The 127,358-nt window shown below is 41.6% G+C and overlaps 1 protein-coding gene across 1 annotated transcript; it reads right to left on the bottom strand.

Annotated features, from left to right (window-relative positions):
* Nucleotides 1-27,571: 27,571 nt before the first annotated feature.
* enpep (glutamyl aminopeptidase) lies at nucleotides 27,572-115,781 on the bottom strand (the record flags this gene model as incomplete). Its single annotated transcript, XM_083907790.1, has 20 exons — nucleotides 27,572-27,742; nucleotides 31,375-31,456; nucleotides 35,308-35,448; nucleotides 35,707-35,880; nucleotides 39,463-39,567; nucleotides 39,643-39,716; nucleotides 41,285-41,435; nucleotides 41,568-41,623; nucleotides 42,571-42,707; nucleotides 42,795-42,877; nucleotides 43,272-43,432; nucleotides 48,274-48,339; nucleotides 48,476-48,541; nucleotides 48,625-48,759; nucleotides 48,844-48,957; nucleotides 52,203-52,357; nucleotides 109,522-109,642; nucleotides 109,758-109,892; nucleotides 111,035-111,176; nucleotides 115,141-115,781. The coding sequence occupies 20 exons, from the start codon at nucleotides 115,779-115,781 to the stop codon at nucleotides 27,572-27,574; spliced, it is 2,910 nt and encodes a 969-aa protein (XP_083763916.1).
* Nucleotides 115,782-127,358: the final 11,577 nt, after the last annotated feature.

Genomic DNA, 127,358 nt, shown 5'->3' with positions numbered 1-127,358 from the left:
TGAGAGGGGTAATGCTGTAGTGTCGCGAGATTCCGTGACATCTGTGCGAAAATCCAACATGGCGGCGTGCATCTAGAGCAGGGATCTCAAACTCAATTTGAGTTAAAATGGGACAGTCACAGTCTTATCTTATTGACTCTGTTGAACACCGCGGTTTTATCCTGGTTGCAGCGAGTGTTGACTGATATCTTCTCCCTGGCACCTGCGGCGCAGCCGCTGAGGATGCGTGGACGCACGTTGAAGTGAAAACAGAATCACATATAGGCTGCTATAGTAACTTGACAACAGCTGAGACTTTGTGATGTGTGTGTGTGTGTGTGTGTGTGTGTGCATGTGTGTGTGTTGGTACATGTGTATTAGCAGGACAATTTGTCCGAATACACACCACACTAGAAGGACATTTTGTATTAACAGGACAGGAGCAATGTCCTGCTAATTTTGAAAAAATTCTAATGATGTAGAAGTGTTTCTATTGGTCCACTGACCCTAAAAATGCAAAAAAAAAAAAAAGATGACAGTTTAATACACATAAACCTGATTTTGTGTATAATCTGTGTATCACCACAGCGCCCCCTATGGCCAGTTGTGTATTAGCAGAACCTCATGAATATTCACACAGTGTGTATTATTCTGAGCCTCTGATTGGTTGTCTGCTGGAAGGTCCTGATAATTCTTACACTGTCCTTCTAATTCACATGTGGCTATTTACGGCAATGTGATTACTCTCAATGCTAAAAAACTTGAGATTTTATAAAAGTTAGTTGGTGCCTAAACACAATCTTTTGTCTAACATTATCCAAGATGTTATATGTGTAAATCTATCATTTTTAAACTCTCTCAAGGGGATTTTACAGCAAAAGCTAAAGGCTAAAGCTCAAGTTACAGGTTAATGTCTGGTTTATACTTCTGCATCAAATCGGCGCCGTACTCCACACCGTTGGCGTCAGTCTTCCCCTACGCTGTTGTAACTGCACGTTTGAGGCGAATCGCTGGGATTGGTTTCCCTGACAGGATCATATTTCCGCTGTTTTGCACGGCGAGCCCTGCCATTTGTAAATGCAGGGGACTGTCACTGTGGTTGACAGTCCTCTGATGCTGTGGGGGTGAAACGAACCGCGACCAAACATGAGACGGATAGACACAGAAGTCCAAACGGTTCATAACAGCGTTGAAGCTATGGCGTAACCTACGCAGAAGTTTAAACCAGGCTTTAAGCTGGTAAGCTCATCATGAGCATTGAAATACGAAGCCTCTGTTTGGACCTGGTGTTAACAGAATTTTTTTGTGACTGGATCACAAGTGGATAGCTTTAAATACAGGTGTGGGCACATGTAATGCGTCTTGAATGCACATAGTGATTCGATCACTCAAACCACATTTGGAAGCCAGTCTGAGTCATATGTATCCACATTCTTACAGTAGAGTAAACACCCATGGGGCCTGGGCCACATTAGGTACAGCCTTCTTAGCTAAGTAGGTGACAGTCACTACCTGTTTGCGCACCACTGACTCAGGCCTCACAATTCGTCTTACTCATTTTAAAGGTGCCATATGTAAGAATGTGGCCAATAACGGTTACTACATTCAAATTAAAAAAAATGCGGTCTTTTAGGTTTCGTTTCCTGACGTAACTGGCAACCTGTAGTTGCTCTGCAGCTGAGACTCTACTGACTGCAATGATTGGTAGACGGCTGTAGGTGGCGCCACATGCCAAAACACGTTTTCAAAACATAAACATGATTTGCAGTCTGCAAAATATTTTTTTTGATGCAAATATTTTGGCTGTGCTGTTGTTAACCAAAGTGCTGTACAGGAGAATAAATAGGCCTAAGACATCGTAAATAGCAGCAATAATGGGGTAAAAGTTCAGTGAAAGCCCTGATAGTATGATCTGATTGTTCTAGAGCAGCTTAAAAACTTAAAAATACACATACAGTTAAGACAGCAGTGGAGGCTTCTACTTAAGCAGATTAGTACATGTTGATCCACTGTGGTGACCATGAGTGTAGGGCTTGTTGAGAAATGGAGGCGAACGTAGTGGGTTTCATCTAGCAGGTGAACAGTGGGGTGAAGGAGCCAGTCCACTTCATGGTAAGCCACAATGGTCTGTGCACAGCCAGTACAGTTGATCCCTGTAAGATCTGTCACTAATGAGTTAGGGGTCATTGGAACTGTGAAAGTGCCCTGTTAAGTTCAGTGGCAAAAGCGTATAGCATTTACTGCTTCTGTTAGGAGAAATAATCTTTCAAGTTCATGTGTTGTTTCACCCTGTGTTACACCCTGTGATGCATATCCTTGTGACCAGGGGTCCGTTTCACAAAGCAGGTTTAGTGAAAACTCTGAGGGCCTGATTTACTAAAGCTTTGCGCGTGCAAAAACATGTGCAAACTGGATTGCACCCGCAGATTTGCGTTGATGCTGATCCACTAACAGGGCGCAACGAGGAGTGCGTCCCTCAGACGGGCAAAATAGCACTCGCAACCCATTTAGCGTTCTTGCCTTAATGCATATGCAATGTGGGGCGTTTACACGCTATTTTGCGTGTGATGGGAGGAGAAAATGTAAATATGTTGTTTTAGCACGCGCAAAGTGATTTATCAAACCTGAAACTGATTGCAGTGTTTATTTTAGCCCACGTTTGAAAGGCAGGTCTTAACTGGCACAGCGCTGTGCGCACATGGCTGTGGTTATTTATAGTTATATTATATTTGTAAATCAGGAAATTACGCTTTTCCAGAGCATGTTCAACTACGCGTTCACAGATGACGCACATTAATTTCTTATTTGGTATATCTGAATAAATTAAATATAGATATCCATAGGAGAAGTGTGTGTTTGTACTGGTATGGCTTACCTTGGTCTGCAGTTTGTGGTTCAAGGAGGGGTCGTACCTATGTTCCCCGGTTAAGACCGGAGGAACGGGGAACCCCACTTTACCTTAACGGGTCCAGCTCTAACCTGGTCTACTCTCGGTGCACGGCGAAGCGCAGGTGGCACAATGCGTAAGTTACCAAAACTTCACAGGCAGGTTACCCTAACCCTAACCCTTCCAGTTCCAGGCACATTTAAATGCAATAAATAACCAGCACTATTTAATGTAACTATCTGAATCAGCTATAGATATGTCATCTATATCGATTGTCCCGTCGCCTCTGACGTCAGATCAAAGGCTGTTGGCACGCGTAATGGAAACTCACCCTTACTGAATTAACACAGATGAAACCAGGGACGGACTGGGACTAAAAAGCCGTTGTGATGATCCGCTTTATTTATTTATTTACTTATTGACAAAAAAGTCACTCATCCATTGAAATTAGACCTATGTGTAATCTTGAGGTTTTTTTACGGCAACATCCAAAGTCCATAGTTTTCTTTGTTTGATACGTCAGGTAAAGATGGAGCTGTCCAAAATACCGACGCAGGATTAAAATAATAATAATACAAAAAGGTTCTATGGACCCGGGGAACAAGGATGTCATATATGCCTCGATCCCAGTTATATGCTCATCGCAGAACGTCACTTTCTGTTCATTGGCTTCACATTTAATTCTGCGCTTCCGTTGAGTCTGCTCTTTCTCCATGTGGACAACTCTTGACTAGCGCAAAATCCTCATTTAAATAGGGCGGTCTTAACCACTTCTGCGACTGTAGTCAATTGCGGCCACAATCTTAGTAGTTCACCCGCAAAACGTAATCCAGTAGCAGGCGCAGTCTTTCTGCTCGCGCAAGCAATTTAGCGCTCTCTATTTGGAATCTTAGTAAATCAGGCCCTTAGTCTGTTAACCCTGAAATGAGGGAAACTCTGAGTTTTCCATTTCACAAAGGGAGGTAAGGCAAACCAGAGAAAGAGGAGTAACTCTAGCCTGTTTCACAGAGAGAGGTAACTTAAGATCTGGGTCAGTTACCATGGTAACATGCTCTATGAACCTAACCTGGTCGGGACCAGGTTTTTCTCCGCAAACCTTGAGTTTCTCTCTGTCTCCGCCCTCTTTCAGACACACACGGTATTTGATTTCCTCATTCATTCAGTCAGCAGGCGAGTTTTGAAGTCTGTTCTGCGTCTACATTAGAAGTTATATTAGGTGGAGATTATTTTCACTACCATGTCCTTTTGACAGTGATCCCGTGGATGAAGGTGCAGCATTACTGCGCAGAGAATTAAATATTCGTCAGGAGATGATTATCAGAACGCGCATAGATGTACTTGCATTTCCACACACTTCTCTTTTTAAGCGGAACCGTTTCACGTCACAGTTCATCATTTACATTCACAACCTAATCCGTCCTTACATTTCAACATTACCAACCAGAGTCACGCTCTCACATTACAGGAGATATTGTGTGTTGCGCTGCGTTTTTTAAATAATTTTTTTTATTTACAATTTTTTTATACAATGTCGGAGATGCAGAACACTTGAACGTGATACAAAGAATGAGAAGTCATTTATGTGTGCAAACAGCATTATATTGGTGATAAAAACAACTGTACAATCAAACAGCCACTTCATTTACTTACTAATTAACACAATGTAAAACATGATCAAAATGAGGTAATCCCATGAGATTATGCCGAGGTCTTACCTGTTTGAACAATGTTTTTATGTTTCATATTAAACTGATGCCAAGTGCGTTTCTCCCCCGCGGGATTACACCTAAATGAAATAAATTAATAGTCTCCCACTCAAGCAGTTTTCCCCTGTAATATTATTGTGATTGTAAAGGACGACATTTAAACTTCCGCATTGACCCGAGCAGCAGTGTTCTCCGACGCCGTCTCCCTCTCTTTAGCTGCAGTTACACTTCCTTCTAAAAACTTGCTCAAACTCACCGTATGAGCGCATTAACATTTTAAAATCCAGTGGGTGAATAACGTCACCCTCCGCTTCCTCGTTGCCATGGTGACTCTTCGAAACGGGGCTCCATTCATGCTGTCTTTTTATACTTGTGGTGCACGCGCTTAACTCGAGGTGAAACTACTCCGAGTTGAACAAACTAACTCAAATCAGCTGTACTGAAACCGAAAACTTAGAGTTTCCTATCTCAGAGTAGATCAACTCAGAGTTCAGGGTTAGACTGAGAGTTGGTTGAACCTGCTTTGTGAAACGGACCCCAGGTTGGGCCTGAGATGGGTGCAATTTGGAGGAGCCTGATTTTCTTGCTTTTGTGTCTAACAGCTATGTGTCATTGGTTGGTATGTACAGGTACCTGTAAACATCTTGCGGGATACTGTGGGCCTAATATTAATTCTTTGTGATTTCAGTGCTGCTTTTTCTCAGAATAATGATACTGGCAACTGTGTTTTGATTAGGGGAATGTGTTTAAATGTGTTACCTGTTCCAGTGCACAGGCTCCAGCTGGAATGGGGTTTGGTCTCAGGGGAGGTGGCCATGGCCGTGCCTGCTCCTGTGAGTGTACTGAGACACTGAGAATGAACCATGGGCACTAGTCATGAGCTGAGCTGCACCATATCAGCTTTGTAACGTCTAATTTCACATAAATGAGGTAATTTCTGCTTCATGCTATTAGAATATAAACTATAATAATAAAGATCACAGAAGAAAATGTGTACATTTGGTGAGTGATACATGTGTGGCTCACGTTCATGAATCCTTCCTCCTTGTATCAGTTCAAAGGTAGGGATTACGCAGTACGCAGCCAGGGCTCTGCCAAGCACTAAGTTATTAGGTGAACAAATCTTTTTTATGAACTGATTCTAGTGATTCAGTACCTTCTAAAGAACTGCTTTGCCGATCACTAGTATCTGTCCTCCTCACCAGAATAAAATAAGTGATCTTCCGTGCAGTTGGATTTGCATGTCCTTTAAACGTGTTCAGTAAAGACGCGAAATTAAAGACTGCAAACATCCAGCTTGGTCGATTACACTGTGTGTACTAAAGGAAATAATTTACATCTTCTCCTCCCAGTATTTCGCTCACAGTGGCAGAAATGCCCCAGGGCAAATGTGCCAAAAAAAAAACTGCAACCGCAGACTGAAAAAGTTGTCTGTGGTACGGTGGCCCAGAGGTGTCAGGACAAATGCAAAAGCCACAACACAAATACAAAAGCCACAACACGAATGCAAAAGCCACAACACGAATGCAAAAGCCACAACACGAATGCAAAAGCCACAACACGAATACAAAAGCCACAACACAAAAGCAAAAGCCACGACGGAAGTGACCTACAACAGAAGTGACCCACAACGGAAGTGAACGGAACCATTTTTTTTTTTTTATGGATGTTGATAATGCTGCGGTAGGGACCGTGATTATTAGTTAAATTATTAATTATAAACTAATTAAAATACTAATTGTTATTAGGAATAATATCAACGTGTTCAAGTAGTTACTCCCTATTCTTTCACTATGTTTCCTCAAGCAAAATAAGTAGTTCATCACGGTCCTACCGCCGCATTATCAACATCCATTAAAAAAAAAAAAAAAAAAGGCAAAATCCGGTACCGTTCACTTCCGTTGTGGCTTTTGCTTTTGTGTTGTGGCTTTTGTATTCGTGTTGTGGCTTTTGCATTTGTGTTGTGGCTTTTGTATTTGTGTTGTGGCCTTTGTATTTGTGTTGTGGCTTTTGCATTCGTGTTGTGGCTTTTGTATTTGTGTTGTGGCTTTTGCATTTGTGTTGTGGCTTTTGTATTTGTCCTCACACCTCTGGGCCACCGTGGGGTTCTGAAATGTTCACTCCAAATCAAAAAATGTACCCACATTTGGTACGTATTTGCGGGTGTTGTTTTCTGACCCTGCTTTCATTCTCATCTTTGTATTTTAGAAGCAATGCAAATGAACAACTTCAGCAGGGATGAATTTACATTTCTGTCTGTGGAATTTAAATATTTTTTTATCGTAACATCATTCAGCCACCACCATCACTATGTTGAAATGCATAACAAATCAAGTTAATTAAATGGATTAAAATGTTTGTTCAGTTTTAGGGCGCTTTCACACCAACAGTAGTTGGTGCGCACCAAACGATCCATTCGAACTAAAAACTCTAGTTTGTTTTGTTTTCATTGGTGTGAAAGCATCAATCGCACTCGGGTCCACACCAAATCAAGCAGACCGAGACCGTCAAAAAGAGGTGGTCTCGGTCCGCTTGACTCCGCACCAAATGTCAGACTCTGGTGCGGTCCCTCTGGTGAGAACGCGAACTCGGGTCCAAACCATATTCTGCAGTAAATGCCATGGACATAGCCTACTTTGTAGGTCTTTGGAGCAATCTTCGTCTCATAGTTAGCATGACCACATTCATGAAAATAGCGCGTCTCTTCTGCCTGAAATGACGCGCTATACGTCTTCGCCGACTCCAGTGCATCAGCAGGTTGTTTTCCAGACGCAGCCACGACTCATTCTCAAATTGGATATTTTGCCAAAAAAGGCCAATACAGAGAATATAATAAAAGAATATCAGAGCAAGTAGTAATGTGCGAACGTGTTGCTCCATAGTGAGTCAAAATTGGCGCTTTTCTACCGGAAGATATATACACATTGATGAAACGTCAATCGGGCTAATTTTGGTTCGTTTGCTGGTGTGAAAGCGGACCACACTGGAGTCATATGTTACATAATAACAATTGTATTGCCTGGTGCGGATCAAATAATTGAACTAGTGGTGTGAAAGCGCCCTTAGGCATTGTGTAAAATAGCGTAACACACAAACCAGGGTTTGTGAACGAGCTGGATCGTTCCAGTGCCTCTACTTCCTGCTGTCACTCAAGTAGCATGTATGCTAAACTGCTCTAGACTTCTACTACTGCTCTAATGACAACAGACCATTTGTTCTGTTTCACTGGGCCTCCACATCCTTTTTTCATCCTGTTTTTTCAGGGGTTTTATTTTTTTAATTTCAAATATCTTTCCCAAAAAATGTATTTGCAAATTGGATGCTTTGGTGTTGACTCTCTTTTTAAAATGTTAAAGTCATTTATATTGAGCCATGCCACAATCTTGGCAAGGTTTTAAATGATTATATTAATATATTTATTTTATACCTTTCATCATATTTTTATGATTATTTTTAAGGTGTTTAAATTCTGTCTGATTTTCTCTAATATAACTTTATTTTACTTCATATATAAGCACTCGAGTCTTCCTTTGGAGTGTGATGGTTACAGAGCAAAGATTGCTGGTGGGAGATACCATTTGACTGTTGCCTCTAATAAAAGCAAAATGTATGATAAACAATTTTTTTGAAAGGTTGAATGAAAGTATCAAAATATCACTCAGTCGCATTTTTTCTTGTTCTTGAATAAATCAATTTGCTCTTCAGATTTTGCTCAAAACGCTCAAACGGTCCTTTTATTTCTGCGCACCGCCCCCGCGCTGTTCTCTTCTCCCTCGCTCCTCTGCGTCTCCAAGCGCTCATTTCATGTCTAAAGCAGACTGGATAATTTCTCTATGTGTTTTATCCCCAGATAAAAGTAATGATCTTTATGACGAGGATAGAGTACAGTCGCGATGAAGTGCAGGTGATCTGAGTGAAACGTGGTGACAGACTCTGAACTCCGTGGTCTTAATCTTTGTGAAAGAAGACGCTTTAACGCTGCAATTAAGGGAATAACAGATGCATCAGATGAGCTGATGTCTTTAGTTAACTGTTCAAAGAGAGAGAATGTTTCTCTGGTGTGAAGTAAATGTTGCAAGGAGTTTCTAATCTGCTCTGTATGCAGCCAAGTATCGCTGTAGCGCAAAAAGACGTTCCAGAATTTAATAGGTACTGTTCCACAGTGTACTCGCTGTGTTTCGACCGCCGAATTATCAGTGCATCCCTAAATATATCTTTATTGACAAGAACAATGTAACCGTAATATTGACAAATTTAATGGTGTGACTTGAATATCAATCAGCACATGGACAAGGGAGCGCTCGCCTATTACATGGGGGCGCAGCGGCCTTGATCACTGGTTTAGAAAAATTTGTGGTGTATAAAAAAAATTGATTTAAAATAAATTAAACAACAACAACTCTTAGCCTGGTGGGGGGCAAGTAAACCCTGGTGGCCCACCAGGCTTATAATGCACTGGGGGAAACCCTGTAATAATAATAATAACTGTTGTAGAACTTTGCAGCAGGTGAAACTGTATGTGTTAGACTAAGTCCATGGAGCATGCGTAATTCGTAATCAAAGCACAGTTGTCAGCTGGATCATTGTTAATACTTGCCCTGTGTCATGCTAATTTTGATAGTGATAGTGGCATCTAAAATGTACAAATTATCATGCAAAATGATTTAAAGTGTGAAATATCTTTCCATTCAAAACTAATAAACATTCCAGAAGTGTCATGGATAACCTTAGAGCTTTGAATAGCATTATATAGTGAAATTCCTTGCAGTTGTGCCACCTGATTAACGGTTGTGCCACCTGACAATTGCAACTAAACTCAAATTAAACAGCTTCTGTTTGCATGCAAGCATTATTTTCTACCCTTGTCATGAAGTTCACACAGAACACTATTTAAAAAAACAAAGACTTTTATGATAAAATCATTTTTTTCTAGTTTTCATTGGTTTTAATTGGTTGTACCACACTGACATGGAAAGTGTACCAACCTACATTTAGTTGAAAGTAGTTTTTTTTATCAGTATTTGACAGAGATCTACAAACCTTTTAGCTTAGCAGTGTTGTTTTTGACAACCATCTTAGATTTAGTCTTAGTCTTTTGGACGAAAATGCTTATAAGTTTTAGTCACATTTTAGTCACTTGTATATGTGATAGTTTTAGTCGAGTTTTAGTCGACGAAAACTCAAAAGGGTTTTAGTCTAGTTTTAGTCGACGAAAACTCAAAAAGGATTTAGTCTAGTTTTAGTTGAAAAAAGAAGTATAGTCTTTTAACAAATGTATTAAGGTCAATAAGTATTGGAGATTGTTGTTGGGCAGTGTCACACATAAGTTGTGAAAATAGCAGCAGATCTATAAGTTCAACACACACTGAGCTTGCAGATTGGCTATTATTACACACAAAGAGATCACCACACTGTCACTGAATGTAAACATGGCTAAACATGCTGCTAAAGAAACACACACATAATGACTTGACGTTAGCGTAACAAAAGCTAACTTTAGCCACTACTACTAACAACTGTGTCCAGTTATTGTCATGTCCCTAAATAATCCATCTGTCTGTTGTTTGCTAACACGTTAGCATAAAGATCGCTAGCTTAAAATGCTAACGAGTCCACTTACATAAATGTCGGGTTAGAAGAAGTACAGCCGCAGTTCAGTCTCTCTGTGGGATTCCTTATCCATCCTCATTCAACGGTGAACACACACACACACGCGCGCACGCACACACACACTGCAGAAGCAGTAGCGGGGGACGTGCATATTAAGTAGCCATGTGCTTTCTCCGTGACCGTCAGGTGATTGGCCGAAAAAACGAAATGTCATGCGTTTTAAACGTCGCACCCACTGACATTTTCGTCCATTCTCGTCTCGTCAAAGAAAACTCACACACGTCTCGTCATGTTTTCGTCATCAAAGAGTCATGTTTATCTCGTCACCGTCATGAAAAAAAGTGGCGTCAACGAAAAGATTTTGTCATCGTCATCGTTGACGAAAACAACACTGTAGCTTAGTCCCAAGGTTCTCTGGGGTTCCTCTGGCTGATGCAACATTCAGTTTACAGCTATTGTCTCTTGACTTCCAAATAAAGTCCAATGTTTATGGTTGCACCACCCTGATATTTAGGAAATGTAAATTGCTGGACATAAGTTTTGCAGTTATTTTAGCAGCTTTAAAACTATTGATATTAGGGGGGAAAACGTTATTCAAAAGACTACAAACATAAAATAATGCCTGAATATTTTATTTTGAGTTTATCATTATTAAAATAAAATTTTTCTGCTCACTTGCTCTGACAATTAATAGGTTTTATAGAATAAAGTGATAGATGTCATGAAAAGAATAAATTATGTTTTTTTATATAATGGACTTGGACACAAAAATATGCACGTCATGTCATTGACCCATATAAATATAAATCTAAATGTTAAATCTAAATGCTAAATATAAATTTATATCTAAATTTTAAATCTAAATCTTAATCTGTTAAATGTAAATCTAAATATAAATGTTAAATCTAAATGTTTCGTTTGAAACTAAATGTTCAGCTAATATGCAAATTCACACTGCCGGTAACCGGATGTACCAAAATAAAAGCTTGAGGAGGTATACATTTAAATAACGAATTAAAACCACCCTAGCTGGGGAAATAAACTTGAACATACTATCATGATAATAACTACCTAAACTATGTAAACGTTTTTCAAACTGTCAGATCAAAACGTTTACATTAAAAACAAATTAACATTTAGATTTAGATTTTTTATTCAGATTAAACACTGAAATTATATTTTCCATCCATCCATCCATCCATCTTCTTCCGCTTATCCGGGGCCATGTCGCGGGGGCAGCAGTCTGAGAAGGGATGCCCAGACTTCCCTCTCGCAGGACACTTCCTCCAGCTCCTCCGGGGGGACCCCAAGGCGTTCCCAGGCCAGCCGAGTGACATAGTCACTCCAGCATGTCCTGGGTCTTCCTCTGGGTCTCCTCCCGGTGGGACATGCCCGGAACACCTCCCGAGGGAGGCGTCCAGGGGGCATCCGATACAGATGCCCGAGCCACCTCAGCTGGCTCCTTTCAATGTGGAGGAGCAGCGGCTCTACTCCGAGCTCCTCCCGGGTGACAGAGCGCCTCACCCTATCTCTAAGGGAGCGCTCTGCCACCCTGCGGAGAAAACTCATTTCAGGCGCTTGTATCCAGGATCTTGTTCTTTCGGTCATAACCCAAAGTTCATGACCATAGGTGAGGGTAGGAACGTAGATTGACCGGTAATCGAGAGCTTTGCCTTTCGGCTCAGCTCCTTCTTCACCACAACAGACCGATACAACAACCGCATTACTGCGGCCGCTGCCCCGATCCGCCTGTCAATCTCATGCTCATCCTTCCCTCACTCGTGAACAAGACCCCAAGATACTTAAACTCCTCTACCTGAGGCAGGATCTCTCCACTGACCCGGAGGGGACAAGCCACCTTTTTCCAGTCGAGAACCATGGCCTCGGACTTAGAGGTGCTGATTCTCATCCCAGCTGCTTCGCACTCAGCTGCAAACCGCCCCAGCGCACCCTGGAGTTCCTGGTTCGAAGGAGCCATCAAGACCACATCATCTGCAAAGAGCAGAGATGAAATCCAGTTACTCCCGAACCAGACCCCCTCCGGCCCCTGGCTGCGCCTAGAAATTTAGAAATTCTGTCCATAAATATAATAAACCCCATACTCCCGGAGCACCCCCCACAGAATACCACGAGGGACACGGTTGAAAGCCTTCTCCAGGTCCACAAAACACATGTGGACTGGTTGAACAAACTCCCATGAACCCTCGAGAACCCTGCGAAGGGTATAGAGCTGGTCCAGTGTTCCACGGCCAGGACGAAAACCGCATTGTTCCTCTTGAATCCGAGGTTCAACTATCGACCGAACTCTCCTCTCCAGTACCCTGGAATAGACTTTACCCGGGAGGCTGAGGAGTGTGATCCCCCGATAGTTGGAACACACCCTCCGGTCCCCCTTTTTAAAAAGAGGGACCACCACCCCAGTCTGCCAGTCCAGAGGCACTGTCCCCAACTGCCACGCAATGCTGCAGAGACGTGTCAACCAGGACAGCCCTACAGCATCCAGAGACTTTAGGTACTCAGGTCGGATCTCATCCACTCCCGGTGCCTTGCCACTGGGTAGCTTCCTAACTACCTCAGTGACTTCAGCTTGGGTAATGAATGAGTCGACCTCTGAGTCCCCAGCCTCTGCTTCCTCTAGAAAAGACGTGTCAGTGGGATTGAGGAGATCCTCAAATTATTCCTTCCACCGCCCGACAATGTCCCCAGTCGAGGTCAACAGCTCCCCACCTCCACTGTAAACAGTGTTGGCGGAGTGCTGCTTTCCCCTCCTGAGGTTTTGCCAGAATTTCCGGCCGACCGGTAGTCCTCCTCCATGGCCTCCCCGAACTTTTCCCAGACCCGAGTTTTTGCTTCTGCGACTGCTCGAGCTGCCGTCCGCTTGGCCTGTCGGTACCCGTCAGCTGCCTCAGGAGTCCCTCGAACCAGCCAGGCTCGATAGGTCTCCTTCTTCAGCTTGACAGCATCCCTTACTTCCGGAGTCCACCACCGGGTTCGGGGATTTCCGCCGCGACAGGCACCGGAGACTTTGCGTCCGCAACTTCGAACAGCCGCGTCCACATTGAAAGTGGAGAACATGGTCCACTCTGACTCAATATCTCCAGCTTCCCTCGGGATCTGGTCAAAGCTCTCCCGGAGGTGGGAGTTGAAGACCTCCCTGACAGGTGATTCCGCCAGGCGTTCCCAGCAGACCCTCACAATGCGCTTGGGTCTGCCAAGTCTGTCCAGTTTCCTCCCCTGCCAGCGGATCCAACTCACCACCAGGTGATGATCAGTTGACAGCTCAGCCCCTCTCGTCATCCAAGTGTCCAAGACATACGGTCGGAGGTCAGATGACACGACCACAAAGTCGATCATTGACCTCTGGCCCAGGGCGTCCTGGTGCCACGTGCACTGATGGACGCCCTTATGCTCGAAAATGGTGTTTGTTATGGACAAACTGTGACTAGCACAGAAGTCCAGTAACAAAACACCACTCGGGTTCAGATCGGGGAGGCCATTCCTCCCAATCACGCCTCTCCAGGTCACACTGTCATTGCCCACGTGGGCGTTTAAGTCTCCCAACAGAAATATGGAGTCCCCGTTTGGAGCACTTTCCAGTACTCCTTCCAGAGACTCCAAAAAGGCCGGGTACTCTGCACTGCTGTGTGGCCCGTAAGCCGAAACAACAGTGAGATACCTACCCCCCACCCGAAGGCGGAGGGACACGACCCTTTCGTTCTGCGGAGAGAACTCCAACACATGGCGGCTGAGCTGGGGAGCTATGAGCAAGCCCACACCAGCTCGCCGCCTCTCACCTTGGGCAACTCCAGAGTAATAGAGAGTCCAGCCTCTCTCAAGGAGTTGGGTTCCAGAGCCCAGACTGTGCATGGAGGTGAGCCCGACTATTTCTAGTCGGTACTGCTCCACCTCCCGCACAAGCTCAGGCTCTTTCCCCCCCAGCGAGGTGACATTCCATGTCCCCATAGCTAGAGTTGTTGTCTCGCGATTGGGCTGCCGGGGCCCCCGCTCACGACTGCCACCCAAATCACACAGCACGACCCCTTATGGCCCTCCATGCAGGTGGTGAGCCCACTTGGAGAGGCGCCCACGTCGCTTGTTCGGGCTGAGCCCGGCCGGGTCCCACGGGCAAAGACCCGGCCACCAGGCGCTCGCCTGCGAGCCCCACTCCCGGGCCTGGCTCCAGGGTGGGGCCCCGGTGACGCCAATCCGGGCGACGTAAACGTCTTCCGGTTCTTCTGCTTCATAAGGGTAAGTGAACTGCTCTTAGTTTGATCCGTCACCTAGGACCTGTTTGCCATGGGAGACCCTACCAGGGGCGTTAAGCCCCGGACAACATAGCTCCTAGGATCATACGGATACTCAAACCCCTCCACCACGATAAGGTGGCAGTTCAAGGAGGAGGATTATATTTATATAAGAGACTCACCTGCCTGAGTCAGACTGCCAGTGAACTTCACTACAATTCCCCCACATGTACCTCGCAAACTATAACTCTAGACAGAGAGGAGTAGCTATTCTGATCAATAAGAAGTTACATTTCACACATAAAAACACTATTACAGATCCAGAAGGCAGATTTATAATAATTACCCTACTAATCAATAGTACAGACTTCTGCATTGCCAACATATTATGGCCCAAATATTGATGACCCCTCCTTCTTTCACTCCTTCTTCTCCTCACTATCCACTCACTTGGACACAACAGTCACAGTGGGAGGGGACTTCAACATGACACTCAACCCAGAATTAGACAGGCTCAGTATGACAGAAACAACACGAAACTGGCAGTCGACGGGGACTGTATATATACAGTTAGGCCCATAAATATTTGGACTTCGGCACAGTTCTCTTTATTTTGGCTCTATACACCACTACAATGGATTTGAAATTAAACGAACAAGATGTGCTTCATACCCTGTAAACTCACTCCAATCTGGAATAATCCTGACATCCTGCAAAATTAAGTAATGTTAAACTTCTCTACATGGCACGAAAAAGGAATAAGGTACTTGGAACAAATAGGGGTGACAACAGTCTGTTGCACTTCCGGTTGAGCGTACGCTGGCGCGTTTTTTCCCCCTTTCCCCCCCTTTCTGATCTTAACTGTTATCTGAACTTTTTGCCATATCGGAAATACATTCACCGTGGTTCCCGACGAAGCTTCCACATTGATGACTCCACTGCCTAAACTCCATTTGGTCCACGAAACGCCGTCGACCGTGAATCTCTACCCGCAAAGTGGACCACAGTGTGTTAGCGCTCATTCCCAGAGCGGCGGCTAACGTTAGCTTATCCAACGACCGTTGCAACATCAAAGTAGGTTTAATTAATATCCGTTCTCTCACAAGCAAAGGACATCTGCTCCATGACCTGCTCCTCGACCGCAAGCATGACTTTTTATCTCTAACCGAGACGTGGCAACAACTTAATGATTTCTCTCAGCTCAATGAAGCTACACCACCTGGGTTTGTTTACTCCAGTCAGCCCCGTCTCACCGGAAGAGGAGGAGGCCTCACGATAATTTATTGCGAGACCTGGAAGATCTCGTCTGTCAAAATGATCTGGCTCATCTATCAGCCTCACTGCGACTCCTGCCCGTCTGACCACCATCAGGTCATTGAACTCCCTCCCCCCCGGCATCAGGAACATTGTCTCGTTCGCCATCTTCAAATCCCATCTGAAAACCCACATTTTTTAACAGGCCTACTCCCTCTAACTCTCCAACTCTCTACCCGTTGCTCTTACCTTTTGTTATTTTTTATTTTTTATTTTTTATTTTGTTGTTGTACAGCGACCTTGAGTGTCTTGAAGGGCGCCTTAAATATAAGGGAGACCTCTGGTTTAAAGAGGAGAACGGCGCTGCCCTGCAGCGACGAGCAGCAGTAGTTGGGTCTGTGTGTTGTTTGTCTGTATGCTCTTAACCACTGCGTGATTGATATCAATTTTTAACACTTTTTATTGCTCTTAACTACGAGGATACATCATGGATTTTTTTAGCGCTGTTTTTATGAACATTGCTGCCCTTGGAACTGTACTGAACTTCCAAACAAACATTTCACAAATCAGCGCAAGTAATCAGCACTGTAGGCTTCAGTATAGCCGTGATTTCCTTTTACAATGCGGCAAAACAGCTGGAACTTTACCGACCCCGGTCGGCATTCTGCCAGAAATCCGAGCACACGGAGCTGCTCACTGGGAAATGCTGGCGGAGGTGCGGGCGGGGAAGCGTGGCTGGGAAGGAGATGGACAAGCGTGGCCATCCAGACCCGGAGACAACCGGCAGCTGTTAGCGGGACGAGTGAGGAAACGGGGCCGGAGAGGAGGAGTGCGGCAGCGGCTACGTAGACGGGGGCTGCGTCGCTTACCACTTCCACCGATCATCCTCGGAAATGTGCAGTCACTCAGGAATAAAATCGACAAGCTGCAAGCGAATGTCGAATGCATTCGGGATTACAAAAATGCCTGTGTGATTGCCCTGACTGAAACCTGGCTGAAGGAGCAGGACATGGGTCAGGACTATGAAATCGATGGCTTTGGGCAGGCTATCCGGCTCGATCGAGACGAACAGCTGACCGGAAAATCACATGGAGGGGGCGTTGCCCTGTATGTCAATCAGCGTTGGTGTAAGACTGTGTTAGTGAGAGAATCATTATGTGCCCCTAATATTGAACTTTTATCAATCTCACTGCGTCCATTCTACTTACCACGTGAAATTCCACAGATATTTTTGACAGTAGTGTACATTCATCCTAAGGCCAATGTGGCAGAGGCTACTGCTACAATTGTCAAACTTGTGCATCGGTTGCAGACTAAGTCTCCTGATGCACCTCATTTTATACTGGGGGATTTCAATGCTTGTTGCCTTAAAAAAACCTCTTGGTCATTATTACCAGTATATAAATTGCCCAACTAGACATGGCAAAGTGCTAGACTTATGTTATGGCACAATTAAAGGGGCTTATAAATCCTATGCATTGCCTCCATTAGGCTCTTCTGATCATAATTGTGTTCTTCTTGCCCCTGTCTATCAGTCAACCCTCAAGAGAGGAAAAATTGAACACAAAGAAGTTGCTGTTTGGACAGATAGTGCCATACGTGAATTGAATGGATGCCTTTATAGCACTGACTGGGATGTTTTTATAAATGCTTGTACTGACTTGGATGAACTGACTGACACCGTGACAAGCTATATTTGTCACATGGAAGAGAGTATTATACCAAGAAAGACAATTAAATTATATCCAAATAACAAGCCCTGGGTTAATAAATCTCTTAAGAATGTCCTCAATCAGAAAAAGCTTGCTTTCCAACAGGGTGACACCCACCTGCAAAGAGAAGCACACAAACTGGTTAAGAGAGAAATAAAGCTGGCCAAAATAGCGTTTAAAAACAAAGTAGAGGGTGAACTTAAGAATAATAACTCTCGCTTTGCTTGGCAGGGAATTAAGTCTATGGTCGGTATCCAAGGAAAGAAAAAAGGAGTATTTTTCCCAAATAAGTCTGATGCTGATCTGGCGAGGGAATTAAACCAATTTTATCTGAGGTTTGATCACCAAGATTTTTCAGAAGAATTATCTGGATATTGTGGGGTCCCAGAGGGCAGTAAGATCCAGATTGATGAGATGGATGTCTGGAAAATTCTGGAAGGGACAGACCCGAGAAAAGGTCCTGGCCCTGACGGCATCTCTGGTCGTCTGCTCAGAAACTGTGGCCTGTTTCTGAGTGACATCTTCTCATACATCTTTAGGTTCTCCCTATCCCAGATGAGTGCTCCACTGGTATGGAAAGAATCTGTCATAGTCCCTGTGGCCAAAATTCCATCACCTAAGGAATTGAATGACTTTCGCCCCGTGGCGCTCACCTCATTAGTTATGAAAGGATTTGAGAAGATTGTGAAGAGGAGTTTGCTGGGGATGTCACAGAGTATTATTGACCCACTCCAATTCGCATACCAGGCGGGAAAGGGGGTGGAGGATGCGACGGCAACTCTTCTTGATTTGGTCTTAGGGCATTTGGAGGGCACTAAGACACATGTTCTGGCATCCTTCATTGACTTTTCATCAGCTTTTAATTGTATGCAGCCTCACATCCTCGCTTCCAGGCTCTCTGAAATCCCAGACATTGATGCTGGTACTATAGGATGGTTGGTGGGGTGGCTGACCAGGAGACCGCAGAGAGTTCGTGTTAATAACACCCTGTCCACAGCACTGACGTGCTCAACTGGTTCGCCTCAGGGGTGTGTCTTGTCGCCCTTATTATTCATCCTGTATACAAACTGCTGTCGCAGTACTTATGAGTCATCATTTATCATAAAATATGCTGATGATTCAGTGATCCTTAGTCTCCTGCAGGACCATGAGATGGACCATGGCCCTGTTTTGGATAAGTTTGCTGACTGGTGTGAGGAGTCATTTTTGCAACTAAATGGTAGTAAAACAAAAAATATGCGGTTTGATTTCCGTAGAAACCGTCCTACCATGCCACCATTGACTATAAAAGGGTCCCCAGTCGAGACCGTCAGCCAGTATAAGTATCTTGGGACTATTCTGGACGAAAGGCTGACATTTGAGCCCAATACGGACAGAATCTGTAAGAAGGCCAATCAAAGACTGTTTTATTTGAGAAAGTTGAGGACTTTCCAGGTAGAGAGGTCCCTCATGAGAATGTTTTATTCATCCTTTGTCAAGTCTGTATTTACTTTTTCTATGATCTGCTGGTTTGGTAACCTCAGTCTTGCTAACAAAAACAGGCTAAGCAGTATCATTAAACAATGCCGAAAGATCATTGGCACTGACCTTGATGATCTAGGTCTGATCTATCAAGTCAGGTGTGTTCAGAGGGCAAAGGTCATACTGGCAGATCCTGATCATCCTCTGAACAAGGAGTTTTGATTGTTACCCTCAGGAAGGAGGATGTCTTTTACTAGGAAGGCCAGGTCAAATAGATACTTGAGATCATTCGTCCCGCTAGCTGTTAAATATTTGAACCAGCTGTAGCTGATGATTTGATGTGACTTGCAGGTAATATTTTTATGATGTATCCTGGTATTTCTATTTCTTGTATCGTTATGTTTTAATATACGATGTATTTCTATCTATTTATTGCTACCTATGTGTTGCATCTGGTGTGTTTATTGTGCCAACTGCTGTTGTATACTAAATTGCCCCTTTGGGGATATTAAAGTAAATCAATCAATCAATATAATGCATTATTATTATTATTATTATTATTATTAATAAATACTCAAAACTTAACACATTCATCCCATTCCAGAACCTGGTGGAGCAATGTAACCTCCACAGTAGTAAGTTTCTCGAGTACCTGCAAATGGGAACTAGAACTACCTCCAGTAATAAATCAATTTCTAAACCTCACATCTCCCAGAATATTATCAAAAATGTATGCTCTACTGACAGAGAATGACACAATAATCTCCTTACCAACTAAAAAATGGGAGACAGACCTAGGCATCAGCCCAGATTGTTTCTGGAGACAAATATCAGCCAACACATTCAAAATAATTAAAGCCCCAGACTTACAACTCATACAATACAAAGTTCTACACAGAATACACTACACAGGACAAAGAATGTTCAGAATGGGGTATTTACAATCAAACACCTGCTTTAACTGTAATGAAGACAAAGCAGATAATTACATGCATGCTATATGGATGTGCACACCTGTACATACATTCTGGTATAAGATATGTGAGGACCTCGCAGCATGCCTGGGACACACTATACCACCTACTCCTGCACTGTGCATACTGGGAGATTTAAGTCAAATAAATATAGAAACAAGGGAAAAACACATGCTAATTACTAGCCTAAGCATCGCCAAGAAAACAATCCTCATAAACTAAAAAAACAAAAAAAAAACATAACTACAAGCAAATATAGAAATCTTCTACTCGACCACATCTCTAAGGAGAGAATGTCTGCCTCAATTAGAGGCAGACATTCAGTCACAAAACAGTCGGCCAACTTTGATTCTACCTGGGCACCTTTAATTAACTATTTTATTTAGGGCAGTGGGGGGCCGGCGTCTCTGCCGGCCGGCCTCCTGGACTGATGGCCGGGGGTCCTGGGTACTGGGGCTGTTCGGTGGCAAGCTGGCAACCGGCCTGGGTGGTCAACCTTGCCTGCCCTCCATGCTCCCCCACCGGATCTTGTTTATCACTCCCACACACACGACTAGGGCTCCCAGGGAGCTGAAGGGCGGCGACACGGTTTTCACCACGGATTCTCGACCACACCAAGTGACATCCTCCGCACATACATATACATGGATACACAGACATACAGATACACATTTTGGTTCATGATAGAACCAATATAAACTGCACTTATGCACTTATACAAACGCATATCAATGATGTTCATATTATAATGTTATCCTTATTGCCTTATTGTGTTATGCTACTAACTTCTATCCAGTGTCTCTCTCTCCCTCTCCCTCCCTCTCTCCCTCTCTCTCTCTCCCTAAATAATAAACATGCATAAATAGCAAGACAGTGTTAGTGATGGGATGGGCAGTTCATTTGGGTGTACTGAATCACTCGAATCAGTTCATTAAAATGATTTGTTCAAAAGATTCGTTCACCGAATCGTTCAGTGCTAAGCAGGAGCCCAGTTCCCTGCTACGTGACTCACGTCCTCCCTGAGTGCAGTACGTTCGCACCAAGGGTCATAGAGTGAGTGACAGCGGAGACGAGATTCATGTCCTCAGCGACAGTACACCAGGGGCCTCATGTACGAAGGTTGTGTACGCACAAAAACGTGGCGTCCTTTTCCACGCTCACGTTCAGATGTATGAAACTTGAAATGACCGTGGAAATGTGCGGTGCCCACGCCAACTTCATGGCTGCCGTACGCCCTTTTCTCCAGCTATTGTTCCTTTGGCGACACTTACTGGTGATGCTGGGAAACTGTTAATAATGTAAAAACCTGTAGTCATCAGAGTGATGTGCACATCAGAGACACACTTATGAACAATCTGACGTGAGCAAGTATTTAGGGAACGCGAGGATTTACTTGCAAACAATGATAATTGGCTTATAAGCCAATGCGGTCAGGAGTGTGCCAGTCAACCCTGAGCCGAGCCATGCCAGCTGTGTGGGATGGAATCATCCGAATATCATCCAGGTACATCCCACTCCCATACAATGCTGTTGAACAGGCCAACATTAAATCGCAATTTTCAGCGAGAGCCGGTTTCCCTAATGTAATCGGAGCTATTGACTGCACACACATCGCTATAAAAGCGCAGTCACAGAATGTGTTTACGTTAATGGAAACATTTTCATTCCATCAATGTTCAAATCATATGTGATGCGCAAATTGAACAGGCTGGAGGCTGGAACAGTGCGCAATGGGTGGCTTCTGGGTGAGTAAATAGTTTATTATTTTAATTGTCCCGTATGATGAAAACCAGCGCCATGCACATTTGGGCATGTGCGCATTCACATATCATGTTTTTGGTTTACTTTGCTTTTTTCTGCTGGTGAAATTAGAGCTACAGAGCTTTCTAACAAGCCCCTGATTGTCTCTCTGTGTTCAGTATTCATGTCAGTAAAAGCGGGCGTAAAGTTGGAAATGTCAGCCGCGGCGCACTTCTGCATTCTTTAATTGTGAGAAAAAAAAAAATAATTAAACATGAGTCAAAGTGTTTAATGTCCTGCCATCTTTACGCACGAGTGATGTGTATTGTGAGTGTATTGTGTGTGTGTGTGTGTGTGTGTGTGTGTGTGTGCGTGCGTGCGTGTGTGTGTGTGCGCTGCTCTGATCCCACAGACTCACACACACGCTCCCACTCACGTCTTTTTTGTCATATATATACCTGTTGACAGGGTGTCAAACAAAATCTCCCTGCGCGTTTTCATTGACTTTTTTCATTCACTAGAATCTCTTGCTCAGACAGTGTGAAATTCCTTTACTTTTCTTTGTTCATTGCGTTTTTTGATCAAAGAGGTGAATCGCAGGGCCTATTTAAATTGATTTGCATATGTAAATGGGGCGTGGACAGGGAGGAGTTTGGCACCTCTGCATGTGCGCTCAATTCCACGTTGATTTGGGATGTACAAAGGAAACATGCTTGGATCCATGCGTACGCACACTTTGATACATACGTGCGTATGCCAAGATTTAGTAGGAAATCCACGAAAGTCTTTGTACATGAGGCCCCAGCTCTCTGTGTGCCAGTTCGTTCCTCAGCGACAGTTTTCCAGCTCTCTCACTTCATGAACTGATTCGTTCCTTTCTTAGTTCAGTTGAGCTCAGTAGTGAGCATGGTGGCCGGGAGAGGAACTGCCGCGTGCTGGGAATCACTCGTCAATCTTCGGCAAAAGACGCCAGCCAACGTGCGCCGAGCGAGGAGGGAGTGACTCGTATGAAGAACTGTGTCTGCCGTGCTGCTGTGATTCGTTCATACTGTCAGTTCACTGACTCACTCATGATTCGCGCGTACGAACGGACTGAGACAGAGAGAGCTGTCACGGAGGAGGACATGAATCACGTTCAGCTCGCGCTGTCACTACCTCTTCATGATTCGCGAACACAGAACTGTCACGGACTCAGTCCACGGCGAAACAGTCGCAGTGACGCGCAACATTATAGAAGACTTTTACAGACAATTTAGCGTCCTTTTCTCCAAGCTAACGGCTAATGTTGAGTCAAGCTACGCCACATGAAAACAAGCACACACACACACACCCGCCCCATTAACAGACTTGGGTACAGGTAAAGTAATGAGAGGAGAGGAGACACAGAAGAGAGACTCACGATAGCTGCAAGATTAAAAATAATAATAACAAATGTATATGTACATATTATTATTATCCTCTCTGTGCCTCCATAATAATACTACTACTACTAATAATAATAATAATAATTAAAAAAAAAACTTTTTTTATTTTAACTTTATTTATTATTATTTAAGTATTATTATTTTAGTATTATCATCATCATTATTATGCTGTTTTGCAATTAAAGTGTACTTTTATATCAAAACGTGTTTGTTTTGAGTGTTGTTTCCTAAATATTGACGTGGTGACACATACTCTGAGTTTTGATATAAAAGTACAGTTTAATTGCAAAACAGCATTCTAATAATGTTAATAATAATGATGATGATAATACTAAAATAATAATACTTAAATAAAAAGTTAAAATATAAAAGTGTTTATTATTATTATTATTATTATTCGTAGTAGTATTAGTATTATTATGGAGGCACAGAGAGGATAATAATAATATGTACATATACATTTGTTATTATTATTTTTAATCTTGCAGCTATCGGTGAGTCTCTCTTCTGTGTCTCCTCTCCTCTCATTACTTTACGTGTACCCAAGTCAGTTAATGGGGCGGGTGTGTGTGTGTGTGTGCTTGTTTTCATGTGGCGTAGCTTGACTCAACATTAGCCGTTAGCTTGGAGAAAAGGACGCTAAATTGTCTGTAAAAGTCTTCTATAATGTTGCGCGCCACGGCGACTGTTTCGTCAGTGACAGCGCGAGCTGAACAGTTAGTGACAGCGCGAGCTGAACGTGATTCATGTCCTCCTCCGTGTCAGCTCTCTCTGTCTCTCTGTCTCAGTTCGTTCGTACGCGCGAATCATGAGTCAGTGAACTGACAGTGTGAACGAATCACAGCAGCACGGCAGACAGAGTTCTTCATACGAGTCACTCCCTCCTCGCTCGGCGCACGTTGGCGGGCCTCTTTTGCCAAAGATTGACGAGTGATTCACAGCACGCTGCAGTTCCTCTCCCGGCCACCACGCTCACTGCTGAGCTCAACTGAACTAAGAAAAGAACGAATCAGTTCATGAAGTGATCCGAGTCAGTTCGTTCACTCAAATGATTCGTACGTTCGAATGAATCACTCGTGACCGACACAACACTAACGGGTGTTATAGTCCTGTAATTACTCGTCCTGCAAACAGCAAAATCTGTTCAACACCAACAGACATGCAGTCAACCATAGTGCATGCCCAAGGTACTGGACAAGACAGGTTAAAAAAAAGGAGATTTTTATTGGGTTATATAATTTTTTCAACGGTTTATAGATGGAGCCTGTTTCTTTTTTAACTCACAACTGCGCTCATAAAGCCTTTGGAAAGCTAAATCCATACAAGTTTTATAACTAGTCTTATGTACATAATATTTAACATGTAAAAATATTAGAGATCAGTTTTCATCCAAATTCAAAATATGTGTCACGATCCACATTCTCACATTCTCCAAGTTCCTTGCTTTTGTCCCCTGCTGCTCCGTGTCTTCTCTCTCTCTGCAGGAGGTGTGGTTGACCTACTTCCTAGAGGACGCTGGCGATTGTCTCCACCTGCGCGGCTCCTCCCCAGCTGCCTCTGATCAGCGATCAAGAGGACTCTTAAGGCGGAGCTGCGCCTGTCACCACCGTCAGTCCGTTGTTTCGCTTAGCCGGTAAAGACGTTACCTTGCTGTTAGAAACTTGACTCCAGGAACTATACTCACCACTCGTTCTCTCCAGGTCACCATGTCTCCTGCGTCCGAGAAGATACGGAGGCTCCCTTGGATTCCATCTCTTCCAGAATCACTTCCTCCTTCTGCCTTCTCACCTCGTCACCTCCACGCCAGCGGAGCTGCCGCTACTCCTCGCCTCTTCCTCTGGAACTCCTGTACTCCTTGTTTCACCACCCCGAGTGAAATCGTTCCTCTGGAACCAACAGATGAACTTTGTGCCACTGTGGAGTCGCTCACTCCTCCCGATCCAGCCTTTAGCTGTCACATACTTTCCTCTGACCATACTTACGTTCATGCTAGCTCGCTGTACTCCAGGGTTAATAAAAACGTATTTTACATACTTACATTGTCTTGTCTGCATTCGAGTCCTCCATTCTCTCTCTCAGTCGTTTCCCCTTAAAGGGAAATGTAACATTACGGACTGATCAAGAATGGACTCGGCAGACAAGGAGGTGTTTAAACAAGCACTAACCGCGCATGGCGAGGCCATTAGCAGACACGAGGTGCTACTCACGGACGTAGCTACATCAGTCAAAGACCTAGCTGCTAATCTCGGTTCGCTACTTCGCTCACCTCACTCGTTTCCCTCTCCAGCTCACTCTAACTCGGTTCCACCCGTGTCACCATAAAGCACTTCACTTCATATTGACCATTATATGAGTATGAGTTAAAAAAGAAAGAAAAAAAGACTGCTCGAGGGCTGTACCATAGTTACTTTGAAGTCATTTTAATTCAATTCAAAACAATTTTTATCAAAAGAGAGTATCAAATATTCCCAATGGTTACTTCCTAAAAATTAAATACAGTGCTACTGGTTTAAGCACCAGTATACATATTCATCTGATGCTGAGAACCAAAGCAAAAATGATTGTTAGACAAAATACATTTTAAAGAAAATTATCCAGTGATCAAATGGCACCTTTTGAGTGTGATATGATGAAAAAACACAGGTGAGATTAAAATAAAATGCAATCTGATTTAGTTTACATTTAATTGTCAGAAAGTGTGATTTATGACCTACACCTATTTGTGTGCATGTATATGGACAGCAGTAAAAACGTTTTTTATAGTTTTAACATTTCTTCACGTTCTGATTAATGACATTGAATTACAGTACAGTTTAGTGAAAACATGGCTGACAACAAGATCACAAGGAAAAACAGATGTTACCCCGGATTTCCACTGGACGCGGAACGGCAGCGGCGCGGTTCTGCTTCGTCCTCTGCCCGGCATCAATCCCCACCGGGCGCGTTACGGCGGCGGCGCGGAGCGTTGGGAGCCGGCGGTATTCACGGAAGATCGCGTGATAATCTTGAACGGACGCGAGTTCGCGAGATCCAGCGATAGACTGTGTGTATAAAGTAAACAACAACAACACAGCTTCTTTTCATTCTCCGACGTGGAAGAACTGTTGATCTGGTGTCATAAATTATTTTATGTTTCTCCACTTCAACAACCAGTCTCTCGTCGTACATTATGACTCTCAGAGACGCTCTGATTAATTAACTGTTTACCTGACAGCACCGGTCACGACGTAATGTTGATGTGAAGTTGTGACAGGCTGTATGACCTGCGTATTGTGTTTTATTTTGAAAGGGGGGCGGAAATGTTTTACATTGATTCTGTGTCGGACTTCCTGTCTTGTGCGATCTGCTTCATTGAAATTTACGAGGTTCAGCAGCGGCAACGGAAAAAATAGAACTGATTCCTATCGATAGAGCTGCGGCGCGGCGAGCCGCTTCTGGGCCGCTGCTGAGACGCGCCGCAGCGCGGCCGGTGGGAATGCTCTCATTGATTAGAATGGAAGCGATTTGCAACGGCGACCGTGCCGCTGCCGTTCAGCGGCCGTTCCGCGTCCAGTGGAAATCCAGGGTTAACCACAGAGGTGAGTTTAAGTCAAACAAAGTTTAACCCCAAGTCGACCAAAATGCAATGTTGCTGCAGCATGAGCTCTGACAGGAACTAGAAAGAGAGACCATATCACTATAGTGTTAGTTTATCTACATTGACTCCCTGAACAGTTTAGAATTAAATTTAAAATCTTCCTCCTCATGTACAAAGTATAATGATCAGGCCCCGTCATACCTGAAATAATTTGTTTTCCCTTATCATTGCAACATATCACTTCAGTCCCAAATTGCAGCCTTACTTGTGGTTCCCAGGGTCTATAGGAGTAGAAGGGTATGCATATGACTTTATTGCATATCATGAACCTTGTTCTTTCTCTCCCTAGTTGGTGTCCTTCCTTCCTGTTTCTGCTGCTTGTATAAATTACATTGTAGTACTATAAACATGTCATAACTGACTCAGAACGGTCCTGTCTAAACCTATAACATGAGGAAAAACTGTATCTGCTCCTGGTCTCTCTCCGTCTTTCACTTTCTCTACCCCCTTTCAGTCCTCAACCTCTCCTCTGTCCCCAATTTTTCCTTTCACCCTAACCGGTTGAGGCAGATGGCTGCTGATGATCTTTAACTCTGGGTCTGTCAGAAATTTAATCCTGTCATCATTTGACGCCATGCAAATATAATTGTTGGTATTAGTGTTCTACACCACAGGATACATGATATTTGTACCTGTGTTACTAACTAACTAACTGACTATATAGCCCACACCCATAATGTATTACATTTTTCAGTGATTACGTGTGACTGTCTCATGTGGTTCTTGGCCATATGAGACATACAGAACAGACATGCAGGTTCTCTGTGTCAGTACCACATTACAGTACTTCCACACTTCTTTCAGTTTTTACTGTCTGTTTTACATTGTTGATTCAGATTAGCAGCCCCCAGCATTAGGCCTTCAATAATATTACAATCTCATCTTAAATGTACTAATAAAACTAAAAAGGTCATATTTAGTGTACTGTGCATATGCTCCACATCTACATATTTGCAATAAAGCTGTGTTCGGCCACATTGCTCTTCAGCCATGTTTGGATCTCATCCTTGTTTTTCTTCAGCCATTCAATGTTGTTCCTCACTGTTTCCAGTGCCTGCTGCCTGGGCATCTTCCCAGCACCGGCATCTGGTGTGAGACTGAAGAAATGCTCCATCTGTTAGACAAACATGGAGAAACGTGTCACAAGAAACATGAGCACAAACTGATACCTCTTAGCCACTCAAATGTAGGCGAGGCTCTAATTCATGAACTCTAGCATAGTCTCAGAAGGAGGACAACTTAATCAATTAATGATCATTGAAACTTTTCAGAAGGTCAAACGGTTACTACACACAAAATCAAAACACTGCTGCAAGTCGTATCCGCCTCCCACTCCACCCCTCCCTTCCAGAGTCAAGGTTGCCAGAGCGGTTGACATGTAACTCCGTCAGCAACGAGCGAGGAGCGAGCGTTTTATCATAAATGAATGAGTGGCTCTAAGACACACAATTCTGTTCTCTCAGTAAAGATCAAGATGTATAATAAATAGGGCTGTCAAAATTAACGCGTTAACGCAGGATGATTCATTTGTGGAATTAACGCGTTCATTTTTTAAAAACGCATTAACGCACTTTCTCACTTTCATTGCGCTACGGGTAGACGTGCAGTTTATGAACAGGCAAGGCGGCGGGCAACTGCTTGGGGCCCCGAGCCGATAGGGGGGCTCCCGACACCCGGAGCCTAAATGCATCAGTGAGCAGCCGCATCCCCGTCCCCCTTAAACAACAATGGTTGATTTGCAATGACATCTCGGTTGGAAACCCCCCTAAAGGGGCCTCACGTCTCCTCACGTTAACCCGTGTGAAGCTGAAGGAAAATGAGGAGGAGTTATCAATCAGGTAGTTAGAAGAGGAGGAAAAAAAGAGGATGAGGAAAAAAAAAAGAAAGACAGTTGTAAATGGCGATTCTGGCGCAGATAAAGATATAATCATAACATTAACAGTCACTGTCTAACTAACGGGGACACAGACAGCAGCTAACATTAGCATCAGAATGCTAGCTGATGCTAACGCTAACTAGTAGAAGCAGTGCTTCAAAGTGCTGATGAGGAATTTCCTGCTGTGGGTTTAGTAAGAAAACTATTTAACTTCTATACTTTATATTTTGTTTATAATGTGAGTTATTTACAGTGCAATGTATAGGTTTTTTTTTAAGTTATTTACAGCATTTTATTTTTTCTATTTATTTATATTAAATAGAAAATAGTCTTATAATGTGTTTGGTTTTTTTTTACAATGTAATGTTTATTTTTTTACTAAGTTTGTATAGGTTTTTACAAGTTATTTACAGTATTTTATTGTTCTTTACATTTATATTTTCACATACTTTATTTATCTCTCCGTTCCTACAACAATATAAAGAGAAAATTTGATTTTTTTTGGCATATTTACAAATATAATTAATCGTGATTAATCGTGATTAATCCACAGCTACCCTGTGATTAATCTGATTAAAAAATGTAATATTTTGACAGCCCTAATAATAATTTATGGTAGCTGTTGACTAGGGATGGATATATCAGATGGAATAACTTTATGCATGATATTTGACAGAACTGTCCTTCATTTTTGCCTCCCCTACAATGTTATATACAGTTAGGCCCATAAATATTTGGACATCGGCACAGTTCTCTTTATTTTGGCTCTATGCACCACTACAATGGATTTGAAATGAAACGAACAAGATGTGCTCTAACGGTACACTTTCAGCTTTAATTTGAGGGGATTTACATCAGAATCAAGTGAACGGTGTAGGAATTACAACACTTTCTATATGTGCCTCCCACTTTTTAGGGGACCAAAAGTAATTGGACAAACTAAACAATCATAAATCAAACTTTCATTGTTTAATACTTGTTTACAAATCCTTTGCAGTCAATTCCAGCCTGAAGTCTGGAAGGCATAGACATCAACAGACACTGGGTTTCATCCCTCGTGATGCTCTGTCAGGCCTCTACTGCAAAGGTCTTCAGTTCCTGCTTGTTCTTGGGGCATTTTCCCTTCATTTTGGTCTCCAGCAAGTGAAATGTATGCTCAATCAGATTCAGGTCAGGTGATTGACTGATAACATTCCATATTTGCCTTAAAAAACTCTTTGGTTGCTTTTACAGTATGTTTTGGGTCATTGTCCATCTGCACTATGAAGCGCCGTCCAATGAGTTCTGAAGCATTTGGCTGAATATGAGCAGATAATATTGCTGGAAACACTTCAGAATTCATCCTGCTGCTTTTGTCAGCAGTTACATCATCAATAAATACAAGGGAACCAGTTCCTTTGGCAGCCATACATGCCCACACCATGACACTACCACCACCATGCTTCACTGATGAGGTGGTATGTTGTGGATCATGAGCAGTTCCTTTCCTTCTCCACACTCTTCTCTTCCCATCACTGTGGTACAAGTTGATCTTGGTCTCATCTGTCCAGAGGATGTTCTTCCAGAATTATAACGGCTTTTTTAGGTGTTGTTTGGCAAATTCTAATCTTGTCTTCCTGTTTTTGAGGCTCACCAATGGTTTGCATCTTGTGGTGAACCCTCTGTATTCACTCTGGTGAAGTCTTCTTTTGATTGTTGACTTTGAAACACATACACCTACCTCCTGGAGAGTGTTTCTGATCTGATTCTGATTCTCCACAGTGGTTTTCTGTGGTCTTCTAGTCTTCCTTTGGTGTTGCTGAGCTCACTGGTGCATTCTTTCTTTTTAAGAATGTTCCAAACAGTTGATTTGGCCACACCTAATGTTTTTGCTATTTCTCTGATGGGTTTGTTTTGATTTTTCAGCCTCATGATGGCTTCTTCACTGACAGTGACAGCTCCTTGGATCTCATATAGAAAGTTAACAGCAACAGATTCCAAATGCAAATGTCACTCCTGGAATCAACTCCAGAACTTTTACCTGTGTCATGATGAAGATAAAATAATGAGGGAATAGCCCACAATTGTCCATGAAATAGCTTTTCAGTCAATTGTCCAATTACTTTTGGTCCCCTAAAAAGTGGGAGGCACATATAGAGTGGCACATATAAGTGTTGTAATTCCTACACTGTTCACTTGATTTGGATGTAAATACTCTCAAATTAAAGCTGAAAGTGTGCAGTTAAAGCACATCTTGTTCGTTTCATTTCAAATCCATTGTAGTGGTGTGTAGAGCCAAAATAAAGAGAACTGTGCCGATGTCCAAATATTTATGGGCCTAACTGTAGCAGGGCTGCCAACTTCAGCACGGGCACGCAGCCGCCGCTGCCGCAGACAGGTTCTGCCCAGAGGCACAACCCCACCGTACCGAAGCGGCCGGGAGCGGCTGCCATACCCTTTTCTCTCCACTTGACTATCAATTAAAGGCAATAAAAAGCCCAAAAGATATACTTTAAAACAAAAAGAGTAAACACAGTTGTTTGACAGTAAAGGGCTTCAGCCGACCACTAGTTATGAGTGAAAGAAAAATTTTTTCATTCATATTCTCTGAAAAATGACCAAGAAACGGTAAATTCTGCCAGGGTATGTAAACTGTACATTATGGCAGACGTTTTTTTTTTTTTTTTAAAGTAAGCTACTTCAGAAGACAGTTGTTTATTTAATGTTTGCATAAGAACAATTTGATCCCGTTTTTATACTGACAATGAAACTTACAGGGTGTTTTGATTGGGATCTGGTGAAGAACAGTATTTTATCTGGATTTAAAAGAGCAGTGCGAATGCTGCATGTTATTCACACTTTTCATTCTTGCATATTAGTGCAGTACTAACCTTCCACAGCTGGACCTCTGTGTTGTATGTGGTGGTGATTTGATTAAGTAGACGACCAAGGTTCCTGTCATTGATGGTGTACCTATTAAGAAAGAAAATGATTTATTGTTGGATGGTTAAGATGTGTGTGACCCTGTGCCATAGTTGTACTAGACATTAAACATAGTGACAATTACATTTGGGATTAGAGATCACTTAGGTCCCAAAACACAGTACAATACAATACAATATCATCAATTATTATAATGTTATTCCCATTAATACCTGCAGAAGAGGAAGTGGCGATTTGAGCATACTCCTATCACAGTCGACCAGCTGTCCCTGCTGTGAGCCTTTGTGCTACGTATCATACAGCCATTGAGCGCACGACAAATCGCCTGGTCAATCTATCCTTTATCTCCATTGATCGCTGTCTACGGATTGGGCTTCGCCACGGAGCGGGAGTATGGAAGCAAATTTGTGCCATTTTCCAAATTAAAATGCATTAACAGAAATGCTTTTTCATTTTCAAAATGGAGATGCATTTTCTGACTCATAAATAAAATTAATAATACATTTTTCAAAATTTATTTTCATTTTCAAATTCAAGACTGCTCATTCTGTGACTTTATTAAAATGATAAAGAAAATGACATTAAATATTTCATTTTCAAAACATCCTCAAGCAAAAAGGTAACAAAATTCAATTTGAAATGCCAAATTTGAAAATTAAAATGCATTAGATGAAATGCTTTTTCATTTTCAAAACGTAGCTGCATTTTTGACTCATAAATAAAATTAAAAATCAATATTCCAAACTGCATTTTAATTTTCAACTTCAAAACTGCTTATTCTGTGCCTTAATTAATGCCTTTTTCGTTTTCATGTTCGCCGCAAAAAGTGTCTCATAATTCAAATGAGTTCGCAATACGGATGGGTGCAGGATAGTGACGTCACTGGCCACACCCCTTGTTCTTCGATCGTGCTGAGCATAGATACAGAAAGTATAGATGTCATACGGCGGAGTGTCCAACGACAGTATTGGCCAGCAGGGCGGACGACACATCTACCCTTTATATATCTATGGTGCTGAACAGATACTATGCGTGATCGCCAGACTACCGACGACTGATTGACCAGAGTGCTGTCACAGGAAGAAAAGTCTTACACAACTGTAGATCAGTTAAAACTAACGTAACAATCCCAAAAATGTGGGTTAATCTCCAACAATTACCGGGGGAAACGTCTAAAATCTCACTAAGGAGTCTGGTGTGTTTAGGGACAGCACCGCTGATTGTGACCGGCTGCACAGACACTGCATCTGTGTGTGTTTGTGTCACAGTCTGCGCTCCTGAGAACTCCGACACAAGGATCGAGCCAAACAATAATGCTGAACTGTAGATCGGTTAAAAGTACTTTAACAATCCTAAAAACGTGAGTTAATCTCCGACAATTACCAGGGAAATGTCTGACATTTCAATATTTAACCGAGAAGTCTGGTCCGCGATGGTCCTCCACTCATTTGTGTGGCTGTGTGTAGAGAAGCCATAACGAGGGGCGTGGCCAGTGACGTCACTATCCTGCGCCGCTCCGTATTGCGAACTCATTTGAATTATGAGACACTTTTTGCGGCGAACATGAAAACGAAAAAGCATTTCTCTGTTTGCTTTGTCTTTTAATTAAGGCACAGAATAAGCAGTTTTGAAGTTGAAAATTAAAATGCAGTTTGGAATATTGATTATTAATTTTATTTATGAGTCAAATAATGCAGCTACATTTTGAAAATGAAAAAGCATTTCTGTTAATGCATTTTAATTTTCAAATTTGACATTTCAAATTGAATTTTGTTACCTTTTTGCTGGAGGATGTTTTGAAAATGTAATCTTAAATGTCATTTTCTTTATCATTTTAATTAAGTCACAGAATGAGCAGTCTTGAATTTGAAAATGAAAATGCATTTTGAAAAATTGATGATTAATTGTATTTATGAGTCACAAAATACAGCTCCATTTTTAAAATGAAAAAGCATTTCTGTTAATGCATTTTAATTTGGATAATGGCACAAATTTGGTTCCATAAGGGAGCTACATGTTTCGCCCCAGAAGACAACCCAATGTTTATTATTATTTATGTGTTCTTTTTTCTTTCCATATCACTGTGTGCATGTTCCAAACACGACTGTAATTTGCCTGTGATAAGATCAGTGAGATAAAACCAGCGAACTGTATAGTTAACTCAGGTTCTGTACTGTTGATGTTAATCTGCGGTGCCGTCCACACAGCTGTTGACGATTGTTATTTGTTATCTGTGCCTTTCGTTCATGCTGCTGCGGAGCGTGACCACCCAGCCAAATAGAAGATTTCACTTGATCTGTAAAACTACAGACTAACTGTACAAACTCCAGCTAAGCTGTGTGATCGAGGTAAATCTCTATTTCCCACGTGTCTTCGCTCTATCTCTTGTGGATCATCTGTATGATCCGTACTCCTCCCTGTGTTATTCTGATTATCCTGTGTCCTAAACACAGCTCGTGATCACGTGGTGAGAGGAGAACTTCGTTGATCTGTTAAAATCGCAGTTTAAGTCGGTCATCGCCGGATAAACTGCGTGATTCACAGGAGTTTTCCGATCAGCCATCTCCCTCCTCATTGCTCACTCCATTTCCATCTCACCCCTCCTCTTTCACTCGGCTCCCCTGCGGGTGAGAGGCGAGAGCTGACGGTCGGAATCTGAGTACAGGCGCTACATCTCGCGTTGCCTCGCGGTAATAGCGAGTGACGCCATTTTACGTGACGTATCGGTCATTTTAGTAACCCGGAAGTGGGAGGAGCGTCGCCGTGACAACCGTAACGTCAGAGACCCCTCCGCTACTTCCTTTCTCTCCCCCTCCTTCTTGTTTACCTGTTGGCTTTGTTTTGTTTACTTCCTGGTTCCCACGCTGTCACCAGCTGCCAAAGAGTGACACGCCCCCCTTTTCTTTATTCACACACACACACGCACGCACACACACACACACACACACTTTTTCTTTCTGCACCCATATCTGTCCCTTTTTATGCACATTCAAATAGTTCATAAGTAGCTATTTGAGATTAGAGGATTAATGTTTGTTTTTGTTATTATTAATCAACTTAAATGCTTTAATAAATTTTAACCTTTATCTTAAAGTACTGTTTCTGTCTTTTGTGTTTGCTTGTGTGTGACAAGGGTAATTGAAAGAAGCCAGTGTACGACCTCACACTTTCCCTTCCTAAATTTAATCTGAATTAATATTAACATTCTTATTATTAATTAATGATAAACTGATAGTCGAGAGCCATCTTAAGGTCGTAAGTGAAGGTTCTTCTGTCATTCTCCTCGGTTTAAGAGGAGTGGTGCCCCGTTTTGATACTTTTAGTAAATTAATAACATAAGGAATTATTAAAATGAACTAATCATTCATATTCATATTTTCTCACCAATTATTCCCTTAGATCACAACAATAGCTATTGTGCCCCGGAATGCCAAAACAGTCAGAGAAGAAGAAGATGGAGCGATGGGAACAAACACAATTGATTTTGTGGGTAACGCTCAGTAAATAATGGACTCATTCTAACTGACATACCAGTATGAAATGATAGCACAGCAACTACTTACATTACACTGCCTGTTGCTAATGCTAATGTTATGCTATTGTGGAGTTTGCATGTTATCCTGGTGTGCGGAGGGAGGGGGTGTGTGAGAATTAATGGTTGTATGTCTCAGTATGTTGGCCCCGTTGGACTGGCAATTTGTACGGGGTGTACCCTGGTGTTTGCCCTGGGATTGCTCCAGATCCCCTGTGACCCTCATATGGAGGATAAAGTGGTGACAATTTGACCATATTTCTGCTAAAACCAGGTGTTTACCATGTTGCTGTAACCAAACAGTAACCAGTTACCTATATATGTCAGCTCTTTGCCTCATTGTACTGACCTGTTGACCAGATAATCCCAGTTAAGTGTGGTCCAGTCCCAGGCCATGCTCTGTCCCTGTGGGTTGTATGACACATATCGCACCACAGTGAACAGATCCTGACTCCTCACCACGCTCTCATTCTTCGTGGCCTCCAGGAGCCTTTAGGGCACAAGATACACTTGGTTTTCTTTCATCACAACCACAAAGGCTACTGTGTTAGCATTGCCTTTGTTCTAGCCTGTAAAAATGTGTTGCAAATATTGCTCTGCAGACAGAATAATACATAATGCCCAGAGTTGGCCCTGAATGAATTTTTATCCTTTCACAGATCTAATTGTGGCTAAAGTGATGTCATAAAACTAGGTGATCAGATCAGCCATCCTGTAAAATCAAAATAATAATAATAAAATAAATTACTTGAACAAAAGTTCCACATCCTTCACGGAAGCCAGTCCATACAGAAGTTTGTCCTTCTCTTGAGCCAAAGTAGAATCTATGTACTTCTGGAACATTGTCTTCCACTTGGCCTCATTGTTTGAGTTTTTCATCCCATATCGGTAAACCAGCAGCCTCAGGTTCACTGCTACATCGCTGCGGGTAACAAGATCAAGAAGGTTTGATGACCGTTTACCTGGAAAAAACTCTACCTGACACACTTTGTTGATGTCACATTTCATATCGACTCAGCTCACCAATACCAGACAAGCTACTAAAAAAGTGCCATGTACCAGGTACTATCACTGATGGACAAGTAAAAAAATTGTAGAGTTGAGCCGTGGCAAACTTTGATCATAATGTTGTGTTTTTACTACTTACTAGGGCTGTTAAAAGATTAACATTTTTAATCAGTTTAATAACAGGGTAGCTGTGGATTAATCACCATTAATTACCATTCACAAATATGCCCGACAAAGTATGTGAAAATATAAATGTAAAGAACAATAAAATACTGTAAATAACTTTTAAAGAAACCTATGCAAACTTAGTAAAAACATTAACATTACATTGTAAAGAACCCACATTATAAGACAATATAAATATATAGAAAAAATAAAATACTGTAAATAACTTTTAAAAAAAAACGTTAAAAGAATTATACATTGCACTGTAAATAACCCACATTATAAACAAAATATAAAGTATAGAAGTTAAATATTTTTCTGACTTAACCCACAGCAGGAAATTCCTCATCAGCACCTTTGAAGCACTGCTTCTACTAGTTAGCGTTAGCGTCAGCTAGCATTCTGACGCTAATGTTAGCTGCTGTTCAAGTCTGTGTCCCCGTTAGTTAGACAGTGACTGTTAATGTTATGATTATATCATTATCTGCTCTAGCAGCGCCACTGTGTGTCTTTCTTTCTTTTTTCTTCATCCTTTCTTTTTTCTTCATTCTCTTTTTTTTCTTCCTCTTCTAACTACCTGATTGATAATTCCTCTTCATTTTCCTTCAGCTTCATTTACAACTTGCAGAACGATAACTTCACACAGGTTAACGTGAGGTGACGGGGATGCGGCTGCTCACTGATGCATTTTGGCAACAGCAGTTGCCTGCCTTGCCTGTTCATAAATTGCATGTCTACCCGTAGCGCAATGAAAGTGAGAACATTTAGGTGTTACCAAAGTAATTAAGTAATTTGAGCCACATGTCAGCCATTTATTTGTTATACTCTATTTATTTATTTATTTATTTATTTTTAACCTGTCCTGTCCAGTACCTTGGGCATGCACTATGGTTGACTGCATGTCTGTTGGTGTTGAACAGATTTTGCTGTTTGCAGGGCGAGTGATTACAGCGCTGTAATGCCCGTCCTGCTATTTATGTTTTTATTTATTAGGTTGTGTGGGAGGACCGGGCCAGACAGGGGGTTGGGGGTGAGGGTGGGTAGACAGACAAGGGAGGTGTGAGAGAGATGGGGAGAAAGAGGGAGAGATAAGAGAGGGGGAGGGAGGGAGGGAGGGAGGGAGAGAGGGAGGGAAAGAGAGACACTAGATAGAAATTAGTAGCATAACACACTAAGGCAGTAATGACAACAATACAACATTAATAACACTGATATGCATTTGTATTACAGTACCATTAGAATTTGTTAACAACCACATATAGATAAGGTGATCTTGTTTATAACGGTTGTATCAGTTTATATTGGTTCTATCATGAACCAGAGTTTGTCTGTGTGTGTATCTGTATGTCTGTGTATTCGCGCATCCATATATATGTATGTGCGGAGGTTGTCACTTGGTGTGGTCGGGAATCGGTGGTGAAACCGTGTCGCCGCCCCCCAGCCCCCCGGAAGGAGACCGGCGGTAACCCAGGCACACGGGGCGTCCACCAGCCCCCCGGGCCCGGAGATACCCGCCACCGCCCGACCCAGGGCCAGCCGCGAGTCCACCCCGCACAGGACCAGGGCAGGGCGACGCAGAGCCGGCGCCCCCCACGCGCAGAGCACGCCCGAGGGGGCAGGAGACGACGGCACCACGAGCACAGACCAGCCCACCACACGCCGAGGCAGGTCCTGAGGCCCCAGGTCCCCACACCCGGGACCCACCCTGGCCCCCAGGACAGCCCAGCCCATCACCAGGGACAGTAGAGCCTCCTCCAGAACGCCCCCCCAGGAGGCAGGCCGGAGCCCGCCACAGCTATCCCCGACGCCTACCCCGGAGCCAACCACACGACTTCCCCCCCAGAGGGGAGCCGGCAGAGACTCATGTAGGGATCCCAGCCGGGGGCCCCCAAGGAACAGGAGGCAGCAGGGTCCCGGATCCGCCCCGGGCAAGCCCCCTCACGCAGGTATGGGTCAGAGGCCGTAAGACCTGTCACAGCGGACCCCACGGCCACCCGGCACAGGGACCCACCGTCCACCCAGGGCAGGGCGCCCAAAGTCAGCCCCCGCCGAGCGACCAGCCCGCCGCCCACCATCACCCTTCCCAGGAGTCATGGAGAGCCACGGCCAGGTCCCCCGGGGCTCCCCCCGACAGACCGACAGCCGACCCAACTACCCGCTGCAGCCGCCAGCGCCCCGGAGCTCCACAACCGCCCCCCAGCCCAAACCACTGACCCCAGCCCAGCCGGGAGGCGGGCGGGACACAGGTACCCGGGAGGGTACCTGTGTCACCACTACTTGGTGGGCCCGCCCCCCAACCCCCCCAATGGTCTTCCTGTATCTCCCCCAATACCCTAGTTGTGTGTGTGAGAGTGATATACCAGATCTGGTGGGGGAGCACGGAGGGCAGGCAAGGTTGGCCACCCGGGCCGGCTGCTAGCTTCCTGACTAGCAGACCGTGTATCCCCGCCCACCCAGCCCCCCAGCCCAGCAGAGGCCAGTACGCTCAGACCGGGGCGACGCCGCAGCTCTCCACAGGCACCACCGGTGCGGCAGGGCCAGGTCCGCCCCCGCTCCCCCGGGGGGGGAAGCCAACAGTGAGCGCCGCACCCCGGACGCCAGCAGGACCCGTATCCAGGTCAGCACGGCATCCGCCATGACAGTCCAGGCCCCCGCCCCACCCACCGCTCGGAGACAGCCCAGGCCGGGCCATGCTTCCCCATGCCAGGAAGCCCACCCGCCTCTACCACCTTACCCGCCCAGGGGAAAAGAGACGCGTCGGTCCATATACTCGTTATACTCTATTTATAACAGAATAATAGATTTGGTATGACAAAGTAAATTCCATGAACCTTTTCTAGAAATAAGATGGTATTACTAATTGCCTTACATAGATATATGATATTCATATCATCATATCATGATAATATTCAGTTTTGTAATAACATGCTTTGTATGAAAGAGGCAGTATAAATAAAGCCTGACTGATTGATCATATGCTTCTTCTTCTGCGGTATAATATACGCAACCGGATGTGCCCCAACTAGTGCCCGGACCAGGAGGATCCGCTGTTCATGAGAAATGCTGTTTACATAACCGGACCGGGTTTTTTCGGAGATCTCGCTGAGCCCGAGATTATAATAAAACACAACATTCTCAGCAGTGGCTGAACTGTTTGTTTCGAACCTTCAGGGCTTCATAAATGAGGTAATGGTGCAGACACACACAAAAAAACAGCGTTAATTGGAACTTCCGTTCTAGGTCAGCTTTAAACAATTTCATTTATGTCTGTGTGTGGCAGCTATAGATCCACACACACGTTCGACAATGAAAAGACAGTGTGTGCTGATACCTGAGACTTCCATCAATCCAGCTGTCAAAGATATGGGAGGCTTCATCCAGAGCTTCCATATCTCCCATCTGACATGCAATATTGAGCACAGTTTCCCTCAGTAACCTGTCAATCACAAGTTGGATTGTCACTGAGACAAGAAAAAAGCATACAATCACGTTAATATCTAGTGTACTGTACCTTTCTGTCTGTGTGCCTGTATCATTCCATCCATAGTGTGTTGAGATCGCTTTAACATGGTCACGAAAGAGTTTCTAAAAGAAATAATCATATAATGGATAATCATAATCACAATCTGTGTCATCTCATTCCTAGTATAAACATCACTTTAAAACAATATTTAAATACACTTTAAAGTGTTCTGTGTGAACTTCATGACAAGGGTAGAAAATAATGCTTGCATCCAAACAGAAGCTGTTTAATTTGAGTTTAGTTGCAATTGTCAGGTGGCACAACCGTTAATCAGGTGGCAAAGCTGCAAGGAATGTCACTATATAATGCTATTCAAAGCTCTAAGGTTATCCATGACGCTTCTAGAATATTTATTAGTTTTGAATGTAAAGATATTACACACTTAAAATAATTTTGCATGATAATTTGTACATTTAAGATGCCACTTTCACTATCAAAGATTGAGAACATGGAGTAAAAACAATGAAAAGTGCGCTCTGCTCTTAAGAGTCTGCCACGTTTTATTAACAACTACCCAGATCCCCTGCACTTCATCGTGACTGTACTCAATCCTCATCATAAAGATGTAACGTTATGTGAATTGTTTTTGATGGGTTAGGGTTAGGTTTAACTGATGTCTAAAACACATGTTGTGTATTTGAAATGAAAATCAGCATTCAGCAATTCAGCATATTTCATGTCATATCTAATGTGGTCAGGTGGTACAACCAATATTCGTCAGGTGGTGCAACCAATTTAAACCAATAAATGATACGTCAAAGTGACCAAATTGTTTATAAATGTAATGTGTGTAGTTATTGTACTGAATATATGAATTTGTGTGATTATTTTCCTGTCTTTAAATGTAAAATTGGATGTTAAGGATGCTTAAAACCTGACCTACAGGGAGCAAAAATATTAAATTATTAAATTAAATTATTGTAAAAAAAAACAACCCACAATGATAAAAAAATAATAATGTTTATCTAGTGTAGACACCTTAAGGGATAATTGCCAAATAATACATTTTAAAATAAATATTAGGAATGATTTTTATAAATAGTTGGTTGCGCCACTTGACATTTTTTGTTGTTGTGAAGTTAAAAATACTGTTAAAAAATTAGTTAAAACAGAATCGTTATTCAATATATGAGAAATTTTCAAACACATTGTTCTGGACTCAAAAATATGCATTACATCTATTTTGAAAATACTTTTTTAAAATACCTTTTAAGAATTTATTTATTTGTAATTGACCTATATACATATATACTGTATTAATTCAGACACGCAGTAAAGGACCTTGGGTGGACTCAAACCGGGGTACCTGCAATGGGCAGCTCTATCAACTGAGAAATCCGGTGCTCCCCAGCATCCTGTAAACTTTTAAAATGTGTGTATAAGACACTGAAATCACTTACGTTTTAAAGGAAAGGATTTTTTTTCCTTTCCTTTAAAACGAAAATGGATTCCATCATATCAACAGTAAGAACATGCCAAGTCACCAAAAACAAAATGGCCACCTTTGGGCTGTTCTATCCCTTATGGTCATCAGGTGATCAGTAAGGACCCAAAATGTGTTGAGAGGTGATTCTGCTTTGTTGTGGTGTGTGAAAAGTTAAATGTGAGTGCTAATTAGCAGCATGCTTACCTGAAAAATTTGGTAGAGTTCACGATCACCTGACAGCATGTCCCGGACATAGGAGATAGAGGAGGCCACACGGTCCCACACTATGTAGTCAGTCTCATTGGCCAGGTACATGGTCAGATTGAAAGCATTACCATAATCTATAATGTTTGCCCTGGACAGTGACAAAACTCCTATTACAGTCTTTGTATGTGATTGACATCATACAGAGATACAGTAGGGTTCAGACATTGTGTGTGTGTGTGTGTGTTTGTGGGGGAGGGGGTGGGGGGTTGGTGAATCTTACCTTGACAGTGCAAAAACATCATCAATATAACTCACACGATCAGCTGCATCAAACACCTGTTAATGAGGAGATTAACACACATAACAACATGATACTAAAGCATAAGCATAATACTATAGACTATGTATTTGTTGTTTTGGCTTTTCCCACCTCCAGATCCAGTTGTGAGTCTAATATTAGTAGCAGTATTTTCATCATTATTATGCTATAATTGAAATTGATATCAGCTACTGCTTGCATTAATTAAGTTGTAATACTATGAAAATATCACAACTGATATGACCTTGCCCGCCCTTTTTTCTCTCCACTGATGCTTGGTGTTTGCTCATTGAGTGAGCTGTTAGTTTTATCTATGTAAAATTATACAGTTTCTGCAACAGTAGCTCAAATGTAGAGCAAGCTGCCTTTTAACTTGTTAGTTGTGGGTTAAATTCCTGGCTCTGCTAGTCCACATGCCGATGTGTCTTTGGGCAAGACACACAACTTGAGTGAATGGGTGTGAATGGCAAAAACTGCTGTGTAAAGCAAATTTAGTTGTCAATACTAAAGAACTAACCCTAACCCCAATTCCAGTCCCAATCCCATCTGACATAGGCCCAAAGGCAGGGTACACCCTGGACAGGTCACAACACTAACTATTTAGCTTAAATAAATGCTCTCAGCACCTAAAGAGCAAAAAGTTCCATAAGCTGGATTAAAACAATATATAGATCTTCTTCTTCTTCTTTTTAATTAAGAATCAATTTATATTATATTTTTTTGTGATTTATCTTATTAAAACAAATCATAGAAATAATTTGATAAACATAGCCATGATCATTCTTTATATCCAGAAAAACGGTCACTTATCTTACCACAATATGGCAGCTTCCTTCACTTGGGTTGATATGTATATAGCACTTTTTAAAACAATGTTAAAGCTTGCTAAACACAAAGTCTCCACAGGACTTCAGGGTTTTCATTTTTGTAATAAACAACTAAATAAATAAAATGAAAGCTCTACCTTGTGGTTGTTCTTTAGTTGTTCACTGATTGTGCTCCACATATGCACACCATGGTTAACTCTGTAGAATCCCATGTGGTCGTTGTTGACCTTAATCAGACCGTCCACTGTGGGTGTGTAGTTACTGATGACAAGCTCTGAAAATAAGCACAGTCTGTCAGTGTGTGATATATGTTTTGAAATATTTTCTGAACATTATTACACATTACATAGTAGCATATTACCATAGCTGCTCTTGTCAAACATAGTCAACATTTTCTTGTTGCTTTTTATAGATTGCCATTTTACAGGAACTGTCCACTTGTATCTGTGGCAAAAACACAGTCAATGTTATTAATGCTCTGACATACAACAATTAAGTACAATTATAATGTCAGTTAAAGTTTAACTAAAGTTTTTTTTTTTAGCCCCAGGGCAGATACAGGACACGCTAGAGAGATTATATCTCTCAGCTGGCCTGGGAACATATCCCACTGGGAGAGTTGGTATAAGCCAGGCCCATATAAGTAATAAAACAACGACAATAACGACAACTAAGCTCAAATATTGTGCCGTTTTAACTGCATCCAGTGTGTTTGCGTTACCAAACCAATACAGCTAGGCAAAAACTGCAGAGTTGTGATGATATTTTGGTATCCATCAATACAGAAAAACTGTAAAAAAAAATGGTATTGACCAATTATGTTCTTTGCAACTCTTACTCAAGAGGTGAAGGGGGCATGCTGGAATTGGCTTTAGGATCCAGGAGGAAACGCCTCTGTGTCAGTTTGGCATCAGTCTCTGACACAGACACATCCAGCACAGGATAACCCATCTGTTTGGTCCATGTGTTCATGACCTCTGCAACTGGCAAGCCACTCACCTAGATACACAAAGAGGACACTGGCTAAAGTTCAGAGAAATTCACAGACGGAACTAAGAGAAAATCATTTTGGGAACTATGCCTTTGTCTATTACATCTGAGATTGAGTGAGATTTTCAAAATAATTTAAAATTTCATGTCTGTGTGTAAGGATTTATGTATACATGCAGAGCATGGGCGGACAGTGTATTGGGGCGACTTAGTAATAATATTCCTTTCAGCTGTCTCTGACAGCAAATGTAGTTATCAGTGTTCGAGACATATTATCTGTCATTGTCAGATTCAAGTTATGTTTTAAATGGTCCCACCTCTTTTGGGGAGATCTGATTGACGTGGAGAATCGCCCCAGCACTCCCCCATTGACTCTCATGTTAAAAATTTTTTTGGGGAAAAATGACTCTCCAATGCATTTTCAATGAGCCCCAATGATCTTGGGGCCCAAACGTACTTGCATCATATGTAAACTAAGCAAAGAGAGGAGAGAGTCACGTCTCCCGATAAGTTGTTCACTCTCTGCTCCCGGCGCCCTAAGCAAAGCTCACTGTTTTAAAAATACACAGAGGATTGTGCTTGTTTAACCAGGAGTTCATGGTTTCATACATGTTAATACGCTGTTTATAGCTCATAGCAGTGGACAGCAGTCATTTGAGGCAACATTCGTTAGCTTGTTTTCTAACATTGTTGATGTTTGCATCGTGCAGGGTTTAACTGCAGGACTCTGTTAATCATCTAACAACAAATGAATACTGTCTGGCTTTATGCACCTACTGAATGGGTCACCTTAATCAGCATAAAAAAATTGCTGCCTCCTGATTTTTTCTTCAAGAGCTGCCACTGCTGCAGACTGTAAGTGACCCAATTCTGATCTTTTCCTCCCATATGGCATGGATCAGAAATTACCCACGACAGCTTAAGCAGTAAAAATATGGAAGCAAAGGTGGGACATATTGCAAATTACAATGCATCAACAGAAATGCTTTTTCATTTCAAAATGTAGCTGCATTTTTGCCCCATAAATAAAATTAATAATCAATATTTCAAAATGCATTTTAATTTTCAATTGAAAATTACTGCTCATTTTGTGCCTTGATTAAAAGAAAACACAAACATAAAAATTATTTTTCGTTTTCATGCTCTCCGCAAAAAGTGTGCCGAAATTAAAATGAGTAAGCAATACGGAGTGATGTAGGAGTGACGTCACTTGCCAATCGCCTTCTTCCAAGCATGCTGAGCATAGATATATATAAAGGGTAGACACATCTACCCTTTATATATATCTATGGTACTGAGTAGGCACTAACCCTGGATTTCCACTGGACGTGGAACGGCCTCGGAACGGCCGCGGAACGGCAGCGGCGCGGTCGCCGTTGCAAATCGCTTCCATTCAAAACAATGAGAGCATTTCAACCAGACGCGCTGCGAAGCGGCTCGCCGCACCGCAGCGATATCGATAGGTAGCAGTTCTATTTTTGCCGTTGCCGCTGCTGAACCTCGTAAATTCCAACAGAGCAGTTCACACCAGACAGGAAAAGCGACACAGAATCAAAGTAAAACATTTCCGCCCCCCTTTCAAAATAAAACACAATACGCAGGTCATATATCCTGTCACAACTTCACATCAACATTACGTCGTGACCGGTGCTACCAGGTCAACAGTCAATTAATCAGAGCGTCTCGGAGAGTCATAATGTACGACGAGAGACTGATTGTTGAAGTGGAGAAACATAACATCATTAATGACACCAGATCTACAGTTCTTCCACGTCGGAGAATGAAAACAAGGTGTGTTGTTGTTGTTTCCTTTATACACACAGTCTATCGCTGGATCTCGCGAACTCGCATCCGTTCGAGATTAGCGCGCGATCTTCCGTGAATACCGCTGGCCCCTTAGGCTCCGCGCCGCTGCCATAACGCGCCCTCTGAGCAGATTTTGTTAATTTCAGCCTCTCCTCTAGATGGCACTATAAACTACTTACTTCACCTTTAACTTGTTTTTATGGTCAAAGACAGTGTGTTGTGATTGGCCAGCCAGCGTAGAGCCTTCCCAACTGTCTTGTGATTGGCCAATACCCGGAAGTGACATAATCAGCATACCCGCTCTCAGAAGCGCAGCTCCCCCCTCTGGAACGGTGGATGCACTGTTACTCATTATCAAAACATTGTTTTAACAATGTTTGAAAATAGCTTTGTCACGACTCCCCGCCGCAGTCCCTTTTATGACTTTGACCCAGAGTCAGACCCAGAGTCAGAAGACACTGTCGCTCGTGAAACACCTCCACAACGGACGTTATTCTTCTTCTGCAGTTCAATGTACGCAACCGGATGTACCCGCACTAGTGCCCGGAGCAGGACGATCTGCTCCTCAGGAGAACCGGTGTTTCCGTTACCGGGTTTTTTCAGAGCTCTCGCTGAGCCGGAGATTACAATAAAACACAGCGTTCTCAGCAGTGGCTGAACTGTTTGTTTAGAACAGGGGTCACCAACCTTTTTGAGACAGAGAGCTACCTGAAGGGTAAAGAATAATATGGAGGGCTACCACATTAACATTTTTTTTATTTGTTTACCATTTAAATTATTAATATTATGCATTAAACTGCATACACATTCATTCCAGTGCCTACTCCTAACGATTACCAGTTTTTATAAACAATATCAAAGATATTTTACTGAGCGATCATACGGATACATGCAAGTGAGGTGAAGTGAAGTGAACCCGCGGGCACCGTATTGGCTGCCTGCGGGCTACCAGGTGCCCGCGGGCAATACGTTGGTGACCCCTGGTTTAGAACCTTCAGGGCTTCTTAAACAAGGTAATGAGGCAGATACACACTAAAAAACAGCGTTAATTGGAATTTCCCGTCTAGGTCTGCTTTAACAATCCTAATAACGTGGGTTAATCTCCGACAATTATGAGGGAATTGTCTGACATCTCAATGTTTAACAGAGAAGTCTGTCCACGATGGTCCTCCAATCGTTTGTCTGGGTGTGTAGCAGAGCCAGAAATAAAAATAAATATTGATTATTAATTTTATTTATTTAAAAAAATTCAGCTACATTTTTAAAATGAAAACGCATTTCTGTTAATGCAAATTTGACATTTCAAATCGTATTTTGTTACCTTTTTGCAGGAGGACGTTTTGAAAATTAAATCTTAAATGTCAAATGTTTATCATTTTAATTAAGTCCCAGAATGAGTGGTCTTGAATTTGAAAATGAAAAAGCAGTTTGGAATATTGATTTTTGATTTTATTTATAACTCAAAAAATGCAGCTACATTTTGAAAATGAAAAAGCATTTCTGTTAATGCATTTTAATTTGCAATATGTCCCACATTTGCTTCCATCGAAAAAATCCTACGATCCAAGTAGACGGATCAATTTGACTTGGGATTATTTAAAAATAAGGCAAATGATAGGTAAATGGCTCTCTTTGAACAGGGGCAATGGAAGACAAAAACGCTTGTGCTTGTCTTCCAGTGGACTCATTCCAAGATTTCTTGCGTGATGGTAACATGAGCATGAGAGTGCTGGCGTCGACACTCCCCTGGAAGCAGTGGGTGTGTGTTTACCTGTATCTCATTTGCATGTAAATGACCAGGCCCAAAACCGAGCATTCTGAAAAAGGCTGTTTTGGCAGGGTTATTGAACTGCTATTGTGCTTCATCCTTATGGTATTTTGGCTAAAGCATGTCACAGACATGTTCATTAGGGCATCAGGAACTAGTTTAACTTGGGGTAATAGGGTATAATATGGGCTCTTTAAGTACTACATTTCATAGTAACAACACTTTCACTTCCGTTTCAGCCTACTTACCATTTTCAGGTAAGAAGCACACCCACCTTATCTGTGTCCCTAAATGATAATTAGGGTAAATGCAGATTTCAGATAAGGGTCACTTTTGAAAGAAAATATAAGCAAGTCCTGCAGTGTAAATGCAGCCTAAAAAAATACATTTAAAAAAGTAGCTTGATTAGATTATCTTAGCATAAATACTGGAAGCAGGTAGTAACAAGAAGTTTAGCTTTGGTAATATGGGGGCAGATCGGGGCTAAAAGTTTTATTCCTATGAAAACAATAGAAAGTCGACTCGAAATGTACAACAGTGTAGTAAAAAAAAAAAGAAGTTTAAATATACTTTGAATTAAATTCTTGAATTATTTTTAATAAATTATAAATTTTCATATTCAGTTGAAAAACCATTTTTTTTTCAGTTTCAAATCTTGTTTTTTCAAGTTTAGACTTTTGGCCCTGATCTACTGTGGGGGACGTGGCCTTAGTTGGGAGAGGTGAATCATCAGGGACAGCGAAGGCGGAGGACCTTCCTCTGTCAATTCCTTGGGAATTTTTGATGCAAGACAAAGTGGTCAAATTTTTCATTTTTTCTTTTGTGTATAAGTCACACATAGTAGTTCCAATTTGAACCAAACTTGGTACAGTTTACAAACAAACTTCTAATGTACTGCCATTAACTCCGCCCACCCAGAAGTCGGTCATTTTGGAAAAAACAAAAAATTACTAGTCTATGCATTTGAAGGAACTCCTCCTAGCACGTTTGAGCTAGCCCCACCAAACTTAGTACTTATGTTCGCGACAAGTTAATCATTAAAAGTTGCCTTCAGGAAACTCACGAAACATTCTCAGGTGTTGGCAGGAGTGTGTTTTTTGACAGAAGTGGTTTTCTACTATTCCTCAGACTGCAGATTAATTATGCCCCTTAAACAGAAATATGACACATGATGTTCATTTTACAAACTCACATTCATTACCACAGAAAATTTGCATTAGGCTCTCTGACAACTAATCTAGCCTTGCATGGAGAATTAGTATAAGTTTCAACATACATTGGCGAGAGATGCCCAGAAGTTGGCTGTTTTGGCATTCATGAAGTAGTAGTCTTTCAAATATTTCTGTTAGAAAAATTAAATAAGCAGACAAATAAAAACAGGCAGTCATTACATCAATGTAGTACCTAAAATATAATTGAGTGTTAATTATAATTAATTGCAAATCTTTTCAATGTAGCTGCAGCAGAGTCTGACTTACTCGACAACCTTCTCTGAACTTATCTTTGCCCATCCAGTCCTCCAGCATCCTTAGAATGGATGCTCCCTGAAAATAAATGTATAATTTCCATTGCAAAGCCTTTTTGTTGCATGTATCTCATTGATATGGTAATGAACCAGCCATCGTACCTTGCTGTATGAGATGGCATCAAACACAGAGGTGATCTCTGCTGGAGTTGAGACATCAACAATGATTGGATGTGAGGAGAGGAGGGCATCATCCACCATTACAGGAAGGACATCGCTGATGATCATGATGTCTCGCTGTGGACAAAGGATGGACAGAAAGCTCACTTTAGAGTACTGAAAACATTAAAATGACAGTGTTATTATGCTGATGCAACTCACCATGCCCCATGAAGGCTGAGCCTCCTCCACACCTATGTACTCAAAGAAACTGGCAAAGCCCTCATTCAGCCAGAGGTCATCCCACCAGTCCATGGTCACAATGTTCCCAAACCACTGGGAAAAGACAATGCAGCATAAGCATGTACAGTATATGGTGTTTTTACTTCTAAAGTACCAAACATTGTCTTTTCGAAGTGGCAGACCAAAACCGCCATCCGGCATGTCTGTAACCAGCCTAGGACTGAGCAATAATATCATAACACAGTGTCAGTATCCAGTGATATCTAAGAGATATAGAAAAGACACAGCTTCTCCATGGACATCTCTTGCCAAGGCAAACTCACGTGGTAGCAGCATACCATTTCACCATGAGGAACGAGTGGGAGCAGACAGGGGGAACTCTTGCAAAAGTATACTCGGGGTAATTATTAAAGATCCTAAAAGTAAAATAAATCCTTTATTTCATTAGGGCCCGAGCACGAAACGTGTCAGAAGTACGAGGAACCTATTGTTTCTGGACGCTGCGCCCAATTTTGAGGGGGTCAACATGCATAAAAACTCTGTTTGGCATAGAGGTTGGGTAGGCAAAAATGCGATAGTGGCATAAGTTATCCTTGTATATCATCTCACTTTACTTCCCACACTTGCATTTATCCTTTATTACCCGCACATGCAGCTAAAGCTGGGGACACACTACAACATTTTCATTGTCGTTAATGATTTTGAAAAGACTTCGAGTCCACATTAACAGAAAATATATTGACTACACAATTTGTCAAACCAACTGAAGCCAACTGAACGCATCAAACTCTCATGAGCGCGACCATGGGCCCGTTTTAACACAAAAGTAGGATTCAAATATCCAGGATGAATGACTGAGCCTGGTTCAACAAATCCAAAACAAGGGTGTCCAGGCTCAGTTGGTTACACAAAGACCAAGCCAGGATGATCGGACACGGATTCATCAAGCCAGGTGAAACCAATCCTGGATAAGTGCGTGTATACAGCTTCCTCAAATAGACCTTGCTGTCGATCGCAGAAGACCAAATCAAAAATAAAGGAAACACGGCCACGATAATAAACCAACGAGAAAAAGCGATCGCCTGAATGCGTAAGTAGTGCGGAAATACACGTTAATTCCTCCGCCGAAACCGTCACATTTACGATCAAAAAAGTTATTTAACATCTCTGAAAATGTACTAAACGTTGTACTAAATGAGTTGTACTATAATGAGTGAAAATGAGTAAATGTCACTTCCTTTAGATTGTAAAATACACTTTGTGTGTGTGCCCGCACGTGCGTGTGTGCGAGCGAGCGTGTGTGTGGTGTGTGGGTGTGTGCGTGTAGATTAAAAATGACTGGGCCAAAGCAGACATGGCAGTATAAGTCAAAATTAAATACAAGAACATCCTGCAGAATGGTGATTTTTTTTTCTTCTTTACCTACAGGATGTCTACAAACACATTACCTGAGCTGTCCTTCACAGTGTGTCCTGCCTGAGGAAGGAGAGGGCTTCAGAGTGCCATCACACATGGACTGGGACAATCCTGCCATCTATTTCAGTTAATATGCATTAATATTTGTCCTCTTATGATGTTTGTGTTGTATACTGTATGCATACAAGCTGCTGGGAGGCATTCATTCATTTGTCTTTTCATTTGTGTATGAATTTGTCCTGCATTCATTTCAATGTGCAGACATATGGGCTCTGTATTATATACAGACCTTTGAATGTGCATTTGTTCTTATGTTCTATAATATGATTTGAATTGTTGCTTTCTTCAGTTTTGAAAGGATCTGATTTACTTGCTTTAATTTATCCTTATTCAATAAAGCAACATCGTGTTACTCTTTGATGTGTTTTTATATATCTATTGTGTGTATATACAATTATTATTAATAATTGTCAAAAAATAAATATGTTAATTATTGTAATCAATGATTACAAATGTTTAGATAATGACTGTGGGTATAGTTGAATGTGAAAACATAGTGTAGTTGGCAGTGGAATAACTATTAGTTTCCATTTGTGGTGACTGCTGGCTGAGATGAAGGATGAGATTTAATAAATCCTGGAACTTAGCCTGCTCCAGACCAGGCTAACGCCACAGGATAAATCTCCATGGTAACTTATGTCGTAACATATCCTGCTTTCCCCTATCCTGCTTTTGAGAAACCGGATCACGGATAAATTAAGCCAGAATAAGCAACATAGCCCGGCTTAATCCCTTATCCTACTTTTGTGAAACGGGGCCCCAGGTCTATGAGACAGTTTAAGTGTAAAGAAACATCACCATCATTGTTTTGATGTTTCCATTGCTTCCTGCCATCTTCGTATTCTAATGCTATTTCCTGTGTCCCACCTACTCGTTTTCATTGGCTGTTGGCAACATGTGTTTGTAGATGGGTCAGTAGTAATTCTATGCTCCACCGTGCACCTGTTGCTGTTCCTTGTTTGCTGTGCAAAGATATAACTTGTGTGACTTTCTTTTACTGTGATCTTTCACTTGCTGCTGTAATACTGGGAATTTCCCCATTCTGGTACAATAAAGGTATATATATTGTATAGTATCGTTAGTACACACTTCCCTATTACGTCCAGAGTTGGCTCAAAAAATAAAAACCAAGTCTGATTGACTGCGACTGAGGTTGGTTTGGGTCTGTTACCCTCAAACACTTGCCAATATGAGTGTTTACCCCTCACACACTAACATATTTCTGTGCCGAATAGCCTGTCCCCAACTAGTGCCGACTGGTGCATTCCAAATTAATTTCAGTTTGTATTGTGCAGTAAGCGAACAAATGAACTCTTATCAACGACACAAGACTATTCTGTCATTATTGTTCCGGTAACTTTTGTTGGTTCATAAAACATTATTGACTACCTTGAGGTGTCATATCTCCCTGTGTAGTAAAACAGTTAACTATAACTCAGGAAGATTTTGTAGTCTTGAACGTTGAACTCACATTTTATTGCTCTTTAGTGAAATAAAGATAAAATCATCAAAGAATTACCAAACAACAGTGACTTAACCTGATATATTGTCACATGAGACTAAATTGCAACATGAACACAAAACTATAACAATAAGATAATATAGTCTGTTTTATTACCTCCACCAATGAGGTTATTTTTGACTGCGTTTGTTCGTCTGTGAGCAGCATAACTCATAAAGTATGGATTCAGATGGACGTTTCTCTGGATTTAGGTTATGGCCTGATTCATTTTTTTTAAATTAAAGCTCACATAGAGTGGTCCTGTTGCACATATGTTAGTTATGGAGGTCTATTTACATACATTAACTTGTTTTTATTTACCAGTTTTTATTGTAATACATATCTATTTAGACAGTGGTACCTGGTGAACCAGCTCATGGGCAATAACACTGGCCACTCGCTGCTTGTTGTAGGAGGAAGACTGCCTCTCATCATATAGTAGGTTGGTCTCCCTGTAAGTGATGAGGCCCCAGTTCTCCATAGCACCAGTGCCAAAGTCAGGGATGGCTATCTTATCTGGAATAAAACAGAACAGAAGTTCTTGATTAACTACAATATTATAATCAACATTAGGACGACAATTCGATGTTCTTCACATAAGACTCCAGTAACAGTCCTATTGCTGATTTTTTACCACTACAACCTGATCGCCGAACAAATGAACTCTTATCAATGTCTTACGGTGGCATAAACACAAGACTATTCTGTCATTATTGTTCTGGTAACTTTTGTTGGTTCATAAAACATTATTGACTACCTTGAGGTGTCTTATTTCCCTGTGTAGTAAAACAGTTGATATCTTTGGAAGGAAAACTGCATGCATCATACATTATATAATATATAAAAATCTTAACTATAACTCAGGAAGCTTTTGTAGTCTTGAACTCTGAACTCACATTTTACTGCTCTTTAGTGAAATAAAGATCAATAAGATAATATAGTCTGTTTTATTACCTCAACCAAGGAGGTTATTTTTTGACTGCGTTTGTTTGTCTGTGAGCAGCATAACTCATAAAGTATGGATTTAGATGGACGTTTCTCTGGATTTAGGCCCCGTATCTCGCTGAATTCTTATTTTTTTTTTTTCACTGAGATAAAACATGGCCTAGGTTCCTATCCATTTTGTTGACATATATGTGTAGTCTAAATTACAGTGACACAATGGACAGCTAACCAGTTCTTTACAGGGCAACACACAGAGAAAAACAACCATTCACATTCACACCTACTGTCAATTTAGAGCAGGGGTCACCAACCTATTTGACACTGAGAGCCACTTTAAGAGTACTGAGTTATCCAAAGTGCTACCAGTTTGATATACAATTCTGAAATAATAAAGTTGCATGGGTTACCTTTAATTGTATATTATTATTAGGGTTCGAGCACGACTGTGCAAGAACCCTATTGTAATTGAAAGAGTTATTATTATTAGGGTTCGAGCACGACTGTGCAAGAACCCTATTGTAATCGTAAGAGTTATTATTAGGGTTCGAGCACGACTGTGCAAGAACCCTATTGAAACTGAAAGAGTTATTATTAGGGTTCGAGCACGACTGTGCAAGAACCCTATTGAAACTGAAAGAGTTATTATTATTCTTATTATTATTATTATTCCGCCAAATGAATCGCCTTTTTGAGGCCTTTCCCATGCCCAAAAACTCACAGATTTTTGCGACCACGTCAGGCCTGGTGAAAATTTACGTATTTCAAAGGTTCGGGGAAAAAGCGTGGAAAATTGGAAGTGGGAGGGGCTAAAGAGTGACGCAAAAAAGTGCTAGTAGGTCATCTCCTGTCGGGTTTAACGAAAATGAACAAAACTCGGTACACATGTTCATTAGGTTGAACTTTAAATAAAAGTCGATGACAAGCGTCCTGGAAATCCTACGGGAAGGCCGCCATCTTGGATTGAAGGCGAAAACAGCGGCGTTTTTGGCGAATTTACACCATCGCTACAAAATCTATCTCCTCCTACAGTTTTTGAGCGAACACCTTCAAACTTGGGGAGATCACTGTGGACCAGTTGAGGAACAGAAACAATTGGAAGGATTTTTTAAATATCGTATGGCGCACGAGATAGGGGGCGCTAAAGTTGGCGAAAATTCAGGTTTTTCGCCGCAGAGAACGAAACTCTTATAACTTTACAACGAAAGGTCCGATCGGAACCAAACTTGATGTGAGTGATGATGGGTGGTGTCTGAAGAAGACTATGAAGAAATGGTCCATTTTGAAAACAGCGCCTCCTGGTGGTGGCAGAAAACATACGAAAATTACACCAGCGCTACAAAATCTATCTCCTCCTACAGTTTTTGAGCGATCACCTTCAAACTTGGGGAGGTCACTGTGGACCAGTTGAGGAACAGAAACAATTGGAAGGATTTTTTAAATATCGTATGGCACACGAGATAGGGGGCGCTAAAGTGAGTGAAGAACGAAACTCTTATAACTTTACAACGAAAGGTCCGATCGGAACCAAACTTGATGTGAGTGATGATGGGTGGTGTCTGAAGAAGACTATGAAGAAATGGTCCATTTTGAAAACAGCGCCTCCTGGTGGTGGCAGAAAACATACGAAAATTACACCAGCGCTACAAAATCTATCTCCTCCTACAGTTTTTGAGCGATCACCTTCAAACTTGGGGAGGTCACTGTGGACCAGTTGAGGAACAGAAACAATTGGAAGGATTTTTTAAATATCGTATGGCGCACGAGATAGGGGGCGCTAAAGTGAGTGAAGAACGAAACTCTTATAACTTTACAACGAAAGGTCCGATCTGAATCAAACTTGCTGTGAGTGATAACAGGCCAGGCCTGAAGACATTTATATGAAAATATTCAACTTTCAGCGCCCCCTGTTGGCTAAAGGCCAACATTGTCCGATCTGCAAGAAAATTGAAATGTGAGGCAAGTGAACTTCCCTGAACACGTTTACGGACACGACTTTCACCCACAGGAAGTCGGCCATTTTAAACAGGAAGTGCCCTCTAACTTTGCTGTACATTTACCGATAAGCACAGAACTTCATATGTGAGACCAGGGACCTGTCCTGAACATGTCTATATAAAAATATTCAACTTTCAGCACCCCCTGGTGGCAGCAGATAGTATTACATGCACACGTCGCGATGGCTCCTCAGACCGACATGCGTGGGGACGCCGCTGAAAATAACTAGCCCCGCGAGCGGTGAATGAACGGGTTCGTGGGCGAGGCGAGCGAGGAGGCGTGGCACACGCCGACGAGCGCGCATCGGCTCGAACCCGTTCAGATCCGCTCGCGGGGCTAGTTATTTTTATTATTATTATTAGGGTTCGAGCACGACTGTGCAAGAACCCTATTGAAACTGAAAGAGTTATTATTAGGGTTCGAGCACGACAGTGCAAGAACCCTATTGAAACTGTAAGAGTTATTAGGGTTCGAGCACGACTGTGCAAGAAACCTATTGAAACTGTAAGAGTTATTAGGGTTCGAGCACGACTGTGCAAGAACCCTATTGAAACTGTAAGAGTTATTATTATTCTTATTATTATTATTCCGCCAAATGAATCGCCTTTTTGAGGCCTTTCCCATGCCCAAAAACTCACAGATTTTTGCGACCACGTCAGGCCTGGTGAAAATTTACGTATTTTAAAGGTTCGGTGAAAAAGCGTGGAAAATTGGAAGTGGGAGGGGCTTAAAAGTGACGCAAAAAAGTGCTAGTAGGTCATCTCCTGTCGGGTTTAACGTAAATGAACGAAACTCGGTACACATGTTCATTAGGTTGAGCTTTAAATAAAAGTCGATGACAAGCGTCCTGGGAATCCTACGTGAAGGCCGCCATCTTGAATTGAAGGCGAAAACGGCGGCGTTTTTGGCGAATTTACACCATCGCTACAAAATCTATCTCCTCCTACAGTTTTCGAGCGATCACCTTCAAACTTGGGGAGGTCACTGTGGACAAGTTGAGGAACAGAAACAATTGGAAGGATTTTTAAAATATAGTATGGCGCACGAGATAGGGGGCGCTAAAGTTGGCGAAAATTCAGGTTTTTCGCCGCAGAGAACGAAACTCTTATAACTTTACAACGAAAGGTCCGATCGGAACCAAACTTGATGTGAGTGATGATGGGTGGTGTCTGAAGAAGACTATGAAGAAATGGTCCATTTTGAAAACAGCGCCTCCTGGTGGTGGCAGAAAACATACGAAAATTACACCAGCGCTACAAAATCTATCTCCTCCTACAGTTTTTGAGCGATCACCTTCAAACTTGGGGAGGTCATTGTGGACCAGTTGAGGAACAGAAACAATTGGAAGGATTTTTTAAAAATCGTATGGCGCACGAGATAGGGGGCGCTAAAGTGAGTGAAGAACGAAACTCTTATAACTTTACAACGAAAGGTCCGATCTGAATCAAACTTGCTGTGAGTGATAACAGGCCAGGCCTGAAGACATTTATATGAAAATATTCAACTTTCAGCGCCCCCTGGTGGCTAAAGGCCAACATTGTCCGATCTGCAAGAAAATTGAAATGTGAGGCAAGTGAACTTCCCTGAACACGTTTACGGACACGACTTTCACCCACAGGAAGTCGGCCATTTTAAACAGGAAGTGCCCTCTAACTTTGCTGTACATTTACCGATAAGCACAGAACTTAATATGTGAGACCAGGGACCTGTCCTGAACATGTCTGCAAACAATTAACCTACCAACAGGAAGTGGAACACCCATAACAGGAAGTTAAGCCTAACATTGTCTGTTCTTTCCAAACCTTTGACATGTGAGACAAGTGAACTTCCCTGAACACGTTTGCAGACAAGCCTCAGAAAGTCGGCCATTTTAAACAGAAAGTGCCCTCTTACTTTGCCGTATGTCACACGATCCCCTCAAAACTTGTTACTTTTAAATTTATGCTCAACTTGTCTAATTCTGTAAAATCTTTATAAAATACCATATTTTTTTTCTAGTTTATGCAAATGCTATGTATATTCACAATGTATGTAAATAGAGAAATTACTAAAAAACTTGTTACTTTTAAATTTATGCTCAACTTGTCTAATTCTGTAAAATCTTTATAAAATACCATATTTTTTTTCTAGTTTATGCAAATGCTATGTATATTCACAATGTATGTAAATAGAGAAATTACTAACAATCACTACACTGTGGAGAGCCAAATAAAATAATTTTTTACTTGTCATGCCAAACTAAGGTCACAGCTCTACCTGCTGGTGGCATTGAGCAAATGCATTGTAACTGATTCAAACAAAATGTGTACAAGTTTGAACCGTACTAGATAGGTTTCATATGATTACCTCTGCAAAAACTATAATACAATAGTTCTCTTATGATATATACTACGTAAATTTACCATGTATACAAATATAGAAATGAGAAAAATAACACTATGTAGAAGCAAATCAAACAATGTTTTACTTGTATAACACCATATACTGATCATCACTCCACCTGGTGGTGATATTGAGCAAAGACTTTGTAACCAATTTAAATTGACTCAAGTACTTTTGTTTGACTTGTCAGATTCTAATTAAATTTATGCTCAACTTGTCTAATTCTGTAAAATCTTTATAAAATACCATATTTTTTTTCTAGTTTATGCAAATGCTATGTATATTCACAATGTATGTAAAATAGAGAAATTACTAACAATCACTACACTGTGGAGAGCCAAATAAAATAATTGTTTACTTGTCATGCCAAACTAAGGTCACAGCTCTACCTGCTGGTGGCATTGAGCAAATGCATTGTAACTGATTCAAACAAAATGTGTACAAGTTTGAACCGTACTAGATAGGTTTAATATGATTACCTCTGCAAAAACTATAATACAATAGTTCTCTTATGATATATACTACGTAAATTTACCATGTATACAAATATAGAAATGAGAAAAATAACACTATGTAGAACCAAATCAAACAATGTTTTACTTGTATAACACCATATACTGATCATCACTCCACCTGGTGGGGATATTGAGCAAAGACTTTGTAACCAATTTAAATTGACTCAAGTACTTTTGTTTGACTTGTCAGATTCTAAAAATATTAAATAGTACAACTTAAGTTACAGCATGCATAATTACCATGTATAATATAATCAAATCAAACACTCTTGCAACAAAAACTTGGATGATGCAGATTTAGCCAATAGTTTTGATAAAGTTTAAAGGTATGCATTAAAACAATAAAACGGTCTTACATGAAATTTGCAAAAAAACAACCAGGAAACTGAAAGAATTGCAATACAATAAACTTTTATTTGTATACTGCCACATAATAACATATACTTTCAACTAAACTTCAATACTTAAAATACTATACAGGGAAGGGAAACCCAACAATTCACACAATGAGCAAGCACTTGGCGACAGTGGAGAGAAAAAAACTCCCTTTTAACAGGAAGAAATCTCTGGCAGAACCAGACTCAAAAGTGCAGCCATCTGCCAGGCTGGTTGGGGTGAAAGGGTTTGGGATAGAGGACCGAGGAGAAGTGGGGGCAGGAGACAGTGAGGGATGGGGGGCTTAGAGATGGATTAGAGAGAGAGTGAGAAAGAGAAACAAGCAGCAAATATGACATTTGTACTAACTTAACGAAATTTGACATTTATACTAAGGATCATTATTTTAACGAACAATAACAGGAACGCGTAAAATCCTGAATCGCAACTTGATATGGCCCAGGACACAGGATGCCTGCAGAGCACAGAAAAATAGGTTAGGTAGGTAACAAAACAAATATTCTACTATAAATACAAATGGATCATTTTATGGAGTCTGCAGTCCAGAACAAATAATGCCTGCAAAGCAATGAAAAGAGGTTAAATGAAATAACATCAGCATCTGGAGTCTCTGAGTTCAGGATACCTACAAACCACACAATATGGGAACAAGAACAAAGTTATCAAGTCATTATTTACAAATTGTTACAATACAGATGGACATTTACTTTACTACTTCTAATCTAATGCTCTGACAAAAAAAATCACTTCTCAACTGGCTACACTATACCTGTACCACTGACACCACAGCGGTCTACCACACAACATTCTCTAAAAGAAACTGAAGAAAAAAAGCTTACAGAAATTGATTGTTACAGTTGTCATGGTTAAGCAAGCAATCAAACACGGTGACATAAACATTTTGTTGCCATCACTTAAACAAACATAGGACTGCCTCGTGGTCACTAAAGTATGCAGGTAGCACTAGTGATTCAGCTCCATTACCTGCTGTTTTAATGTAAATGTGATCAATTAAAGTGCCCTTCTCTGTTGTTGCTTCTGTCACAACCTGAACATATCCTTTGTCTGTTAAAAATTTGCACATTGTTGATGACTTGAAAATGTCCTCATTAAAATCTCCCATAACTGCAATGGTTTCATTTACCGAATCAAGCCAATCAAGAAATCTGCCTAAATGTTCCTTAAATAATGTCATGGGATAACATGGTGGTCGATAAATTACAGCAACAAGTATGTGGTTTGTAGCAAATTTGGACACTATGCATTCCAAATTAAAAGAAGGGACTTTTACCATCTCAAATTGTGTGTTATGTGCAATATAAATGCCAACTCCACCATGTTGTTGATCTCTCAATGTAACCAATCTGGGGTCATCACTAGTGTAGGATGAACTGCGTGAACAACCATGAAAACTATAACCCTCAATGTTTACTGATTCAACCGACGATGCTGCAGCTAACCAAGTCTCGGTAACAGCAATACAGTTAAGCTGTAACCGCTGTGTACACAACATCAAATCTGGCACATGTCGAGTCAAACCCTGCACATTCATCAAAAAAACACTAAACCTGCTTGTGCTCAATCGCTGCCCTGTCAAACTATCAACTAAAAATGGAGACATTCTCTGAACCGCATCTTTAATGTCACCTCTACAATAAATCTTCTCCTCATCAAACTCTTCGATGATCAAACCTGACAAACTCCTGACTCGACTTAAAGCAACATATGCCTGTCCAGCTGAAAATATTTTGTCAAAACACACAACAACATCATCAACTGTGATGCCCTGAACTTTGTGAATTGTACAAGCCCAAGCTAACTTAAGGGGAAACTGTCTTCGCAAGCCACCATTTTTACAAGCTCTCTCCTCCTCTGGAGCAATAGCTGTAGAACCCACTAAATCAGCTGAAACACTTGGTGACTGTCTTCTCCTCTCTGCACCTACATTTTCATGATCAAATTTAACAAAAACCTTTTTCGGAAACCTAACACCCTCTGATTGGACTATACATGTCACAACACCACATGCTCCATTCACCAGGCCATCACTCACATCAACATTCTGAGTCAACATGACCCGAGCCCCGACACCCACCAAAAATTGCTCAGCCAAAGAGGTATTCTTGGCTTTAGCGTGATGGCCTTCAATTAGCTCCAATTTTCCAGTTCTCCTATTGTTTTTAAAGTCCTGGGCTTCAACAGTCACATAGTCAGGACACGCATCATACAACCGCTGAATATTATGCTCATTTACTTGTCGATTTGTTGCATAAATGTGTAAAGCTGAGCTGACTTCACCAGTTTCACAACGTTTCAAAATGTCTACATCACTTTTTAGCAACGGTGTCTTTTTTTCATGAGTCCTAACCCTGTTCAGCAACTCTGAAAATACACCATCCTTCTGCCTGACTACCTCTGTCAACTGCACTACTGAAAACAAAGACCACAAGTCAATATTCAAATCCTCAACATACAAAGGTTTTCCTTTTACTGGAGGTAACTGGTAGAAATCTCCAACTGCAATAACACAAACATTTCCAAATGGACGGTTTCCACTTTGCTTCATTTGACGTAATCTAGCGTGAATGTACGCCAATAGATTGGGATTAACCATAGAAATTTCATCTATAATCAAAATTTGGAGATCACAAAATTTAGCTCGAAGAGAATTAATTTTTTCTTCACCCAATGGAGTGTACGGTAAGCGTACATCAAGTCCAATGCTAAATGTGTGGTGAATTGTTGCTGCATTCAAATTGAACGCAGCAATTCCTGTTGGTGCAGTTATTAAAACACTGACGTTGTCAGGATGACTGCACAATGGTGACAACAACCGAATTGACTCGTACTGAATAGCTTTGATTAAATGACTTTTACCAGTTCCAGCACCACCAGTAATGAAAACATGTAGAGGAGGTGGATTTTTCCCTGAGACCTTGTTTAAACACCACTGCCGAATCTGATAAAAAACATGCATCTGTGTATGATTCAAAGACCTAACCAACGACAAACCATCACTTCTACTCATTACATTATTCCTACTTTCTAAATGTTGTACCTGTTCACGATTAACCGCCAAATCTGGAATATTATCCTGGTGTTCTGCCACTGCTTCCTGTCTCTGTGCAATTTCTTCCACAGCCTCTAAACGTTCCAGCTCCCGCTCAGGACACAACTCACACCACGCATCTTCTGCCACCCCATCGGCATTAATCCTATTCTGGATATTTTCCAACATGTCTGCATCTTCTTCAAACCTGCTCCTATTCCCGTCAACAACTGACTTTACTGGATACACTGATCCATCAGAAAACACAACATTACCGTTCTCATAAAACTGATGGAACGTTTCAAAGCCCTCCGGTTTTAGCTGATCATCTACACGATACGGCATGAACAACTGCAACCTACTCTGATGAAACAATTCAGGACTTTTTGTTTCAGAAAACCTAGCATAACGCACTACAGCAGGATCTGTTCTGACTCTTTTTGCAACATATCCACAATTATTACTCAATGCAACCTTATTTTTATTGTTCTCACTTTTACCCAAAACACGGTATTCAGACACAAACACTGCAATACACATGTCACTAAATGTACTATCATTGGGCCTGTTCTTATACCGGTCAACTAAACTTGTCATCCACATTTCATCTGTGCTGATGTCATCTGAATCTGCCTTTTGTTTTAACACATTTAAAGGCAAACTCATCTTAACTACATTGTTCCCTGTCGGTACAAACATGACCTTCCTAGAACACTCCTTCAAATGCATGTTAGTCAACCTATACACTGCTTCCTGAGCACACACATCCCTGTTGTGCAAGTAAACACCACCTAATTTCTTCAATGCCTCTTTTGCACTAACATTACCATCCTTAGCTGCTTCCTTTTGTGCATTCGCCAACAACAAACCCATTTCCCTTTCTGCCTTAGAAATGTAAGAAATAATGTACACCACACATGCATAAGCATCCACCACAAACTGGATGTCCAAGTTAGCATTCCAACATGTTAAAAGTTGCTTATTGTACTGATTAACCCAAACCTCTTTCACCTGCCTCTTTAACACAACTTTTGTACCCTTAGTTACCCGACAGTACGAATCTTCAAATGCTTCCTGCGTTATCCCTAGGCTTTCAAACAACTGCTCCACTGAATCAAAGCTCTGGTTTTCATCGGAAAGTGCCTTCTTAACGTCTTCCAAAATCTCATGAGCTCTTACTTTACGCGCCCTTCTTTCGTCCAAATCACGGTTTTTACAAGTGACACACAAAAGCTCAGTCAAATCAGTTTTTTCACATTTACACGAAACTATCGGCTCGTCTTCTTTAAAACGACTTACAAATGTTTGTGCAGATGCTGGTCTCGGAAAATTAAAACGACAAACTGTGTTGTTCTTTTTACACGTTTTAGAGTGGCGCTTTGAATGTATCTGCACAGATGACACAATGTCCAATAAAGTGTCATCATCAGAGGGTAGTTCACATGTAACATATTTGTCAATAAAGTCAACTACCTCTTCATCTGTGTTTTTGTCAATTAAGGGGGCATTCTCGATCCAAAACAGGCAATGTACATGTGGAGACCCGCGCTGCTGAAATTCAACACGATAAAAATAGTCCTTGATTTTACCAATAGGGTGTGAAGGAGACATAAGGATCTCCTTCAAAAAACAATGCCACCGAAAATCAAACATTCTTGCTGCAGCAACTGGATTACGACGCAACAAGTCACACCTGTCTGCCCACTCTAACTCCTCAGCTGTCTGCTCTCTCCCTTCCTGTTTCAAAATACTACTGAGTAAATTAGTCCAGCGCATGTCTGCCGCAGAAAATGAACAAAACCAAGTGGGTACACCAAGCTGACGCACACAAGCAAGTAGATCACGCTGTGCTGCTTGCCAAAAAGACGGAGTACCCCTAATGGGTTTAAGGAAACGATAACCATCGTCAAACTCTAACAACTTCCTTAAAGACTCCTCATTTTTCAACAAATCGCTTACCCTCTTAGAAATCCGACTTCCTGTCCCTTTCCTCAAAGCTATGGACACATTTGACACAACCTGCTCCAACTCTGACATGTACTGTGCATAAAAAATATACTCTACATTCCGAGCAAACCTACCATCAGCGTGAAGAATCCGATTATTAAGATAACGTGACAATGTCAAGCGAGACTCTCTATCGTCATGATACACAGGTTGTCCGTGTGGAAACAATACTGGATAACATTTAGCTTCATTTTCACGATTAGAAAGTAACTTCACAGGGCTGTTACCTTCTGCTGGAGCCAGATTCAAAACACCATCGAGGTACTGATCGAGAGCTTCTTGACCTATATCTACAGGCATGAGACAAGTGTCCTGAAACATACAATGTTGCTGCCTGTCATGCAACAGCTCATCCTCACCCTCATCCACAGCATCAGAGGTTTCATCCTTTTCTACATCAGCATCACTTTCCTGTACTACACTCTCATGCTCCAGTTCCCTACAAAACTCATTCAACCACTCTTCATTAAAATCTACATCTTTATAGTACTTGTTATTCCGTTTTAAATATGACAAAGCCTGCCTTACACGCATTGTATCAACAAACTGATACTCATAATGCCCTTTATACGTCAGCTTACGCTTCAGTTTCACTCGCAACAAGGATCCTTCCATATTGGAACGAGGAAGCAAATTATTGGTCTCTACAATGTTTGCTGGAACACATGTCACCGGCCCATGAACCCCGTTTTGGCCCCCTTTAGGCAATGCCAACACTTTCATAAAAGGAATATGTAATGCTATCAAATGCTGCTCTAAACTATTCAAACAAGCTAATTCAGGAGGCACAGGATGAACACCTAAATTATTAACAACACACTCAGGAGGAATCACTTTTTTAAGTATCTTGGAATTACAAGTGTTACAAATCCACAAGTGACCTCTAGGCGACTCCAACAACTGACATGGACTTACACAGTTCTCGTTACATGTGTGTAAATACTCCTCTGAAATACATTTATCAGCAATTGATGCCATGTCTGCACTCTTATTATAATTACTTTTCTTACAGCTCAAAACCTGGTATCGAAACAACGTTCTTTGACAAGAGGAACACACAAAATCTGGTCCATAATGATTAACTTTACCGAAATACTTCTCCTTTACAAAATCAAACTCTGTTGCTTTGTCCTTCAACTGCTGCCTTTTCTCTTTGCTGGCTGCTCTAACACTTTCCTGAAACACTGCATTATTATGATACTTGGTTATACTTGTGGTCTTTACGCTCAGTCTGTGAAATTTATCTAGACGATATTTACTTTTACTTATCTCTTTCACTCTGTCTTTATGCCCGACATCTAACTTATATTTACTTTTACTCATCTCTTTCTTTTTGTCTTTATGCCCGACATCTAACTGATATTTACTTTTACTTATCTCTTTCACTCTGTCTTTATGCCCGACATCTAACTTATATTTAGTTTTACTCATCTCTTTCACTCTGTCTTTATGCCCGACATCTAACTGATATTTACTTTTACTCATCTCTTTCACTCTCTCTCTGTGCAAGACATTTTGCTTGTATTTCCTTGTACTGCTCTTCTTAATTTTGTGCATAACCGACTCATCTTCCTGATATTTAACTATACTCCTTTCCTTACGTTTTAGCTTATCTGACATATTTGTTCTATACATCATTTTATATTTTAAGAACCGTTTTGTTTTTAAATACTTAGAAAAACAATAGTTTATTTTTGGACCAGAAATTGTGGCTGTTCCCTGTGCCTCTACTTTAATGTCCCGTCTAAGATTGTAGCCTGTTGTAGCCTCACCTACTTTGCAGTAACCATAACAAGACTGTGTCTGTGGCTGATGAACACAAACAACAGTCTCATAGTGGTTACCATTGACATTTTCCAAATACACTGCCTGACTACTGCCTGACAACTGCCTATCCTTACAACTATATTCAAGCCAGCGATCACCAATGTAAGTAAAAATGGAAACTCCTAAACAATCTGCTGCTGCTTGAATTTCGACCTCTGTTGCCCAACTGCCAACATAACGCATCCTTGACTTACTGACATATTCTGACACTGAAGAGAACTCACTTCTCAAAATACCACAATAAGCTACAGCATTACCTTCTAATTGCTTGACTACAGCTAGTCTAATTTTCCTATGATACTTTTGTGAACCACACACAGCTTGACTGACTGATCTAAAGAAACAGTTACCATCACCAACGATTGTGTCCTTTTTACACGGAGCCCCCAACCCACCGACTTTTGGAGAGACAATATCAACTTTCTCCGATTCAACATTTAATTTGTTACATAAAGTTCGAGCTTCATCATTACGAAGAGGGTTAAACACTAACTCCTTAACTGTAACCTCACTAACAAATGCTACATCTGGATCAACTGGCTCACTCCTTTTAACCCTCTTTGAACTCTGAGTACACATTGGAACAGTGTGCTTTGCTTTTGGAGAGACAACATCAACCTTCTCCGATTCAACATTTAATTTGTTACATAAATTTTGAGCGTCATCATTACGAAGAGGGTTAAACACTAACTCCTTAACTGTAACCTCACTAACAAATGCTACATCTGGATCAACTGGCTCACTCCTTTTAACCCTCTTTGAACCCCGAATACACATTGGAACAGTGTGCTTTGCACCAACCTGACAGCGTCTCTGACTTGCTCTCTTACCTGAATATGACTGGCTAGCACCAACATCATATTGGCTAGCACCACCATCATCTTGGCAAACACCACCATCCTCTATGCTGAGACCACTATCTAATTTCAGAGTGACACGAACACCAACAATCTCAAACAACTTCTGTGTCCCTCTGAATCCTGCAGCAAAGAAACTGAAATGCTGAATCAAGTGTTCAAGATTACTTAAAAACACAACAACACTCTTCCCTTCGGGATCCACCATCCCATCTGCACTGCGTGCATGGGAGTCAACAACGGCAAACTGTTCACCAACCCTAATAATGGCACAAGTACTGGCGGACAATGTGAAAAAGCATGTGTCATATTCCCTACAGATCTTTTCAAAACCGTCCCTCAGAGTTGTGAGCACACATGCGTCAATAAGCTCTCCCTCAACCACATCGACATCTCCACTCACAGTGACACCATACTCAAACTCATAACTATGGCCATCTCTATCCAACTGCTTTGGCAACTCTGGAATACACGGCCTAGAGTGCCCACGAAAAATCGCCTTACTGTCACGCAAAGATGTGTAGATCTTGTCACCAGAAACTACAGCATCGTCCAGATCAGTCGTTTGCCAAGAAAACACACTCTTGGTCTTATGCTTCGCCATGGCAGCCAAACTTACTGCCATACACTGCAAACCCCCATATTTAAAACGGCGGTGCCCCTGATGAAAGGATCCCCTCACAGAACCCACACCTAAAGTTAACGGCAACGCATCAGGGGAACCAAAGGAAATCGCAACCTCACTGTCTGTGTCAGAAACCACTGTGACCTCCTCTACACCTGAACGAACAGACCCTGCACAAAAAATGACGGGCAAAGTGGAAGAGCACCCAGAAGAATTAGGAATGGTCCTACCTTTGATGGAGTTTGAGGAACGGTGCCGAGCAGAGGGAAGGTCCTTGGTGGTCACAGGACTGGCAGTTGATGGTCCAGTCATCACTTCCACAACAGTTGCAGCTGCCCTCTCCTATGGAAGTAATCCATGCATTGGAGCCAACTTTATTTATACAGCACTTTAAATACAACAACAAATGAAACCAAGTGCTGTACATCAGCGATGAATCAATAAAACAAATAAACATGTCACCTAATAGACCTAAGAACAAACAATAAAAATACTGTAGAACATATAAAAACACAAATAAACAGGTCATTCAATAAAACTATAAAAAAAAAAAAAAAACAGCGTCTCATACTGGTTCGAAAGCCAAAGAGTAAAAATGGGTTTTAAGATGCTTTTTAAACATGGACAGTGATGGGGGGTGTCTAACAGTGATGGGGGGTGTCTAAGAGGGAGGGGCGTGCCTAAGAGGGAGGGGGCGTGTCTAGTAGTGGGGGGTGTTCCTAACATGGGGGCGTATCTAATAACGAGGGGCGTGTCTAACATTCTGTGGAGGATTGTTATACAAAATAAATGACTTCACATAAACTTTGTATTCACATATTTACCAGCAACAACAATAAAGAAAAGCTACACACCAATTACTGATAATATTTATCAGCAATCGAAACAAAAGGTCATCTTTGACTTCCAACTTTATTTTCAAAGTAACAAGGTGTTGCATGCTCTAATCATAAATTGCACACAAACGGCCCTCACCGGCACAGTCCTCGAGAGTGGAGGCCACTCTTCCTCGAGCTCCACCTTAGGAAAAAAAAAGAAATTAACTCCATGTATTCCCACACTTTATTACCCAAAAAAAATTAAAAAACAGCGTCTCATACTGGTTCGGAAGCCAAAGAGTAAAAATGGGTTTTAAGATGCTTTTTAAACGTGGACAGTGATGGGGGGTGTCTAACAGTGATGGGGGGTGTCTAACAGTGAGGGGGGGTGTCTAACAGTGATGGGGGGTGTCTAACAGTGAGGGGGGTGTCTAACAGTGAGGGGGCATGTCTAGTAGTGAGGGGTGTACCTAAGATGGGGGCGTGTCTAATAATGAGGGGCGTGTCTAACATTCTGTGGAGGATTGTTATACAAAATAAATTACTTCACATAAACTTTGTTTTCACATATTTACCAGCAACAACAATAAAGAAAAGCTACACACCAATTACTGATAATATTTATCAGCAATCGAACAAAAGGTTATCTTTGACTTCCAACTTTATCTAATTTAAAAGTAACAAGGTGTTGCATGCTCTAATCATATATTGCACACAAACTGCCCTCACCGGCACAGTCCTCGAGAGTGGAGGCCACTCTTCCTCGAGCTCCACCTTAGGAAAAAAAAGAAATGAACTCCATGTATTCCCACACTTTATTACGCAAAAATAGAAAATCAATATAACTTGTCAGACCTCCTGGTTCCGACGGTTCTTCTTTGGAGCAGAAGGCATCCTAGGACGTTTTGCACGCTAAAGGAAGAACAAGAGATGCTTTGAAGGGAACAACTTTGGATCATTTCAGCTGTCTTGACAGTTTAATATTCAAAATAAAATAATCAGCTAATAAACACAATTTGCATGCACATTACCGTTGGTCCCTTGGCAGAGGTAGTGGGCTCCTTGTCAAGATCAGCCGGGCGGATACGGTCCATCGCCTCCAGGATAGTTGGGCTGAACCAGACAGGAGTGAGGGGGATCGAGCAGTCCTGCAGGAGTCAAAAAGGAAGACTTTGAGCAACAATTTTTTTGCCAAAAAGTAAACGGATATATGAATCAGTAAACCGTGATCTTAGCACTGAATTAAAGAACAAACATACCACAAGCCGAGATGAACTTCTCTGTAATGAAAAGTTAAATTTTCAAAAATGCAAATTTCGACCATTTGTGCAGTGAATTGCTTGGAGAATTTTCAAAAAATAAATAATAAATAAATGATAAATAAAACGTGCAAATTTACCTTCCTGGAAGGTTCAACAACCACCCAATCCAATGGGTTGCGTGGCGGACGTGGGGGGCGCGAGTCCCCTCCCGTCACAACCACCCTCGGAGCCGGACGAGGAACAGACACGGAAGGAGCAGCTGGCAACGTGCTGGAATCATGCACCACGTCAGCAGCCATTAGCTGCTGGCGGGTGCAGAACAACAGCAAGTCCACCAGCCGCCCCATCCCGTATCCGTCGCTCAGGTGCACACCATCCCAACACCACAGTTCAGTATCACTAAGAGGAAAAGAAGCTGCAATATCGTAGTAAGTCACACCTAAACAAACAAAGATACGTTAGTTACAAATATCCATGTCCACATCATTTTTATTTAAACGATGCCTAATGTGATGGAACTTCCATCCATCCATTTTCTACTGCTTCATCCTCAATGAGGGTCACGAGGGTGCTGTGCCAATCTCATTCTATTACAATTCAACTTAATTGAATAGTTTTAGGACATACCCCTGCTTGCCGCTACACGATGAAACGCCTGGTTGTAGAGCTTCTGCAGATCCAGGTCCACGTTCCGGCGAGGAGGGAAGTCCAGGACAAACACCTATACAACACATAAAAAAAAACAAAAAAACAATATAATAATCTCAAGCAGTCATTGGAATAAAAGCCTATAAAATCACATCCATTAATTCATTACAATAAAACACGTGTGAAAATATTTAAATAATCTTACCTTCGGCCACCGAGACAAGGCACTGATGAGGAGCTCATCGAAGTCCGCTGCAACCTGCTCCAAAGTCCTTCTGCCAGTCAGGTCGTTACTAGGGGCAATAAGACAAACCATATCAGGGAGCCTAGCAACATCTGCTTTCATCAACTCACGTCTCAGCTCCCTGGCGCAGGCCCCCGGCGTCGACATGGCAGCAAAGGAAAGGGACTCGTCTGGAATCTCTACGATGCGATCAGCAATGGCGCGCAGGTGGGAATCCCCAACAAGAAGAACAAACTGGAACAATGGAAAATATTTGTTTTAAGAAATGTAATCGTCATGTCTCACATCAATCACTGTGTTTGTAAATTCTGAAACAATACCTTCTTGTCAGGTGACTCGTCAAGGTAGACCAGTTTGTGACTCTTGCCAGTCACGGACGACACTGGCCAGGTGTTCACACGGTGGCGAAAACCAGTACCCCCTAGTTAAAACGATACAGAAAATTACAATAGAAATACACATTTTGCTAATAAATTGTAGACAAAAAAAACAAACTTAAATGAGCATTCTCCATACACATTAAAGAAAACACAGGCGACTACATACGTGGGGGACGAGGAACTGGTGGCACAAAGCTGGTGGTTGGAACCTGGGGGGCAGACTCCACCACCGCTGCCAGGCGCTCCTCCATCCTCTTCCTGGCAGCCGTGCGGCGATTCTGGCCCTTAAGACGGGGCATAATAACTCGCACAAACAGTCAAGTATATTACGGAAAGCAGTTGTATTAAAAGAACTTGTTAATCAAAATAATTTAAAACAAATCCTGTTCCTTGGTGTTGCTCTGTGATGTCGATGTGATTCAATCCACTGGAGAGAAAAAAGAAATTGTACAAACTCAAATCAACAACAAAATTTTACAAAATTGAAGAATAAAAATTAAAATCCACATGCTTTCAACACATTTTGAAATTGAAAAAAAACGCACTTTAATGCTAGAAAATGCGCATTCATTACATTTCAGAAAAACAATTACTATGTATTTTCTAAGTTATAAAAATTAATTAAATGATAAAAACACTGCATAACAAAACCCAATTAGCAAAACCCCTGATTTAATGTTTTAGAAAACATGACAAAAAAAAAATAAAGCACAAATATCGTTCTAGAAGCTGTGTTTTAAAATAACAATGCCTAATTAAATCACTCTTATCCGTGTCAGCACGTTGGCTAGCTTACTGCAGCGTGTAGAAACTTCCAGTTTTCAAAATAAAACATGGGTATTGAATGTATGAAAATATTTTTTTTTTTTAAAGAAAGAAATGAAGAGGTTTGTCTCATTAAGCAATATAATCCTGCACTGATTTTGGGCCTGCAGCTGAAATAACCTCGAAGCTATTGAGATAAAATGATGAAAATATTTACTGTATTTTGTGTATTGAAAAATTCATAAAAACAAATAAAGCATTAAAAGAGGTGTGTCTCATACAGCAAGTGTAGTTCTACTGTCCTACACACATTTTTAGCCAATAGGAATCTCATGAGGTAATGCTGACATTATGATTCATTAGTAATTGACAAAACAATTAAATAAAAACAAAACAAAAGTTTAATAATAAATTATTTAAAAAAGCAGCATACACCCAGCATGTGTTATTTTTTGTTTTTATAATGACCTATTTGCAGAACATTGTTAACAAGCATAAACAACTCAGTACAAGAAGGTATCAGGAACATCTTTAACAATAACACAAATGGAAAAAAAGAATGAAAATTATGAAAAAAAGACATCAAGTCAAGCCATGTGCTTTTTGTCACTATGGTCAAGCCAGCCGTGGTTCGCGTTTACCTGGTCAAATCAGCCGCACGTTTTTTTTCTAGTGTGCAAATCTACTAACGTGGAATGGCGCAAGCAAAACTGCACAGTCTGCTAATTGCAATGACAAATGTCTATACTTCAAGCATTTACGCAATTATTAGGACTATAATTTATCACTTTTTGCAGTGGGGTCTAAATGTGCATCATTTTGAATCTGTGTGTTGAGAAGTGCCGTGTGTGTGTGTGACAGAGCGAGAGGAGGACAGCCGTCTAATTGCAACAATATATGGTTTAAGCATTTGCAACTTGGGTTTTATATTTATATTTATTTATTTTTGAGAGTTCCCCAGTGATAATATCTCCACTACACCACAGTAAAAAAAAAATGAAACTGCACAAAATAAATAAAACAATTAATTAAGAAAACACTGAAAAACACCCATTGTACAAGCTGTAGCTGTGTTTTAAAGTGAAAACACTTATTTAAATGACTCTTATCTATGTTGAAACAACTACATGGAGCTGAGGCGCCATTAATTCATTCAAATTAGATAAATAAAAACTGAAAAACACACATTCTACAAGCTGTAGTTGTGTGTAAAATGATGAGGCTTATTTAAATCACTCTTTTCTGTCATTAACATGGAATAAACAAAGCCCCGTGGAGTTCAGGCCTCTGTGAAAATCAGATTATGATGCACCATAGTGAAGAATTTAATTCAAACTAGATAAATAAGTAAAAACTGAAAAACACAAGAAGTAGTTGTGTGTAAAAATTATGAGGCTTATTTAAATTACTTGTATCTGCTTTTAACTGCGTGTAAAAACATCTCATTGGACCTAATATGCTAAACACATATCAAGGCTAGCATTACACAGACAGGAGGACCATAAAGAAAAACACGGAATTTAAACTACATTCAACAATTAAAATGACAACACTTGTTTAAATGACTCTTATCTATGTTGAAACAACTACATGGAGCTGAGGCGCCATTAATTCATTCAAATTAGATAAATAAAAACTGAAAAACACACATTCTACAAGCTGTAGTTGTGTGTAAAATGATGAGGTTTATTTAAATCACTCTTTTCTGTCATTAACATGGAATAAACAAAGCCCCGTGGAGTTCAGGCCTCTGTGAAAATCAGATTATGATGCACCATAGTGAAGAATTTAATTCAAACTAGATAAATAAGTAAAAACTGAAAAACACAAGAAGTAGTTGTGTGTAAAAATTATGAGGCTTATTTAAATTACTTGTATCTGCTTTTAACTGCGTGTAAAAACATCTCATTGGACCTAATATGCTAAACACATATCAAGGCTAGCATTACACAGACAGGAGGACCATAAAGAAAAACACGGAATTTAAACTACATTCAACAATTAAAATGACAACACTTGTTTAAATGACTCTTATCTATGTTGAAACAACTACATGGAGCTGAGGCGCCATTAATTCATTCAAATTAGATAAATAAAAACTGAAAAACACACATTCTACAAGCTGTAGTTGTGTGTAAAATGATGAGGTTTATTTAAATCACTCTTTTCTGTCATTAACATGGAATAAACAAAGCCCCGTGGAGTTCAGGCCTCTGTGAAAATCAGATTATGATGCACCATAGTGAAGAATTTAATTCAAACTAGATAAATAAGTAAAAACTGAAAAACACAAGAAGTAGTTGTGTGTAAAAATTATGAGGCTTATTTAAATTACTTGTATCTGCTTTTAACTGCGTGTAAAAACATCTCATTGGACCTAATATGCTAAACACATATCAAGGCCAGCATTGCACAGACAGGAGGACCATAAAGAAAAACACGGAATTTAAACAACATTCAACAATTAAAATGACAACACTTGTTTAAATGACTCTTATCTATGTTGAAACAACTACATGGAGCTGAGGCGCCATTAATTCATTCAAATTAGATAAATAAAAACTGAAAAACACACATTCTACAAGCTGTAGTTGTGTGTAAAATGATGAGGTTTATTTAAATCACTCTTTTCTGTCATTAACATGGAATAAACAAAGCCCCATGGAGTTCAGGCCTCTGTGAAAATCAGATTATGATGCACCATAGTGAAGAATTTAATTCAAACTAGATAAATAAGTAAAAACTGAAAAACACAAGAAGTAGTTGTGTGTAAAAATTATGAGGCTTATTTAAATTACTTGTATCTGCTTTTAACTGCGTGTAAAAACATCTCATTGGACCTAATATGCTAAACACATATCAAGGCCAGCATTACACAGACAGGAGGACCATAAAGAAAAACACGGAATTTAAACTACATTCAACAAAATTAGAACTGAAAAATAATATCTACAGAAGCTATGGGAACATTATTTTAAATAATTAGTTCAATTTAATCGTGCCATCTGTTTTTCTCAATGTGCACAAGATCGAACTGAAGCAAATATGCTAGTAGCATGTTAAATATCAAGGCCAGCATTACACAGACAGGAGGAGCATAAAGAAAAACACAGAATTTAAACTACATTCAACAAAAATAGAACTGAAAAATATATCTACAGAAGCTATGGGAACATTATTTTAAATAATTAGTTCAATTAAATCGTGCCATCTGTTTTTCTCATTATGCACACGGGGCTCGAAATGAAGCTATTATGCTAATAGCATGCTAATTAGCCACCTGTAGCCCTTACCTTTGGTCCTCCGCGGATTCTGCTGCTGCTGCTGCTCTGGCTCTGCTCTGCTCTGCTGTGCTGTCGCTCAAGTCCGGTCCACACGATGAAGAAGGTCTTTAAATCCGTTTATAATCGCTGATAGAGTTGAAATTCGCTGCTGAAAGCTGCTGATAGCAATGTGTGTAGTCGTATGCGTAAACAAACGACTGAGGAGGTGGGCGTAGCCCGGGGGTAATATCTACCTGCGCGACCAATCAGAACGTCATTCTAGAAGATTCCACCAGTAAAGCGAGTAAAGCCAAGAAAATGAGATGAAATCAAATACCGGAAACACCGTGTAGAAGCGGAACTTGTCAAAATAAAGGCAACGCAGCATATTATTTTTAACAAGGTACAATGAAAATGTCAAAACTTAAGTACATAATACTGAATTCAAAAGGAAACGCAACATGTCAAAATGTAATGTTTAATTCTGATGCTTTGCATAATTAAAATATGAACATTTAATTTTTAATTTTTAACGCACTTTCTCACTTTCATCGCGCTACGTGTAGACGTGCAGTTTATGAACAGGCAAGGCGGCGGGCACCTGACAGTCGGAGCCTGGAGCCGAACACAGTCACAATTCTGTCATGCAATACCACAGACAGCGTCTGAATGTAGGACTAACCTATCTGCGGAGGGATATGGGAGTGGCCAATCTGCGGTTTGAGCCGAATCACTGGCGTCACACACAATTAACTAAGACGATTGAGCGACTGGACGTAAGTACAAAGTAGTTAAGACAGATAAAATTAATAATTAACCGTAACCAACATAACATTATTAACTACAAATATAACGCTTGTTTAAAATTTATGTGTGTTCATAACTTCTTTGTGCATGTGTTTTTAAGATGGCTTCCCCAAGCAAAATTCCCTGCATGGGGAAAATGAATGAAGGGCTGCAGCTGAAACTGCAGCTCCTTGCTGTAAGTAAACCACAAAACTTTCTTACTAGAATGTATTTTCATCTCAGGGGCATACAAGTACTTATTGAAACAAAAAATACACATTAAAAAGAATATTTAAAAAATAATGCCCTTTTAGAGCTGCTAAAACTTTCTAATTTATTATAAATATGATTGGTGAACTAACATAATACATCACAAAACAACTCAATGACTGTCAGTTACCACAGTTTATATTTACCCTGGAGCTGTTTTGTGCATTTGATAACTAACAATTCTATCAATACTAAATGATTACCTTTAAAAACATATATTGAATCTTTTTTTTATTATTTAACCTATAAATCAAATGCATTTCCTTAATAGGAAACATGGTTATTTTACCTCGAGTTTTGTCCTCAGTTCTCTATAATCTAGTGTTGCTTCCAACTAAATGATGACATGACTTTTATTAGAACAATGTACTCCCATGACAACAGACTTTAAAATTTACACATAATTTCTTTCCTTGATTAATTCACAATGAAATACTGCCATTCTTTTGATATTTCCAGCAAAGACAGTATCACATCAGCAACAGCAATGTAACTCATGAAATACATTTGATAAAAAACACAAACACATTTTTGAATTTAACTTGAATGCATTAAATAAGCAAAATAGCAAAATGCTTTTACAGTTACATGTAAAATATGTGCATCATTGCATCTGTCTCAACAGTACTCAGCCAATGATCCTGCGGTGCCACGTAATGTCGTGGCATCCAGGATCATAGATGTGGCCACAATCGTGGCCACATCTGTCAATGCCCTGGAGCGACGCATCAAGGCACAGGAAAGCAAGTGTGCTTTCCTTGAGCGCCAGCTCCAGGAGGCCAAGAAATGGCTCCAGGAGGACGACAGTGCCATGGCTGGTTAGTACTAAAAACATAAAATATGCAATAATAAATGTATTTGACAATTCTCACTATTGATGACACAAAATGTTTCCTATTAGCAGAAGCTGAGGAAAAAGTCAACCGTAAGTTTTGTGTCAAACACAAACAAAAAAAATCATAAATTTGTTATTATCAGATGCTTATCTAGGTATATGTGTCTCTTTCATATTCTCAGTCAATACTTCTGCAGCAGGAGTCGAGGAGGAAGGTGAGACGAGTACAAAACTCAATCTTGACAGAAATAAGTAACGGAATGTAACAAAACATACATTTCATCTGAAGAAAAACACATCGACTCATAAATCAAACTCTTTTTTTGCAGTGGAATCTCCTAAATAAAGTAAGTATAACAGTGTGCAAATCAATCCAAACATAAAAACATGGACCTGACATACTTCTAATGTTAATTATTTGTGTCTTTTCTCCCCTTATAATACAATGACAACTCCTGAAAAGTATTTTTGACTATTTACAAATAAAAAAATTAAACAAAAATAATGAACTGTTTTTTATTTTACTTTTATAGCAACTATTTCTGGTGTATTATATCATCTATTCCAACTATCTGAACCACTTTAAGGTGATGAAACACAAATTAAAACCATTTTCACATAATGCTGTTTTTGCTTAGTCTAATCTATAAAATAAAACACAACCTTACAATAGTTGTAACACCAGAAACAATATCACATTATGTTTGTTTGAAAAATGTCAAATTCAGCTGTATACGATTTTGTACAATCCATAACTCAGCTTTGACAATGTATTATTCAGTGACTTGAAAAGAATATCAACCATGATAAAACATTGATTCCATAAGCTCAGCTGCGAAGGGGTTAGACTCTGATGCCACCACATCAAGTTCACTCCTGTGTGGTTTACATTTTGATACATTCTCATTAAAAAACTATACTTGTGACAATGTCATTATTACAAAACAGTGCATAGTTGCAGCACTAGTTGTATACACCTAAAACTTGAGATGTGACACCACAGTCTCATCTGAAAAAGATGACCTCGCTACAGGAAGTGGAACATCTGAAACAGGAACGCTCTGACGCATTCGTTGCACACTTCGCGATGGCTCCACAGCCCGACATGCGTGGGGACGCCGCTGAAAATAACTAGCCCCGCGAGCGGTGAATGAACGGGTTCGTGGGCGAGGTGCGCGAGGAGGCGTGGCACACGCCGACGAGCGCGCATCGGCTCGAACCCGTTCAGATCCGCTCGCGGGGCTAGTTATTATTATTATTCTTCCGCCAAATGAATTGCCTTTTTGAGGCCTTTCCCATGCCCAAAAACTCACAGATTTTTGCGACCACGTCAGGCCTGGTGAAAATTTACGTATTTCAAAGGTTCGGTGAAAAAGCGTGGAAAATTGGAAGTGGGAGGGGCTTAAAAGTGACGCAAAAAAGTGCTAGTAGGTCATCTCCTGTCGGGTTTAACGAAAATGAACGAAACTCGGTACACATGTTCATTAGGTTGAGCTTTAAATAAAAGTCGATGACAAGCGTCCTGGGAATCCTACGTGAAGGCCGCCATCTTGGACTGAAGGCGAAAACGGCGGCGTTTTTGGCGAATTTACACCATCGCTACAAAATCTATCTCCTCCTACAGTTTTTGAGCGATCACCTTCAAACTTGGGGAGATCACTGTGGACAAGTTGAGGAACAGAAACAATTGGAAGGATTTTTTAAATATAGTATGGCGCACGAGATAGGGGGCGCTAAAGTTGGCAAAAATTCAGGTTTTTCGCCGCAGAGAACGAAACTCTTATAACTTTACAACGAAAGGTCCGATCGGAACCACACTTGCTGTGAGTGATGATCGGTGGTTTCTGAAGAAGACTATGAAGAAATGGTCCATTTTGAAAACAGCGCCTCCTGGTGGTGGCCATTTTGGATTGACCGCGAAAACGGCGGCGTTTTTGGCGAATTTACACCAGCGCTACAAAATCTATCTCCTCCTACAGTTTTTGAGCGATCACCTTCAAACTTGGGGAGGTCACTGTGGACCAGTTGAGGAACAGAAACAATTGGAAGGATTTTTTAAATATCGCATGGCGCACGAGATAGGGGGCGCTAAAGTGAGTGAAGAACGAAACTCTTATAACTTTACAACGAAAGGTCCGATCGGAACCAAACTTGTTGTGAGTGATGATGGGTGGTTTCTGAAGAAGACTATGAAGAAATGGTCCTTTTTGAAAACAGCGCCTCCTGGTGGTGGCAGAAAACATACGAAAATTACACCAGCGCTACAAAATCTATCTCCTCCTACAGTTTTTGAGCGATCACCTTCAAACTTGGGGAGGTCACTGTGGACCAGTTGAGGAACAGAAACAATTGGAAGGATTTTTTAAATATCGTATGGCGCACGAGATAGGGGGCGCTAAAGTGAGTGAAGAACGAAACTCTTATAACTTTACAACGAAAGGTCCGATCGGAACCAAACTTGCTGTGGGTGATAACAGGCCAGGCCTGAAGACATTTATATGAAAATATTCAACTTTCAGCGCCCCCTGGTGGCTAAAGGCCAACATTGTCCGATCTGCAAGAAAATTGAAATGTGAGGCAAGTGAACTTCCCTGAACACTTTTACGGACACGACTTTCACCCACAGGAAGTCGGCCATTTTAAACAGGAAGTGCCCTCTAACTTTGCTGTACATTTACCGATAAGCACAGAACTTAATATGTGAGACCAGGGACCTGTCCTGAACATGTCTATATAAAAATATTCAACTTTCAGCACCCCCTGGTGGCAGCAGATAGTATTACATGCACACGTCGCGATGGCTCCTCAGACCGACATGCGTGGGGACGCCGCTGAAAATAACTAGCCCCGCGAGCGGTGAATGAACGGGTTCGTGGGCGAGGCGAGCGAGGAGGCGTGGCACACGCCGACGAGCGCGCATCGGCTCGAACCCGTTCAGATCCGCTCGCGGGGCTAGTTATTTTCATTATTATTATTATTCTTCCGCCAAATGAATCGCCTTTTTGAGGCCTTTCCCATGCCCAAAAACTCACAGATTTTTGCGACCACGTCAGGCCTGGTGAAAATTTACGTATTTCAAAGGTTCGGGGAAAAAGCGTGGAAAATTGGAAGTGGGAGGGGCTTCAGAGTGACGCAAAAAAGTGCTAGTAGGTCATCTCCTGTCGGGTTTAACGAAAATGAACGAAACTCGGTACACATGTTCATTAGGTTGAGCTTTAAATAAAAGTCGATGACAAGCGTCCTGGGAATCCTACGTGAAGGCCGCCATTTTGGATTGAAGGCGAAAATGGCGGCGTTTTTGGCGAATTTACACCATCGCTACAAAATCTATCTCCTCCTACAGTTTTTGAGCGATCACCTTCAAACTTGGGGAGGTCACTGTGGACCAGTTGAGGAACAGAAACAATTGGAAGGATTTTTAAAATATCGTATGGCGCACGAGATAGGGGGCGCTAAAGTTGGCGAAAATTCAGGTTTTTCGCCGCAGAGAACGAAACTCTTATAACTTTACAACGAAAGGTCCGATCGGAACCAAACTTGATGTGAGTGATGATGGGTGGTGTCTGAAGAAGACTATGAAGAAATGGTCCATTTTGAAAACAGCGCCTCCTGGTGGTGGCAGAAAACATACGAAAATTACACCAGCGCTACAAAATCTATCTCCTCCTACAGTTTTTGAGCGATCACCTTCAAACTTGGGGAGGTCACTGTGGACCAGTTGAGGAACAGAAACAATTGGAAGGATTTTTTAAATATCGTATGGCGCACGAGATAGGGGGCGCTAAAGTGAGTGAAGAACGAAACTCTTATAACTTTACAACGAAAGGTCCGATCGGAATCAAACTTGCTGTGAGTGATAACAGGCCAGGCCTGAAGACATTTATATGAAAATATTCAACTTTCAGCGCCCCCTGGTGGCTAAAGGCCAACATTGTCCGATCTGCAAGAAAATTGAAATGTGAGGCAAGTGAACTTCCCTGAACACTTTTACGGACACGACTTTCACCCACAGGAAGTCGGCCATTTTAAACAGGAAGTGCCCTCTAACTTTGCTGTACATTTACCGATAAGCACAGAACTTAATATGTGAGACCAGGGACCTGTCCTGAACATGTCTATATAAAAATATTCAACTTTCAGCACCCCCTGGTGGCAGCAGATAGTATTACATGCACACGTCGCGATGGCTCCTCAGACCGACATGCGTGGGGACGCCGCTGAAAATAACTAGCCCCGCGAGCGGTGAATGAACGGGTTCGTGGGCGAGGCGAGCGAGGAGGCGTGGCACACGCCGACGAGCGCGCATCGGCTCGAACCCGTTCAGATCCGCTCGCGGGGCTAGTTATTTTCATTATTATTATTATTCTTATTCTTCCGCCAAATGAATCGCCTTTTTGAGGCCTTTCCCATGCCCAAAAACTCACAGATTTTTGCGACCACGTCAGGCCTGGTGAAAATTTACGTATTTAAAAGGTTCGGTGAAAAAGCGTGGAAAATTGGAAGTGGGAGGGGCTTCAGAGTGACGCAAAAAAGTGCTAGTAGGTCATCTCCTGTCGGGTTTAACGAAAATGAACGAAACTCGGTACACTTGTTCATTAGGTTGAGCTTTAAATAAAAGTCGATGACAAGCGTCCTGGGAATCCTACGTGAAGGCCGCCATTTTGGATTGAAGGCGAAAACGGCGGCGTTTTTGGCGAATTTACACCATCGCTACAAAATCTATCTCCTCCTACAGTTTTTGAGCGATCACCTTCAAACTTGGGGAGGTCACTGTGGACAAGTTGAGGAACAGAAACAATTGGAAGGATTTTTTAAATATCGTATGGCGCACGAGATAGGGGGCGCTAAAGTTGGCGAAAATTCAGGTTTTTCGCCGCAGAGAACGAAACTCTTATAACTTTACAACGAAAGGTCCGATCGGAACCAAACTTGATGTGAGTGATGATGGGCGGTGTCTGAAGAAGACTATGAAGAAATGGTCCATTTTGAAAACAGCGCCTCCTGGTGGTGGCAGAAAACATACGAAAATTACACCAGCGCTACAAAATCTATCTCCTCCTACAGTTTTTGAGCGATCACCTTCAAACTTGGGGAGGTCACTGTGGACCAGTTGAGGAACAGAAACAATTGGAAGGATTTTTTAAATATCGTATGGCGCACGAGATAGGGGGCGCTAAAGTGAGTGAAGAACGAAACTCTTATAACTTTACAACGAAAGGTCCGATCTGAATCAAACTTGCTGTGAGTGATAACAGGCCAGGCCTGAAGACATTTATATGAAAATATTCAACTTTCAGCGCCCCCTGGTGGCTAAAGGCCAACATTGTCCGATCTGCAAGAAAATTGAAATGTGAGGCAAGTGAACTTCCCTGAACACTTTTACGGACACGACTTTCACCCACAGGAAGTCGGCCATTTTAAACAGGAAGTGCCCTCTAACTTTGCTGTACATTTACCGATAAGCACAGAACTGAATATGTGAGACCAGGGACCTGTCCTGAACATGTCTATATAAAAATATTCAACTTTCAGCACCCCCTGGCGGCAGCAGATAGTATTACATGCACACGTCGCGATGGCTCCTCAGACCGACATGCGTGGGGACGCCGCTGAAAATAACTAGCCCCGCGAGCGGTGAATGAACGGGTTCGTGGGCGAGGCGAGCGAGGAGGCGTGGCACACGCCGACGAGCGCGCATCGGCTCGAACCCGTTCAGATCCGCTCGCGGGGCTAGTTATTTTTATTATTATTATTCCGCCAAATGAATCGCCTTTTTGAGGCCTTTCCCATGCCCAAAAACTCACAGATTTTTGCGACCACGTCAGGCCTGGTGAAAATTTACGTATTTCAAAGGTTCGGTGAAAAAGCGTGGAAAATTGGAAGTGGGAGGGGCTTAAAAGTGACGCAAAAAAGTGCTAGTAGGTCATCTCCTGTCGGGTTTAACGTAAATGAACGAAACTCGGTACACATGTTCATTAGGTTGAGCTTTAAATAAAAGTCGATGACAAGCGTCCTGGGAATCCTACGGGAAGGCCGCCATCTTGGATTGAAGGCGAAAACGGCGGCGTTTTTGGCGAATATACACCATCGCTACAAAATCTATCTCCTCCTACAGTTTTTGAGCGATCACCTTCAAACTTGGGGAGGTCACTGTGGACAAGTTGAGGAACAGAAACAATTGGAAGGATTTTTTAAATATCGTATGGCGCACGAGATAGGGGGCGCTAAAGTTGGCGAAAATTCAGGTTTTTCGCCGCAGAGAACGAAACTCTTATAACTTTACAACGAAAGGTCCGATCGGAACCAAACTTGATGTGAGTGATGATGGGTGGTGTCTGAAGAAGACTATGAAAAAATGGTCCATTTTGAAAACAGCGCCTCCTGGTGGTGGCAGAAAACATACGAAAATTACACCAGCGCTACAAAATCTATCTCCTCCTACAGTTTTTGAGCGATCACCTTCAAACTTGGGGAGGTCACTGTGGACCAGTTGAGGAACAGAAACAATTGGAAGGATTTTTTAAATATCGTATGGCGCACGAGATAGGGGGCGCTAAAGTGAGTGAAGAACGAAACTCTTATAACTTTACAACGAAAGGTCCGATCGGAACCAAACTTGCTGTGAGTGATGATGGGTGGTTTCTGAAGAAGACTATGAAGAAATGGTCAATTTTGAAAACAGCGCCTCCTGGTGGTGGCAGAAAACATACGAAAATTACACCAGCGCTACAAAATCTATCTCCTCCTACAGTTTTTGAGAGATCACCTTCAAACTTGGGGAGGTCACTGTGGACCAGTTGAGGAACAGAAACAATTGGAAGGATTTTTTAAATATCGTATGGCGCACGAGATAGGGGGCGCTAAAGTGAGTGAAGAACGAAACTCTTATAACTTTACAACGAAAGGTCCGATCTGAATCAAACTTGCTGTGAGTGATAACAGGCCAGGCCTGAAGACATTTATATGAAAATATTCAACTTTCAGCGCCCCCTGGTGGCTAAAGGCCAACATTGTCCGATCTGCAAGAAAATTGAAATGTGAGGCAAGTGAACTTCCCTGAACACTTTTACGGACACGACTTTCACCCACAGGAAGTCGGCCATTTTAAACAGGAAGTGCCCTCTAACTTTGCTGTACATTTACCGATAAGCACAGAACTTAATATGTGAGACCAGGGACCTGTCCTGAACATGTCTATATAAAAATATTCAACTTTCAGCACCCCCTGGTGGCAGCAGATAGTATTACATGCACACGTCGCGATGGCTCCTCAGACCGACATGCGTGGGGACGCCGCTGAAAATAACTAGCCCCGCGAGCGGTGAATGAACGGGTTCGTGGGCGAGGCGAGCGAGGAGGCGTGGCACACGCCGACGAGCGCGCATCGGCTCGAACCCGTTCAGATCCGCTCGCGGGGCTAGTTATTCTTATTCTTCCGCCAAATGAATCGCCTTTTTGAGGCCTTTCCCATGCTCAAAAACTCACAGATTTTTGCGACCACGTCAGGCCTGGTGAAAATTTACGTATTTCAAAGGTTCGGTGAAAAAGCGTGGAAAATTGGAAGTGGGAGGGGCTAAAGAGTGACGCAAAAAAGTGCTAGTAGGTCATCTCCTGTCGGGTTTAACGAAAATGAACGAAACTCGGTACACATGTTCATTAGGTTGAGCTTTAAATAAAAGTCGATGACAGGCGTCCTGGGAATCCTACGTGAAGGCCGCCATCTTGGATTGAAGGCAAAAACGGCGGCGTTTTTGGCGAATTTACACCATCGCTACAAAATCTATCTCCTCCTACAGTTTTTGAGCGATCACCTTCAAACTTGGGGAGGTCACTGTGGACCAGTTGAGGAACAGAAACAATTGGAAGGATTTTTTAAATATCATATGGCGCACGAGATAGGGGGCGCTAAAGTTGGCGAAAATTCTGTTTTTTCGCCGCAGAGAACGAAACTCTTATAACTTTACAACGAAAGGTCCGATCGGAACCAAACTTGCTGTGAGTGATGATGGGTGGTTTCTGAAGAAGACTATGAAGAAATGGTCCATTTTGAAAACAGCGCCTCCTGGTGGTGGCCATTTTGGATTGACCGCGAAAACGGAGGCGTTTTTGGCGAATTTACACCATCGCTACAAAATCTATCTCCTCCTACAGTTTTTGAGCGATCACCTTCAAACTTGGGGAGATCACTGTGGACCAGTTGAGGAACAGAAACAATTGGAAGGATTTTTTAAATATCGTATGGCGCACGAGATAGGGGGCGCTAAAGTGAGTGAAGAACGAAACTCTTATAACTTTACAACGAAAGGTCCGATCGGAACCAAACTTGTTGTGAGTGATGATGGGTGGTTTCTGAAGAAGACTATGAAGAAATGGTCAATTTTGAAAAGAGCGCCTCCTGGTGGTGGCAGAAAACATACGAAAATTACACCAGCGCTACAAAATCTATCTCCTCCTACAGTTTTTGAGCGATCACCTTCAAACTTGGGGAGGTCACTGTGGACCAGTTGAGGAACAGAAACAATTGGAAGGATTTAATTTACGTATTTCAAAGGTTCGGTGAAAAAGCGTGGAAAATTGGAAGTGGGAGGGGCTAAAGAGTGACGCAAAAAAGTGCTAGTAGGTCATCTCCTGTCGGGTTTAACGAAAATGAACGAAACTCGGTACACATGTTCATTAGGTTGAGCTTTAAATAAAAGTCGATGACAGGCGTCCTGGGAATCCTACGTGAAGGCCGCCATCTTGGATTGAAGGCAAAAACGGCGGCGTTTTTGGCGAATTTACACCATCGCTACAAAATCTATCTCCTCCTACAGTTTTTGAGCGATCACCTTCAAACTTGGGGAGGTCACTGTGGACCAGTTGAGGAACAGAAACAATTGGAAGGATTTTTTAAATATCATATGGCGCACGAGATAGGGGGCGCTAAAGTTGGCGAAAATTCTGTTTTTTCGCCGCAGAGAACGAAACTCTTATAACTTTACAACGAAAGGTCCGATCGGAACCAAACTTGCTGTGAGTGATGATGGGTGGTTTCTGAAGAAGACTATGAAGAAATGGTCCATTTTGAAAACAGCGCCTCCTGGTGGTGGCCATTTTGGATTGACCGCGAAAACGGAGGCGTTTTTGGCGAATTTACACCATCGCTACAAAATCTATCTCCTCCTACAGTTTTTGAGCGATCACCTTCAAACTTGGGGAGATCACTGTGGACCAGTTGAGGAACAGAAACAATTGGAAGGATTTTTTAAATATCGTATGGCGCACGAGATAGGGGGCGCTAAAGTGAGTGAAGAACGAAACTCTTATAACTTTACAACGAAAGGTCCGATCGGAACCAAACTTGTTGTGAGTGATGATGGGTGGTTTCTGAAGAAGACTATGAAGAAATGGTCAATTTTGAAAAGAGCGCCTCCTGGTGGTGGCAGAAAACATACGAAAATTACACCAGCGCTACAAAATCTATCTCCTCCTACAGTTTTTGAGCGATCACCTTCAAACTTGGGGAGGTCACTGTGGACCAGTTGAGGAACAGAAACAATTGGAAGGATTTTTTAAATATCGTATGGCGCACGAGATAGGGGGCGCTAAAGTGAGTGAAGAACGAAACTCTTATAACTTTACAACGAAAGGTCCGATCGGAACCAAACTTGATGTGAGTGATGATGGGTGGTGTCTGAAGAAGACTATGAAGAAATGGTCCATTTTGAAAACAGCGCCTCCTGGTGGTGGCAGAAAACATACGAAAATTACACCAGCGCTACAAAATCTATCTCCTCCTACAGTTTTTGAGCGATCACCTTCAAACTTGGGGAGGTTACTGTGGACCAGTTGAGGAACAGAAACAATTGGAAGGATTTTTTAAATATCGTATGGCGCACGAGATAGGGGGCGCTAAAGTGAGTGAAGAACGAAACTCTTATAACTTTACAACGAAAGGTCCGATCTGAATCAAACTTGCTGTGAGTGATAACAGGCCAGGCCTGAAGACATTTATATGAAAATATTCAACTTTCAGCGCCCCCTGGTGGCTAAAGGCCAACATTGTCCGATCTGCAAGAAAATTGAAATGTGAGGCAAGTGAACTTCCCTGAACACTTTTACGGACACGACTTTCACCCACAGGAAGTCAGCCATTTTAAACAGGAAGTGCCCTCTAACTTTGCTGTACATTTACCGATAAGCACAGAACTTAATATGTGAGACCAGGGACCTGTCCTGAACATGTCTATGTAAAAATATTCAACTTTCAGCACCCCCTGGTGGCAGCAGATAGTATTACATGCACACGTCGCGATGGCTCCTCAGACCGACATGCGTGGGGACGCCGCTGAAAATAACTAGCCCCGCGAGCGGTGAATGAACGGGTTCGTGGGCGAGGCGAGCGAGGAGGCGTGGCACACGCCGACGAGCGCGCATCGGCTCGAACCCGTTCAGATCCGCTCGCGGGGCTAGTTATTTTTATTAGGGTTCGAGCACGACTGTGCAAGAACCCTTTTGAAACTGAAAGAGTTATTATTATTATTCTTATTCTTCCGCCAAATGAATCGCCTTTTTGAGGCCTTTCCCATGCCCAAAAACTCACAGATTTTTGCGACCACGTCAGGCCTGGTGAAAATTTACGTATTTCAAAGGTTCGGTGAAAAAGCGTGGAAAATTGGAAGTGGGAGGGGCAAATAACTGCTCCGCCCCACAAAAGCGTTTGTCCAGAACATCAGCTTTAACGTACATGCACGAAACTCGGTACACACGTTCCTTAGGTCAGGACGGTCAAAAAATCTAGTGAAGACCTATGCTCTAAAACGAACAGGGAAGCCGCCATCTTGGATTGAACGTTCACTAATTGGCGATTTTGGCGAATTTACACCATCGCTACAAAATCTATCTCCTCCTACAGTTTTTGAGCGATCACCTTCAAACTTGGGGAGGTCACTGTGGACCAGTTGAGGAACAGAAACAATTGGAAGGATTTTTAAAATATCGTATGGCGCACGAGATAGGGGGCGCTAAAGTTTGCGAAAATTCAGGTGTTTCGCCGCAGAGAACGAAACTCTTATAACTTTACAACGAAAGGTCCGATCGGAACCAAACTTGCTCTGAGTGATGATGGGTGGTTTCTGAAGAGGACTATGAAGAAATGGTCCATTTTGAAAACAGCGCCTCCTGGTGGTGGCAGAAAACATACGAAAATTACAACAGCGCTACAAAATCTATCTCCTCCTACAGTTTTTGAGCGATCACCTTCAAACTTGGGGAGGTCACTGTGGACCAGTTGAGGAACAGAAACAATTGGAAGGATTTTTTAAATATCGTATGGCGCACGAGATAGGGGGCGCTAAAGTGAGTGAAGAACGAAACTCTTATAACTTTACAACGAAAGGTCCGATCGGAACCAAACTTGATGTGAGTGATGATGGGTGGTGTCTGAAGAAGACTATGAAGAAATGGTCCATTTTGAAAACAGCGCCTCCTGGTGGTGGCAGAAAACATACGAAAATTACACCAGCGCTACAAAATCTATCTCCTCCTACAGTTTTTGAGCGATCACCTTCAAACTTGGGGAGGTCACTGTGGACCAGTTGAGGAACAGAAACAATTGGAAGGATTTTTTAAATATCGCATGGCGCACGAGATAGGGGGCGCTAAAGTGAGTGAAGAACGAAACTCTTATAACTTTACAACAAAAGGTCCGATCGGAACCAAACTTGTTGTGAGTAATGATGGGTGGTTTCTGAAGAAGACTATGAAGAAATGGTCAATTTTGAAAACAGCGCCTCCTGGTGGTGGCAGAAAACATACGAAAATTACACCAGCGCTACAAAATCTATCTCCTCCTACAGTTTTTGAGCGATCACCTTCAAACTTGGGGAGGTCACTGTGGACCAGTTGAGGAACAGAAACAATTGGAAGGATTTTTTAAATATCGTATGGCGCACGAGATAGGGGGCGCTAAAGTGAGTGAAGAACGAAACTCTTATAACTTTACAACGAAAGGTCCGATCTGAATCAAACTTGCTGTGAGTGATAACAGGCCAGGCCTGAAGACATTTATATGAAAATATTCAACTTTCAGCGCCCCCTGGTGGCTAAAGGCCAACATTGTCCGATCTGCAAGAAAATTGAAATGTGAGGCAAGTGAACTTCCCTGAACACTTTTACGGACACGACTTTCACCCACAGGAAGTCGGCCATTTTAAACAGGAAGTGCCCTCTAACTTTGCTGTACATTTACCGATAAGCACAGAACTTAATATGTGAGACCAGGGACCTGTCCTGAACATGTCTATATTCAACTTTCAGCAGCCCCTGGTGGCAGCAGATAGTATTACATGCACACGTCGCGATGGCTCCTCAGACCGACATGCGTGGGGACGCCGCTGAAAATAACTAGCCCCGCGAGCGGTGAATGAACGGGTTCGTGGGCGAGGCGAGCGAGGAGGCGTGGCACACGCCGACGAGCGCGCATCGGCTCGAACCCGTTCAGATCCGCTCGCGGGGCTAGTTATTATTATTATTCTTCCGCCAAATGAATCGCCTTTTTGAGGCCTTTCCCATGCCCAAAAACTCACAGATTTTTGCGACCACGTCAGGCCTGGTGAAAATTTACGTATTTCAAAGGTTCGGTGAAAATGCGTGGAAAATTGGAAGTGGGAGGGGCTTCAGAGTGACGCAAAAAAGTGCTAGTAGGTCATCTCCTGTCGGGTTTAACGTAAATGAACGAAACTCGGTACACATGTTCATTAGGTTGAGCTTTAAATAAAAGTCGATGACAAGCGTCCTGGGAATCCTACGGGAAGGCCGCCATCTTGGATTGAAGGCGAAAACGGCGGCGTTTTTGGCGAATTTACACCATCGCTACAAAATCTATCTCCTCCTACAGTTTTTGAGCGATCACCTTCAAACTTGGGGAGATCACTGTGGACAAGTTGAGGAACAGAAACAATTGGAAGGATTTTTTAAATATCGTATGGCGCACGAGATAGGGGGCGCTAAAGTTGGCGAAAATTCAGGTTTTTCGCCGCAGAGAACGAAACTCTTATAACTTTACAACGAAAGGTCCGATCGGAACCAAACTTGATGTGAGTGATGATGGGTGGTGTCTGAAGAAGACTATGAAGAAATGGTCCATTTTGAAAACAGCGCCTCCTGGTGGTGGCAGAAAACATACGAAAATTACACCAGCGCTACAAAATCTATCTCCTCCTACAGTTTTTGAGCGATCACCTTCAAACTTGGGGAGGTCACTGTGGACCAGTTGAGGAACAGAAACAATTGGAAGGATTTTTTAAATATCGTATGGCGCACGAGATAGGGGGCGCTAAAGTGAGTGAAGAACGAAACTCTTATAACTTTACAACGAAAGGTCCGATCTGAATCAAACTTGCTGTGAGTGATAACAGGCCAGGCCTGAAGACATTTATATGAAAATATTCAACTTTCAGCGCCCCCTGGTGGCTAAAGGCCAACATTGTCCGATCTGCAAGAAAATTGAAATGTGAGGCAAGTGAACTTCCCTGAACACTTTTACGGACACGACTTTCACCCACAGGAAGTCGGCCATTTTAAACAGGAAGTGCCCTCTAACTTTGCTGTACATTTACCGATAAGCACAGAACTTAATATGTGAGACCAGGGACCTGTCCTGAACATGTCTATATAAAAATATTCAACTTTCAGCACCCCCTGGTGGCAGCAGATAGTATTACATGCACACGTCGCGATGGCTCCTCAGACCGACATGCGTGGGGACGCCGCTGAAAATAACTAGCCCCGCGAGCGGTGAATGAACGGGTTCGTGGGCGAGGCGAGCGAGGAGGCGTGGCACACGCCGACGAGCGCGCATCGGCTCGAACCCGTTCAGATCCGCTCGCGGGGCTAGTTATTATTATTATTCCGGCAAATGAATCGCCTTTTTGAGGCCTTTCCCATGCTCAAAAACTCACAGATTTTTGCGACCACGTCAGGCCTGGTGAAAATTTACGTATTTCAAAGGTTCGGTGAAAAAGCGTGGAAAATTGGAAGTGGGAGGGGCAAATAACTGCTCCGCCCCACAAAAGCGTTTGTCCAGAACATCAGCTTTAACGTACATGCACGAAACTCGGTACACATGTTCCTTAGGTCAGGACGGTCAAAAAATCCAGTAAAGACGTATGCTCTAAAACGAACAGGGAAGCCGCCATCTTGGATTGAACGTTCACTATTTGGCGATTTTGGCGAATTTACACCATCGCTACAAAATCTATCTCCTCCTACAGTTTTTGAGCGATCACCTTCAAACTTGGGGAGGTCACTGTGGACCAGTTGAGGAACAGAAACAATTGGAAGGATTTTTTAAATATCGTATGGCGCACGAGATAGGGGGCGCTAAAGTTGGCGAAAATTCAGGTTTTTCGCCGCAGAGAACGAAACTCTTATAACTTTACAACGAAAGGTCCGATCGGAACCAAACTTGCTGTGAGTGATGATGGGTGGTTTCTGAAGAAGACTATGAAGAAATGGTCAATTTTGAAAAGAGCGCCTCCTGGTGGTGGCAGAAAACATACGAAAATTACACCAGCGCTACAAAATCTATCTCCTCCTACAGTTTTTGAGCGATCACCTTTAAACTTGGGGAGGTCACTGTGGACCAGTTGAGGAACAGAAACAATTGGAAGGATTTTTTAAATATCGCATGGCGCACAAGATAGGGGGCGCTATATGAGTGAAGAACGAAACTCTTATAACTTTACAACGAAAGGTCCGATCGGAACCAAACTTGATGTGAGTGATGATGGGTGGTGTCTGAAGAAGACTATGAAGAAATGGTCCATTTTGAAAACAGCGCCTCCTGGTGGTGGCAGAAAACATACGAAAATTACACCAGCGCTACAAAATCTATCTCCTCCTACAGTTTTTGAGCGATCACCTTCAAACTTGGGGAGGTCATTGTGGACCAGTTGAGGAACAGAAACAATTGGAAGGATTTTTTAAATATCGTATGGCGCACGAGATAGGGGGCGCTAAAGTGAGTGAAGAACGAAACTCTTATAACTTTACAACGAAAGGTCCGATCTGAATCAAACTTGCTGTGAGTGATAACAGGCCAGGCCTGAAGACATTTATATGAAAATATTCAACTTTCAGCGCCCCCTGGTGGCTAAAGGCCAACATTGTCCGATCTGCAAGAAAATTGAAATGTGAGGCAAGTGAACTTCCCTGAACACGTTTACGGACACGACTTTCACCCACAGGAAGTCGGCCATTTTAAACAGGAAGTGCCCTCTAACTTTGCTGTACATTTACCGATAAGCACAGATCTTAATATGTGAGACCAGGGACCTGTCCTGAACATGTCTATATAAAAATATTCAACTTTCAGCACCCCCTGGTGGCAGCAGATAGTATTACATGCACACGTCGCGATGGCTCCTCAGACCGACATGCGTGGGGACGCCGCTGAAAATAACTAGCCCCGCGAGCGGTGAATGAACGGGTTCGTGGGCGAGGCGAGCGAGGAGGCGTGGCACACGCCGACGAGCGCGCATCGGCTCGAACCCGTTCAGATCCGCTCGCGGGGCTAGTTATTTTTATTATTCTTATTCTTATTCTTCCGCCAAATGAATCGCCTTTTTGAGGCCTTTCCCATGCCCAAAAACTCACAGATTTTTGCGACCACGTCAGGCCTGGTGAAAATTTACGTATTTCAAAGGTTCGGTGAAAAAGCGTGGACAATTGGAAGTGGGAGGGGCTTAAAAGTGACGCAAAAAAGTGCTAGTAGGTCATCTCCTGTCGGGTTTAACGTAAATTAACGAAACTCGGTACACATGTTCATTAGGTTGAGCTTTAAATAAAAGTCGATGACAAGCGTCCTGGGAATCCTACGGGAAGGCCGCCATCTTGGATTGAAGGCGAAAACGGCGGCGTTTTTGGCGAATATACACCATCGCTACAAAATCTATCTCCTCCTACAGTTTTTGAGAGATCACCTTCAAACTTGGGGAGATCACTGTGGACAAGTTGAGGAACAAAAACAATTGGAAGGATTTTTTAAATATCGTATGGCGCACGAGATAGGGGGCGCTAAAGTTGGCGAAAATTCAGGTTTTTCGCCGCAGAGAACGAAACTCTTATAACTTTACAACGAAAGGTCCGATCGGAACCAAACTTGATGTGAGTGATGATGGGTGGTGTCTGAAGAAGACTATGAAGAAATGGTCCATTTTGAAAACAGCGCCTCCTGGTGGTGGCAGAAAACATACGAAAATTACCCCAGCGCTACAAAATCTATCTCCTCCTACAGTTTTTGAGCGATCACCTTCAAACTTGGGGAGGTCACTGTGGACCAGTTGAGGAACAGAAACAATTGGAAGGATTTTTTAAATATCGTATGGCGCACGAGATAGGGGGCGCTAAAGTGAGTGAAGAACGAAACTCTTATAACTTTACAACGAAAGGTCCGATCGGAACCAAACTTGATGTGAGTGATGATGGGTGGTGTCTGAAGAAGACTATGAAGAAATGGTCCATTTTGAAAACAGCGCCTCCTGGTGGTGGCAGAAAACATACGAAAATTACACCAGCGCTACAAAATCTATCTCCTCCTACAGTTTTTGAGCGATCACCTTCAAACTTGGGGAGGTCACTGTGGACAAGTTGAGGAACAGAAACAATTGGAAGGATTTTTTAAATATCGTATGGCGCACGAGATAGGGGGCGCTAAAGTGAGTGAAGAACGAAACTCTTATAACTTTACAACGAAAGGTCCGATCGGAACCAAACTTGCTGTGAGTGATAACAGGCCAGGCCTAAAGACATTTATATGAAAATATTCAACTTTCAGCGCCCCCTGGTGGCTAAAGGCCAACATTGTCCGATCTGCAAGAAAATTGAAATGTGAGGCAAGTGAACTTCCCTGAACACTTTTACGGACACGACTTTCACCCACAGGAAGTCGGCCATTTTAAACAGGAAGTGCCCTCTAGCTTTGCTGTACATTTACCGATAAGCACAGAACTTAATATGTGAGACCAGGGACCTGTCCTGAACATGTCTATATAAAAATATTCAACTTTCAGCACCCCCTGGTGGCAGCAGATAGTATTACATGCACACGTCGCGATGGCTCCTCAGACCGACATGCGTGGGGACGCCGCTGAAAATAACTAGCCCCGCGAGCGGTGAATGAACGGGTTCGTGGGCGAGGCGAGCGAGGAGGCGTGGCACACGCCGACGAGCGCGCATCGGCTCGAACCCGTTCAGATCCGCTCGCGGGGCTAGTTATTTTTATTCTTATTCTTCCGCCAAATGAATCGCCTTTTTGAGGCCTTTCCCATGCCCAAAAACTCACAGATTTTTGCGACCACGTCAGGCCTGGTGAAAATTTACGTATTTCAAAGGTTCGGGGAAAAAGCGTGGAAAATTGGAAGTGGGAGGGGCCTCAGAGTGACGCAAAAAAGTGCTAGTAGGTCATCTCCTGTCGGGTTTAACGAAAATGAACGAAACTCGGTACACATGTTCATTGGGTTGAGCTTTAAATAAAAGTCGATGACAAGCGTCCTGGGAATCCTACGGGAAGGCCGCCATCTTGGATTGAAGGCGAAAACGGCGGCGTTTTTGGCGAATTTACACCATCGCTACAAAATCTATCTCCTCCTACAGTTTTTGAGCGATCACCTTCAAACTTGGGGAGATCACTGTGGACAAGTTGAGGAACAGAAACAATTGGAAGGATTTTTTAAATATCGTATGGCGCACGAGATAGGGGGCGCTAAAGTTGGCGAAAATTCAGGTTTTTCGCCGCAGAGAACGAAACTCTTATAACTTTACAACACAAGGTCCGATCGGAACCAAACTTGATGTGAGTGATGATGGGTGGTGTCTGAAGAAGACTATGAAGAAATGGTCCATTTTGAAAACAGCGCCTCCTGGTGGTGGCAGAAAACATACGAAAATTACACCAGCGCTACAAAATCTATCTCCTCCTACAGTTTTTGAGCGATCACCTTCAAACTTGGGGAGGTCACTGTGGACCAGTTGAGGAACAGAAACAATTGAAGGATTTTTTAAATATCGTATGGCGCACGAGATAGGGGGCGCTAAAGTGAGTGAAGAACGAAACTCTTATAACTTTACAACGAAAGGTCCGATCTGAATCAAACTTGCTGTGAGTGATAACAGGCCAGGCCTGAAGACATTTATATGAAAATATTCAACTTTCAGCGCCCCCTGGTGGCTAAAGGCCAACATTGTCCGATCTGCAAGAAAATTGATATGTGAGGCAAGTGAACTTCCCTGAACACGTTTACGGACACGACTTTCACCCACAGGAAGTCGGCCATTTTAAACAGGAAGTGCCCTCTAACTTTGCTGTACATTTACCGATAAGCACAGAACTTAATATGTGAGACCAGGGACCTGTCCTGAACATGTCTATATAATAAAAATATTCAACTTTCAGCACCCCCTGGTGGCAGCAGATAGTATTACATGCACACGTCGCGATGGCTCCTCAGACCGACATGCGTGGGGACGCCGCTGAAAATAACTAGCCCCGCGAGCGGTGAATGAACGGGTTTGTGGGCGAGGCGAGCGAGGAGGCGTGGCACACGCCGACGAGCGCGCATCGGCTCGAACCCGTTCAGATCCGCTCGCGGGGCTAGTTATTTTCATTATTATTAGGGTTCGAGCACGACTGTGCAAGAACCCTATTGAAACTGAAAGAGTTATTATTATTAGGGTTCGAGCACGACTGTGCAAGAACCCTATTGTAATCGGAAGAGTTATTATTAGGGTTCGAGCACGACTGTGCAAGAACCCTATTGTTATTGAAGGAGTTATTATTATTATTATTATTATTATTATTATTCTTCACACAAAAAAAGTGCATTTTTGAAGGCCTAAACGTATCCCAAACCTCACGAATTTTCGGGACAACATCAGACCTCGCTGAAAATTTTGTAAAAAAGTGGTTCGGTGAATGTGCGTCAAAAAATGGAAGTGGGCGGGGCTTCAGACTGACGCAAAAAAGTGCTACTAGGTCAATTCCTGTCGGGAATAACGTACATGAACGAAACTTGGTACACACGTTCATTAGGTTGTGCCATGGGCAAAAGTCAATCACAAGTTTTCTGTGAAACCTACAGGAAGGCCGCCATCTTGGATTGAAGGCGAAAACGGAGGCGTTTTTGGCGAATTTACAGCATAACTTGCCGTAGATACCAAAATCTACAGTTTTTGAGCAATCACCTTCAAACTTGGCGAGGTCGATGTGGACCAGTTGAGGTACGATCTAATCTGAAAAGTTTTTTGAAATCTTGCATGGCGCACGAGATAGGTGGCGCCAAAGTTGGCGAAAATTCCAAATTTTCCCAACACGCAACGAAACGCTTATAACTTTGCGATGGAAGGTCAAGTCGGAGCCAAACTTGCCATGATTGATGATGGGTAGTTGCTGAAGACACCTATGCAAAAATGATCACGTTTGAAACCATCGCCTCCTGGTGGTGGAAGAGAATATACAAAAAAAAAGTTTATTTACGATTTCGGTAATAACTTTTACAGCGATTGTAAAAGTGTCACTCAAAATGACACTGAAACATTGAAAACACATGGTAGATGATGCGTGTTGAATATGACAGCACATTCTTTAACGGTGTAGCAGCGTGGGCGGTGCAAAGTCGGATTTTTGCGACAAAAAAACAAACTCTTATAACTTTGCGAGTCCTGGTCCAAACTGAACCAAACTTCCTTGGATTGATGTTCCTCCAGCCCTGACAACGTCTACATGAAAATATTCAATTTCGAAAACAGCGCCCCTTGGTGGCAACAGAAAGAATTTTATTTGCTATTAAATCTATCTTGTCCTAGAGCTTTTGTGCTATCATCTTCAAACTTGGCGAGGTTAATGTGGACGAGTTGAGGATCAAAAGTTAGTGAAAGCTTTCTAAAATGTCGCACGGCATACGAGATAGGGGGCGCTAAAGTTGGCGATCATTCTGATGTTGACCAAATCTCTTATAACTTTGCATTGGAAGGTCAGATATGAACCAAACTTGCCGTGGTTCATGATCGATAGTTCTTAAAGATGAATATAAAAAAACGGTCACGTTCGGAAACAGCGCCTCTAGTGGTGAGAGGATTATTACCCAAAAAAAGTACATTTATGGTGATAACTTTGTGAAACCTGTTCCGATTTGAACCAAACTTCCTTGGATCGATGACAGTCCGACCCTGAACAAGTCTACATGAAAATATTTAATTTCGAAAACAGCGCCCCCTGGTGGAAACAGAAAGAATTTTATTTGCTATAAAATCTATCTTGTCCTAGAGCTTTTGTGCTATCACCTTCAAACTTGGCGAGGTCAATGTGGACGAGTTGAGGATCAAATGTTATTGAAAGCTTTCTAAAATGTCGCACGGCGTACGAGATAGGGGGCGCTAAAGTTGGCAAACATTCTGATTTGTTAAGACAGACAACAAAACACTTATAACTTTGCAATGGAGGATCCAATGTCCTTCCCTGGATTGATGCCTTGGAGTACTCTATATGACAATATTCAATGTCTTAACGACGCCCCCTGGTGGCAGCAGACTATGCCATCTACTGTGCAACACAAAAGAAACTGGTATAACTTTGTAAATCCTGTTCCAATCTGAACCAAACTTCCTTGGATTGATGACAGTCTGACCCTGAAAAAGTCTATATGAAAATCTTCAATTTAAAAAACAGCGCCCCCTGGTTGCTGGATATAACATTACATATCACACTTTTTTATGCTGCTATAACAGGGATTGTTGTATCATCCTCATACGTGATATGTGGGACCACAAAACCGCTCCGACCATGTCAGCAACAGACGACTTCCTGACAGGAAGTGGATCCGCCGCAACAGGAAGTAGAATGTAACTTTGCCATACATTGCCCGATCGCCACGAAACATGATATGTGAGTCAATAGAACTTCCCTGAACATGTTAATGGACACGCCTTTGACCAAACAGGAAGTCAGCCATTTTAAACAGGAAGTCCCCTGTAACTTTACCGTACATTGATCAATCTGCACGGAACTTGACACGTGAGACCAGGAACCTATCCTGGACATGTCTGCAAAAGCTAAACTCCAAACAGGAAGTGGAACGCCAAAACAGGAAGTAGAATTTAACTTTGCCGTACGTTGCCCTATCTCCACGAAACATTATATGTGTGTCAAGGGAACTTCCCTGAACATGTTAATAGACACGCTCTGACCCAACAGGAAGTCAGCCATTTTAACAGGAAGTGCCCTCTAACTTTACTGTACATTGACCGCTCTGCATGGAACTTTGTATGTGAGGCCAGGGACCTATCCTGAACACGCAAACAATGTCCTCCCGACAGAAAGTGTAACGCACTTAACAGGAAATAATATATGACTTTACTCCACAGCCCAACATCCGCACGGACGGCGCCAATTAGAACTACGACAGCAAGCAGCGAATGAACGAGAGACGAGATCAGGGCGCAAGCGACGAGGTGGGCGCGGGTCGCGACGTAGCGTCAAGCTCGTTATTATTATTATTATTATTATTTTTCCCACGAAGAAAGTGCTTTTTTGAAGGCCTAAACGGATCTCAAACCTCACGAATTTTTGGGACAACATCAGACCTGGCTTAAATCGCCGAACGAAAGTGGTTCGGGGAATGTGCATCAAAAAATGGAAGTGGGCGGGGCTAAATACTGACGCAAAAAAGTGCTTCTAGGTCAACTCCTGTCGGGAATAACGTACATGAACGAAACTTGGCACACACGTTCATTAGGTTGTGCCATGGGCAAAAGTCAATCACAAGTTTTTTGTGAGTCCTACAGGAAGGCCGCCATTTTGGATTGAAGGCGAAAACGGAGGCGTTTTTGGCGAATTTACAGCATAACTTGCCGTAGATACCAAAATCTACAGTTTTTGAGCAATCACCTTCAAACTTGGCGAGGTCGATGTGGACCAGTTGAGGTACGATCTAATCTGAAAAGTTTTTTGAAATATTGCATGGCGCACGAGATAGGTGGCGCCAAAGTTGGCGAAAATTCCAAATTTTCCCAACACGCAACGAAACGCTTATAACTTTGCGATGGAAGGTCAAGTCGGAGCCAAACTTGCCATGATTGATGATGGGTAGTTGCTGAAGACACCTATGCAAAAATGATCACGTTTGAAACCATCGCCTCCTGGTGGTGGAAGAGAATATACAAAAAAAAAGTTAATTTACGATTTCCGTAATAACTTTTACAGAGTTTGTAAAAGTGTCACTCAAAATGACACTGAAACATTGAAAACACATGGTAGATGATGCGTGTTGAATATGATAGCGCATTCTTTAACGGTGTAGCAGCATGGGCGGTGCAAAGTCGGATTTTTGCGACAAAAAAACAAACTCTTATAACTTTGCGAGTCCTGGTCCAAACTGAACCAAACTTCCTTGGATTGATGTTCCTCCAGCCCTGACAACGTCTACATGAAAATATTCAATATCGAAAACAGCACCCCCTGGTGGCAACAGAAAGAATTTTATTTGCTATTAAATCTATCTTGTCCTAGAGCTTTTGTGCTATCACCTTCAAACTTGGCGAGGTTAATGTGGACGAGTTGAGGATCAAAAGTTAGTGAAAGCTTTCTAAAATGTCGCACGGCGTACAAGATAGGGGGCGCTAAAGTTGGCGATCATTCTGATGTTGACCAAATCTCTTATAACTTTGCATTGGAAGGTCAGATATGAACCAAACTTGCCGTGGTTCATGATCGATAGTTCTTAAAGATGAATATAAAAAAACGGTCACGTTCGGAAACAGCGCCTCTAGTGGTGAGAGGATTATTACCCAAAAAGAGTACATTTATGATGATAACTTTGTGAATCCTGTTCCGATTTGAACCAAACTTCCTTGGATCGATGACAGTCCGACCCTGAACAAGTCTACATGAAAATATTTAATTTCGAAAACAGCGCCCCCTGGTGGAAACAGAAAGAATTTTATTTGCTATAAAATCTATCTTGTCCTAGAGCTTTTCTGCTATCACCTTCAAACTTGGCGAGGTCAATGTGGACAGGTAGAGGATCAAAAGTTGGTGAAAGCTTTCTAAAATGTCGCACGGCGTACGAGATAGGGGGCGCTAAAGTTGGCGATCATTCTGATGTTGACCAAATCTCTTATAACTTTGCATTGGAAGGTCAGATATGAACCAAACTTGCCGTGGTTCATGATCGATAGGTCATAAAGACGAATATGAAAAAACGGTCACGTTCAGAAACAGCGCCTCTAGTGGTGAGAGTATTATTACCCAAAAAAAGTACATTTATGATGATAACTTTGTGGAACATGTTCCGATTTGAACCAAACCTCCTTGGATCGATGACAGTATGGCCCTGAAAAAGTCCGTATGAAAATCTTCAATTTAAAAAACAGCGCCCCCTGGTTGCTGGATATAACATTACATATCAAACTTTTTTATGCTGCTATAACAAGGATTGTTGTATCCTCCTCATACCTGATATGTGGGACCACAAAACCGCTCCGACCATGTCAGCAACAGACGACTTCCTGACAGGAAGTGGATCTGCCGCAACAGGAAGTAGAATGTAACTTTGCCATACATTGCCCGATCGCCACGAAACATGATATGTGAGTCAATAAAACTTCCCTGAACATGTTAATGGACACACCTTTGACCCAACAGGAAGTCAGCCATTTTAAACAGGAAGTGCCCTGTAACTTTACCGTACATTGATCAATCTGCACGGAACTTGACACGTGAGACCAGGAACCTATCCTGGACATGTCTGCAAAAGCTAAACTCCAAACAGGAAGTGGAACGCCAAAACAGGAAGTAGAATGTAACTTTGCCGTACGTTGCCCTATCTCCACGAAACATTATATGTGAGTCAAGGGAACTTCTTTGAACATGTTAATAGACACGCTCTGACCCAACAGGAAGTCAGCCATTTTAACAGGAAGTGCCATGTAACTTTACCGTACATTGATCAATCTGCACAGAACTTTACACGTGAGACCAGAGACCTATACTGAACATGCAAACAGTGTCCTCCCAACAGAAAGTGTAACGCACTTAGCATGAAATAATACATGACATTACTCCACAGCCCAACATCTGCACAGACAGCGCCAATTAGAACTACGACAGCAAGCAGCAAATGAACGAGAGACGAGATCAGGGCGCAAGCGACGAGGTGGGCGCAGGTCGCGACGAAGCGTCAAGCTCGAACCCGTTACCACCGCTTGTTATTATTATTTTTCCCACGAAGAAAGTGCCTTTTTGAAGGCCTAAACGGATCTCAAACCTCGCGAATTTTTGGGACAACATCAGACCTAACTTAAATCGCCGAACCACAGTGGTTCGGTGAATGTGCGTCAAAAAATGGAAGTGGGCGGGGCTAAAGACTGACGCAAAAAAGTGCTACTAGGTCAACTCCTGTCGGGAATAACGTACATGAACGAAACTTGGCACACACGTTCATTAGGTTGTGCCATGGGCAAAAGTCAATCACAAGTTTTCTGTGAAACCTACAGGAAGGCCGCCATTTTGGATTGAAGGCGAAAACGGAGGCGTTTTTGGCGAATTTACAGCATAACTTGCCGTAGATACCAAAATCTACAGTTTTTGAGCAATCACCTTCAAACTTGGCGAGGTCGATGTGGACCAGTTGAGGTACGATCTAATCTGAAATTTTTTTTGAAATATCGCATAGCGGACGTATTTGGTGGCGCCAAAGTTGGCGAAAATTCCAAATTTTCCCAACACGCAACGAAACGCTTATAACTTTGCGATGGAAGGTCAAGTCGGAGCCAAACTTGCCATGATTGATGATGGGTAGTTGCTGAAGACACCTATGCAAAAATGATCACGTTTGAAACCATCGCCTCCTGGTGGTGGAAGAGAATATACAAAAAAAAAGTTTATTTACGATTTCGTTAATAACTTTTACAGCGATTGTAAAAGTGACACTCAAAATGACACTGAAACATTGAAAACACATGGTAGATGATGCGTGTTGAATATGACAGCGCATTCTTTAACGGTGTAGCAGCGTGGGCGGTGCAAAGTCGGATTTTTGCGACAAAAAAACAAACTCTTATAACTTTGCGAGTCCTGGTCCAAACTGAACCAAACTTCTTTGGATTGATGTTCCTCCAGCCCTGACAACGTCTACATGAAAATATTCAATTTCGAAAACAGCGCCCCCTGGTGGCAACAGAAAGAATTTTCTTTGCTATTAAATCTATCTTGTCCTAGAGCTTTTGTGCTATCACCTTCAAACTTGGCGAGGTTAATGTGGACGAGTTGAGGATCAAAAGTTAGTGAAAGCTTTCTAAAATGTCGCACGGCGTACAAGATAGGGGGCGCTAAAGTTGGCGATCATTCTGATGTTGACCAAATCTCTTATAACTTTTCATTGGAAGGTCAGATATGAACCAAACTTGCCGTGGTTCATGATCGATAGTTCTTAAAGATGAATATAAAAAAACGGTCACGTTCGGAAACAGCGCCTCTAGTGGTGAGAGGATTATTACCCAAAAAAAGTACATTTATGATGATAACTTTGTGAATCCTGTTCCGATTTGAACCAAACTTCCTTGGATCGATGACAGTCCGACCCTGAACAAGTCTAGATGAAAATATTTAATTTCGAAAACAGCGCCCCCTGGTGGAAACAGAAAGAATTTTATTTGCTATAAAATCTATCTTGTCCTAGAGCTTTTGTGCTATCACCTTCAAACTTGGCGAGGTCAATGTGGACGAGTTGAGGATCAAATGTTATTGAAAGCTTTCTAAAATGTCGCACGGCGTACGAGATAGGGGGCGCTAAAGTTGGCAAACATTCTGATTTGTAAAAACAGACAACGAAACACTTATAACTTTGCGATGGAGGATCCAATGTCCTTCCCTGGATTGATGCCTTGGAGTAGTCTATATGACAATATTCAATGTCTTAACGACGCCCCCTGGTGGCAGCAGACTATGCCATCTACTGTGCAACACAAAAGAAACTGGTATAACTTTGTAAATCCTGTTCCAATCTGAACCAAACTTCCTTGGATTGATGACAGTCTGACCCTGAAAAAGTCTATATGAAAATCTTCAATTTAAAAAACAGCGCCCCCTGGTTGCTGGATATAACATTACATATCACACTTTTTTATGCTGCTATAACAGGGATTGTTGTATCATCCTCATACGTGATATGTGGGACCACAAAACCGCTCCGACCATGTCAGCAACAGATGACTTCCTGACAGGAAGTGGATCCGCCGCAACAGGAAGTAGAATGTAACTTTGCCATACATTGCCCGATCGCCACGAAACATGATATGTGAGTCAATAGAACTTCCCTGAACATGTTAATGGACACGCCTTTGACCAAACAGGAAGTCAGCCATTTTAAACAGGAAGTCCCCTGTAACTTTACCGTACATTGATCAATCTGCACGGAACTTGACACGTGAGACCAGGAACCTATCCTGGACATGTCTGCAAAAGCTAAACTCCAAACAGGAAGTGGAACGCCAAAACAGGAAGTAGAATTTAACTTTGCCGTATGTTGCCCTATCTCCACGAAACATTATATGTGTGTCAAGGGAACTTCCCTGAACATGTTAATAGACACGCTCTGACCCAACAGGAAGTCAGCCATTTTAACAGGAAGTGCCCTCTAACTTTACTGTACATTGACCGCTCTGCATGGAACTTGGTATGTGAGGCCAGGGACCTATCCTGAACACGCAAACAATGTCCTCCCGACAGAAAGTGTAACGCACTTAACAGGAAATAATATATGACTTTACTCCACAGCCCAACATCCGCACGGACGGCGCCAATTAGAACTACGACAGCAAGCAGCGAATGAACGAGAGACGAGATCAGGGCGCAAGCGACGAGGTGGGCGCGGGTCGCGACGTAGCGTCAAGCTCGAACCCGTTACCACCGCTTGCGGTGCTAGTTATTATTATTATTCTTATTATTATTCTTCACACGAGGAATGTGCATTTTTGAAGGCCTAAACGTATCCCAAACCTCGCGAATTTTTGGGACAACATCAGACCTAACTTAAATCGCCGAACCAAAGTGGTTCGGTGAATGTGCGTCAAAAAATGGAAGTGGGCGGGGCTTCAGACTGACGCAAAAATGTGCTACTAGGTCAACTCCTGTCGGGAATAACGTACATGAACGAAACTTGGTACACACGTTCATTAGGTTGTGCCATGGGCAAAAGTCAATCACAAGTTTTCTGTGAAACCTACAGGAAGGCCGCCATCTTGGATTGAAGGCGAAAACGGAGGCGTTTTTGGCGAATTTACAGCATAACTTGCCGTAGATACCAAAATCTACAGTTTTTGAGCAATCAACCTCAAACTTGGCGAGGTTGATGTGGACCAGTTGAGGTACGATCTAATCTGAAAAGTTTTTTGAAATATTGCATGGCGCACGAGATAGGTGGCGCCAAAGTTGGCGAAAATTCCAAATTTTCCCAACACGCAACGAAACGCTTATAACTTTGCGATGGAAGGTCAAGTCGGAGCCAAACTTGCCATGATTGATGATGGGTAGTTGCTGAAGACACCTATGCAAAAATGATCACGTTTGAAACCATCGCCTCCTGGTGGTGGAAGAGAATATACAAAAAAAAAGTTTATTTACGATTTCGGTAATAACTTTTACAGAGTTTGTAAAAGTGTCACTCAAAATGACACTGAAACATTGAAAACACATGGTAGATGATGCGTGTTGAATATGATAGCGCATTCTTTAACGGTGTAGCAGCGTGGGCGGAGCAAAGTCGGATTTTTGCGACAAAAAAACAAACTCTTATAACTTTGCGAGTCCTGGTCCAAACTGAACCAAACTTCCTTGGATTGATGTTCCTCCAGTCCTGACGACGTCTACATGAAAATATTCAATTTCGAAAACAGCGCCCCCTGGTGGCAACAGAAAGAATTTTATTTGCTATTAAATCTATCTTGTCCTAGAGCTTTTGTGCTATCACCTTCAAACTTGGCGAGGTTAATGTGGACGAGTTGAGGATCAAAAGTTAGTGAAAGCTTTCTAAAATGTCGCACGGTGTACGAGATAGGGGGCGCTAAAGTTGGCGATCATTATGATGTTGACCAAATCTCTTATAACTTTGCATTGGAAGGTCAGATATGAACCAAACTTGCCGTGGTTCATGATCGATAGTTCTTAAAGATGAATATAAAAAAACTGTCACGTTCGGAAACAGCGCCTCTAGTGGTGAGAGGATTATTACCCAAAAAAAGTACATTTATGATGATAACTTTGTGAATCCTGTTCCGATTTGAACCAAACTTCCTTGGATCGATGACAGTCCGACCCTGAACAAGTCTAGATGAAAATATTTAATTTCGAAAACAGCGCCCCCTGGTGGAAACAGAAAGAATTTTATTTGCTATAAAATCTATCTTGTCCTAGAGCTTTTGTGCTATCACCTTCAAACTTGGCGAGGTCAATGTGGACGAGTTGAGGATCAAATGTTATTGAAAGCTTTCTAAAATGTCGCACGGCGTACGAGATAGGGGGCGCTAAAGTTGGCAAACATTCTGATTTGTAAAGACAGACAACGAAACACTTATAACTTTGCGATGGAGGATCCAATGTCCTTCCCTGGATTGATGCCTTGGAGTAGTCTATATGACAATATTCAATGTCTTAACGACGCCCCCTGGTGGCAGCAGACTATGCCATCTACTGTGCAACACAAAAGAAACTGGTATAACTTTGTAAATCCTGTTCCAATCTGAACCAAACTTCCTTGGATTGATGACAGTCTGACCCTGAAAAAGTCTGTTTGAAAATCTTCAATTTAAAAAACAGCGCCCCCTGGTTGCTGGATATAACATTACATATCACACTTTTTTATGCTGCTATAACAGGGATTGTTGTATCATCCTCATACGTGATATGTGGGACCACAAAACCGCTCCGACCATGTCAGCAACAGATGACTTCCTGACAGGAAGTGGATCCACCGCAACAGGAAGTAGAATGTAACTTTGCCATACATTGCCCGATCGCCACGAAACATGATATGTGAGTCAATAGAACTTCCCTGAACATGTTAATGGACACGCCTTTGACCAAACAGGAAGTCAGCCATTTTAAACAGGAAGTCCCCTGTAACTTTACCGTACATTGATCAATCTGCACGGAACTTGACACGTGAGACCAGGAACCTATCCTGGACATGTCTGCAAAAGCTAAACTCCAAACAGGAAGTGGAACGCCAAAACAGGAAGTAGAATTTAACTTTGCCGTACGTTGCCCTATCTCCACGAAACATTATATGTGTGTCAAGGGAACTTCCCTGAACATGTTAATAGACACGCTCTGACCCAACAGGAAGTCAGCCATTTTAACAGGAAGTGCCCTCTAACTTTACTGTACATTGACCGCTCTGCATGGAACTTGGTATGTGAGTCCAGGGACCTATCCTGAACACGCAAACAATGACCTCCCGACAGAAAGTGTAACGCACTTAACAGGAAATAATATATGACTTTACTCCACAGCCCAACATCCGCACGGACGGCGCCAATTAGAACTACGACAGCAAGCAGCGAATGAACGAGAGACGAGATCAGGGCGCAAGCGACGAGGTGGGCGCGGGTCGCGACGTAGCGTCAAGCTCGAACCCGTTACCACCGCTTGCGGTGCTAGTTATTGTTGTTATTATTATTATCATTATTATAACAATAACAGAAAAAAAATCGGACTTTCCATCATTGCCATGGCAACAGCGTCAAATGATTTGTCATCATAGTGTACATCTACCATGTGTTTTGAGTGTTGTCAGTAATTTTGAGTGTGATATGGTGATCTCTGTAAGAGTTATTCCCAAAATCTTAAAGAAACTGTTAATAATATAAAATACAATAAGGTAAAAATTATGCTCTAATATAAGTAAAAAGAAATAAAACGTAAGATAAGAGTAAAAATAGAATAAAATAAAATACAATATGGTAAAAAATTAAATTAAATTAAATTACACTCTAATGAAGAGTAAGTAATAAAGTAGAGATAAGAATAAAAATAAGATAAGAATGCACAATATCCAAGTAGTACACACAGTGTAGAAAGAACACTGTGTATACATACAATATGCAATATTCAACTACTCGTTTTCATTGGCTGTTGGCAACGTGTTTGTAGATGGGTCAGTAGTAATGCTATGCTCCACCGTGCACCTGTTGTTGCTGTTCCTTTTTTGCTGTGCAAGCATATAACTAGTGTGACTTTCTTTTACTGTGTGATCTTTCACTGCTGCTGTAATACTGGGAATTGCCCCATTGTGGGACAATAAAGGTATAACTATCGTATAGTATCGTTAGCACACACTTCCCTATTACGTCCTGAGTTGGCTCAAAAAATTTAAACCATGTCTGATTGACTGCGACTGAGGTTGGGTTGGGTCTGTTACCCTCAAACACTTGCCAATATGAGTGTTTACCCCTCACACACTAACATATTTCTGTGCCGAATAGCCTGTCCCCAACTAGTGCCGACTGGTGCATTCCAAATTAATTTCAGTTTGTATTGTGCAGTAAGCGAACAAATGAACTCTTATCAATGTCTTACGGTGGCATAAACACAAGACTATTCTGTCATTATTGTTCTGGTAACTTTTGTTGGTTCATAAAACATTATTGACTACCTTGAGGTGTCTTATTTCCCTGTGTAGTAAAACAGTTGATATCTTTGGAAGGAAAACTGCATGCATCATACATTATATAATATATAAAAATCTTAACTATAACTCAGGAAGCTTTTGTAGTCTTGAACTCTGAACTCACATTTTACTGCTCTTTAGTGAAATAAAGATCAATAAGATAATATAGTCTGTTTTATTACCTCAACCAAGGAGGTTATTTTTTGACTGCGTTTGTTTGTCTGTGAGCAGCATAACTCATAAAGTATGGATTTAGATGGACGTTTCTCTGGATTTAGGCCCCGTATCTCGTGCGCCATGCAATATTTAAAAAAAAAAAAAACTAACGGCAAAGTTGTCATTTACTTTTTGGACCGTCCTGACATGATTACCATGTGTACGTGAAACATGACAAAAAGATTAAAAAGAAATGGTCAGACCTCAAGGTGGAGGTGAAGTGGAGGGTTTCTGTCCACCGTCGAAGCGAAGTGACCGCAACAGGTCATACAATTAGCTGCTCAGAATACACATTGCTCGAGCGTAAAGATGGCAGGATATTAAAGGGCCCATATTGTGCAAAATCAACTTTTTTATCATTTAAGTACTTATATTTGGGACTCAGAAGGCCATACCAGTCCCCAAAATGTGAAAAAACAAGCCTCAGTCATGTTTTAGTGGTTCCACTTAGTGTAAGTATAGGCGATAAAACATGCGATGTTTAAACCTCCCGCCCAAGTTACGACACAGCGCTCATTTCACCGTGAATGTTGCCCCCCCCACCAGGCAGAGTACTTCAGAGCGCCACCATAGCTCATCCGTGTCCCTGTGAAATACGATAGTACAGGCGAGGGAGGAAGAGTGGCTGCACAGCTGAACACAGTGTTTCACACAAACTTCCAGCCTCAGAGGATTTGTGTGTCCGATCAGTAGGGGTCGCTGCGCAAGGTTGTTGTGCAATGGTGTCGAGAGAGAAAGAGAGAGAAAGACTGTTGTTGTTGAAACAGTGGCCGTTTCTCACTTTTCTGTGTCACAGAAGGCAGTTTTAAGATAATTTGAGGTGAGAAATTAGCCATTTAGAGTCTAAACATGTGCTGTGAGTATTCAGATATGACGTATTTATAGTTTGGCAGCGGTGTTGTCGGTGGGGATGAGCTCCGCCCCGGTGGACGCTCGGGTGCTCACTGTGAGCCGGCACAGAGCAGCGTTAGCTCGGCCTGTCCTGAGGACCAATCGCAACTCTTGCCGTCTCCGTTGTCCCTTGACGGAGTGACGGACACAAAAATATTTTGTGCAGTCGGAGACGACGCAGAGGCTCTCTGACAGGCTCTGCGTCGACGCAGAGGACTCTGCATAACCTACGCAGAGCACTTTACGCAGAAGTATAAATTGGGCTTAAGCCACAATGAGCCACTCCGTTCCGCATCAAACCCAAAAAAATAGTTTCACCACACCAGAATTTACGTACCTCACTGTTAAGAAGATATGACGTAAAATGGGTATGGTAAGCATTCTAGGACAAACTAAAACGAAACTCAAAGGTTTAAATGGGCTAGAAAATAATACAACAAAAAACCTGTAGACTTTCCTACAGACACTCTTTTTGCCAAATTTCATGAAATCATTTACATGTCAAGTTTTGCATAAATGTGACTTTTCAGTCCATTACAGTGACATAGAGAGACAAAAACACGCCTAGTCCCCACATTGCTCTTGATTGAGAGAACTAGGAAAGCTGCAGGATTTGAACTTGTTTGGTTGAGGCTTCTAGCATGAAAGGCATTTAATGGTCAACTTTGTTGGACCACTGAGGACACGCCTTTTGAGTGAGAGAAAATATTTAAAAAATGTTAAATCATTAATTGTCTAGAATACGTGTGCTATGTTTGGTGGGGATAGCTCAAACAGGCTAGCAGGAGTTACAAATGCATAGACCTGCATAGGTCATTTTTAGTTTTTTCCAAAATTGCCGACTTCTGGGTGGGCGGAGCTAATGGAAGTACATTAGAAATTTGTTTGGAAATCATGAGAGCAACAACTGTATTAAGTTTGGTACAAATTGGAACAACAATTTAAGGTGAAATTTAAGGCCAACTGTTGGAACACTGAGGCCACACCTTTTGAGTTAGAGAAAATCTTTTAAAGATTTTGAATCATTAACTTGTCTAGAATACTTGTGCTAAGTTTGGCCGGGCTAGCACAAACGTGCTAGGAGGAGTTACTTCAAATGCATAGACTGGTTATTTTTAGTTTTTTCAAAATGGCCGACTTCTGGGTCGGCGGAGCTAATGGAAGTACATTAGAAATTTGTTTGGAAATCATGAGAGCAACAACTGTATTAAGTTTGGTACAAATTGGAACAACAATTTAAGGTGAAATTTAAGGCCAACTGTTGGAACACTGAGGCCACACCTTTTGAGTTAGAGAAAATCTTTTAAAGATTTTGAATCATTAACTTGTCTAGAATACGTGTGCTAAGTTTGGCCGGGCTAGCACAAACGTGCTAGGAGGAGTTACTTCAAATGCATAGACTGGTTATTTTTAGTTTTTTCAAAATGGCCGACTTCTGGGTCGGCGGAGCTAATGGAAGTACATTAGAAATTTGTTTGGAAATGAGAGGAACAACTGTACCAACTTTGGTTCAAATTGGAACAACTATGTTGTTGAATAAAAAAGCATTTTATGCAATATTTTGACCACTTTATCTCACATCAAAATTTCCAAAAACAAAGCCTGTCATTCACTGTGATCGCTGAGGTGGAAGTTAAACTCAGACACACTCATTGCGTACATGACAAATGATCCAAGGCAACGTAATGGATTCGCCCATAATGACGTACAATTGTGTTTATTGTCTGACTCCGATAGACTGACAATCTGTCAGGATAAAGTGGTAGAATTTTTTTTCTTTTCTTGTTTTCCCCAATAGGGGGTTAACCCTAATGCTGTAGAGGAAATGCAGAAGCCTAGTTCTCTCTCAGATTATTTGATTTACATTAAGCTGAAAGGATTGTATGGAATTATTGGTCTACAACGACAAAAACATGTTGCCAACCTCAGGTTTATCAAAGTGTAAATCTGTTAAAAAACAAAGTATGTCAACAAAAGGATGTATCTCCATGCATATAAAAACATACCCAGTTTGGAGATGGAGTAATCCATGTCGAAATATTCTTCAAAGTAATCAAAGATGGTTTTGGTTGTGTTTGCTGCAAACTCTGCAGTTTTTAACTGCGTTGGTTGGGCATAAATTCTCAACTGCAAAGTCACAGGGAGATAAAAAACAAACAAACAGTGTGAGCATTTAAATACATTTGGAAGTAAACATCAGCTATGTGATGGCACTGATAGTGACCCACAGTGGTGAACTCACAGGAATTCCTTTAGCTGAAGTTCTTTCCACAAAGTGAAACTGGTGCACTGCAAAACATACCAAATAGGTACTCATCGGGACAGACTTCTGGAAGGACGTCTTCAGCTTATTGCCAAGCAATTGTTGAGGGGAGCCCTAGAGAGGCAGAGAAAATCAAGGTTAATGGGTTTCTGTGGATGTCATTCTGAGTTGGGTGGATTCTCTGGCCCAGAAACACAGGCACAATATTGATTTCTCTGCTTGTTGGTATTCACAATGTTTGCTCTGCACTGGTCTGTGTTTTCCCCATCTGTGACCCAGACCCCACCAAATCTCAAAACATCAGTTCTGCAGTTTTCGTCAGATTATGGTCTGAGGTCTCTTTGACCGATTTTAAGTTTAAAAAAAAACACACACACACAAAAACAAATACAGTCCTAGATTTCAATGTAATCTCTTAACTCAATATCTGTCTATGTGGGAAGCCTCAAATAAAGGAGCTATTGCCCCCAGAGGCTAGTTTATCTTTAGACAATAAATGTGATGGGGTTCTGGAAAAGAGTAGGAGTATCTCATCACTTCACATCAGGAGTGGGAGGGAAGTATTGTTTTTAGTGGCTCTGTGTGTCTGCCTGTCTGTCTGTTGGGGTGAAGTCTCTGATTCACATTTCTGATTTCCTTGTTTTCTCCTGCGGTGCAGGTGCTTCCCAATCATTTTGATCACAAGGACTGAACAGCAGTATCTGATGGAGCTGAAAGTAAATCTAATACCAAAGTTAAACACTGTATCAGCACATCTTTCTTTATGTTTTACGAGAATACATTTAAATAAAAAATTATTTTTTTTTGTTTAGTGTACTCACTTGAGAAACACTTAATTTAGACCACTACAAGTACTCCAGCAGTCAAAACATTGATATTCTGCGTCCGCATGCTGCAGAGGTTCACTAAAGTCTGTATGAGGTAAATTTCATTATCCACCCCTCGATAGACTGACTGCACGTTTCATATTCCTCAACGCTTTCCAAGACAACACAAAAGTTTGTAACTATGGAAACTTGCTTGAGGTAATGCGAGGAGATCCACTGATACAAACACTGGCACAACTAAGTGCAGGAAATACTGCCGCAGGCCCTCGTTTTAGTATAAAGGAAACTGCGGCCATGCAAGCTGTAATGCAAAGTGTTTCTCTGTGGATATGGAATGTGGAATGTATGATTGTATGAAAGTATGTGCCTCAAGATGATGCTAAGATATTACTAGCATAGCAACTGATATTACATTGACTTGAGTCTTACCTGCATTGGCATGTTGGACAGAGCCTCATAGTCTGAATCATGAATGATGGAGATGTTGTATGTGGCCTTCTTGTTGGGTTCGTCGAAGCAGGGAAAAGACTTGCGGGCATCTGTTGGCTCATGATCGGTTGCAGCAATCTTCCTGTGATCACATAAAGGGCAGTGTGTGTTTGAGACTAGAGACTTTACATTTAAAGACCTTTGCACATTAATTGACTATATGCATGGTCTCTTCCTGGTTTTCAATAATCCAACACGACTATTTCCGGTAACCTGTCAGCCAAAGATGCAGACATGTTCTACATTTGGTTTCTGCAGGAGTTGCCAAGAGTATCTATATCACAGATTGTAATCGCTAATATTACCTTACAAAGTCCAGGTTTTCCCTGAGCAACAAATTACTGGAAGTTAAGGAACTGACTTCCACTTATATTAGTAGTGGAAGTTGAAAGTGATGCTCCATGCATAGATTTTATTAGTCTCACATAACTGATGTGCCACTAATGAGCTATGTTTGAAATCCCCCTATTGTCAAGACATTCTTGAGTCTGGATGAAGGTTTCGATGAAGACAGCAAAAGCCTAAAGTATCAAGACATCATCCAGGAGTGCAGAGAGAAAAGGTCACAAACATTGATATTTCCTGTAGTGGGATGTAGAGATTTTCCTGCACAGTCTAAGTGAACAGCGCTCACTACACTTGAAATATCGGTGAGGATAACGAGAGGAATACAGTTGTGCGCAGGTGTGGAGAAGCATCTTCACCTTATATAAACGGGAGGAATGAATTTGACAAACTGGAGGGTGTCACAGTTAATGGTTGAAACACTGTTAAGCAGTTAAGAAAATGCAGGACATTTGCGACTCTAGTTCCGAAACCAAACCAGATTACACTGAGACCTCCTCCTAAAGAACAATCTTCAGGCTACTTCACAGATACAGCAGAGACAACATACTTGACTCAAACAATATCAACTAAGGTCAAGATAACATTCCATTTATTGTCATTACAGGCTCAGTGTAAAGTATACAGCTGAATGAAATGTTATATGGATCAAAGGGCAAAAGATGCATCATAAAATACAACATAAAACAGGAGTACTAAAGATGGGTGTGATACATGTGACTGCAGAAAGACATGTGCGCACAGTAACATAACATGGAGTAATGATGGCGTAATGAAATATAAATAATGAACAGTTCAGCAAGGTGAATGACACTCAGCAGCTTTCACTGCTTAACATTGTCCCATCAACATCAACAACAAACGTTATTTTAAAGGAACTTTTTGTGTGGTTGTCACATGGTAGTCATGTGGTGGTCACACACAGGTCAGCACTGGCTGACCACGCGCACGCCTCATTTGCTGAGAACCAGTACAAGACAGGTTTGCACACTATCAGTGAAAGAGAGAGGGGTTGCAGTGCAGGAGCTGCTGATGAACTCTGCCTCATTGTGTACGTTTTTCACTGTAGTAAATCTGAACAAAGGATTTCAAACACTGTTGTCACCAAATAACAAATTTGAACTTATTGATGTAGTCTTTATTTGGTGGGCCTTTTATTAATAAAAAGTTTTTTTTCTTGTGTCCCCACTACCAGTCTTATGGTAGTTCTCAGCATCTGCAATCAATCAATCTGTGTCAGTACCTCATACAACAACACTTTTTATTGTAGCAAAAAGGCACCACAAGTTCCAGAGAAACGCAGTATCATCCAGATTTCTGCTTTCACACTGTCAGTTTATGGTAAATGGTTTGTATTTATATAACACTTTTAGTCTTCATTACCACTCAAACCTGCTTTACACTACAGTTTCACCATTCACCCATTCAATCACACTACAGTGCATCTATCTGCTACACATTTTCCAGGAGAGTTACCAGCAAGTTCAGTCTCCAAGTTCAGAGTGAGGTCATTCCATCCATTGTGGACAACCCGATAAAGTGCCTGGGAAAATGGTTCAATGCATCACTGACAGATGGCACCAATGTCACCAATGCTGTGAAGCAGAATTGACAAATATTTCTTCCTGGCAAGTTTTAGACCTGGCTGTAACAGCCCAACCTTCTGCCAAGGCTCCTCTGGCTCCTCTGGTCAGTGAGCTCTCTGAAGCTGTGAGACATCATCAGCAACCCATGCATCCCTTAGCAAGGACCAGGTTCTGCAGAATTCCAACAGTGGGGAGATTCAAGTGCAAGGACCAGGCGGGAAATGGTGCAGGCAGAGGTTCGGGCCCAAGAGGAGGACAAGTGGTTAGCCAGGGCAGTGGAACTAGGTTCCCAGGGAGCATGGATAAAATGGGACTTGCCAAATCATAAAGTCACATGGTCAGAGCCGTGGCGACTTGCATCTTCTTGTGGTCTGTATATGATACCCTTCCTTTGCCAGGACAGCTGCACACATGGGGGCTTAGAGAGTATCCACTCTGCAAGCTCTGCGGACAGAGGGGGACCCTGAGAGGTGCAAGAAGAGGACCGCTGGAGCAACCCAGAGGAGAGCTATCGTCTTCGTCAAGGACAGAGTCAAGCCCTATTCAAGCGCAAGGCCGCAGCCCAACATACTGCAGGCCGCAAGGTCTTGGGACTTGAGCTTAGAAGTCGGAAGGAGGCTGCAGTTCCCGGAGGTGGTGCACACAACCCTACGCCGGACATTGTGCTGACCAAAGATTGGAAGATTAATTTGCTCGAGGTGCCATGGGAGGAGAGCTTTGAAGAGGCCTATGAGAGGAAGGCCCTCAATACCAGTCCTTGGTCCAGGAGTGTAGAGACAAGGGCTGGCAGGCGTGGCTGTTCCCTGTGGAGATTGACTGCAGAGGCTTCACAGCCGAGTCAGCATGGCAGTTGTTGTCAGCTCTGGTCCTGAATGAACAAAGCAAGACACAAGCTACTTGCAGGATGGGGAAGGAGGCAGAATGTACCGCGTGTTGGTGATGGAGTAAGTGGGAGGAGGAAAGCTGGAGTCCAGGAGGAGGTGGGCAGTGAGCTGGCCACTAACTGCCGGCCCGCCAACTGAAGTGTGTAGTGATTGAAGGTCGAAACAATCAGTGAAGGTTGTGTATCATCTGAGCCACAGAGATACAGTTACTTACTAAGGTAACTGAAGAAAGCACCCACTGTCAGTGGCGGCTCCTGAAGAAAATTTCAGGGGAGGCAATTTTTTCTGATAATGATTAAGGTGACCCATTCAATTAGTGCATAAAGAAAGACAGTATCAATTTGTTCTTAGGTGATCAATGTATAGCATTGACGCATAGCAGCCAGAAGGACAGTGAGCAAATTTCACACACTGATGAAGTTATAGCTCATTTTCAGACCTTGACAAGCCAGGACCGTGACTCGCTTTTTAATCTGCTATTCCCATAGTTAAATATTAACATTAAGCTTCCCCAGTGTTGTAATGATTAATGGTTTATTCTTGTTTTCAACATGTTATAAATGATAATGATAACAAACAGAAAAGATCTTTCGAAAAATAGGTAAATGAAATGTACACAATGAAATGTTTTGACGATTTTTTTCATACATATCATGACAAATGACAAGTAGTTAACAACAGTCTAAGCATGAGGAAGGGGGGTTGGTCTTGGTGTGTAATCAGTGATGAGACATCAGTGAGACTTCCAATGAGCAGCAGAGCTCAGTGTTTGCATGAGCAGACATTGTGATAAGAAGAAGAAACCATAGTGTCAGCTCATTTAGCGGCCCACTCAACTGTCTGCAGCTAGTGTGTACTGTTGCAGCCAGATTATTAATGAGCTAAATATATAAATATACTTTTATAAAATTGAGCTGAACACTTTTTTGCCATTCCATCATCAGTATTATATTAGTTATGCATATATTCTGCTATTGTAACTCTCTATTTTAATTTGACTTATTTTGTTATTTCTCAACATCCACTTATTGGTGTGAACGACTGAAAGATACATATACTTTGATTGAACCATCTCTACCTCCACCACCACCTGGTAACTACTGTTAATACACAAAATAAAAAGCTGTTCAGTTTTATAGAAATATGACTTCTAGAAGGTAGGGATGTCTTCTTCATGTCACTATCTTATAAAGAAAAACGTTTCTAATCAAAGTCAATTCAGAGTACTTACTTGGTGTGACCCTCTTCAGTGTAAATGACTCTGTAGAATCCTACAACAGAGCCATTGAGCCAGCCCTGGAAGTCCAGGCTAAGCACATACACCTCTCCTGGGGCAGTGATGGCCAGCATCTCTGCAGCCTCTACCACAACATACTCCTGAGGTTTGTATTCAAAGCAGTATTTCACCTCCAGCTCCTTTTGACCCCCCTGGCTGTTCAGCAGCTTCAGCCTGGGCACTGCACTGACAAATGTCTCCCTGATGTGGAGCCACAGATGGGGAGTGGGCTTGCTGACTTCCACATGGATGTCCACGGTGCCCGTGTAGGTGTCATCGCCAAAGTCTGGCTCCAGATTCAGGTCATAGTGGATCGGTTTCACGTAGCTGGGCAGACGGAAATTCTTCCAGTCTCCGCTGGAGTCAGTGGTGGGCTTGCAGGGCCCTCTACTCAGTGGAGGAGGCTGTGTGGGCCCTGCTGTGGTGCCTGGCGTGGTGAGGGTGGGGAGGATGTTAGTCTTGTCTGACTTGGAGAGGCCCACCCCAAGGCCCACCGCCAAAGAGCACACCACCACTGTCACACATATGATAACTACATGCATACCACGGATGCAGTAACGCTTCTGTTGCTTCTCCAAGTCCATGCTGTCAACCATGGTAGCCTCCAGACCTCAGCAGAATAAAGCACAACTTTATCGAGTGAAAAGTAAATCTGATCTGAAGCCAGAGCTGCTGGCTTTGGCTCCCTGTGTTATGCTATTCGCTGTGTGAGTGGAATCCTATGCTTGCTCCTGTTGTGCTGTGGGTTGGAGAGAAGAAGGAGGAGAGGGGAATCTGTCAGACAGTGTGGAGAATCTCACTTTGAGCGAGATATTTATTCTTTCCTCGGCTCTGTGAACACGCCCCCTTCCTGTTAAACATCTACAAATCTGTCTGCAAGTCAACAGCAGAACTTTCAGTGTTTGTGTGAATGCATGGTCACTGGACATGAACTTAAACATCTACATGCAAATGTGTGTGTTCGAGTTAGACTTACCTGGTTATGGTTATTGTTCAGGACGTCCAAATGAGTACTGCGGTCAGTGCGGTGCTCTAAGAATAGCTGCACAAATCTGTACGTGTGCATGTATTCCAGGTATTACTCATCTTATGGGGACCGAGTCTGTTTTCAGTCACAGCATTGGGGCTTGTCTTCCTTATAGGATTTCTCTCTTTGTGAGTGTGCACTTGTTTTTTCTTGCCTCTTCAGGACAATGTCTGGCATAAACACTGAGCTTGTCAGAACCAGTAGTCATCATGCAGACCAAACCTTAATCTTAATGAGACAGAACCTTATTTCTAATGAATGTGTTGTCAGGGGTGTCAAACTCATTTTCACTGAGGGCCACATTAGCATAATTGTTACCCTCAAAGGGCCAGATGTAACTGTCATACAGAATAAATGTAACTATTATTTGGTTACATTTAATGTCACCAAATATAATGTAAAATAAAGGTAACTACTCCGTAAAATATTGCTAAATAAGTTTCTTTAACTTATATAACTAAATTTACTTTAACTTAAATAACTAAATAAGTTATTTTATGTATTTATTACTTATTCAATTTCACTCGACGCATGATGCATATACAATGATACACTGCGATCTAGTCCCCGGGCCTTGAGTTTGACACGTGCGTGTTAAGTAGTCTAGGGCTAAGATTTGAATTGACTGGGGTTAGGTTAAAGGTGAACTAAGTAGTTTATAGTGACAGATAGATAGAGATACAGATACAGATACAGACAGATAGAGGAGAGGCTGAAATTTACAACGAACTGCTCCTCTGCTCACCCCCTCCCTTCCCTGAGCGCTACGGTATCCTCAGCCGGTCAAATGTGGTCCTCGTCGTCTTTCTCCATGGTGCGGGCGTACGGTCAGGTACTGGTGTTCAATTATCCGCTGTAAAATACGTGTGGTCCTCCATTTTAAACGCGCAAAAAGATCCGGTCTCAGCCTCGTCTCGGCGCTCGATTTGTTCTCTCGGGTTTGTCTATACAGGCTCCGGTAGAAACATGGTGTTGTGGCAATGCAACAGCGGCCCGCGACATGTTATTTTACATGACTTTTTGAAACACTGCGAAAATGAAACAAAAACTATTATACAGTGACTAGACAATGAAGGAGCACATGATATGTATAAAAAGTGGATTTTGGGTCATATAAACCCATAAATACTATGCAGTGTCCCTTTAAGGTTAGGGTTATGAAAGTTTAAGAATGAATAAATGAATGAATGAATGGAAGTCAATGCAGTGTCCTAACAAGAAAAGTTGTGTGTGTGTGTGTGTGTGTGTGTGTGTGTGTGTGTGTGTGTGTGTGTGTGTGTGTGTGTGTGTGTGTGTGTGTGTGTGTGTGCGTGTGCGTGTGTGTGTGTGTACATCAGATGAATTTTTTATATTTCACTGAAATATAAAAAAAGAGAGTGCAAGAAAGTGTGAAAGTGGACTGGATACGCAGGGGGTAGGGGCTCTACATTTGCACTTTTGTCAACAGAATCATGATTGCAAGAGAGTGATGTGACAAAAGAAAAGCAAAGACAATGGCTGCCTTGTGCTGCACCAAACAGGATTGAGTATGCGAGTGAGGCAGCCAGCAGCAGGTGACACACACAGACTGAACTGATCAGTCAATATAGATACGGTTCATATGTTAAAAAGACATAAACAGCGGGAGAAATCGCAGGAGTTGAAATATTTAATAAAATGGGAATGTTATTTTAATCTCTTAAATCTACGACTTTATTTTCTCGCATATTTGACACTTTTAATCTCATAACTCTTCGACTCCTAAGCCTGCCCGCAAACAAAAAACCACAGAGCAAAGAACACTTTAGGGAGTGCGAAGAACAAATCAGGGAGCTCAAATAACAAATGTATTTCCAAGCAATAAAATAATATATTTTTTAATTATTAAATCAATATTTTTCTTGCTTCTGAAATAGTGTTAAGTGAAAATATTGACACAAATCTATTTCCATACAAAACAGTGAAGCAGAGGTCCGTCAAAGTGAAAGCAAGACCAGAAGTTTATGTTTCATTGAAGCTTATAATTGAAATAAAAATCAAAAAGGTCACACGAGCAGTGTTGGGCAAGTTACTCAAGTTACTCTAAAAAGTAACTAATTAGAGTACTGGTTACTTCTCCCAGAAAGTATATAATACTGAGTTACAAATTCTAAAAAAACGAGTTACTTTGGAAAGAAACTATTGCGTTACTTTCAAGTCATTTTTAAATACTCGTGTCAAATAATTTGGAGCCCATCTCCATCCCTCTTTGACAGAACTTGTGTGCATGTTCAAATATTTATGATAAATCTGAATACTATAATGAAATGGACACTCAATACAATACAAGCAGAAATCCACAGTGCACAAATCTAAACTATTTCAACGTTGCAGTGGGAAAGTGAGACTAGCATCCAATAAAATGTGATGGATTATTGTACATATTCTAATTACTATGCTTATAGAGTGGATTGATAAAAATAACACAACATGTTTTGGAACTTATTTATTGCACCCCAACAGACCACAACTAAGCGAAATTAAATTATGCCATATTGTTTGAATAAAATTCAGGATACAGCAAAGGATAGGCTATAATAAGCCCTCGGCTTCAGCCTACTCCTTTTTCTAGTATTAAGTGTAACATTTTCTAAATTAGAATTATTTGCACACACACAAATTAATGATTTGTTTCACCAAATCTTTGATTAAATATCATAAATGTATTTGGAAATAGGAAACCAACAAATGATGTTTGATGTTTTTTATTTCCTTTAAATATTTGGACATTTAATTTTTTCATTAAAAAAAATACTCCAGTTCTAAGCAGATGTGGAGACAGTGGTGCAGGCCACAGTGCTCCCTCGCTGGTGGTTTGAATCTCCAGGAATGCAATCCTACTTGCCAACAATATATAAGAAGAAAAGTGTATTTATTCATTTTTTCGTCTTCTTATGCCACAGCTCAAATCACTGTGAACTACAATTATCTAGAAACATGAAGCCTGACCCAAGACCTGAAAAGGATGTGCAAAATTGTAGCAAGAATGAAGTCAGTTGGCCAGATGCTAACACTGTAATTACCCAAATATGCAACTTTGGAAAGGCAGCACCCCAGACTCACTCGGACTTTATGTACCGTAAAAGGAATGTTAGAGTTTTCATTTTTAATACGCTCAACTGTTGCCACATATTTTAGTGAGCTGCTTAAACACTTTGGAATGAAAAAAGATTGAGGTCATAAATATTGACTATAACTGCAACTCTTATTTCTCTCTCTGTGTTTTACCACTCTGCTTTGTTATAGCCATTGATATAGCACTGAAATAGCTTAAATACAGGATCTTTCTGGCCCCAATGTATACGTGGCTTGATAAAAGATGCTTTTACACTTTTAGGTATCGGGTGTATTTTGTAACTTAAGGATTTACTTAAATTGCCGTGCTCTGATTGTTCAAACTAAAAAACATTAAACAAAATCTTATTTCTAATCTATTTATACATAAAAAAAAATATCTATATTGTATTATATTTTTATTTATACATTAAAAAAAAAACTTTCAAAAATACTATAAAAATATACTTTGATCTTAAATTAATTTATAATGGTACAAAGATTTTCAGTGATTTCACTTACACTTTTGCTTTTGCTCCAAGTTTCCCTAAAGTGGGTGTCGCACCCTTTTAAGTTGTTTAAATATATTTTAACATTAATGTTCAAGTTGTGAAATTGAGTGTAAGTTTATCTGCTTCCAATATATGAAATGTTAAAGGGATACTTAACCGATTTGCATGTGGCTTTGTATTGCTAGAACATGGGTGTCAAACTCTGGCCCGCCGGCCAAATTTGGCCCGCCGTGTAATTTCATTTGGCACTTGAGGCAATATCAAATTAACATTAGAGCTGGCCTGCTGGTATTATACAGCGGCACCGCCGCTGTAACACCGCATTCACCGCTAATACTACAAATCCCATAATGCTCTGCTGTTGTTTTGAGTTCATTGTTATTTTATTTTCAAATTTATTAGCTTGTGGAAAAAGTTAATGTTGATATTTACCTCAGAAGGCTGCAAATAGAAAAGAGGCATTAAATTTTTATCCATCAAATATCTACCGCTTATCCTGTATTTAAGGTGCATTCAATTTTTAATAAAAATTTTATTTGATATGCCATTGATATTTTTTAATTACTATTATTATTATTTGAAACTCGATTTTGCATGTCACTATAAAGTTATATAAGCCTTGCTTGTTCAATATTCAATGCAAAACTTGTTTGGGTCCCTATTAAAAGGTTAATTTGTTCAACCTTGGCCCGCGGCTTTGTTCAGTTTAAAATTTTGGCCCTCTCTGTATTTGAGTTTGACACCCCTGTGCTAGAATATCAGTCATATTTTCTTTATTTTCTTTTATTTTTTTAATGTGCTTCCCTCCCTCAGTTTTTCACTGAGTTGTAAAACAATCTGTTTTCCCTTTTCCAAATGTGTCATTTGACTAACGGTAGGGAGGGAAGCACATTTAAAAAAAAATTTAAAAATACGACTGCTATTCTAGCAATACAAAGCCACCATGGATGTATTATATGAACTGGATAGAGCACTGCCCCTTTGCTTCCGTTCATTCCTATGAAGCTGCTCACCGAGCGCATATGCCATAAAAAAATTTTGACTTCCGCGTTTTCTCCGCCATTGTAGCTCAGACATAACTGGCAAACAGTTACTCAACAAGTTGCTTTAGATTTATTACATAATGCAGCTTTAATTGAAAACCAAAAAAAACAAAAGGGGAGTTGGATCACATGGTTTAAAAATAAATGTATGATAAATATAATAAAACCATTTATCTTCACTCTACTCTTGTGTTTTGACATGTTTTAGTTGAGTTTTAAAGGGGCTATGTCCCAAATGCGAGACCGCGGCCGAGGAAGGGTGGATTCGTCGACCGGATGTTGTCAAATTACGTCACAGCGCATCGCCGTCGGCTGTCGCGAATGAACCGGTCCACCTCGACTGCTCCGTATGCGGCTGAGATATGCGGCCGACGTTAGCTTCTTTTTGAAGGATAGGTCTGGGGCAGGGGTCGGCAACCTTTAGAATGAAATTGTCCACTCTTCACCCAAATTAAATTAATCTGGAGCCACAAAACCTATTTGATCCTTAAAATGAAGATACAATGTAAAGTTACATAAATACATATATGCTCTATTTAAAGGGGAAATAAGTAGTTTATAGTGCCATCTAGAGGAGAGGCTGAAATTTACAACAAAGACCTGCTGCTCTGCTCACCCCCTCCCTTCCCTGAGCGCTTACGGTATCCGCAGCTGGTCAAATGGTGTCCTCGTCGTCTTTCTCCGTGTCAGCAGATGAGGTACGTGAGGCGAGGGAGAGGGCGAGCTACCGCGGCCGTAGCAGACGAAGCGGAGAGAGAGGAGGTGGGACTTCCGCTACAATTAAAGGTCACATAGAGTGGTCCTGTTGCACATATATGTGAGTTATGGAGGTCTACTTACATATATTAAGTTGTTTTTATGGTCAAAATCCTCCTAGTTGATGTAAACGAGCCGATTGAAATCTGTCCTTTTCGAAGCGCTTGTCAGTCGCGCTTTTTCAGCCATAAATCTCGCCCGAGAAGACAGAGTGTGTTGTGATTGGCCAGCCAGCGTAGAGCCTTCCCACCTGTGTTGTGATTGGCCAGGTATCTGGAAGTGACGTAATCTATCACGTCAGCTCTCAGAAGCGCAGCTCCCTCTCTGGAGCGGTGGATGCATTGCAAAACATTGTTTTAACAGTGTTTAAAAATAGCCTCTTCACGACTCCCCGCCGCAGTCCCTTTATGACTTTAAACCGGAGTCAGACCCAGAGTCAGAAGACACTGTTGCTCGTGAAACACCTCCACAACGGACGTTATTCTTCTTCTGCGGTTCAATGTACGCAACCGGATGTGCCCGGACTACCGCCCGGAGCAGGACGATCGGTTGTTCAGGAGAACGGCTGCTTACGTAACTATAACGGGATTTTCAGTGATCTCGTTGAGCCCCGATATTACAATAAAACACAGCGTTCTCAGCAATGGCTGAACTGTTTGTTTCGAACCGTCAGGCTTCATAAACAAGGTAATGACGCAGATACACACCAAAAAAAACAGCGATAATAGGAACTTCCGGTCTAGTTCCGCTTTAAAGAGACACTTGTTTTGTTCTCTCGCGTTTGTCCTTACAGGCTCCGGTAGAAACATGGCGTCTCGCTGCTAACAGTGGCTATGCAACCGCGGTCCGCGGTCATGTTATTTTACATGACTTTTTGAAACACTACGAAAATGAAACAAAAACTATTATACAGCGACTAGACAATGCAGGAGCACATAATATGTTTAAAAAAGTGGATTTTGGGTTATATAAACCCATAAATACTACACATTGTACCTTTAAAGAACTACAATTTTCAAGTTGATACCCAACCTCTAAAGTGTAGAAAAACGACTTTCAAATAAAATAAAAAGATTTCATGTAGTACTTTAATAGCTTTTGGGATAGGTTTTTCAACTAGATATGACAGATAAATGTCAAAACATTTTTATTTATGCCTTTATCTTGACAAAAAAGTGTAAAAAAACATGAGTAGTTTTTTCTTCAAAGCTAGATGGAGCCGCTACAGAGAGGCTGAAGAGCCACATGAGGCTCTAGAGCCGCAGGTTGCAGACCCCTGGTCTGGGGTATCCTTCGCAGCCGACCATATCCCACAATTATTTGCACGCCGGCAGCAAAACTTTTCCAATTCAACATGGCAGTGACGTGTTGCGAGTTCGTTTTCATACGTAAGTATTACATATCAGAATGAAATAAAACAAATTTTCTTCTGTTTTAAATGTTCCGCTATTTATGTAATTAATAAGCACAAGTCACAAGACTGACCACCGCATTTGTTGTGCGCTGTGTGCTGCCTGTAAGCACCGTGAAACAGTAGTTTCAATCACGGCGTAACTTTCAAAATTTTGTTTTAACTTAAACTTTAAGTAACATATATGTGGTGGTTTTATATAATACTTATTTCACCACGTACACTGATTGTAGTTGGTGGCAAGTAAGAAACATACGTTAATCATTTTATTCTCTAATAAAGTGATGCTCGATGTATTCTCCTCAGAGGTGAGCTCACCTCTTCACTCTGGCAAAGACATAAATGTTGTTGTTGTCTTTCCTAAAAGAGAAGCGTAATGTTATTATGCCTAAAATGACCATTTTAACTGTGAAAGTGGGCAGCAACATGTCATTTAAACCCCCGTGCTAAAACTACATCTTCCCTTGTTGTCTTTTGTCTCTGAATAGTACTATTTTGCAAAGAATTGACCTGCAGGAAAATGTAACTCCCTTGCAAGCCAAAAAAACCAACTTAAAAAGACAACTTAAAATAAATATTAAGTAAGGATACGGTATGTAGTATGTATATATTAGTTTGATGTCTGTTCGGTGTTTTACATTACATTTGGTTTATCTTTGGAATTAATAATATACTTTTGAAATGTACTTTCATTGTTGTTTTTGTTGACTTGATGAATCCCCTGTTTCAGGATTGCAAGTGTCAGAATGGGGAAGCCCACTGCTGCAACTTTGCCCTATATGTCCTCAGGGATGGAGTGCTTCTGTCCCAGCACCTCATCCATGAGGACAGACAGACCAGGGCAAAGTTGCAGCAGTGGGTGAAGAGGAGGACGATTGGGTGGAGGAGGATGATGATGATGATAATGATGATGAGGAGGACCCAAACAGACCAGAACCTCAGAGGAGGAAGAGGGACAGAGACGGTGAACTGATCGACCTCCTCAGGGAAGACAATGAGGAGAGAAATGAGAGGAGGATGGAGAGACTCCTCCCTATCCTTGAAAGATGTGTCCCCATATTTATTATATTTTTGTTTCTATTTTTTGATAATAAATACACTGTTAAATAGTATCTTGGATTTTATTATTTTAACATAAAAAGCTATACATGTATGTGTATATATATATATATATATATATAAATGTGTGTGTAAAAATGTAATACACAAAACTAGCACTATTAACAACATTTACATTAAATAGAATATAAATGTCTTGTTTGAGAAGATCCAGAAGCACAACCAGGACTTCTCTGCTCAGCCTGAAATCTGCCCATGTGTCGTCCTGCCTGAAGAATCTTTCCAGCATGAGAACAAACATGTTGATCCTACAATAGTGAAGAAAAACTATTTACTACTTTACTTTTACAGCTTAAACATTTCTTAGATTTTTAGATAAAGCTTTTCAGCTGATGACTAAAACTATATATGTGTGTATACACATGTGTATGTATATATAGATATATACACAAGATTATGTTTACTTTCTGTTTCTGTGAAGTAGGTACTACATGACAAGCTCTACAAGGGAAAATGACTCCTGGTACAGTGACATGTCCATTGTATTATATCTGATGAGCTTGGATTTAGATTACTGTTTAATTTACTGCTGTAAATTTTAGTTTGGGCTCAGATTTAAGTACTTAATATACATATGGCTGGTTTAATTTACAGTGACATATCAGATTATACTGTATACAATTATGATAGGATTGTATGGCTGCAAAGTGACATTTATTATGTTTCTATAGGATTTCTATAGGAGTTCACAGCATAACCATGTTTATTTTACCTGTTCATGTTTGTCTTTCAACCTGAGAAACATCACATGCCGGCATCTGTGGTGAAGGTTCTTCATATGTAATATTAATATTAGTATTATTATTATTATAATCTAAAGCATGGGTGTCAAACTCTGGCCCGCGGGCCAAATTTGGCCCGCCGTGTAATTTCATTTGGCCCTTGAGGCAATATCAAATTAACATTAGAGCTGGCCCACCGGTATTATACAGGGGCACCGCCGCTGCCTCAGCTCCGCACCCAAGCTGCTCAATTGATCTCCATGTTCGGCAGCACTTATCTATGTGAGCAACTTTTCTCCTCAATGAAGATGACGAAAACGTCTCACAGGATACGTCTGACTGATGAACACCTTTGTTCGATTATGAAGGTTGCCTCAGCTCAAAGCCTGAACCCCGACATTAATGAACTAGCATCCAAGAAAAGATGCCAGGTATCTGGCTTGGGCACATCAGATTAGATCAGTGTGTCGCAAACTGAGCAGTAAAAAGGCCTGAATGGTTGATTTATTCATTGTTATTTTATTTTCAAATTTATTAGCTTGTGGAAAAAGTTAATGTTGATATTTACCTCAGAAGGCTGCAAATAGAAAAGAGGCATTAAATGTTTAATTTAAATTTTATTTAATATGCCATTGATGTTTTTTCGTTTGTTTTTTGAAAGTTGATTTTGCACTATAAAGTTATATAAGCGTTGCTTGTTCCATATTCAGTGTTAAAGCAAATCAGTGTAGCAAACTGAGCAATAATTAACATTTTATTCATGCACTTTCTCTTGCTACTTCAAGGCTTGAATAGTTGATTCATTCATTATTGTTATTTTATTTTCAAATTTATTTTCAAATTTATTATTAGCTTGTGGAAAAAGTTTATTTTGATATTTACCTCAGAAGGCTGCAAATAGAAAAGAGGCATTCAATTTTTATCCATCCATTATCTACCGCTTATCCTGTATTTAAGGTGCATTCAATTTTTATTTAAATTTTATTTGATATGCCATTGATATTTTTTAATTATTATTATTATTATTTGAAACTCGATTTTGCATGTCACTAAAAGTTATATAAGCCTTGCTTGTTCAATATTCAATGCAAAACTTGTTTGGGTCCCTATTAAAATGTTAATTTGTTCAACCTTGGCCCGCGGCTTTGTTCAGTTTTAAATTTTGGCCCACGCTGTATTTGAGTTTGACACCCCTGCCTTAGATGCAGAAATCAAAGAGTTTTTGGAAAAAAAAAATGTTTATGTACGTTTTTAGAGAAATGTAATTTTACAACGTTGGGCTTTGGTGTTAGCAGAATTTCTGTCTTTTTGCTCACTTTGTCTGAACAGCAATTCACAACATCTAAGGGTTTATTTGTAAGTTTGATTGCTTACTTAGCTCCATAAATGTATATAACATTTAAAAATAATCAGACATTAGTCATATGTTTATGAAATCTTTTATTTAAAAGATAGATTATTAAAAATAAATACATAAATAAAGAAACAGGATAAAACTCTATTTCTAGCAACTTCTTCATTCCTTTTTTCTTTTCATGACAAACTTTCATTGTTAGTGAAAATCCTAAAAACAGTTCCTGTCCTCTGAAAAGCAAAGGTGAACATCACACTTGCTGCATTGTGTGTTGGTGAATCCTTTATTGCAGCATCCTCTCCCTGTCTTCATGTCCTTGTGTGCATCCAATGGCACGTGTGCACATTTCTTGGATGGTCTCTTCTGAGCATTCAGAGGCTTTCTGATGTCACTGTCTGTGTTGCTGGACTCTCTTTGCCTTAAGATCATATCCAGACCAGAAAAATCAGTGTTGCGACTGATGAAATATTTCTTCGGCCAGCAACACCTGTCACGGTGCATGGTGTGTTTGTATGTTTTTGGCTCGATGTCCACATAATTATCAGCTGGACAGTCCATGGGTGGTTGGTTTTCTTTGTCCACTCGTTGACAGACATCTTCATCTGAGTCTTCATCACTCTCATCAGTGTCATTGAGTTCCAACTTCACTCTCTCCAGTTTGGATGATATCAATCACATCCTGCACACTGTATCACGGCTCTCTCCTTGCTGGTGGCATCCTGGGAAAAAAAAGCAATGAATTAACATGTATAAATATGCTTTGTATATTGTAGTACATAACCTGAAGGAATAGATAGGGTGGTGGACCAAGTCCTCTGGGTAGAAATGCTTTCAAGGCAGACAATACTGTCTGCTGATTGTAAGTCGCTTTGGACTGAAGCATCTGCTAAATGCCCTAAATGTAAATGTAATTGTCTTAGCCTATGGTCTCTACTTATCATACTAAAAGAAAAACATGCAAACCCCCACTTACATCCACACCCCACATTCAGGAACATTGACACCATTCCCAGAACTGAATTGTCTGTTGATATCCTCTTTGTGGACAAAGACATGGGATTTTAGCTCAGTCTGATCAAATTAAATATATATTTTTTTAGACATGAAACTTTAAAATCAGTCAAATTTGACCAGAACACAACACAAGGGTATAATGT

This window comes from Microchirus variegatus (assembly GCF_963457635.1).
Source record: "Microchirus variegatus genome assembly, chromosome: 21".
Lineage (NCBI taxonomy): Eukaryota > Metazoa > Chordata > Actinopteri > Pleuronectiformes > Soleidae > Microchirus > Microchirus variegatus.
The sequence above is the reverse complement of the archived record's forward strand: the minus strand, read 5'-3'. Positions and strand labels throughout refer to the sequence as shown.